At 42.9% G+C, this 121896-nt stretch overlaps 2 protein-coding genes across 6 annotated transcripts; both read left to right on the top strand.

Moving 5' to 3' along the window:
• The first annotated feature begins 4677 nt into the window (after positions 1-4677).
• LOC147444934 (lanC-like protein GCL2) lies at positions 4678-77865 on the top strand. 5 transcript variants are annotated; one of them, XM_086527434.1, is made up of 6 exons: positions 4766-4996; positions 76150-76334; positions 76427-76538; positions 76613-76747; positions 76829-77143; positions 77295-77865. In XM_086527434.1, the coding sequence occupies exons 1-6, from the start codon at positions 4781-4783 to the stop codon at positions 77634-77636; spliced, it is 1305 nt and encodes a 434-aa protein (XP_086383560.1). In that variant the 5' UTR covers positions 4766-4780; the 3' UTR covers positions 77637-77865. The 5 variants fall into 5 exon arrangements, with proteins under 5 accessions (XP_086383564.1, XP_086383560.1, XP_086383562.1 ...); XM_086527433.1 differs by lacking the exon at positions 4766-4996 and adding an exon at positions 17797-18039; XM_086527435.1 differs by lacking the exon at positions 4766-4996 and adding an exon at positions 38991-39146.
• Positions 35178-35752, top strand: LOC147444935 (uncharacterized; the record flags this gene model as incomplete). The annotated part of the gene is made up of 1 exon (XM_086527659.1): positions 35178-35752. A coding segment is annotated over one exon (357 nt), but the record flags the coding sequence as incomplete, so codon positions are not given.
• Positions 77866-121896: the final 44031 nt, after the last annotated feature.

The raw sequence follows: 121896 nt of genomic DNA, 5'->3' as shown, positions 1-121896 counted from the left end.
TGAATTTTACTCTAAAAGTAGGGCATTCACTGGTACTATGCGGTCCATAGCATACTGAGCACCATTACTGCTCCCTTCTTGGATACATATGATTGTTTTGTGGAGCACGATTGTCTCTAAGACTCTCTTGAATAGCCTTGGTGAGATTTGCTAAAGTCGTCTCAAATATCTTTGGCTCCTTAACAATAGGCTTTAGGGTCATTGGCTGATGCCCCGATGCTTGTGAGCTAATAGATTTAGACTCAACAGACACTCTTTCTCCTTGAATCATTAAATTATCCTCCAATTGGATCGCATTGGTGGTGACTGCTTCCCAAGTGGTGATACCTCTAATGACTAAGCTGTTGTAGATATCCTGATGTCGTAATCCCCTAATGAATCTATCAAGCAATTGGTTATTGTTGAAGCGCTCATTTGGATTACATCGAGAATTCAAATGCTTCAAGCGACTAATAAAGTCTCTCACCGACTCTCCTTCCTCTCGTTGGACTTTCTGGAGCTGAGAGGCTACACCCCAAAGTACTCCCTCTCGTATGTATTCTTTCAAGAACAGTCTCCTAAGAGTAGGGTAAATCGTTTTTTCTTCCACCCTTATGGTTCTATACCAATCCCTAGCCTTTCCACTTAAGGTTAGGTTTAAAGCATTGCTCTTATGTGGGTCATTGTGTTCTCCTAGAGAATCACATATTTGTTCAAACACTTCGATATGCTTTCTCACATCCCCGTCTCCACTAAATTTTTGTGTGAGCTTGGCTATTTGTATTGCCTTACTTCTAGGCTCTCTATCACGCGTGTTACGCATATTCTCAGCAATAGATTGACCAATAGCTTGAGCAAATGTTGCCAAGTCACCTAAGTGAGCAGGAACCGTGGGTGGAGGTGCTCCAGAGACTACATGTGGAGTAGGTATTGGCATTGTGCTTAGCGCATAGGAAGCCCTTGGGTTCCATGTTGGGTACGATGTTGTGCCATGTGGTGGTCCATAGTTCATATGGGTGGCCCTAGGCATAGCAGACATCGGATGTGACATGCTAATGCTAGCTGGTATAGTCCAATGGAAATAAGAGCTTGGGTGTTGTGGTTGTGGAGCATAGGTAGTCGAAACAATGGGAGGGGTAGGGACAACATGAGTACGAGGATCCATGGGTGTATACGATTGGTACACACTTGTAGGTACTGTTGCAGGCATTGAGCTACCATGTATCAGTGTTTTACTAACAAATGAGGTCCATAGCGTGTTTCTCGGCATGCTCCTCATTGGGGTAGGCATGGTAGCCGTGGTGTCATCAAGGAAAACATGAGCTAGACTTGGAAAGGTGAAGCTATCACTTGTGGGCTCAGGTTGCACTGAGACCCCTGGCGAAACAACATATGGAGGATCCATCGGACTTACCGAGGGAGTCTCCATTTGCGATAAGGTTGGTTGTTTAGCCTTCCTTGTATCCAAGAATCTCATGAGACCCGTTGAAGGCATGTTGATCCCCTTGTTCTGTCTCTCTAACTCGATAACCCTATGGATGACCTCACACACTCTTTGTTGTTGATCCTCCATACTAGTAGCACCCATTGTGGATTGTAGGACATCTAACCAACCCACGTGATAGGTGTGACATGTGTATAGGTCGGTCAGAGTTTCCGTTTGTAGTTCGTACTCCCAGTTCTCATTTAGGAACACTCCATCTAGGATTGAGGTGCTAGGGGTGTCCTTTGAGCTAGATGCAATGTTGCTTTCTAGGGGTTGGTCCTTAGCGGTTGCTAAGTCAGGAGCACTCGATTGCTCTCTTATCAAGGATATTGACATAGGGGCTTTCGCTTTTAACTCTCTTCGTTGCTCCGCCTTGCGTAAGCTCTCGACTTCCTTTTCCCTAGCCTCAAGGATATACCGCTCAACCTCTTGCACTTCGGCAAGGCTTCTACGATCAGGTAATATAACCTCAGAGGGAAATAACTCTGAAGAGTCAGGAGGTGCAATGAATGAAGTATTCACGTGCACATTCTCTAAGGGTATAGGTTCTACGTTGGTCACGAATGGAGAATTTACTTCCCCACCCCCCTCATTTACATCATTAGCTCCATGTTCGGAGCGAGTGGCTCTACTAAAGGTTTCCTTTAGGTGGCTAAGCACGTTCGGTCCGGACCGAGGACCCATGGCATGCATGTCTTGGCTTGAGCTATCGGGATTAGGCATTGGGAAACCCTCCATGACGTCGTACTCAGAGGAAGAGTCACTAGCCGCTATGTTCGGGTCTTGGTTTGTACTGCCTTGGGTCCCCGCCGAGGGCCCGGAACCTAAAGTAGGTGGATATTGAGAACTCGCGTAAGTCAAAATTCTCTCTAGTTACTCCGTCCCTAGCACACAACCAGAGCGCTGATGCATGTGCCTTTGGCACCTTACAAGCGTCGGCGAATAACCTCGAAGGTTAACCGCTTACCTTTTTTAAGCGTCCGTTTTCACTCGTGTTTTTTACGTTTTTAATGTTTGATTTTTTGATTAAAGTGTGTGATAGCTTGAAACAAGCGTAGCACTTAGAGGGTCGCTGTGTGCTTTACAACACAATTTTCGGGCATCTGAAGTTCCGTTGGTCCTCAAAAAATCGATTTTTAGCTACGTGTGAAGCTAAAATTCGTAATTTTTAAAGGCAACTGAGGCCTAGGCCTGAGCGTGAGCTTGGGCTTGGGTTTGGGAGATATTCTCAATCCCGGTCCTACCTTTAATTTTTTTAATTTTTTTTATTTTTTTTATTTTTAAAAAAAAGGATAAGGTCGCCGCGGCCTGCACGAGAGCACACACACACTCTATCTACCTACTTCTAACTAATACACCTACTGTTACACACTAACACACTCTATTAGCTCTCATAGATCTACTTCCTACTTACTGTACACAGAAAACTAACAACCTTAATACACAGAGAATAAACACAGTACCTTTCAAAACTCTATTAACAAAGAAAACTAACAACCTTAATACACAGAGAATAAACACAGTACCTTTGAAAACTCATTAACAAAAAAAATACACAGTACAACACCAAATACTTCTTCTCAACACACACACACACACACTCCTTCCCTACCTTTCCTACAACTGAAATTGCACCACAAAAGAAGCACAGAGTGCCATTCAAGCTTAGTGTATGGAATTCCCCGACAACGGCGCCAAAAATGTGCGTGTATGTCGCACATGTCAATACAAGGAACTTGCTGATACACCGTGTGCGAGCCACAGATGGCTCCAAGCACACAACAAGCCTAAACTAGTAAGCTCAAAGATGGCATTGGTGTGTCACTCACCGCTCTACGCTTCCTGTTGTGGAGGATTCCTCGCCGCGAAGAAGAGGGAGACACCGCTACGCCGCCGTCATACCGCCGCAATGCTCGATCGCACACACTCTCTCTCCCTCTCTCTCTCTCTCACGCATACACACACACACAAGGAGATGAAGAAGAAGAAGATGGAGATGGAGCAAGAGCACTCTTCAATTGCACAAATGAGAGAATAAGTGAATTTTAGGTTTAGTTGACTTTTATATGAGCTCACCCCATTCACACTTGGGCGCCCATGCTTAGCCAACTAATCCCTTGAATGTTCCAGTTAGAGCACCTCTCATCGGCGATCACTCTTACCCTTTTCCTATTGGACCGACAAGCCCGGTACCTGACTCTACCAAGTAAATAATACAACGTCCGTCGTAGGTGATATGGTGTCCGTGAGCCGTGAGGGTTAACATTATGTTAATCGAAAGAAAAGTGAAATTTTCTTGCAAGAGATTCAGTATTTAGGTCACATTATCTCTCAAGATGGCATCCAAATGGATCCATCAAAGTTGGAGGTAATAAAAGGATGGCCTAAACCAAGGAATATTCATGAGTTAAGAAGCTTTATAGGTATGTGCGCATACTATAGACACTTTATAGAAAAGTTCTCACTAATAGCAGGACCGTTACATGACCTAACAAAGAAAAACGCTAGGTACACATGGTCTGCTAAGGAGAACAATGCTTTCGAAAAGCTTAAAGAAAAGCTTATCTCTCAACCTGTGTGTACACTACCGGAACTCTCAAAGCCATTTGAGGTCCATTGCCTTGGAGCTGTTTTACTTCAAGCAGGGCACGCTATAGGCTATGAAAGTCGAAGGCTCGACCCTGTTGAGCAAGCTCTAGGCATATATGAAAAGTAACTCCTCGTAGTTCTACATGCCTTAGACTCATGGAAGCACTATTTATGGGGGACTCCTTTCATTCTACGAACGAATCACCAAAGTCTTAAGTACTTCATGGCTGCGAAGATAACAACGCGACTGAGAGAGTTGACTTTTCTTATCTGCATCATCATTATGGCCGTGGCTGGAGCATATGCGTATAACACCGATGGGTGGTGAAGTTCATGAGTGGATCTGCAAGCCATCGGGACCCTGCGTATGTGCGTAGGCTAAGAGGGACAATGAAAGATCCAACACCGAACAGTGGTGATGACTAAGGCTATGGTCACACGATGCTTAGTTATCCGTAGGTCTGAGACACCGTCTGACAAGAGCTGACTGTGTCACCGTGAGCGGCAGGTAGAAAGAGGGAAAGCAAAGAGAGAGAGTCATGGTGATGATCGGTAATGGACGGGCATAGTTTTGTAACTATGACAAAACTATGCCGGTGGAAAGCTGTTCGTCGTCAGAGAGGGTCAGAGGAAACTAAGCCTCGCGTGACCATAGCCTAAGCAAAGACTATCGTAGCCAAGCAGTGGTACCTACAACATGCGATTTTAAGCCAAGTGCCAACGTGAATGATGAGCGTGGTCTCTTCTAGTACCACCATGAGCTGTTGTTCTGGAAATACGGCTGCTCTTCGAGAACGCTTGAAGGTGAAGCAGGTTTGCTGTGGGATGTCTTCAGACCGCTTCTTCAAGAACGATCTTCCCGACTATGGTGACCCAACCCCTCCGTCCTTCTTCCCCGTCCCTCGCGATTTTCTTTCCGCGGCGCTCAACTTGAAGCACGAGGTCTCTCTCTCTCTCTCTCTCTCTCTCTCAGAAATACACGTGGAGGGCTGCAGAACAGAAAATTCCATAAGGCTCTCAATTCCTTTGTTTCTTATTCTGTTTCTGAACTTGTACTTGTTGCACACACAGCTGCAAATGTGAGAATATGAGCTGCAGAACTGAAAAATAGATAGGTATCGCAAGTGCGTTGTTTCTCATTGTGTTCTGTAAAACACACAGCTGCAAAATGTGAGCATGCAACTCTGAGAGAGAGAGAGAGAGAGAGAGAGAGAGAGAGAGAGTAATCTTCCACATGTTGTGCCTTTCAATGCCCTCATTGAGGCTCTCCAGGTCTCAAGTCTCCCCTTAATTTCTCAGTAGGTTCTCTCTCTCTCTCTCTCTCTCTCTCTCTCTCTCTATATATATATATATATATATATATATATATATATATATATATATATATATATATATATATATATATATATATATATATATATATATATATACACACACACACACACACACATACTAGTACGGTCGATGGTGGTCTCTCTCTCTTTTATCGCGTGCACAGGAGCTTTTCTCAATTTTGGAGTTTAGCATTTATGTTGTAGATTTTGACACGTGTAAAGGGCTCCCCCTTCTATCGTATTATGCCAGTTTAGATATATACTTCCCTTTATATATATATATATATATATATATATATATATATATATGATGGTCAAGGAACTTTCTTTAAGTAACGAACCAATGAACTAAGTAATAGCACAACCGGCAAGGAAGGGATGCTTGGGTAAGAGTGATAGTGTGATCTGATCCTCTCTTCTCTTTAAACTTTCCTTTATGTTTATTAGTGTCCCTTACCATCTTAGAGGTCATGGACTATTTGAGTGTGTCAAGTAGTATTCTACCCCGATGTCAAGATTTTTGGCCAAATGCTTCAAAGCTTTTCTTCCCTTCACTTACCCCCAAGATCGACCAAGTGCTCCTGGGAGAAAGTGTCAAAGTTGACGATGCGAAAGCATAAAGACCAAGGGGAGAGAGAGAGAGAGAGAGAGAGAGAGAGAGAGAGAGAGTGCGAATCAACCAACTTTAGCAATGAACTAGCAACCGCAGTAAATTGTCCTATTTAGACTTTGACAAATAACTAAACTAAATACCTAAAAGCCAAAAGAAATAATGGGATTAAATTGGGCAATTCACTTGAGATGTGTAAACTTCAACACCCTCTCTGTGGACACCAATAGTCAGACCAAGTCAATGAAGAAGCTACCATGGACATCCCAACAACTGTATATTCCACTGGATACACCTCGGATTTACTTCCCTCAACTTTGCTCCTTAGAAGAATGCTATCTTGAGCATCGGTTGTCTTTGTAGAAACTTTGAATTGTAGACCACACTACGTCCAATAATTCCTATTCACGAACTGTGAACACATCACGTCCAAAATATAAAACTCCAAGATAATGAACTCTGGGGCACATTTTGTCCATGGTCCGACTAACAACAATGGATTGGTGCACTCATCCATAGTGTTTTAGACGTCTGATTGGTTCCTTGCCAGATGCACGTGCATTGAACTCCAACCTACGAGTCTAAACAACGATAACTTGAACTCCAACATAAGGGTCTAAGTTAATTTATAGGGAGCAGTGATTGCCCCTCTCTGCCACTCACAAGCCTCTCTCTGACTGAAGCTAATGGTAGCAACTGGTTTTTTGACTAGAAATCTGGTGCTTTGGCCATCGTGGTCACCACCACGTGTGCCATGCCGACCTCCTCTGTCAAATCTTTATTACCGTAATCTCTGTCCAGCTTACCTTTGACTTTGTCTTCATATGAGTTCTTGCTTTTGTCTTTGGCTTCAGAATCCTGAGCCAAACAAAGCGTCGAGTCACATTCATAACAACTGTGTTCGTACCTCGTTATGGGTACCGAGGCAGCTAAGCGTCGAGTCACATTCATAACAATTGTGTTCGTACCTCGTTATGGGTACCGCGGCAGCTAAGCGTCGAGTCACATTCATAACAACTGTGTTTGTACTTGGTGGTGGGTACCGAGGCAGCTAACTGAGTAGTGGTACTGCCATCCTTGTCAAGCTTGCCAATGCCTCTGTCCTCCATCGAACTCGTCCATTTGTTGCTGGCTTCAAAATCTTGAGCCAAATAAATGGGTGGTTTCCTTGAGAAGTGCGTCGGTACACAGTCTGCTAACTAGATGATTGATCTGCTATCCATAGCCCATGGTTGGTCTTGGTGGTTGTCGTTACGGGTGCTCAAGCAAGGGGAGGCCATTTTGAAGTTGCAAGAACTGGAAACTTGTACTCCTTGCACTACAAGGGTCGTCGTGCTAATCCGAAGCTGTTCCTCTGGTACTCCTAAGCCGCTCCTCACCCTCTCGAGCTCGAATCTCCTCGCCGCTTCCAAGCCACTCTACACCCTCTCCACAGAGAGCTCCACAAGAAGTGGGCTTTGCAAACTCTGCTTCTCCCAAGCTGCTTCTTGAAAAGCACTTTTCTGTCCTTGTCTTGAGCTCCAAGCTTCGCCTTTTCCGAGCCGCTTACCTCTCCCAAGCCAAAGATGCTCCTCAAAGCAAGGATGCCACTAACGTTTTAAAACGCTGTAGCATATTCATGATGGAGCCGTCGTGGAGAGGGGGGGACGTGGACGTAGCGTTTCAAAACGTTGCTGGGAGTTGGGAGCCTCGTCGTTGCCGGTCACGCCAAGCAGCAGCACCAGGTGGGCATTTCAATAGCGCGATAGGGAAAGACATTGGCGTCGACTGTGGTGATGCTTGCTAACGCTTGCGTTTCAAAACGAAGCTACTAGGTACACTCCCATCGCCGTCGGGGGCAGTGAACGATTCCGTTAGTAGTGGGGGACTTTGCAAGACTCAAGTAGTGTTTCACAACGCAGGCTACAGCAGGGGGCTCATGGGGTGTGGGCAATAATGGAATAAAACGCCAACGTTTTGAGAGGCCACCAAAGATGGATGCCATTGGCAAAAAATGAGGGCTCTACGGGTTCACTTCTTCGAGCCGCCTTGCTCGTCCAAGGTCGAGGAGCACACAGCTCTGATACCATGTCAAAGTCGATGTGGAAGCGTATAGACCAAGGGGAGAAAGCACGAGAGAGAGAGAGAGAGAGAGAGAGAGAGAGAGAGAGAGAGAGAGAGAGAGAGAGAGAGAGAGATTGCGAACCAACCAACCTTAGCAATGAATTGATGATAATACAATGGAGGCAAGGGGTTGCTTATATAGCAATCTCAGTAAATTGCCCTACCCAGACTTTGACAAATAAGTAAACTAAATACCTAAAAGCCAAAAGAAATAATGGAATCACATTGGGCAGTTCACTTGAGATGCCAAAACTTCAACAAAAAGTACCAACCGATTGATGGTTTTGCATGTTGGTTAGGTTGGGGATTGGTAGATAGGTTAGGTTGTCATAACGAGGGACAAGTACGAAAAGTATGTCTAGTTTGAAGCAATTGTAGCACGGATTGTTCTTTCTCAAAACCCTCTTTTTCTCTCCCTAACCCCTCTTGGAACCCTCCCTCTCACTCCACCTTGAGGCTTGCCTTTGATTGTACTTTCTCTCGTTTAAAACCCCTCCTTATTCATTTTTCTCATTTTCTACCCAAAACCCTCTTGTTGAAAGCCATCTTTTCTCTAAAAAATGATCATAAAATTTTAATTAAACCGGCCGACAAAAACCTTGGCCCCATCATTCTCTCACAATCTTGGTACACTAAAGAAGCACTACGCCATCTCTTAGACCCTCTCACCTACTCTCCCATCGCTACCCCTCCTTTGCCTTTTGTACAATCCACTCTTTTTTCAGTTGTTACAAACTTTCATCTCCTACCTTCCAAAGAGAGAGCGTTCACCTCTCTTCTTCTCTTGCCCCTCCCAAGCCTTGTCCCTTCTTCCTTCTACCTAAAATTCATAAACCTGTCCTTGTAGGCCACCCCATTTGTTCATACAAGGGGTATATCCTAGAAAATGCCTCGAAGTGGTTACATGTGCAACTCTTCCCCATTCTCTTAGCTAAGAAGCAACACCTCAAGGACTCTCATTCTCTCATCTTAGACTTAGCCTCTATCCCCTTCTCCCCCCATGTCACTCTCTTTACCTTTGATGTTGAATCCTTGTACCCTAGCATTCCTTTCCAGGAGGGGCTTAACGCTCTGAAAAGCTCTATCTTAGGTTTCTTTCCCTATCCCAAAGTCCTCTTCATTCTTTCCCTTGCCTCTCTCATTCTCAACCATCACTACATCTCTTTTAAAGGAAAATTCTGGCATCAAGTCACAGGAACCGCTATGGGGTCTAATTTTGCGGTGGTGTACGCATGTCTTTTTCTTTGCTCTTTGGAAGAAGGCGGGAATCTTGTCTCTTCCCCTTCTCTCCTATACTTTAAGAGGTTCATAGACGACGCTTTTGGGGTGTGGGACGCCCCCCCCGCCATCCTAGAAAAACACCTCCTTGAGTATGGACATCCTCTCCAAGAGCATATAAAAATCACTCCCTTCATCTCTTCACAGGAAGCTTTTATCTTGGACATACACTTTTTTAAAGGGTCCTCCTTTTTCTCAAAGGGGATTTTAGACACGCATTGCCACCAAAAACCTCTTAATTCGTACAACTACATCCCGTGGCAATCTTGGCACCCCACCCACCAGAAAATTGCCTTTATTCTATCAGAGCTCAAGAGGTATATCATTAGGGAAAACTCGCTTGAGGGCTTTATTTCAATTCGCAACCTTTTTATTCCATCGGCTGAGGGCCAAAGGATAACCGGCGCCCTTTTTAAGAGCGTGTTCTCTTTATGTAACCTATGCTTCGAGGCCCTCTCTCCTTAAGGATAACCACAAGATGCCCCATCTTCCATTGTTAAAATCCCCTTTTCATCCTACACCCGCAAACTCAACCTAGCCCGCTCCATTAACCAACCTCTTTCTAAGCTTCTTGTAAATAACTCCGAACTCCCCCCTATTTCCAAACCGGTCATTTGTTGGCTTAATGCACCTAATCTGGGCAATCTTCTCTCAAAAAGGAACCCCACTCCCCCTTTCCCTTACCTCCCCTCTTATTCCTTAAATCTACCCTACCCCCCCCCCCCCCCCCCCAACAACCCCACACATACACTTACCCCTACCCGTACTGCTACCCTCCCCCATGTATATTTTTTTGTCAAGGTTCCCACATACCACCCTCCTATTACTCCATAATTTTGGTCATAGTCCCCCCCCAAATTTTGGTCATAGTCCCCCCCATACCACCCCCCTCTTACTCCATAAATTTTGGTCTTAGTCCCCCCATACCACCTTCCTCTTACTCCATAAATTTTTGGTCCAAGTCCCTTTCTCTTTGTACTCCCCAAGTTAACACTCTTTAAACCTCCCTCTTTCCCTCCTTTTCCTACCCCATTTAAGAGCTAATTCCCCTCTATTAAAGTGGCCTCCTCCTCTTTAAACCCTGTACCTACCTTGGGAACCCCTCTTCTCTCAAGTGGATACCTATTTAAAACCCTCCTACTCCTCTTGTATGGTTGACACCACTGAAGAGCTAATGGCGAAATGTCACAAAGTGATGACGTGGCGGACAACAGAAACCCTAAAATTCCTGCAAACCCTAATTTCTGCCAGAAACCCTAATTTTCGGAAATCGCGGAGGTTGATTTTTTTTTTTTTGAAAATGATGAGCGACGCAAATTTCGCTTTTTCTCTACTTAATGAGAAAGAGAGAGAGAATGCTTTTGCTTTCAGAAACTCTCTGTGAGAGAAGGAAAAGAGCTTTTGCTTTCAGGGCTTTTGATTTTGAAGCTTTTGGGGCTCTGCTTTTGGGCATCCCTTGTAACCTTTAAATAAGTGGTGAGGGCTTCACTTCTCAGAGCATCTGGACGCAGAGTCTGAGAGTGAATCCCGACCCACTCTCTTGTACTTTGAACTGATTAATATAAAAAGAAATACCGAAAGGGATGTCAGTCTTTGGGGCCAATATCTCTAGGCACGGAACTCCGCTGGGCCAGTGTACATCTATTGTGATCTGTGACTTGTTTTGAAGTGGTTATTTGGTGCTGTCGCGGTTGATTCTTGACTTGGAGTGTCCAAGTCTGTTACAGTGGTATCAGAGCACGGTCGATTTCTCTTCTACGGGAAATCCGATCCCCAATTTTTTTTTTCCGCGGCACCTATGGCTTCAGGCAAGGATCAGTCGACTCCCTTTGCATTTGGAGATGCAGGCAGGCATCACAACGAAGATTCCAACAGAGAGTATGGCCCGCCTCGGCCTACTCAGGCGGAGCGGCGAGAGATGGAGCGTTGCCAATTGATTGGCGATGCAACAAAGATGATGCTCAATTTTGCCAAGGACCCGAAGATGGCAAAATATATGAACCAGACCTCTTTGGAAGAGGTACAGACGGAGTGGCAGAGAACCACAACACCACTCCCGAAACCCGCTCTCAAGAAACCTTCTGCCTCCAAGAAATATACGGAGAAGGAATTGGAGAATGTGGTTGACCTTCTGCCTCCAAGAAATATACGGAGAAGGAATTGGAGAATGCGGTTGATGCACAGATTGCTCAACTTTTCGACGTGCAAAAGAAAGCCAAAAAGCACGGCAAAAAGTAGAAGAAAAGCACTGACTTCCCGGGATATTTGGGTCGTCAGTCGACTTTTGACACGACAAAGAAACGGAAGAAGCGTGTTCGATTTGAAGGAGTACCCAGTTCTTCTTCTTCTTCTTCTTCTTCTTCATCTGACAGTTCTTCTAGCTCTTCAGATTCGAGCGAAGAAGACAGAAAAGGTAAAAAGCGAAGCAAGAAACAAAGCTTCGGAAAGGGCAAGAAAAAGGCAAAGAAGGCTACATCTCGCCCAGAGACTGATAGTTCTACTGAGGACTTGTCTAAAGACAGCTCAGATTCCGATGACGGAAACTTTTATGCGAACAAGAAGAATTTTTACAAAGCTAGCCAATATGACTTTCTCGAAGATAAAAGCAAGAAAGTCCGAGAGTTTAAGGAAGGTGGCCACTCGATCAAGTTTGATACTTTTTCAGGATACTCAGATGCTTCGAAGGCTTTGTCTTTTATACAGCAGTTTGACATCGCTTTCGCGGGAGGACGCTATTCAGAGCATTCCAAGATTCGGAGAGCTGCCTCTTACTTTAAGGGGAATTCTCGTACTTGGTGGTCCACGCTTCTTTTAAACAAGACTGCGCCAATTAAATGGCTGAAATTTAAGAAGCTTTTTATTTCTTCTTGGTTGACGCAAGAATATGAATGAGATGTACGAGTTGCTTGGAACCATCTTCGGATGACCAAGAAAGATACAATCAATGCTTATTGTGAAAGATTCTGGAGCTCTTTTCTACCCGCCTCTTCATTCAAGAAGATCTCGTTGAGAGAACAGATTGAGCGGTTTACCTTGGGTCTACCTACAGAGATCCGAGATCACTGCTTGGAACAGAAGTCAGCTTCTATTCAGGAGTTGATGAGTCATGCGAAGCGGGGCTTTGCCATTCACTCTGGGAGTCTGACCTACCCCACAGATGAGGCCATGACACAACGAGCCGAACAGACTCCTAGGAATGAAAGTAGAAAGAAAAAGAGCAACCCAAAGAAAAAGGATGCACGACCCAAGCTTACTCCTGAGGAGCAAGCTCGCTTCATTAGAGAGGGGAAGTGTTTTGGATGCGGGAAACAGGGACATATCTCCGCGAAGTGCCCTAAAAAGGCACAGAAAGAATAGAATGATAAAGACGACGACAGGCCTGAGAGTTCGAGAGCAGCTGAGGAACGTGGCAGAAAAGGCAGATAGAAAAGCAGAACTGGTATCACATGGCGTGGGATCTTCACCGAATCTAATGAATGAAAGTACAAACTTTGCCGCTTTTGGGGCAAAGTGAAGGATCAGGAAGCTCTTTTGAAGGAGCCAAGGCCAACTTCTTTTCACTTGGAATTGGCGGCTCGATTTGGAATTACGCCCGACAGACTGACGCCACAGGCGAAGGTAGTTCGACTGGCACCCGGATGGGATGTTGCCATTACACCGAGCATTGGCAAACTTCGTTTGCAATGACAGGGGTGTTCAGGGCACGCGAGTGACGTTCTACTCAGGATCCCTTGGTACCACAAGAACTACGGCGTGGTTGACTACCGGGCCGAGAAAGCGACTTTGATAAATAAAGGGCTTAGAGATTGTACTTGATGAACTTCAGTTTCTTACTCATTCTTTTGGGAGAGAACTTTGACTTGATCAAAAGAAAGCCAAGATTTTTCTCCACACTCATGCCGATTGCTTTTCAGAGGACCTGAAGATCAAACCATTGATCTGATACCTGGAAGCACGCCACCGAATCGGCCACCTTACGGCGTGAGCCGAGTACAGAATGAAAAGATTATGAACCTAGTAAAAGACCTCTTGGAAAAGGGTTTTGTCCAGCCTAGTACTTCACCGTATTGCTCTCCAGTGTTGTTGGTTTTGAAGAAAGACGGATCTTGGAGAATGTGCATCGATTATAGAGCTGTCAACAAAATCACCATCAAGAACAGATTTCCGATTCCTAGGATCGATGATATACTCGACAGTTTACAGGGATCCTCGTGCTTTAGCAGGATTGACTTGAAGAGTGGATATCATTAGATTAGGATAGCGTCGGGAGACGTCTATAAGATAGCTTTTCGGACGACTTTTGGGTTATTTGAGTTTTTGGTGATGCCCTTTGGCTTAACCAATGCTCCTGCGACATTTAACCGGATGATGGACAGGATTTTTCGAGAGTACATGCACTTTCTTTGACGATATCATTGTTTTCTCCAAGAATGAGGCAGAACACAGAGATCATCTGCTTCAGGTCTTTCAGGCATTACGAGATCACAAGTTAGTGATTAATGCAAAGAAAAGTGAATTTTTCCTACCAGAGATACACTTTTTGGGACACATTGTGTCAGCAGCAGGAGTGCAAATGGATCCGGCCAAGATAGAGACTATCCGTGATTGGCCCGACTTGAGGAATGTCCATGAAGTTAGAAGCTTCTTGGGACTGTCTTCGTAGTACGTACTACAAGCGGTTCATACGAAAGTTTGCAGAGGTTGCTTCCCCTTTGCATATCTTGACACAGAAAAGAGTACCTTTTTCGTGGGGACCCACAGAGGTGATTGCCGTTCAGACATTGAAAGAGAAATTGACTACAGGACCTATTTTGACTTTGCCGGACTTGCAGAAGTCATTTGAAGTATATTGTGATGCTTGTGCTCGCAGTCTGGGTGCGGTCTTGATGCAAGAAGGCCATGTCATAGCTTACGAGAGCCGTTTGTTCTCTAGGCCAGAGATGACAACACAGATTTAAGAGAGCTTTTGGCGGTTATCCATGCTCTTACTCAGTGGCGGCATTACCTACTCGGAGCGGATTTTACAGACCATCAGAGTTTGCACTCCTTCTTGTCACAGAAGCAGCTTTCGGAAAAGCAGATGCGGTGGACGAACATCTCGTCACAGTTTCACTTCCAGATTGTCCATGTGCAGGGACAAAAGAATGTGGTGGCAGATGCTTTGTCTCGGAAGCCGTTGGTTCTGGCTATATCCGCGATACATCATAGGAGCTTCGAGGATATGGTCGATCAATATGCCACAGATACAGATTTTGCAGATATATTCACACGGATACGGGATGGGGAGACAGTAGCTAGATACTCCCTTTGGGAAGGCTACTTGATGAAAAAGACTATGTTGTGCGTTACACAGCCGTTGAGGGAAAAGGTTATGACTGAATGCCACTGTCCACCTTTTACAAGTCACCGCGGCATTGCTACCACCATGAAGGGGGTAGAGAGAGACTTTTTTTTGGCCGAGACTCAAAAAGGATGTGGAAGAGTTTGTGCACAGTTGCTTAGTATGCCAGAAGGTCAATTATGATAGGCATAAGGCACAGGGATTGTTAAAGCCTTTACCCATACCCACCCGCCCCTGGAAAAGTATTGAAATGGATTTCATTTTTGATCTCCCGAGAACACAGAATGATCACGATGATTTTCTGATTACATGGCACGTCTGAGACGATTGTCTCCGACAGAGACCCCAGATTTATGAGTTTGTTTTGGAAGGCAATTTGGGAGAACATTGGCACGCAGTTGCAGTTCTCGTCATCGTTCCACTTGCAGACTGAGGGGCAATTTGAGAATGCCAATTCAGTGATTTTAGATTTATTGAAGTCTTGTATCTCGGATCAGAAGACTCAATGGAAAAAGAACTTACCTTTGGTGGAATTTGCCTACAATAACACGATACACTCTTCGACGGGGAAGACGCCATGTGAGATTGTTGAAAGTGCTGCGAAGGTTTCATCCTTCCTGAGCACGAAAGATTAGATATTTGAAGCGGATGAATATTCGCGAGATTTGGATACGGCTTTTGCCAAGGTTCGCTAGACTTTGTAGGAGTCTCAAGAACGATAGAAGAAGGAAGCGGATCGCCATTGTTGCGACTTGAAATTGAAGGAGGATGATTGGGTGCTCTTACGTTTTGAGAAGGCACGCCTACGAAAGAAAAAGGGAAAGGAGAGGCTTTTTCCAAAGCTCGTAGTATTCGATACTACGGACCTTTCGAGATTACTGAAATGATAAATGATGTCTCCTTCCGATTGAAACTGCCAGATATTTGGAGGATTCACAATGCATTGCATGTGAGTCTCTTGAAACCTGTTATGGGTGATGTGCCTGATGATGGGGAGCCTGATGAGCAACCCGCAGTGGAAGAAAACGAGGAGACCCTTGTTCCTGAACAGATTTTGGCACATACGGATACGAAGAAAGGTAAAGTCCGAAGGCGGTTCTTGGTTAAGTTTAAGAACTTTCCTGCATTTGATGCGAAGTGGATGGAGGAGGAGGACCTAGCAGATACTCCTCGGATTGTGAAACTTTACCTCGATGTTTTGGTTTAACATAGTCTACTCCAAACGAAACCCAGAATTCAGCTTGGCTGAAGATATGGTGCAGTGGGATGCACAAGAGGGGAGTTACTCCGCTCCTTTGTCAACAGATGCCTTGATTTTGATACTAAAGTCACTGATGTCTCTTTGAGCTTCAGGGATACTGAGAGCTGACAGCATTCTGCTGGATGACTTTATGAAATGGAATTCCTGATTATGATACTGATTTGTTCTTGACTTCTTGTGAGTGCAGGAACTGATAGACGAAATGACTGCAGCATTTTGGTCTACTTGATCTCGAATAGACATGGTTGCAATAGGGGTTAGTCTATCGGACATCGATGAGGTCTGGATTGGACCTAGATGTGATTGCTAGCTACATTGCCGATAAATCATGGTCTAAGATCCGAATGAATGTTGAATGTCATGTGATGTCTGGTGATGTCCTGTGATGTCGTGTGACGTAACTGTCGATTTTGTACATGTGCTAGATGTGTGTTCCTAGTATGTAGGTACTAACAGTCAGTGTCTGCTAAGACGGTTTATGGCTTTTGTCGGTTTTGCAGGCGTAATCGTGGTCGATTACAATGCTTTCAATAGGGGGGTATGTCACAAAGTGATGACGTGGCGGACAGCAAAAACCCTAAAATTCCTACAAACCCTAATTTTTGCCAAAAACCCTAATTTCCGGAAATCGCGGAGGTTGATTTTTTTTTCTTGAAAATGATGAGCGACGCAAATTTCGCTTTTTCTCTACTTAATGAGAAAGAGAGAGAGAATGCTTTTGCTTTCAGAAACTCTTTGTGAGAGAAGGAAAAGAGCTTTTGCTTTCAGGGCTTTTGATTTTGAAGCTTTTGGGGCTCTGCTTTTGGGCATCCCTTGTAACCTTTAAATAAGTGGTGAGGGCTTCACTTCTCAGAGCATCTGGACGTAGAGTCTGAGAGTGAATCCCGACCCACTCTCTTGTACTTTGAACTGATTAATATAAAAAGAAATACCGAAAGGGGCGTCAGTCTTTGGGGCCAATATCTCTAGGCACGGAACTCCGCCGGGCCAGTATACATCTATTGTGATCTGTGAGTTGTTTTGAAGTGGTTATTTGGTGCTGTCGCGGTTGATTCTTGACTTGGAGTGTCCAAGTCTGTCACACGAAACGCGTTTGCTGTTTAACCTATTTCGCAAGATCTCCTCCCTCTTCCCCCCTTCTCTACACTCCAGAGAATTTCCTCTCTCTCCTCTCTCTCACCTTCCTTAATTTGGCAAATTAATTTATCACTTGCTTAGTTTTTAAGCTAGTCAAGATCCTTGGCTTTGATAAAGCCGTGGAGAGAATTGCACTAAGCTTCTTTAGTATTGCATTAAAAGGTTGCTCACCATTACAAAAACACAAAAGCGGGCATTCCGATTCAACCTTCCCTGGGCTTTTTGTCCCCGATGAAAGATAGCATGCGCACATGCCTACCAGCGGTGGCTTCTCCTGGCCAAAAAGTGCTTTGAGCCCACCATAGGCCCGCCACGCTCTTGTACTCAGCCACCGTGACTCTCATCGTCGCCATCGGAACTTCACCCTTGTTGCCTTAACGGTCACCCGCGGCGAGAGCCGTTTGCCTAGAGTGAAACTCTTTTATTGGCTGCGAAGATAACAACGCGACTGAGAGAGTTGACTTTTCTTATCTGCATCGTCATTACGGCCATGGCTGGAGCATGTGCGCATAGTGCCGACGGGTGGTGAAGTTCATGAGTGGATCGGCAAGCCACCGGGACGTTGCGCATGTGCGCAGGCTAAGAGGGACAATGAAAGATCCAACACCGAACAGTGATGATGACTAAGCAAAGACTATCGTAGCCAAGCAGTGGTACCTACAACATGCGATTTTAAGCCAAGTGCCAACGTGAATGATGAGCGTGGTCTCTTCTAGTACCACCTTGAGCTGTTGTTCTGGAAATACGGCTGCTCTTCGAGGACGCTTGAAGGTGAAGCAGGTTTGCTGTGGGGCTTCGCGAATGATGTCTTCAGACCGCTTCTTCAAGAACGATCTTCCCGACTATGGTGACCCAACCCCTCCGTCCTTCTTCCCCGTCTCTCGCGATTTTCTTTCCGCGGCGCTCAACTTGAAGCACGAGGTCTCTCTCTCTCTCTCTTTCTCTCTCTCTCAGAAATAGACACACGTGGAGGGCTGCAGAACAGAAAAATCCATAAGGCTCTCAATTCCTTTGTTTCTTATTCTGTTTCTGAACTTGTACTTGCTGCACACACAATTGCAAATGTGAGAATATGAGCTGCAGAACTGAAAAATAGATAGGTATCGCAAGTGCGTTGTTTCTCATTGTGTTCTGTAAAACACACAGCTGCAAAATGTGAGCATGCAACTCACAAAGAGAGAGAGAGAGAGAGAGAGAGAGAGAGAGAGAGAGAGAGAGAGAGAGAGAGAGAGAGAGAGAGAGAGAGAGAGAGTAATCTTCCACATGTTGTGCCTTTCAATGCCCTCATTGAGCCTTGGCAGTTTCCCCCACCAAGCAAGAAGAAGCAGCATCCCCTAGCGTTTCCTTCATCCACAACAAGCTAGCGTTTTTGCATCAGCAAATCCTCACCGCAAGTAAGCCCAAGCCTGGCGTTTTTGCATCAGCATCCATCGCCACAGGAACCCCCCATCAGCTAGCGTTTTCTGAAGACATTCCCTAGCGTTTTTGGAACGCATCAGCCTAGCGTTTTTGAATGTCCCAACGTTTGCAGATTTGCAGCATTTAGGACCTCAGCCTGCAGCGTTTTCCAGCAATGAACAACTTGCAGATTCAGCCCGGAAAGACCATCAGTTTTCAGCGTAAAGAAACCTCAGTTTTCAGCCTTAAACCTGCAGATTTTCAGCGACAAAGACCCACAGAAACAGCCCCCCAAATCAGCGTTTTTGGATTGTAGCAGATTTCAGCCCATAGTGTTTTTGAATAGCAGATACAAGATTGCAGATTTCAGCCCTTAGGTCGGTCTCGTCGTCACCGTCATCATCACTGACATAGCCTAGACTGGCATCAGTCACATGCATTCCCATTGTACCACTTTGTGCAATCATAAGTAGACCACTCTCGCCGACGAGAGTGGGGCCTTCGGAGGAGGGTTTTACGTCTCTGGTGTCATCTCTCTCTTCTCTCTCTCTCTCTCAGTCTCATACACTTGCACGCACAGTGTCCATTCACTTTGTTTGTGATCATAGCATTCTCTCAGTCTCATACACTTGCACGCACAGTGTCCATTCACTTTGTTTGTGATCATAGCATTCTCTCATTAAGAACGAAAGGCTCTACCTTCCATAAGAACAAAAGGAACCTTGAGCACAGTTCGGAGCACTCATCTTGAGCAAAGCGCAAACATTCATTCCACTGCACCTAACAAATTCTTGGGATTCTCGTGACAATTTGACTAAACTTGGACGACCTCTTTGACAACTTCCTAACGAGAAACTTTGCAACAAGAAGGATGATGCTTCGAATGTTTCCATATGGGACACACCTCCTATGTCTGGCCCCATAAAGGTGATAAAGCTTAGAGCAGCCTCCTTCCAAGGCCAAAACTGCAGTAGGACTTGTTCTAGATATTTACGGCATCTCTATGTCTGATGCTTCCAAAGAATTGTGCAGAGCCTATGGAAAGTTCAATGGCCATGAGGGACTTATCTTCTTCGATCTAGAGCTACTGAGAGTTTCATCCACCCAGAGTTCCTCAAGCAGATGGACTTCGAGTCTGAGCAGTTTGCTGGAGCCATGAAGACAGAGCTACCAGTAAAGTTGTACCACTCATTGGTGCCCTTTCTGTCACCATTTAAGGGTACCACGGGAAGGCAGTCTTCCACATCATGAAGTTAGGGCATTGCAATGCTCATTTGGGCATGCTTTGGCACGGCAAAATTGATGCTGCCATTTCAGATCTAGAATCGAAATATCACTTTGATGCATAATGGCAAGCTAATTGTCCTTCGAGTTTGACTGACAAAGACCAACCCCAAATGATTTTAATTTTGCTTTGTAATTAGATACTTCTGAACTTTGTTTGAGAATATAGTTTGCAAATTGTTTGAAATAGAATCTTTATGTTTTAAACTTGTGTTGATGCCTTCAATCGGAGGTTATTTGATTTTGGTTTAAATGCTGGTTTCAATGCTGTTTGAGACCCTCTGGACGACGTAGGTTGTGGTATGGGGAGTGTCTAGTCGTATTTGGTCCTCTAAACAACGTACGCTACTTTCTGGGGAGCGTTTGGTTGTATATGGCCTTCGAATGATGTAGACTTTTGTTGGGGCGCGTTTAGTTGTACTTAAGAACCTTTGTTTGGGGAGTGTTTTGTTGAATCTAGATGTTTTTATAATATGTGTTTGCACATGTGAACTCTATGTCATCTGTGAAGCATTTTGTGAAGCATATGCATCAAGAGTTCCAATTTGGATGAGATTGCATGGGTAGTGCGTCGAGACACCGTTTAAAGATCAGTGCGGTCTAGATGTGATAGCTAACATTGCTACACCGGAATATCAAGAGACTGGATGGCAATCTGATTGTGGAATTGTATGGTGTAATCTCTGCTATAGAATGTGCTGCCTTGTAATGATGGGCATTGGCATGTATGCATAAAGGCAGTGTCTGCTAAAGAATCAATTGAGTTTTGCAGGTCTAATTTTGGACGATTCTCTATTTTCAAGAGGGGGGTATGCCACAGGACGGTGACATGGCAACCTTTAGGGTATTAGGGCCACTGAAGACCAAGTATGGACATATGGATGAGGTTAAAAATTGATGACATAGACTGCCCCGCAATTTACAGAAATAATGTTGACGTGGCACATTGTATAGATTCAGGCAATTCATGGAAGCTGCTGACGTGGCACTGTATGGACGGCCTCCTTTTATGGAACAGCCCATAGAGAACCAACTCTTAGACTAAGAGCTTTTGGATGTGTAGCTTTTCAACAAAGTTGCTCTTCAAGGCCAAGGGCCTTTAAATATGAACTGCGGGCACTCTCTTTGGCATTTGAGTGTTCAAGAAGCAAAGCAGATCCCGAGTGTTCTACCTCGTTGAAGTTATATAAAAGAAATATCAAAAGGGGCGCCAAGGTTTTGGGGTCAGTGCACTTTGGTAGTGGAACTCCGCCACTCTGTGTCTACCTCGTGGATTCTCTCTCCTCCTCCCCCCCCCCCCCCCCCCTTTCTCTCTAGTTGTTTCGAGGTGCTAAAAGTTTGTTCCAGTTTGTTCTTTTGAGTTGGCACATTACACACACATACACACACAACGAATGCGCCCACGAGAGAGAGAGAGAGAGAGAGAGAGAGAGAGAGAGAGAGAGAGATGACACGTGGCGTGACTGTATGTTAGCGGTTGTGGTAGGTCCCCAGATTTTCTGCTGCAAATTGCGACGCGATTTGTAGGATGGTGACATGGTACTTTTGTGGATGACAGTTTTTGAGAGCAATAACTTTTTAAGCTTTTTGGGCGTTAGTTGTTTTAGAGCTAGTGTTTTTAATAATTTACTTCGACAATCACATTTGTATAGCCATTGCGAGAACTCGGTTTTTCATGCCATATAGAGATACAATATCATTTTGTTCGCGAGAAGACTGTGGACGGTACTATTTAACTTGATTACTGTTTTATGCTAGATAACCCTATTGATATCTTCATCAAACCTCTACCAAATCCCTTCATGCAAGCTCCCTTGCATGGGTTCCGTGTCTAGGAGCTGAGAGGGGGTGTAAAGAGTTTCATCTTCTATCCATTGGTGGTTCCAATACCTCCTAGGAGCAGTTTCAAGAGCGAGAGCTGTCTTGTGGTGGTGCCCAGCCGTATTTAAGGTAGATGTACCTTTTTTGGTGGCCCACCTGATAAGCTTGCATGAGGTAGGACCCCTATTTTAAGGGACAAAGTCTTAGTTTATGCATGTTCTTCTTGATGTGTCCAGCCAAGGATCAGATTTGGTCCATTGGGCCAATTTTTGTCGAGTTTATTACTTACAACAATAATGTGGAATTTTTATCAGAGTGCCCCCCTTTTTTGGGTCGTGGGGATGGATGTGGGTTGGGCAGATGTGGGGAACCTTCAATATTGGCCCCCGAGGTCCCTATGAAGGGACCTCAGTCCCCCCCCCCCCGTTAGTCCCTTGCCGGATCCATCTTGCACACATGACATGACACAACACTTAGTGAGCGGACATCAGGCTCACCTCCCAGCCATAGAGCCACTACGGGCTCACCCTTGAGCCTGGGAGCGTGTAGTCAAGCGGGCTAGCCTCTACCGCAAGGGCCGGTGTCCCATACCACCAAGCCCACACCAATACGGGTGTGCGGGCAAAGCTGCCAAGGGCCAGCTTAAGTCCTATTTATAGGACTTCATAACCAAAGGGCCATGTTCACATTGGCCGGACATAACTGCATGCACCCATCCTGATGTCTGGGGACGTAATACTTCCCCCTTATTTTTAATTGCTTTCCTCAGCAATATCCTCGGTTATAAAGCCGGGAAAACGACTCCTTAACGATTTGACTGACTCCCAAGTGGTTTGAGACTTAGGATGATGCTTCCACTTGATTAAATATTTGGGGTATGAAAACTTGTGAGACTTGCGGACCCTTTGATCAAGAACCAATTCGGGCTCAAGTGGAATATAATGGGTTGTGTCTTGTAAGTTTGGGACTTGCTCAGGAGGAATTACTAAGTCATCGTGCCCCAGCCGTTCTTTCAGATGGCTCACGTGGAACATGGGATGAACAACAATGCGTGAAGGAAGGTCCGACCAATAAGAGACCCCACTCATTGTGATGTGAAACGGACTGAAACCGGCCCGTAGGGCGGTAGACTTTGGCTTTCACGTGAAACTTTACTTTAAGCTTCACACAAAGAAACCTTGCAGAAGGAACGTGTAACGGGAATTAACACTTCAAAGCACACATGGCTCGGGAGCTAGAATGCTCCGAGGAGATGCCGACAACCTGTGGGCCCCAAAAACACCTGTTCTGGCAAAATTTCGGTAGCATAACGACCCCAAAACTCGCCCTGAACAAATCCCCCAGCTGAAACTCGCTTCCAAAGACATCAACCCTCTGTTTTCAGCGCAAAAACAGCAATTACAGCTTTCTGTATTTACCGGTTTTTACCCTGTTTCAGCCCTAAACAGTCCTGGAACTGTCCTCTAACAATGGGGCACTGTTCCCAATGCTTCTGGCATCCATATGGCTGCAAAATAGTCCAAAAACAGTGCATAACCAGCGCTGAAAATCCACCTGTAAGGTGAGGTTATCACCCTCACCGGTGCTTGCTTTTGGAGTAGCAGTTAGCTACTCCTGTTCCTGCTCAAAGAGGCTCTTGCCTCGGCACAGAAGCATAAGACCACACAATTGTACATAGGTCAAATGAAGAGCCCTCTTGTGGGGATCACGTTACTGCACGTAGGGGGGGGAGAGAGAGGGTAGTGAATGCTGTGCAAGGCTTCAGTTCTTGCACTTCACTCTACATAGAGGGTAAGCAAGCACACAATAGCTCTGGTACCTGCAACAATCCACTATACGGCTGAAAAATCCAGCCCCCACGTTTATTTCAACGCTTCTCTCTCTCTCAAGGTGGAAAATGCCCAAAAATGTGCCAAGTGGCACTCATGCATGGTTTTCCCGTTTTGTACTTTCCGGTCTAAAAATATCTCAACTGGTTGCTCAGTTGACTTAGCGGCATAGTAATAAAATGTTCCTCTTGTCATTCTTGAGCTAATGACGCGAACAGATTTCATGGCCCAAAATAGCAATTCTCTAAATTTTAGGAGATGCTTCCATTGGACTCTCACTGGTCATTTGACCATCTGTCACCACTGGGACCACGTCCAAAAATGCAATGTAGCCCAGTTCTCGAGTGATTTTCTCTTGGTGACCCCACCTTGGCACTGTGGCTTTATTGAGTTAGTATCCACCAACTTGTTAAGTGCGGCGAGGGGACCTAAATGACTTTGACCTATACACCCTTTTACTACTCGAATTCGAGTGTTGACCAACTTTCCGTTTGCAGGTGAAACTACCGTTTCACACTGGCCATGCAATGTCCGACCATTTGCAACTTCAAAAAGAGGGTCTCAAAGTGAAAATCATCGGAAAGAGACCAACAACTAAGATTAGTAGTTGCCCGTCCTCGTGACATACCCCCCTCTTGACATCGCAAACGTCCTCGATTGCATACCTTAAATACATGCCATTGATGATCTTGTGTTGTCAGCACTCTTTTATTAATCGCATGTATCGGCATGTAAGGTGCAGCGGAATGAATGTTGTTTTTTCTCAAGATTAGTGATCTTTATTGCTCAAGGTTCCTTTTAGTTCTTAGGGAAGGAGAGAGCCTTCCGTCTTGTAGAGTGCTATGATCACGAACAAAGTGAGTGAATATTGTGCGTGCAAGTGAATGAGACTGAGAGAAGGAGAGAGAAGAGATACGACACCCGAGAGGTTGTAAAACCCTCCTCTGAAGGCCCCACTCTCGTCGGCGAGAGTGGTCTACTTTGATTGCACAAAGGTGTACAATGCGTATGCAATGGATTGATGCAATGGGACTATGCCGATGACGACGACGACGACTCGATGGCTGAAATCTGTAGTCTTCTATCTGCTGTTTTTCGGGACTGTTTCGGTGGCTGAAAATGACTGTTTTGACTGCGTTTTTATGGCTGAAAATCGGGGAACATCTGCAACCGTCTAGGGGTTGATCTGCTACTGAGTCATAGGCTGAAAACTGTGAGAATCCAACTGCTGAATTCTGCGTTTTTGCTACTGTTGAGCTGGCGTTTTTGACAAGGCTGAAAAAACTCTGAATCTGCAAGTGATGCTGGCGTTTTTGTCAAGGCTGAAAAACGCTGGTTGGGATGTATTTGCTGAGGTTGGAAAACGCCAGGCAAGAGGACTTGTAGGCGATGGCTTGCTGGGAGGAAACGCCAAAGGGAAGGAGTGGATGGCGAGGGTCTACTGCTGAGGGGGGGTACTGCTGAGAAGTTGCCTGTTGAGCGGGAAGCTCCTGCTGCCTCTTCTGCCAGAAAGTGCTAACTTGGGTTTGCTTATATATTAACTTAGCAAAATTGCCCTACCTACTTTTGTTGGAAAGTCACTTAAAAATAATAAGTGAAAATAACGAAAAATAGGAAAATAGGCTAAATGCATTGGAAAATTCCCCTAATTGATGCTAATGGATTTTAATGGGAATTCCGATGATCATGCTGTGTGCAACCGGAGGATATGCATCTATGCTAAGTGATTGGGCATGCACGGTCTACGAATAGACTCACAAAAGTGCCAGATCACTGCTAATCTAAACTTGACTGAACTGACTGAACCCTGCTGTGGTGTAGCTTGTCCACGGACAGATAGGGTTAAATGTGTCACGTGACATCCCCTCCTTTTCAAAGTGAAGTATTGGTGCCGAACTGTATGGCGTCGAGGGAGATCGCTAACAGCATCCGGAATCCTGGAAGGGACTCTTCGCCGGCCCACTGTGATGTATGGGTCGTGCGGTACTTGAACTTCATAAAGGTCTGCAACGCTTGCTTCTTTGGGCCGCGCTGAAAGCGACACAAAGTCTTCTGTGGCTCCTTCCTTGCTTCAACTTCGTCTAGAGTCATGCTTCCTTTGTCTTCAAGAATCTCCATAGCTGAAAATTCCTGAAACCATCTCCAACACAAAACCATGAACATACCTATTCCATGTAAAGTGAAGGAAAAAAATATTGTCTTCTCTAAAGACTGTGTATGCAATGTAGATGAACATAGAGACGGCGTGACAACCCGTTCATCAAACACATGCAAACAATGCGATCGAATCTTTTCTGTTTGATCGAAATCAATCAACTGTGGCAAATCACAATGGAAATGCCTATGCTTGGTGCTCATACTATCATGTGATCTTTCGGAAACTGTGTCATGCCAAGGAAGAGACATGGAATGTGACTTCCTTACATACAAACTTTTCAGCTTTTCATGAACAATCCGCATACATTCGTGCTCATCCATGAGAGAAACGTGCTCAACATACAATATGTCATGCCTAGGAAAAGGGATCACATAACGATGCTGATTAAAATACAGAAAACGTTCACAAATGAAACACTCGAACAATGCGTGCGTATCAATCATGCGAACACACAATACTTTCTGTGATGGTTCTTTGGACCAAGGCTCGAGAGCCAAGATCGCTTCTTCGGGATCTATCGAATCGTCTTGTGGGGGATCTGTGGACCTCGACTCGAAAGCCAAGATCGATTCTTGGTGATTGATCGAATCTACAACGAGGTTAGCTGTGCTAGGAAAAGCATCCACTAACTCATCATCCTTGTGAACAATCACATCATCTTCATGCAATTCATAATGCTTGTCTTTTTCATCCAAATCATCATGCAAATCATTATCCATCAAATCATCATGCTTCTCATAATCATGCAAATCTTGTGTGTCATGCGGTGGAGAAAAAGAACTGAAAGAGTCTCCTTATCTCGAATCCTTTCAACCTTGTCTTGCATATTAGCAATGAGAGATGGAGAAGGAGCAATGTCCACTCCATGAAAGACAGTAGGAGAATCACTTTTGGCATTGAGAGTTAAAGTGTTAGCCTCAAAATCAATGAGAGCGTTAGTCTCACGAAACCATCGAATGCCCAAAATCATATCACATCCTGAGAGAGGAGAAACAACAAATCTTCTAGTGAAGGCAGTCCGTTGAATTGCAAACAACACATCAAGGCACTCTTCTGTGATGAGAGCGTCCATACCGGGACGAAAGCCAAAGACCTCGATAGGAGATCTCTTACTAACTTCGAGGCGGGCTCTCTCAATAAGAGAGGAACTGATCACATCATGCATACTACCTGGGTCAAACAATATGACAAAACGGTGCCCCGACGTACGACCATAACATTTAATGAGAGAATCATCAATGGGAGGGTCGTGAGAAACTTTGGGCACACCTGTGGTATCATTCATTGCATTGACAGATGTAGTGGGTGCTGTGGGTTCTTTAGATTCATTCGATTCAAGCTTAGGACATGTTCTTTTTATGTGACCCTTAATGTGACAATGAAAACGACGACCGTCCTTAGAGTACGTGCTTTGTTCTTCCGAAGTGATGTAACCTTCTACAATTCCTTGTGCTACCTTTTCATCTAGAGTAAGCTTAGGTTTAGCAGTTGTGTTAGCCTTATCCTTAGATTCATTGGAAGAATTCTTTGATGAGATACTGTTGGAAGATTGGTTCGAAGAGTTATCATTCTTACCATTCTTACCGTTCTTACCGTTCTGCAGGTTCTGAGAAGTCTGCGAGGTACTTGTGGAAGTCTTGTTCTCCTTAGGCTTTCCCTTGTTGTGCTTCATCTCCTGTGCGAGAGCAATCGCTACCGCCTTGTTGAGATCGATTGGATCGAATACCTCGACATCGTACTTGATATACTCGTCCAATCCAAAGAGAAAAGCCTCTTTGCGCTCATCATCTGACATGCGTAACTGGGTACCTAGCCGCAAAACACGATTAGAAAAAGACATAACCGGCATACCATTTTGCTTGAGAGCGCGCCAATCTTCCTTCAATCGTGCAAGGTACTGAGGTGGCATAAACCGTGCCTTGAGCTTGTCTTGGAAATCAGCCCAACTAAAAGAGAGGGACGTGAAATCGTCGGCTGCCTCTAGGTGTGCGGCTAGCTGTGCCTCTTGCCATGCGTGGTACCAATTGATGGCATCACCGGCAAGGTACATAGCTGCCGTCAAAACTTTGCTATTTCCCGTCTTTTTAGTTGTCGCAAAATAAGCATTAAATTGATGCAACCAAGAATGAATAACTGTAGCATCCATCTTACCGTCATACTTATTGAAAGTCAACTTTTCTGCAACTGGATGGTTGGAATCCGCGTCGTGGCTTGCGCCACTTGACGAACTCTCACGATCTTTGGGTGGTTCGGTCTTCGAGGCTAGGATGTGGGAAATAAATTCTTGATGACGAATCTCCCTTTGAGACTCTCGTTCATCGCGCTCGCGTTCGAAAGCAAGTCGATTTTCTTCTTGTTTTGCGGCAAGAGCAAGGCGATTTGCTTCTTGTCTATCCATCATGGCCATCATCTGCTTGACCACTGCCTCCATAGGGTTTGGCGTAGATAGCGTAGGGGGAGGGTTGAAGAGATCATCTCCGGGTGGGAACGAGTCTTCGTCGCCTCTCTCATGCTCATCACCTGTATGCGAAGTATCCATTCCGCTTCGGGTGACGACCATGCACTATGATCTTGGGGTCTTAAGCTCGCGAGGAACTTGGGGTCTTGAGGGTCTTGAGGTTCTTGGGGTCCTTGATTCGTGAGAATCTTGGGTTCTTGAGGTTCTTGAGTCTTGAGGGTCTTGGGTTCTTGGGGTTCTTGAGGTTTTCTTTCGTTTGCAAATCGCGTTGGAGAAGAATCTTCTCTTCACCCGAGTTCTACCCTTTTCTGCGGGCGCACCCCTTGGCGGCCTTGCACTCACACCAAGGTTGCTTTTTCCCACCTCACGTCGATTGGCTGGCCGCTAAGTGCACGCCGCTAAGTGCACGGCCCGCTCTCAATGAGTGAAAAGAGACACAAGGGGAGGCTGGACAAGCCCTTCTTTCTTGGGATTATTGTCACTCTTCAACAAAACACGATTAGGAATCGCCACACCCAAGTAAACTTGGGTTCATGCGATCGCAACAAGCAAAAAAATTCTTGTGGTTCTTGTGGTTCTTTCCTTGAGTAATGCAGAACACTTCCAAAGCTCTGATACCAATGTAAGGTGCAGCGAAATGAATGTTGTTTTTTCTCAAGATTAGTGATCTTTATTGCCCAAGGTTCCTTTTAGTTCTTAGGGAAGGAGAGAGCCTTCCGTCTTGTAGAGTGCTATGATCACGAACAAAGTGAGTGGATATTGTGCGTGCAAGTGAATGAGACTGAGAGAAGGAGAGAGAAGAGATACGACACTCGAGAGGTTGTAAAACCCTCCTCCGAAGGCCCCACTCTCGTCGGCGAGAGTGGTCTACTTTGATTGCACAAAGGTGTACAATGCGTATGCAATGGACTAATGCAATGGGACTATGCCGATGATGACGACGGTGATGACGACGACGACTCGATGGCTGAAATCTGTAGTCTTCTATCTGCTGTTTTTCGGGACTGTTTCGGTGGCTGAAAATGACTGTTTTGGTTGCGTTTTTATGGTTGAAAATGGGGGAACATCTGCAACCGTCTAGGGGCTGATCTGCTACCGAGTCATAGGCTGAAAACTGCGAGAATCCAACTGCTGAATTCTGCGTTTTTGCTACTGTTGAGCTGGCGTTTTTGACAAGGCTGAAAAAATGCTGAATCTGCAAGCGATACTGGCGTTTTTGTCAAGGCTGAAAAACGCTGGCTGGGATGTATCTGTTGAGGTTGGAAAACGCTAGGCAAGAGGACTTGTAGGCGATGGCTTGCTGGGAAGAAACGCCAAAGGGAAGGAGTAGATGGCGAGGGTCTACTGTTGAGGGGGGTTACTGCTGAGAAGTTGCCTGTTGAGCGGGAAGCTCCTGCTACCTCTTCTGCCAGAAAGTGCTAACTTGGGTTTGCTTATATATTAACTTAGCAAAATGCCCTACCTACTTTTGTTGGAAAGTCACTTAAAAATAATAAGTGAAAATAACCAAAAATAGGAAAATAGGCTAAATGCACTGGAAAATTCCCCTAATTGATGCTAATGGATTCTGATGGGAATTCCGATGATCATGCTGTGTGCAACCGGAGGATATGCATCTATGCTAAGTGACTGGGCATGCACGGTCTACGAATAGACTTACAAAAGTGCCAGATCACTGCTAATCTAAACTTGACTGAACTGACTGAACCCTGTTGTGGTGTAGTTTGTCCACAGACACATAGGGTTGGATGTGTCACGTGACACCGCAAGAAAGATGATCAGACATAGATACAAATGACTTAATGAGACCATCATACTTTTGTCATTTCCATCTATGATAGAAGTGAACATTATAGTTTAACACTTAAAGAGCAATGCACACTTCTATTACATTGAATCCATATGTATATTTGATGTACAAGCTCTGTCATTACCCCTCCTTTGCACACATTGTGTTGGGGCATACGTTGGCTGTAACCCAAAGGCCTCAAGGTAAAGCTGCAATACATTTGGTGACTTACAGTTCATGCTCTTCCATCCACTTTGCATCCATAAGTGGATAGTTCTTGAGCTTCACCAAATAGCGTCTTGCAACTTGTCCCTTCACTTTTCTTTCCTTATGTTCCAAAATCTGCTCAGGAACCAAAATTTCATCAAGTTCCTCAACTTTTGGCTAGTCCTCATCTGGCATATCTTCCGTCACATCACCCACGAAGGGTCTTAGAAGACTCACGTGAAACGCATTATGAATCTTCGAAGTGTTAGGCAACAAGGTGGAAAGGTACGTAGTGTACGGCATGTTTTAGGTACGTACGGAATGTACTTCGGTACTGAACCACCTTTTAGGTACGTAATAGGTACGTACCATTTGTAAAAAACTCATGTTTTAGTGAAAAACCCATAGATTCATAAACAAATTTACATTACAAATTACAATGCTGAAAATGAACATATTGACTATTGGACATAAAACTCAAATGCCTCAAGCCTCAATGATAAATCATAAAACGAAGTTCAACTACAAGCATACTGTCTCTGGCGTCAGCCAAAAGCCGGCACTGTAAATCCCATACAAACTAAAACAAAACAATGAAACACAGGTACAATGGTCCAAACTCAACTACAAGCATAATGTCTATGGCATCAGCCACAATCCGGCATTGTATATGCCATACAAATTGAAACAAAATAATTAAACACATTAAAAGTCTATTGCTCTCCAAAGCATGCACATAGGCTATTAGACGGCATGCCTATAGTCTCAAAAGTCTGTGTCAGATGCTGAAGATGAATTGTTGGTAGAGAGCATGCCCCCATCATCAAGGACATTGCGAACTCGTTTTGTCTGTGAACTTCTTTGCAGTCTCTGCAGTCTCTGTTGCTTTCTGGAAAGTTACGTGCAGTGAGTATAAGGCATACAGCCTTGGGCTATTAGCCTATTAGCATTCTAGACCACCAAAAGGCCACAAATCGGCTCGCGTTCTAGGTCCGCACACTAACGCTGCACTTTCGTTTTTTTTAAAAAGTGTAGCACCGTACGGTACCGTACCTTACGTACCTTATTGTACCGTACGAAAGGTAAGGTACGTACGTACCTATGCAACCTTGTCAAGCAATTTCAGCCTATAAGCACATCGTTGATCTTATCAAGCACATGAAAAGGCCCATCGTAACGCATGCTGAGCTTCTTCGGAAACAATCCGTCCTTGCCCTTCATTTTCTTCAACCTTGCCTTTTCAAATCGCAAAAGTCCTCAATCACCAGGTAAAAACAATAGTTCACGACGGTGACGATCAGCAACTGCTTTAACTATCACATTAATACCACGATGCCCTGCATATGGTGGGACATGACTTTCTATCGTGACCTTATGCCGCAATGGCCTAGTGACACAAAGTCCTACATGCATCATCATAAAACTGTCTTTGAGGAGGTAGTGCTCATGATGTTGCCCATCTTGCAATTGTTCAAAGATCCTTGCAAAATCTTCATCAGTAGCATACTTTCCTTCATGTCATCCAACTCATGACGATAAGGAATTGACACAGCTGAAATTTGTGGCTTCCTTGATAACGCATCAGCCGCGACATTCTTCTCGCGTTCCACATGCATAATCTGGAGGTAGAACATAGAAAGAATGTTTGCCCATCGCATATGATTTTCAGATAACTGTGACTGTGTCAAGAAGTATAGCAGGTCTGATGATCTGTTTGGACAACAAAACCAACACCTAACAGGTAGTGCTTCCAGCTAGAGAGCGTATGAATCACGGCCAATAGCTCTTTCTCATAGATTTGTATAGTCTTTTTTGGCCCTTGCAAGATTCTGCTCTCATAAGCTACTATCCGACCCAGGGTAGAATCCGTATGTACATACGGTACCATTCCGTATGGTACGGTACAGTACGTACTGTACGACATATTTCTTTTTTTTTGGGCGTTTTCTGCTCAAACAAATTCCGCTAGGGAGCGCTTCCAGTTAGGCTTATTAGTGTGAAGGGGAAGAAGCCTTAGGCTTTTTTAATTGACCACTGTAGCAAAAGAGTCTTTGTTCTGTTACAGAGAAGTCTGCAGAGCAGTGCACAGAGTCCTACAGAGCCGAGCTACGCGCGTGAAAAGGTACTGCTTCTACCACCATGCACTCCGTACTCTTCTCGCACTCCGTACTCCTCGTGTGTGCACTCTTTTGCATTTGCAATGTGCAGGATTCATTATGCAGCGTAAAACCAACCCCAACTGGTCGCTCCACACCAATGTTTTGAGCATCATCACGACCACTTCTCAGCAAGGTTCTAGCACACGCTTATGGCAATGCAAGTATTGTGGGGACCAATACACCAGCACTATTACGCGAGTCAAAAAGCACTTAACAGGCATCGGGTGCACTGATCAAATTGGTGCATGTGAGAAAATACCACCACCTTTGAGGGAGCAGTTTATTCAAGAGTATTTTCTTGTTGGTGCTCCTGTTTTGAGAGGTGCTCCCAGCACACAGGATGCTTTACATGATGCTTTTGTTGGAGAGCTAAAGTCTTTAGGTGCGGAGACAAAGGTTGGAGGAGGTTCGGCTTCCATGCAACCCCCTACTTCCAGGAAGAGAGCACGTGTTGGTGGTGAAGGTGAGGATTCCTTGCCACGTGAAAAAGGTACATCTGAAACACCAACGCAGACCACTTTGCCTAGTCGCATCTCTTCTCAGGCTTGGGTGAAAGATCGTCAGAGGGTGGCAGAGATGGAGATATGTCGCACTCTTACTGAGTGCAACATATCTTTCAATGTTTTGCGCACAGATCAGTGGAAAAGAATGGTAAAAGCCATTGCACAGGTGGGGCCTACTAAGACATGGACAGGTCTTGATTACACAAAGATGCGCACCACTATGTTAGATGAACAAAAGACCTTAATTGACAAGGCACTTACGCCTGTGAAAGTTGGATGGAAGGAGTTTGGATGCACCATTATCTCAGATGGTTGGGCAGACATATGCAGACGACACATAATCAATATCCTTGTGTCTTCTGCTTTGGGCACCTATTTCTTGCGTGCTGTGGATGCAGGAAAAGCAAGGGAAAAGATCACGGCGGCTGAGTTTATTTTTGGTCACATCAAAACAGCCATAGAGGAGGTTGGCAAGGAGAATGTTGTGCATGTGGTGACAGATAATGCAGCTAATTGCAAGGCAATGGGATTTATGGTGGAGCAACAGTTTCCTGGCATAGTGTGGACTCCATGTGCTGCACATTGTTTGGATTTGCTCATGGAGGATATTGGCAAACTTTCATGGGTGCAGCCCATAGTTGCAGATGTAGTCAAGGTCACCACATTCTTTCTCAAGAAATATCAGGCTCTTGCTATCTTCCGCAGCCATAGTACTTTGGATATGGTTCGACCTTCAAAAACCATGTATGTATATATATATATATATATATATATATATGTATATATATATATATGTGTGTGTATAGGTATATACATATATATATATATATACATATATATATACATATATATATACATGTATATGTATATGTATACATATATATGTATATGTATACATATATGTATATATGTATATGCATATGTATATATATATATATGTATATGCATATGTATATATGCATATGTATATATATATGTGTATATGTATATGTATATATATATATATATATATATATATATATATATATATATATATATATATATATATATATATATGTATATATATGTATATATATGTATATATATATATATATATATATATATATGTATATATATGTATATATATATATATATATATATATATATATATATATATATATATATATGTATATATATGTATATATATATATATATATGTGTGTGTGTGTGTATATATATATATATATATATATATATCAGGTTTGCCTACATTTACTTGGTTTTACAGAGGCTCTACAAACTTAGAGATCCACTACTACAGACAGTGGTGGATCCAAAATGGCGAGGCATGTCAAGATCGCAGGATGAATCTACAAAATACTTGCAAAGGCGGATCCTTGATGAGAGCTTTTGGCAGGAAGTGCACGCTCTTTTAGTGGCACTCAAGTCAGTCTACGTCCTCCTTCGATTGACGGATATGGAGGGATCGACCTTGGGACTAGTCTATCATCTGTTTATGCAGATGAAAGACTACGTTTCCAAATGCGATCTGTTGACTATTGATCGGTAAGGGTTCCTCATGATCTAATGGTTGTCTGTTTTAACCATCAAGTCTAAGTTATTACAGTTAACTTGTATTGACAAGTTGTTTTGATATTTCAGCCGATCAGATTTATTGGGATGTGTTGAGAGCCGCTGGACTTTCATGAGCCGTACCATATATGCGATGGCTGCCATGCTTCATTCTCTCTACAGGTTGCCAGAGCTATGGAGTGATACCTTGCTTAGCACAAAACAATCAGAGTATGTTGGGCTCATGTTTTCAGAGGATGATCAGCTTGGGATAGACAAGGAATTCACCAACTACATGAATGGCATTGGCGCTTCTTTCACAAGAGCAGTTTCTTTGAGGAAGGAAGCCACAAAGTATCCTTTGACGTGGTGGCACTCGTATGGGAGAGTTGGTCTTCCCAACCTCTCACGCATTGCTCTTCGTATCCTTTCTCAGGTTAGGAAACTGCCATCCATGATTACATTGTATATATCATTTTAAACTTCGAACTTCATCTTTATATTACTTGACACTTGTCACTCTCTTGTTGATGATTGCGCTCTTGCTTGAGCACTGAGCAGGATTGCTCGGCTGGAGCATGTGAGCGCAATTGGAGTGCTTACTCTCTCATACACACGAAGATTCGAAATCGCCTTAGCACTTCTCAGTTGGAGAAGTTGGTGTATTGCAGAGCCAACATGAGGCTCGTGCGGAGTTACCATTCTTTGGGGCAACCCAAACAGGTAATTATCTTAATGTTGGCCATTGTAAACTCAACCTGCAAGCATATGCCATAAATAAGTCAGTTTAACTTTATTTTACTCTTCAACAGGTTGATGCGACAGAGCTGAAAATGGTAGATGATCCTAGACCAGAGGAGGTGGACCGACAGATTAGAGATGAGCAGGAGTAGATTCTCAGAGAGCTGCATAGAGAGCTCGAGAGCGTGGATCATTGTGTGACTAGATCACGTGCACGAGCTCTTAGCCTTCTTCCTCTACGCACGGTGGGAGGAGATCCAGACACTGTGAGACGAGAGAGTATTCGCAGGGGGAAGCTTCCTATTCGATCCATTCGCAGGCGAGCGAATGAAGCTGTCCGGCTCATCCATGCAGAGATTGCTGATATGTCTGAGGAGGCTTGTGGTGCAGAGGTGCTTGTACCAGAGTTGACATATGCTGAGCCTGACCCTGAGTTTGATGAGGAGGGCAATGTCCTTGATGATGGGGGCTTGCTCTCTACCGACGATTCATCTTCCGCATCTGACACAGACTTTTGAGGCCGCACGTCTTAGTGCACATTGGTGACTGCATGCTTTTGAGGACAGGCTGCAGCAGACTTTTATTGTTATTATGGTATTGTAGTATTTCACAGTACTTTGTTTTGGTTCTTGATTCAGTTTGTATGGTATATGCCGACTTCTGGCTGATGCCATGGACATGATGTTTGTAGTTGTTATTTGGTTTTATGATTTATGGTCATTGGTTTTCTCATTGAGTATTGAATCTTGAGTCATTAAGTTTTTTGATCAATATGTTCATTTTAAGCATTGCATTGTTAATGAGGCTGAATTTTGAAAGGTCTGTGAACTTAAATTTACTGTAATTGTCTTTTTTTACAAATGGTACGTACCTAAAGGTTGGTTCAGTACGGAAGTACGTTCCGTACGTACCTAAACCGTACCGTACACTACGTACCTTTCCACCTTGACCCGACCATCTTGCATTAGCACTGCTCCGATGCTATTGTCACACGCGTCACACTGGACCACAAATGACTTCCTGAGATTTGGTAAAACAATCACGGGATCTGAAGTCAACTTTTCCTTTAAGAAACTGAAAGCTGAAATCTCTCTTTGGGTCCATCTGAAAGTGACCTCTTTCTTTTGCAAAGCGTGAAGGGGTGAAGCTATCTTTGCAAAATTCCTGATAAACCTTCTATAGTACGAGCATAATCCTAAGAAGCTTCGGACATCGTGCACAATCTTCAAGTCTGGCCATGTCTTAATAGCTTCAACTTTTTTGGGATCCATTCGGACACCATCTTTTGACACTATGTAGCCAAGAAAGTAGATCTCTTCGAGGAAGAATTCACTTTTCTTAGGATTGACAAGTAACTTGTGATTGCGCAGCTCTTTGAACACAATGGTCAAGTGACGTCTATGCTCCTCTTCATTCTTCGAGTAGACTATGATGTCGTCGAAGAATGCCAACAAACTTCTGACGCCAGTGGAAAATCCGGTCCATCATTCTATTGAACGTGGAAGGAGCATTTGTAAGACCAAATGGCATCACTAAGAACTTAGTCTTGTGCACATCCTCTGGCCTTATACAAATCGGATGGTACCCACTCTTAAGGTCTATCCTGCTGAAAATTGCAGCACCCTCTAAACGGTCAAGAATATCATCAATCCTTGGGATAGGAAACCTGTTCTTGATGATATTCTTGTTCAAGGCACGGTAATCAATACACATGTGCCAAGAGCCATCCTTCTTCTGTACTAAAAGAACTGGAGAGCAGAAAGGTAAAGAATTAGGTTGAATTAGCCCCTTCTCTAAAAGCTCCTCTACCTGACCCATAATCTCTTTCTGTTGCGTCGCACTAACCTGTAGGAAGGTCTGTTTGGTGGGCTACAGCCTGGCACCAAATCTATCGCATGGTCCTCAGGCCTCTCTGGCGGCAATTGAGACGGTAATGAATCAGAAAAACAGTCATTAAACTCTCGCAAAAATGCTGACCTTTCTTTATCTAACACAGATAAACATCACGTGCAAAGATCAAGTACATAGAAAGATGATTTTTAATTACAGACTCCCCTTTGAGCTTTACATCCAAAACATGAGTTTTGCCTCTATGTTGAAGGGTGATCGTCTTGTCGTAGACATCCAGCCTACCATGTGCTCGGAACATCCACGGAATTCTCAGTAACGCATCACACCCTTCCAATGGCATGATATAGAATTCTTTTGTGTCCACATAGACTGAATAAGGAGTCGCAACTTTCCAATCATGGGAGTAACACACTGTGAGTAGCCAGGACATACCAACCCTGCCTCTGCCGTGTACCCCATGTCTTCAACTCTGATGCCCAGCTTCATAGCTAACTCTGGTGAGATAAAGTTTGCTTTGGCACCTGGATCAAAGAAGATGAGTGCCATCTGATCTCCGACTTTTCCCCATGCTCTGCATAACTTGCTGGCATCTGTATGTAAGGTCTCTGACCCCGATCAAAAAGAGCACCCTTGTACCATGAAATGAATATAATGGAATAAGTTACTATTTTTAGCAGTTTTCCAAATTCTGTCAATGCCACGAGGTTTAGAATGTTATAAAGCTTCAAAATGTGAATTAAAATAATTTTTGTGAAAAAATTCCAAAAATAGTAAGTTTTTGGTTACCCGACCCGTCCAGTTTTGATCGTCTCGAAAAACTGCACCCGTACCCCAAATTTGAAAAAATGCAATTTCGGACCCCGGGGGCTGCTAAATATGGCAGGTACTCGGGCCAGTACGTCTTAGTTAGGGCTTCGTATAGCAATTTTCGGCATCAAAATCCGACTCGTATGACCCGTTTTAGCTTAGAACTAATTTTTCTAAAAATTGTCTGGGGAGGTACCGGGGGCCCGAGGCTGTGTGGGAACAGGTTCCAGCCCACTTCAGACCAGCTTTAGCAGCTAGGGGGCGCCCTCTTGCCTTGTGGGAGTCCTGGGGAAGCTGCCAAGCCAGTAACTTAGACTCAGAGCCAGTTAACCAAGCCTACGTGACACTTGGTGGGCAGGGAACTAGACTTACCATGCAAGGACTGAGTGCTCACTCAGATGCTTATAGCAGCACAAATCGATTTTCAGCTGATAAGAGCCTATTTAAAGACGTGCATACACACACACATACACTTATGCTCACACACACACACAGTGCATACACACACCTACACACACTGGGAAGGTGCTGCCGGTTCACACACTTTTTGAAGGGGAAGCAAGGAGGGAGGTGGTGCCGAATTCTCGTCTCAAGAAGCTCGATTAGATCAGAAAATCGAGAAGATTATCAGCCATTAACCACGGTAACGACAGTTTAATTAATGCCATCTGAAAATTCTTTTCTCTATCATCTAAATTCCTCGTCTGTTATGCTTATTCCTAGTCGTAAAATTCTATAATTACTCTCTAAATTCTCCTTAATCATATTCTATTACGTAATCATCATTCCATAGCTGAATTATCAGCCATTCTTCACTCTCAATTAATGATTAGAGCATAATTATCAGAATTTTCTCTCTCTAGGTAGCATAGTAATTAATCGGTAAGCTAGTAATTGTGTAGATTGAAGAGAATCACTCTTCTATCACTCATTAACATTGTAGCTTAATTAAAATTCACTTCTCTTACGCATTAAGATGTAATTAAGGAGAAATTAATCTGTCATTAAGTCTCTAAGAATTGACCCTCCTCACACATATGCATAAGGTAAATCTGCATCATCTATTGCTAGGAAATAATTTAATCATACTTAATTCAATTCTCTGGTCACTCCAATAGTGAAATCTTAATTATTCTTAATCATGTAAGTTTAATAATTATCTTAGAGCCGGTTCCCATAGGATTATGTGTCATCCTTAATGATTGCTTTATGAAAAATCTAGACCTCTCATATAGGAGGGATTAATTAATGTCACTAATCTACCCATTGGACTGTTATGATGCTTGCGAACCTTAGCTCTTTCTCCAACTAATCATTTAAAGTAGTGAGAAATGGCCCCGGTTAAGAGGACTCGCTTCGGTGGTGCCCACGATCGCGAGGCAGGAACGAGCAATATCAACGGGAAAGGGAAGGCTCCCATGGAGGAACAAATACCGGCCATCTCATGGGCCATCGATGAAGAAATGGAAGAGGTAGATCGTATTTTTATTCAAGTTGTTTAAATTAACATTGCATACGCTATTTAGGAATGCTCATATTCCCAAACATGTTGGAGAAATCCGACGGAAACCTCGGCATTGAAATCATTGTACATTAAGTTCTAAAGTAGAAAGGTAATGTTTGATGGGTATGCTGTTTGCAATAGGAAAGAATGTGTGCTAGGGAAAATTTAGCTCGGCATGTTCATTTTATTTCGAATGTTGAATCAGTCCTGACCCCCCTACTGATCACAGGGGGTAGAGTTCCTCGTTAGGGCTCTTGAATCCACGACTTGCTTTTTATGCGGTGGATACCCACGACTTGCTTTCTATGCGGTGGGAACCCACGTCTTGCTTTCTATGCGGTGGGAGTGTCCATGACGTACTTTCTATGCGGTGGACATACCTAGTTGTATGGGCAGCTAGGCGACAACGGGAGGAGTGAACTCTCGTTGAAGGGGGGATGTTGTACCTCCAGAACATTGGAATTTTTATGAATAAGTTTGAGTAGAATTTTTACTAGAATTCTGTCTTGGTGTTGTTTGCAATACTGATTGAAGAGCTGTCTTAATGAACAATGTGATTCGGAATTAAACAAGGAATGTTTATGTTGAACAACCTTTGTGGTAGTAATTAGGTCACACAAGGAAGTGTGAGTGTGGGGGTGGAAAGTGGGGGCTTGGCTCGGGTTGCCAATGCCTACGAGATGGAAAGTCCCGATTGGTCGGGAACTCTCTGTCCCCATAGTGCTTAATCGATATTAGTAATGCTCATTGCCCCTAGAGTGGAGAAATCTCGAGAGTATGTGCCTCTGAAACATGGGGAAAAAGGCACTCGAGGCTTCTCTCCTCTTGGAAGGTGGGTCTTAGGATCGTTAGATAGCTCAAAATACGCTTCCCTTGCGAGGTGGAGCTCGATCTCCCTGCTAGTAGGCTCGAACTCGACTCACTTTGTGATGAGAGATCGTCCGCTAGTCGAACCCCGAACCATTTTGTTTGCTTCCGCAATAGATCTAGTGGCCACTAGGTTCACCATCAGATCCGCCGTTAATACGGTGGGGTGGGGACCTCACACTGTACTTGGCCTGTCACCCACCATATCTAGCACCAAACGTGCCGTGGGCTTAGGCTTCTTTCCTTTTTTGTCCTCTTTATTATCTGAGTCAGCTGGTCTTTTCCTTTGTGGACAATCTGCAGCAAAGTGACCAAGCTGCTCGCATATAAAGCATTTATTCTCAGCCATAAAGACCAAAGCTTTTGATACAGTACCCAAAGCTAGATTCATGCGGCGATTGCAAGTCATGGGGATATACCAACAGAGCACAGTTCGGAGCACTCATCTTGGGCAAAGTGTAACCTTCACTTCTGTTGTACCTTACATTGGTATCAGAGCTTTGGCAGTGTTCTGTATCACTCAAGGAAAGAACCACATAATAATTTTGTTTGTTGCAGTCGCACGTAACCCAAGTCCACTTGGGCATGTCGATTTCAAATCGTGTTTTTGAAGAGTGATAGGTAACCGAAGAAAGAAGGGCTTGTCCAGTCTCTCCTAGTTTCTCTTTTCACTCATTGAGAGCGGACTGTGCACTTAGCGGCCGGCCAATCGATGTGAGGTGGGAAAAAGCAACTTTGATGTGAGCGCAAGGCCGCCAAGGGGTGTGTCCGTAGGGAAGAGTCGAGCTCGGGTAAGAGAAGATCCTTCTCTAACACAGATTGCAAGCTAAAGAAAGACCTTAAGAACCTCAAGAACTCCAGAACCTCAAGAACCCAAGAACACAAGAACCTTAAGAACCAAGAACTCAGTGTGTGGTCATCACCCAAAGCGGAATGGATACTTTGCGTGAAGGTGATGAGCATGGAGGTGGCGAAGAAGAATTTTCCCCACCAGGAGGTTTTTCTGACCCTCCCCTTCTCCATCTACGCCAAGGGTTGCACCAAATCCTATGGAGGCTTTGGTCAAGATGATGATGGACATGATGTTACAACAAGAAGTGCAACGCGCCACCTTGGAGTGTGAGCGCGAAGAAGAATGGCAACCTTGGATCGTGAGCGTGAGCAAGCGCGCTTGGCGGCCGAGGAAAGGAAGGCAACCTTGGATCGCAAGCGCGAAGAAAGACGGTTAGCCTTGGAGCGTGAGCGCGAGCAAGTGCGCTTGGCGGCCGAAGACAGAAGGGTAGCCTTAGAGCGTGAGCATGAGCAAGCGCGCTTGGCGGCCAAAGAGAGATGGGTGGCCTTGGAGTTAGAGCGCGAGGTGCAGAGAGACCAGCGCATGCAAGAGTTAGTCCTACAGGTACTCACCTTGAAGCCCGAGCCAATCAAAGAGGTTGGTAGTTCATTAAGTAGCACAAGCAGAGATTCGGACTCCAACAACCCTGTCACTGAGAAGTTGACGTTCAGTAAGTATGACGGTAAGATGGATGCTATTATCCACTCTTGGTTGCATCAGTTTAATGCTTACTTTGCGACAACTAAGAAGACAGGAAATAGCAAGGTTTTGACGACAGCCATGTTCCTTGCCGGTGATGCCATTAATTGGTACCACGCTTCGCAAGAGGCACAGTTGACCGGAGGAAGCTGAAGAAGACGCGCCCCTTTCTTTCAATCGAGTGGACTTCCAAAACAAGCTCAAGGCACGGTTTATGCCACCCCAGTATCTAGCACAGTTGAAAGACGATTAGCACACCCTCAAGCAAAATGGTATGCCAGTTATGTCTTTCTCAAATCGGGTTTTGCAGCTCGGCACCCAATTACGCAAATTGGATGATGAGCGCAAAGAGACATTTCTTTATGGATTGGACGAGTATATCAAGTATGATGTCGATGTACTCGATCCAATAGATCTCAACAAGGCGGTAGCGATTGCTCTCGCACAGGAGATGAAGCACAATAAGGGAAAGCCTAAGGAGAACATGTCTTCTCAAAGTACCTCTCAGACTCCTCAAAACCCTCAGAACGATAATGGTAAGAACGGGAACTCTTCTAGCCAGTCTTCCTCTAATCCTTTGAAAAAGAACTCACAAAATGAATTTAAGGGTAACACTAAAACACTTGCTAAACCTAAGCTAACCTTGGATGAAAAAGCTGAAAAGGAATTATAGGAGGATACATAACGGCAGAAGAACAAGTCATCTATGCTAAGGAAGGTCGTTGTTATCAATGTCACATTAAAGCAGCTTGTCCTAAGACAGCCCCACCTAAAGAACCCAAAGCACCAACAGCTACCACAAGCACTTTAATGAACCAATCCGAACCTTCACATGTTTCTGACACACTCATTGATGAGTCTCTCTTTAAGTGTTATGGTCATGTGAAGGGTCAACGTTTTGTCATATTGTTGGATTCAGGCAGTGTGTATGATGTGATTAGTGCTTCTCTTGTAGAGAGCCCGTCTAGAGGTTAGTCAGACATCTCCTCTCGGTGTCGGGCTTCGCTCCCGGTATGGACTCTCATTACGCAAGAGTACCTTAATGTGTTGTTTACAGTTCAACAAGCTGCCTTCTGTAGAAAATTGATGTGTCTCCTCTCTCAGGATGTGATATGCTTTTAGGCATTAGATGGATGGTTTAGTGAGCATAATCCTCTCATTGATTGGGCAGACAATACTCTCACTCTAAATGCCAAAAGTGACTCTTCTATGATCATTCGTGGTGAGGAGAGTCTGCATTCTTTGCCTCTCATTTCTCATGTGCAGACGAAGCGTAAATTACGAAGAGGAGCACAAGCGGCATTCATCTATGCCTCTCCAGTTACCCATAGCATTCAGGCTCCAGACATGTATTCAACTTTGTTTACCAAGTTTAAGCATCTCTTTTTGCAGCATGATCTTCCACCCCGTCTCCCACCTGAGCGGCCGGAGGACCATTGCATCAAACTTACGGAGGGGGCACAGCCAGTCAGTAAGGCTCCCTATCGTTTGAATAAGACTCAGGAAGAAGAGTTAGAGCGGCAACTCACGAAGTTTGTGGCCAGAGGATTCATACGTTCTACCGTTTGAATAAGACTCAGGAAGAAGAGTTAGAGCGGCAACTCATGGAGTTGGTGGCCAGAGGATTCATACGTCCTAGTGTAAGTCCTTTTGCTGCCTCTATTTTGTTTGTCCGTAAGAAGGATGATTCGTCTCGTTTGTGTGTTGATTATAGGACATTGAACAAGATGACCGTCAAGAACAAGTTTCCGATGCCTCGCATTGAGTATATCCTCGATAGGCTCAATGGGGCAAAGGTTTTCAGTAAGGTCGATCTTAAAAGTGGATACCATCAGGTAAGGGTATTCAAAGGCGATATCTACAAGACTGCTTTTTGCACAGAGTGAGGGCAATGGGAGTATGTGGTTATGCCTTTTGGATTGACAGGTGTCGTGGGTACATTTAACCGTCTCCCGGTAGGCCGTTTTGGCGATATGGTTGGTAAATGTGTGTTCATCTTTCTTGATGATATTCTCATTTTTTTTGCATTGTGGGAACAACATGAAAAGGATATCGAAAGTGTATTAACCCGTTTGGATGAGTGTCAGCGGTACATTGCAGCTAAGAAATATGAGTTTCTTCTTACTGAAGTCACTTATCTTGGTTATATCATTTTTGCAGAAGACGTCAAGCTAGATCCCATGAAGGTGGAACAGGTTCGTAATTGGGATTTGCCCAAAACTGCATATGATGTGCATTCTTTTCTTGGTTTATGTCAAGCATATAGTTCGCACATAGAGAATTTTGCACGCATTGTAGCACCCATGACAGATGTTTTGAAAGGGGTAAAGACTCGCCTACAGTACGTGGATTTGCCTGAAGCAGCCATTGAGGCTTTCGTAGCTCAAGGTTGCGGTGACAGAAGCGCTGTGTCTTATACTTGCCTCTTGGGATAGTGCAGAAAAGAACTATTCAGTTTATGATAAAGAACTTTTGTCTGTCATATTCTCTCTTAAGCATTGGAAGTATTTTTTGTATGGTAGAGAGTTTATAACTCGCATAGATCACCAAGTCCTCAAGTGGCTCCAGTCTATGCCTAGTGCACATTAAAGTGATCGCCAAGCACGGTGGTCACAATTTTTTGAGCAATTTGGAGGTTTGATTGACTGTGCCTGGAAAAGCTAACCCTGTTGTAGATACGTTAGTCGCAAAGGACAGATCCTGGCTCTTGAGTCAAGATTCACAGTTTCTCTTCAAGGTGTGTCTTTCGATAGCATGAAGAACCAGTACGCAGATTCCGAGTTTGGTAAGCAATGGTTGCATGCTCTTGCTTCCCAAGGGCCTAGCAACTATCTCATTCGTGATGGTTTGTTGTATTTTCGTCATCGCCTATGTGTGTTGCCCTCTCTTAGGACAACAATATTGCACGATGCACATGACTCACGCGGGTGGGCACAGGGGAATGAACCCCACTCTGGAAAAAATAGAAAGATTCTTTTATTGGTCTAAAATGCAAAAGGATGTGTTTCGTTATGTCACACAGTGCACTATTTGTCAAAAGGTAAAAGGTCCTCGGGGTCAACAGCAAGGCCTCTTGCTTCTGCTGCCTATTTCCGATGGACCTTTTTAGGATATTTTCATGGATTTTGTGACTAACCTTCCACCTAGTTTGCATTCAAGGAACACTCAATGTTTCACAATTGTTGATCGTTTCAGCAAGTTTTGTATGTTGATTCCTTGTAAGGCCACAGTCACCGCACAAGATGTAGCACGGTTGTTCATAAAGCATTGGTACCCCCTCTGTGGTTTGCCAAAATCGATTGTTTCAGATAGGGATGGCCGAAGATTATCGATGAAGCTGAAGTCAATCGAGCCGGAGCAAGTGTTGTTGCATCGGTTTCGCCATGGTTCAAAGAAGCAAGTCAAACAATACTTTTTGAAGTTCAAGGATCGAGGAACCCACGAGGAAGTGTGGGTCGATGAAGAGTTTTTCAAAGATTATCCTGAATTGTTGGCAGCCTATAAGGAAGCCATGCAGATTGGTACCAGTACCTCACTGTACATCTAACCCTTTGTGCATGTGGACAAGCTATGTCACGTGTACATCTAACCCTTTGTGCATGTGGACAAGCTATGCCTGTTTTGATCACATATTCCCCCATTTATATTGGAGGGTCATATATTTTAGGTCATTGGATTGTATTGAGGATTATTGCCCGACCAGCCCCTATTCTCCTATATATAGGAGGGGGGGCACCCTCATTTGTCTTGTCTCACACCATGTAGCCATCTGGAGTTATTGGGCTGCCAGCCTTTCCACCATCTCTCTCTCTCTCTCTCTCTCTCTCTCTCTCTCTCTCTCTCTCTCGTGCCATTGTCTCTTTCTCTCCCTCACCTTCCGGTGCACATTCTGACACTTAAGGCCCATGATACGGAAGTTTAAGACTTCGTGGTTACATTGGATTTGGAGGTCGAGTCGCGGCACAACCTCGGTTCATTGATCGCTCTGGCGTTTTGCATAATGGACCACATACGGATGGTTTGCAGGTGACGTGCCGAGCTTAAGTGCTTGTACCATACGAAAAGAAATAAAATTATGAGTAGAGCCATTGTCAAATAAGACCGTCACATCATGGCTATTGATCTCTCCTTTAACGCGGAGGAGACCGTGCGGGCCAAATACAATCTTATTAACATGACAACACGGGCAGCTACGTGCATTAACATGAAAAATCTCTAAATCAGAAAAAGACAAAGTACTTGGATTGTCGACGACGTTTACCGAAGTAGTCGTCAGTGTGGTGGTAAATGGGTCCCTCTTTTGCTTTGGACACGCCTTGTCGCTGTGGAAGTGGCCGGTCTGGTGGCAGTTGGAAGAGCAGTTCTTCTTCTAATCTTCCATGCGAGCTGCCTTTGATTTGCGGTCATGTTTTGATTTCTTCTGCAGAAGGTTCGATGTCTGACTTTTGGCTGCCGAAGCGTTTGAACACTTCTACTTTGACGTGGAGAGACCACGGCGAGAGGTTTCTTCGTTCGTTGGGCCACCTCTAGAAGCCGCCAAGGTGTTATCATAGTTCTTGACGAATTTATAGATGTCCTATAGCGAAGTGACGGGATTCCGCAATACGTCATTCGAGATTCTAAGAGATTCTGGTAAGCCGATTGTAATCCAAACAGATAAAGCATCTGCAATATAACCTGGGGATTCTCCAAGGCTTTCGTCTTGTGGACGAAGTCCTTGAACTCGTGTGAGCAAGCGTCCAGGGTTTTCTTACCCAGCTCCAACTTGAACAGGTTCTTGAAGCACTCGATCTAATCGACTTGCACAAAGGGAGCGCGGAGGACTGTCTGGAAGTCTGTCCAAGTCGTTGGCTTAGGTTGTAACCGAGCCCGCCACGCATATGCCTTGTCCTGGAGCATGATTTGTATCTGACTATTACGTTGGGAATTAGTGAAATGATACAAATCAAAGTAGGCCGTCCATTTCGCCAGCCAGGAGTCGATGGCGGTCTCCTCACATTCCTTCTTTTCCCCTTTGAAGGGGTCGGGGTGGAACTGAAGAGGCAAAGTGCTCATGACCGCGAGCGAAAACGAGACCTGTGTGGCATGTAACTCCCCAAGTTGCCTCTACATCTCTGCTAACTGTTGCGATATAGCGACGAGAGATGCGTCGGAGATAGAAGACGTGGGAGAAGAACCCTCGAGACGAACCCCATGCGTGTGTGTGGAATCGAGAGGAGAAAGAGGCGTCTCCTCCATGCGTTGACGCATGCTAGCGGTGCCATTCTCGTACGAAGAAGCGTCGTGTGGCGCCATGGCGCAAAGATAAGGAGAGTATGAGGGAATATGTAGCAAGAGTTCGCTTGGGAAAAGTGTCCAAGACGCAAAGTAATAAGAAAGCACTGGTAAGTAGCAAGAGAGAGAGATATAGGGCGAGAAAAAGAGCAGAGGGGCGAGAGCGTTGCACAAAGAAGGCGCCTATGCACATGGAAGAAGGACGGTGAGTAAGGTCACTCCCTTGGTAGGCGATGCGTGTAAAGAGGTTACTAGGTAACCACCTCGAGAGGACGGAAATTCCCAAGGAATGGTTTAAAAATAGAGTAGAAGGGGTGTAAAATTGCAGGTTTCACACCCTTTTTTATGAAGGGCTCCCTTTTTATAAGTTGGGCACCATTTAAAAAAAAGGAGAATGATAAACCCTTATGTGCTATGTTATTGGGTCATTGTGCGTGCCCTCGCTATCGAAAACCGACCTACATGGGCAACAACGTTGCGCATAGGGCGGTTACGCTTGGGCAGTGCAAGGGGCCTCGGCTGTCACATAAATACGGAAGCGTAAACTGACGTTTAATTGCACTTCAAATACTCAAGAGAATTAGAGGGAGAGAGAAAACTTGACACTTCATTGGGGACTAGAAGATGGGCTGGTCCCCCCCCATAAAGAGAATATCTTTATTACTAAGGGAGAATCTTTACAAGCACAGGAACGGGGCATACGCCCGTCCTCTATTCTTTCTTCTGTTCTGTTCTGACTACTCACTGAGAAAGTGTTTCCACTTTCTTTCTGCTTAGGGATTTCCCCTCTTCTGCGAGACTGGTTGGAAGCTCTCGAAAAGAGAGTCTATCTTCCAAAACAGCTCATCGGAAGCTCTCACAGAGGAGAGTCCATCTTCCGTTATGTGTTGCCTTCATGCTCATTCATTCATGCATCGAACACAAAAGAGAAACAAGCAAAATGCACACGCACATGCTTGCTGTAATTTTCTGCACATAACCTGAAATTCTTACCTGTGCACACCCCTACGCCGAAACAAAGGTCTTCTTTGCGATGGAATCGCACCAAACTTGATGTAGGCTTAGGATAAGGAGAAAAAAGAGAATTCCTATGGTTGATCTGCTGAAAACAGCCCTAATCGAGGTGATTAGGGCCTGAAAACAGAGAATTACAGCAGCCGCACTCTGTTAAGAGAGCGTCTACGGCAGCTTCTTGCGATGAAACTTCACCAGAAGGTGTCTATGACTGTGAGATCCCTTGTTCTTGACAATGGGAGCACAAGGCTACCACATATGTCGCAAGGGGCTGCTCTCAAGCTTCAATGGAGGGCTCCACCGCGTAGAGCACGCTCACATTAGGGGGGGTAGGTGCACTGCCAGCCCTGAAAATGGGGGAGGGGGGGCTCCTAAATAGTCATCAGGGAGAGGGGGCGCTAGGAAGAGAGAGAGGGTGAGAGTGAGAGTGAGAGAGAGTTAGTTTGCATTGGTAAGTGTGCCACTTGGTACACTTACTTTAAAAACTTAAAAACCATTCAACTTTTGACTTTACAAACTTCTAGCTCATTAATTAAAAATGTGCAACTAACTAACAAATGCTACCAATGATTCTTTTATGAGAACACCAAAGGTCTGCCGACGCAATGCCGCACTGGCACTGCACCGCCTTTATATGTTCACACTTGTCCGGCCGCCTGCTCGGGCACGGACCGTTAAATTTAATTTAACGAAACTTACCCTAAGGCTTTAGTAGCTTTATTAGCCTTAAGGTCACTGTTCTAAGGACCCCATCTCATTCATGTGCTTGTACTGACGCGCGTATTTTTCCTGAGCCTAAAATCTGAGGCTACTGCTTACCCCTTTCTGAAGACCTGATTTCCCAATCACTAGGGCTTCAGGGTAATTTCTGCTAAGGTCCCTCTGAGGTGTTATGGCCCGCATTTAGGCTCACCTGAGGCCTTAGAATTGCTAGGTCTATTCTGGTGTGCACACAACTAATTAGATAATTCTTTTCTCGTAAATAAATTAATTATTTACAAAGTCTGACTTAGTTACATCCCTCTTGGTTCTAAACAGTTGACCTCAACTGTAGAGCGTCAACATAACTGTGTAAGATGTCTTGGTAGTCCTTAAGATCTGACTCAGTCATCCACTTTGCATCTAAAGGAGTGTAATTCTTGAACTTGACTAAATACTTTCGATGTAGACTCCCCGACTTGAGTTGTCTCTCCGATTGGTGTATTATCTATTCAGGTTGAAGGATTTCCTCAGTCTCTTCGACTTCTGGAGGATCTTCTTGTACTGACGCCACTGGAGGAGGTCCAACATATGGTCGAAGGAGACTGACATGAAAAGCATTATGGATGTGTCAGTTAGAAGGCAAATCTAATCTGAAAGTCACGTCATTGACTTTATCTGTAATTTTGAAAGGGCCGTAAAATCTATGGGAAAGTTTGACAACTTTCCCTTTGCCGACCTGCTTTTTCAATCTAGCTTTCTCAAACCGAAGCAGGACATATTGTCCTTTTTCAAGATTGAGATTCCTTCTGTGCTTGTCTGCTTTTCTCTTCTGTTGCTCTTGAGTACGAAGAATCGCTTGCTTTACTTGTTGATGGGCAACATCAATATTGCGCACAAATTCATCTGCGGCGAAGATGTTTTCTTTGGTCACCATAATAGGAAGTAAGAGTGGCTTCCCATAAATAATTTCGAGAGGGGCTTTACCAGTTGAGGAATGTATGGTATTATTATACGCAAACTCAACTATTGGTAAGTATTGTTCCCATTCGGATTGTCGTTCCGAAACATAGCACTTGAGGAGATCTAAAACAGTGGCATTAGCGATTTCGCTTTGACCATCTGTTTGAGGATGATAAGCTGATGAAAAATCAAGCTTAGTTCCCAAGTTTTCGAACAATGCCTGCCAAAACGCTCACAATAGTCTTTGGCAATCCATGGTGTTTAAAAATCTGAGCTAGAAATATTCTAGCCATGTGATCAGCTTTGATCGTCTTCTTTACTGGAAGGAAATGTGCTTGCTTACTGAATTTGTCTACTATAGTCCAGATAGCATCATTTCCATTCTTGGATCTAGGAAGATCCGTAATAAAATCCATGGCAATACTTTCCCGTGGCGTGTTAGGCACACGGAGCGGCTGAAAGCTTGCCATAAACTTTATGTCTGTCATATTTTACTTTTTGGCAGACCAAATACTCACGTACATGTTTTTCAATGTCCGCACGGAGTGTTGGCCAAAAGAAATACCTTTCGAGGGCACTAGTGGTGGAAGCAATTCTCCGATGCCCGCCATAAGGAGAATTATGTGCTTCATCCATCACCTTCTGTCGTAAGGGCTGAGCTATGCATATTGCTTGTTGACGATAGAGCGTAGTATCCCTAATGGAATAAGGTGGCCTTGAGTGACCAACTTGAAGATCTGCCCAAATTGTGGCGAAGTCTGGATCTTGAGGATACATCTCGCTGAGAGATTCTAGTTCCTCATGATAAATTGTTGTTAGTGCATTGATCTTTGGACGCCTGGAGAGAGCATCTGCAACTGCATTCTTTGTTCCAGAAGTGTGTAAAATCTGAAAATGGAACATTGAAAGAAAGTTGGCTCATCGCATCTGCTTTTCGGATAACTTTCTTTGTGTGAGGAAGTAGCGAAGACTTTGATGATCCGTCTTGATAATAAAATCAGCTCCTAATAGATATTGTTTCCAAATGGAAAGAGCATGAATTACTGCCATTAGCTCTTTCTCGTATATGGAGACATGCAACTCTGCATCTTTAAGGCGCCGACTTTCATAGGCTATCGCGTGACCCTCTTGGTTCAAAACTGCTCCTACACAATCTCCAGATGCATCGCAGTATACCTCGAAAGGTTTGCGAAGATCAGGGACGGTGAGAACAGGTCCGTGACTGAGTAGATACTTAAGCTTTTCGAAAGCTTGTTTTTGTCCAGACCCCCAATGGAATGGAACCCGCTTCTTTGTCAGGTCATGGAGGGGACTTGCTATCGCGGCAAAAGCTCGAATGAAACGCCGATAATAGGAATAGAGGCCAAGGAAACTTCGTACATCATGTACTGTAGTTGGCGTAGGCCATTCTACAACTGCTTGAACCTTATCAGGGTCCATTCTCACTTGATTGTGAGATACTATATGGCCCAAATAGTGGATTTCTTTTAGAAAGAACTCACTCTTCTTAGCATTCACAAATAATTTGTGTTTGCGTAATTCTTCAAACACTAAGGCGAGATGCTTATAGTGTTCGTCTTCCGTCTCTGAGAAGATTAAGACGTCATCAAAGAAAACGCCTGTGAAGCTTCTATATGAGTGGAAGATTCTATCCATCATTCTGTTGAATGTGGCTGGTGCATTAGTGAGTCCAAAAGGCATCACTAAGAATTCATACAACCCGAAGGTTGTTCTAAATGAAGTCTTATTCACATCCTGAGGAGCTATGCGGATTTGATGATAACCGCTCTTCAAGTCTATACGACTAAAGACACTTGCTCCTTGTAACTTGTGAAGAATGTCGTCAATCCGAGGGATTGGAAATCGATTCTTGATTGTGATCTTGTTTAGAGATCTATAGTCTATGCACATGCGGAATGTGCCATCCTTTTTCTGTACTAGCAAGACAGGTGAACAATATGGAGAAGTACTAGGCCTTATTAAGCCCTTCTCCAAAAGTTCGTTAACTTGCTTGAGAATTTTCTCTTACTGCATTAGACTAACTCGATAAGGGGGCTGATTTGGAGGAGAACTTCCTGGGATCAAATCAATTGTATGATCCTCAGGTCGCCAAGGTGGAAGTTCATCTGCAAAACAATCTTTATATCTTTCTATTAACTTAAGTCTTTTTTGCTCTAAAGAGGAAGAAAGTTGTGAAACAGACACATCTCTCTCTTGCAAAAATCAAGTACGCTGAAACACACTTTTCATTTCTTTCTTGATGGCAATGTGATTGGCGATAGGAATACGCCAATCACCTGCATCTGCAAGTACAAGATACTCCTTTCCTTTATGAGCAAAGGATAAGGTTTTCTGAACATAGTCAGGAATGGGATGCATCTTGTAGTGCCAAGGCATTCCCAAGATAACATCGCATTCTTCAAGTGAAGCTAGTAAGAAAGACTCTTGATCCTTGTAGTCGTCGACCTTTAGATTCAACTTCCCTATGATTGGAGTAGAGTTTGAGTTCTGCCCTTTGAAAGCAGATTGTGCTTGAATAGAAACTCCAAAACGATTGGGCTGCAAGTTCAGGTCATCAGCTAGCTTGGTAGAGATAAAGTTTTCTGTACTGCCAAGGTCAAACAAAATGAGAGCCCGTTGGTTGTTGATGCTACCCCATGCTTTAAGAAGAGCTCTTTCTTTTCCATCCTTGGTTGTATTGCCCTGTACATCTGGGACTGCATTGGAAGAGGGTGGTTGTGGAGGTTTGGTAGGACAGTCACCCTTCATATGACCAACTTGTCCGCACTTGAAGCATCTTTCTTCACTAATGTAGGTTCGCAATTCAGCAGGAGAGAGAGATCTCCCTTTCTTGGGCTGATTTGGCTTTGCTTCTGCTTCGGAGGCTGTTCTTTTCTTCTTTTGAGAAGAAGTAGAAGAGGTAGGCTGCTCATGGAGAGCCTTCTGCTTGGCATGGTAAGTGCTTTGCTCCATCTTCCTGGGAGTACCCTTGTCATGTATTCCATCAGCTATGCGGGCTGATTTCATAAGTATCTGCAAGTTACCTCGAGGGTAAAGCTTCATAGCCTTTTGCAAGGCTTCATGCAAACCTGCTTTAAACTTGCGCATCTTCTCCGAATCGTCAATCTTCTTGAAAGGAGTGACTTTCAAGAGAACGTCCCAAAACCTATCCACATAGCGTGGAACAGTTTCGTTCTCTGACTGTGAAAGTCGATCCCATTCTTTCTTTACCTCTTCCTCATAGTCTGGAGCAAGGAACTGTGCGTAGAACTCCTCCTTGAAAGCAGTCCAATCTTGGGGTTTGCGATCTTCCAGGATAAGGGTTAACCACCAATTGCTGGCGGTGCTTTTCAGGTACAAACTGACATGGCAAAGCTTGGATCTTTCCTTGAAATTCCCTTCTGCAAATGCAACTTCAAATTGGCGGATGAAAGCCAAAGCTTTTTCATTATCACGCCGTCCATTGTAGGTGTCGAATTTCACATCTTTATCTCCCGACTTGAATGTTTTCTGCCTATGGTGTTTCTTCTTATGGTGCTCCTTCTTTCTATGCTTAGACTCCTTGTGGACAGGAGTCCTTTCCCTTGAATGCACTTCTTGCTGCGACGGATCGTCGAGAAACATGTCTTCCGGAGCAACTATGTCATCCAAATCCTTCATGAAGTAGAACTGAGGGGAATCAGGGGGATCCTGCTCTTGAACTTTTGGATTAAACCGCACATGACGTTCTGGAGGTTTCTTCTGCCTCTCGTGCATGCGGGAAGTTCCAATCAAAGGATCTTTTCTTGGTTGTGGCGCCTTTGGGTTCTGCGGGATTTCTCTCGACCCCATCGGCATTTTCTCCTTCCCTTTCTCAAGAGTATGCAGAATCTTTTGGACTTCTGGATGGGAGAGAGCTTTTTGCAACTCTTCCACCTGCTGTTGAAGGAGAGAGAACTCTATCTCGCGTCCTCCCATTTCTGTAGTCTGCCAAGAGTCGTCAATCCCTTAAGGAAGAGAGAGATGACCTTGCTTTGATACCGCTGTCACAAAAATACGGAAGCGTAAACTGACGTTTAATTGCACTTCAAATACTCAAGAGAATTAGAGGGAGAGAGAAAACTTGACACTTCATTGGGGACCAGAAGATGGGCTGGTCCCCCCCCCATAAAGAGAATATCTTTATTACTAAAGGAGAATCTTTACAAGCACAAGAACGGGGCATACGCCCGTCCTCTATTCTTTCTTCTGTTCTGTTCTGATGAAACCGGCCTGTTCAATCCAAAAAGGGCGGTAGACTTTACTTCAAACCTTGATTTAGCTTTCACCCATTATTAGTCGTCTATTATACCTGCGCTATAGTGACACAAGAGAGGGGAATGGGATACAGATGCTAGAATGCACCTGTATGAGAAGACTGACACCAGATTGGCTCCTAACTTAGGTGTCCCTTTCGGTATTTCTTTATTGTTTAAAAGAGGGAATAAACGCTGTGGTTCTTTCCAAGCTGCCCAGCACAACCTTGGCTGAATTTTGACTGTTCTGGCCTGATTTCGGCAGCATAACTGTACTAGAACCCTTCACAATCAGTATTCCCACGCATTGACTGACTTTCCCGACGCATACGGGCACTTTGCAAGACCTGGCGAGAATCTGCAGCACGCTGAACTCTCTGTTTTCAGCCCTGAAAATGCACCAGATCACCTGTACAACGGTCCCCTTGCGTCTCCGAACCTCCTGGGGGTGTTAGGGTCCGTTTAGGGCCAAAACCCTAAACTTGCAAAAATACACAGCAGGCTGTAATTTACTGTTTCGAGCTCCGTTTCGCGTGCCGGTCGCATCCTTAGCAAGTCCTCGAGCTCCCGCACCTGTAGGGCTACTTGCCCTTTGAATCGGACGAGATTTCTGGCGTGAAACCTCTCCGAATTCACCTGTACCTGTGGGGGATTAGCCGCTAGCTAATCCAGTACCTGTGCAAGAGGCTCTTGCCTCGGCAATCGCGCATGAACCCACACAACTGTACATTGGTCAAATAAAAAGCCCACTAGTGGGGCATAACATACTGCCAAAGGGGAGAGAGAGGGCAGTGCGTAGCGTGCAGGGCATCACTCCTGGCACCGCACTGTGCATAAGAGGGAAAGCAAGCACTCCATAGCTCTTAACCTGTGACAGGAACTTGCAGAATGAGCCTCCCAGCTATAAATCACGTTTTTGCCTTCTCTATAAGTAGTAAACTGGTCTCAGAGTGCCAAGTGTCACTCATTTGTGCATTTTCCCGCTTTAGACCCTCCGGTCTAAAAATATCTCACCTGCAGCCTTTGTTGACTTGGCCACAGAGTAACAAAATGATCCCCATGTCAAACTGCACGTAATGACGGGAAGACATTTTCAGGTCCCAAAATAGCAGTTCCCTAAATTTTAGGAGATGCTGCCATTGTATCTTTCTAGGTCATCCGACCCTCTTTGTACATTGCGGCCACATCCAGAACTGAAGTATAGCCTCTGTAGCAAAGGATTCCACTTTGGCTAGTCAATGACCCCACTTGGCTAACCATAGTTCTTGTCCAACCTAAGTGCTCTCTTGCCCTCAGGCCTGGACTCCCTCTGGACAGTTCCACACTAGCTATGCAATGCAGGGCAGTTAGATTTCCCGAGGGGTGTTTCCAAAAAGTGAAAGTAAATAGACAATAAGAAAGAAATGAACAAAAAGGATAGATAGTAGTCACACGCTGGTGACATACCCCCCTCTTGAAATCTCAAACGTCCTCGTTTGCATCTATGTCGTACATGCTTAGAGTCAACACTGATGTATTCAACACCTGTGGACACATGCACGACATATACATGCTCATTGTCAACCTTGGTGTATTCAACACCTTGTCGACTCATGTATTGCCTGCGTGTGAACTCTTTCCCAATGACATAGTGGTAGCTGCACAGTCGGCCATTGCTTTGAGTCACTAACTTTCCAATGACAAAATGGTAGCTGTACATTTTGCCACTGTCTTATAGTACACGTTGGATCCCGTAACACTTTCGAGCATACCCAAACCGACAGTTTAAGAATGCAGTTACATATGTACTCTTTAATAGAAGCAATTACTGTATCCTTGACAAACTGACAAGAAATACTCACTTCTATAGCACTAAGCACACTTTTGGACATTCCATAAGAGCAATTGCCAAACTGACAATCTGTACAGCTCTAACATTCATGTAACAGGTATTTCATTTGAGCTCACTTTAAATACCATGTACATCATTTCTTTCAGAAGCCATTGTCACACTGACAATCCATGTAGCTTTGAAACTCAACGGGTCAAGGTAGGTTGCAAATCGAAGGCTTCAAGGTAAAGTGATAACACAGTTGGTGACTCTGCAAGTTCACCTTCTTCCATCCACTTAGCATCCATTGGTGGATAGTTTCTGAACTTTACCAAGTAACGCCTAGCTTTACCAAGTAACGCCTAGCAACCTTGTCTTTCACTTTCCTTTCTTTATGTGCCAAAATCTGTTCCGGGACCAAGATCTCGTCAAGTTCCTCGACTTCCGGCTGATCTTCAGCTGGCATATCTTCTGGCACATCACCCACATAGGGTCTGAGAAGACTCACATGAAACGCATTGTGAATCTTCCAACTGTCAGGCAATTTTAGCCTATATGCAACATCACTGATTATGTCGCACACTCGAAAAGGCCCATAGTAACGCATGCTGAGCTTTGGAAACAGTCTTTCCTTGCCCTTCATCTTCTTTAACCTTGCCTTTTCAAAGCGTAAAAGCACCCAATCACCAAGTGAATATACCACTTCACGACGGTGACGATCAGCTGCTTTCTTTTGCTTTGCCTGAGTCTTTTCTAAGGCCACTTTGACCTTCTTGTACATTTCATCCATGTCCTGAACATACTTATCTGCTTCAAATATCTTGTCCTTTGTATGCAGTATGGGAGGAACTTTCTTGCCACCTTCAACTATCTCAAAAGGTGCCTTGCCAGTTGATGAATGCACTGAATTATTGTATGCATACTCCACCAATGGAAAATACTACTCCCACTTTCCTTTATGCTCTGACACATAGCACTTCAGCAGATCTAGGACAGTAGAATTTGCCTCTTCTGAATGCCCATCTGTTTGAGAATGAAACAACGAAGAGAATTTGAGCGTGGTGCCCATATTCTCAAACAAGCCTCTCCAGAACAAACTTGTCATGCGTGGATCATGGTCGCTAACAATCGACTGTGGCATGCCATGATACTTGAAAATATTGCTCATAAACAAACGTGCCATCTGATCTGGCTTTATCTTCTTCCTGATAGGAATAAAATGAGCCTGTTTGGTGAATCTGCAAATAATGGTCCAAATACCATCGTTTCCTGTCTGCGTTCTCGGAAGATCAAAGATAAAATCCATAGCAATACTTTCTCATGGTTTATCTGGAATAGGTAGTGGTTGCAATAGCCCTGGTGCCTTTTGCCTGTCAAACTTGACCTTTTGGCATATTAGGCATTCTCGCACAAAGGCATCCACATCTCTTCTCAATGTAGGCCAGTAGAAGAATGTCTCAACCGCTTTAACTGTAGCATCAATACCACGATGCCCTGCATACGGTGGGACATGACTTTCTTCCATAACTTTGCGTCGCAATGGCTTTGTGACGCACAATCTGCCATGCATCATCATGAACCCATCTTTGAGAAGATAGTGTTCATGACGTTGTCCTTGCATTAACTGCTCGAAGACCCTTGCAAAATCTTCATCATTTTCATACTGTTCTCTCATATCATCAAGTTCATGATGATAAGGATTTGACACAACTGAAATTTGTGGCTTCCTTGACAAGGCATCAGCCACAACGTTCTTCTTGCCTTCCACATGCACAATCTGAAAATGGAACATGGACAAGATATTTGCCCATCGCATATGCTTCTCAGATAACTTTGTCTGTGTCAAGAAGTATCGCAAGGTCTGATGGTCCGTTTGGACAACGAAATCTGCACCTAGGAGGTAGTGTTTCCAACTTAAGAGCGCATGAATCACAGCCAGTAACTCTTTCTCATAGACCTGCATGGTCATCTCTGGCCCTTGCAAAATTCTGCTCTCATAGGCTACTACCCTGCCATCTTGCATTAGCACTGCACCGATGCTACTACCACAGGCATCACACTGGACCACAAATGACTTCCTAAGATCTGGCAACACAATGACTGGATCTGAAGTCATCTTTTCCTTTAAGAGATTAAAAGCTGAAATCTCTTTCTGTGTCCATCTAAAGGTGACTGCCTTCTTTTGAAGAGCATGTAAAGGTGAAGCAATCTCAGCGAAATTTCGGATAAACCTTCTGTAATAGGAGCATAGTCCCAAAAAGCTTCGGACATCATGCACCGTCTTCAAATTTGGCCATGACTTGATCGCTTCAACTTTTGCAGGATCCATTTTGACACCATCCTTTGAGACAATGTGTCCCAGAAAGTGGATCTCTTCCAGAAAAAATTCACTTTTCTTTGCATTGATGAGCAACCTATGACTGCGTAGCTCTTCGAACACAATGGCCAAGTGATGCCTATGCTCCTCTTCATTCTTTGAGTAGACTATCATGTCATCAAAGAATGTACCAACAAACTGCTGGTGTGGACGGAAAATTCTGTCCATCATCCTATTGAACGTAGCAGGAGCATTTGTAAGACCAAAGGGCATCACTAAAAATTCGTAAAGGCCAAACGTCGTTCTAAAAGCAGTCTTGTGCACATCCTCTGATCTAATGCGGATCTGATGGTACCCACTCTTTAGATCTATCCTGCTAAACATAGCTGCTCCTTCTAATTTGTCCATAATATCATCAATTCTAGGTATAGGGAACCTATTCTTGATGGTATTCTTGTTCAGTGCACGGTAGTCGATGCACATACGCCATGAGCCATCCTTTTTCTGCACCAACAACACTGGAGAACAGAATGGAGATGAACTGGGCTGAATCAGCCCCTTTTCTAACAGCTCCTGTACTTGGCCCATTATCTCTTTCTGCTGAGCCGCACTAACCCTGTACGGAGGCTTATTTGGTGGGCTACTGCCTGGCACCAAATCTATCGCATGGTCCTCGGGGCTCTCTGGCGATAATTGAGATGGTAATGAATCGGAAAAGCAGTCACTATACTGTTGTAAAAACATTGACCTTTCTTTATCTAGCATAGATAAATTTGATTCATCACAATCTGACACTTCACGTGCAAAAACCAAGTACGCAGAAAGATGCTTTTTCATTACAAAAGTAATAGCAGAAGCTGATACAGTGGGAATAGACTCCCCTTTAAGCTTTACATCCAGAATGTGAGTCTTTCCCCTGCTCTGTACAGTGATCTTTTTGTTGTAGGCATCCATGATTCCCTGTACACGAAACAACCAAGGAATACCTAGCAACACATCACATCCGTCCAGTGGCATGATGTAAAATTCTTCAGCATCTACATAGGACTGGATATGTAGACGCAACTTTCCGATGATGGGTGTCACAGCCTCTGTATGGCCAAGACATGCCAAACGTGCCTCTGCTGTATACCCCATCTCTTCAGGTCTGATTCCCAACTTTGAAGCCAATTCTGGGGAAATGAAGTTGGCTTTGGCACCTGGATCAAAGAAGATAAGCACTGTTTGATTCCTGACCTTTCCCCATGCTCTGCAAAACTCACTTGCATCTGAATTTGGCTTGTCGCCCACCATATCTGGCACTAGACCAGCCATGGGCTTCTTTCCTTTCTTGTCTTCCTTGTCATTAGAATCAGCTGGCCTTTTCTTTGTAGGACAATTGTAAGCAATGTGGCCAGGCTACTCACATATAAAGCATTTGTTCTCTGTCCTCAGGACCTTCTTTTGCTCTTCTGACTTGCGAGGAAAACGTCTTTTCCATTTCTTTGCTGGTCCCTTTTCTGATTCAGCCGTAGCTTTATCTTTCCCTGCGTTGGCTGACTCCTGAGTCCCTTTAGGAGCCTCATTGGGAACGTGCTTCCTGGCTGAATTTTTCTTACCTGATCCTGCCTTGACGCCAGTGTTAAATTCACAATCTTCTCCCTTGAGCAAACCATTGCCAGTGTTTGCTATGTCGATGAGCTGCGTCAAAGTAGTGACTTTTGTCTTCGTACAGTACTTTCTCAATCCTTTAGGTAGGCCACAACAATATTTTTCAATCTGTTTTGTCAATGGCACAAACCTATAGGAAGTTACTGGAAGTAGAGCTTTCCAAAACTTCCGATTGTAATCATCCAGATTTCTGCAAGTGGCAGCATTAAGCTGGTGCCATTCTGTCATGACATCTGCTTCGAAATCATCAGATAACCATGCTGCTGCAAAAATTTGCTTGAAGTAAATCCATGTGGACGGAGCTTGCCCTTGAAGCAATAAAGTTGTCCACCATTGTCCCGCATTCCCTGTCAAGAAAGTGGCTGCCTTGCGGACCTTCGAAGCCTCTGTAAAGTTTCCCCCTGCATAGGCCTTGTCAAACTGCTGGAGGAATGAGAGAGCCTTCTTCCTGTCATCAAATCCTGTAAAGGTCGTGAAAGACACACCTTTGCCACCTTCTTTGTACGGAGTTGGCCTCTCTAGTGGTGTTAAATTGTCATATGGAAGTGACTGAAACATGGGAACACTATTAGGGTTCATCTGTGTTCCTTGGCCGCTATTAACTTGACTTGGAAATGCCATATTTGGCTGCTGATTTGTAATTCCAGCCATACCAAAATTTGCCTGTGGCATCCCAAATTGGCCCTGAGTGCTTTGAAACCCTGGTTGCATACCCATGACACTGTACATGGGGTTAGGCATCATCGTTTGAGCACCCCCGAACACTGTTCCTGGCGTGTAAAACTGATTTAATTGGCCCTGAGTGCTTTGAAACCCTGGTTGCATACCCATGACACTGTACATGGGGTTAGGCATCATCGTTTGAGCACCCCCGAACATTGTTCTTGGCGTGTAAAACTGATTTCCAGGTGCATGACCAGCCATGCTCTGGAATACCGATCCACCTCCAAAATAGCCAGGGTGTACTGAAGGTGGTGGGAAGACTTGTTGCATAGCCTGTAGTTTGCTTCCCTGTCCATTAGAACCAGCTATAGGCTGCTGAAAGGTGGCGGGCTGAACTGGTACAGCTTGAAAGACTGAAATCTCAGCCACCTGTTCTTGCACCTTAGGCATAGGTTGTGGAGAGTGCATGTTTTCCGTCAAATGTACAGGTGTTTCCATTGACTGTGCGGTATGAATCACTTGTGCTCGAGCCTTAACAGGCTTTTGAATATGATCCAATGACCCAACTTGCTGAGACGGAACAGGAGGTTGCAGAAAGGCTAAAACCTCGAGTTCTGCATTACTTGTGTGAACATAGCCACAGCAGTAGCCAACTGGGTCCTGAATATATCATCATCCGTCTGTGGTGGTCTTGAGGACTCACCCACTTCATGTGTCTGTTGACCCTGTGAAGAGGAAACCTCTTCAGTCACATCATCTCGTCTGTCAGCCATAATTGCAATTCCCTGTGTCTGGTGTATGATCCCCTATGTCTTCAAGCCCAAAACTGACCAAGGCTCACTTCTATGGGAAAAAGTGATTTAATCCCGTCGATGGAACCATGAAACCGGCCTGTTCAATCCAAAAAGGGCGGTAGACTTTACTTCAAACCTTGATTTAGCTTTCACCCATTATTAGTCGTCTATTATACCTGCGCTATAGTGACACAAGAGAGGGGAATGGGATACAGATGCTAGAATGCACCTGTATAAGAAGACCGACACCAGATTGGCCCCTAACTTAGGCGCCCCTTTCGGTATTTCTTTATTGTTTAAAAGAGGGAATAAACGCTGTGGTTCTTTCCAATCTGCCCAGCACAACCTTGGCTGAATTTTGACTGTTCTGGCCTGATTTCGGCAGCATAACTGTACTAGAACCCTTCACAGTCAGTATTCCCACGCATTGACTGACTTTCCCGACGCATATGGGCACTTTGCAAGACCTGGCGAGAATCTGCAGCACGCTGAATTCTCTGTTTTCAGCCCTGAAAATGCGCCAGATCACCTGTACAACGGTCCCCTTGCGTCTCCGAACCTCCTGGGGGTATTAGGGTCCGTTTAGGGCCAAAACCCTAAACCTGCAAAAATACACAGCAGGCTGTAATTTACTGTTTCGGGCTCCGTTTCGCGTGCCGGTCGCATCCTTAGCAAGTCCTCGAGCTCCCGCACCTGTAGGGCTACTTGCCCTTTGAATCGGACGAGATTTCTGGCGTGAAACCTCTCCGAATTCACCTGTACCTGCGGGGGATTAGCCGCTAGCTAATCCAGTACCTGTGCAAGAGGCTCTTGCCTCGGCAATCGCGCATGAACCCACACAACTGTACATTGGTCAAATGAAAAGCCCACTAGTGGGGCATAACATACTGCCAAAGGGGAGAGAGAGGGCAGTGCGTAGCGTGCAAGGCATCACTCCTGGCATCGCACTGTGCATAAGAGGGAAAGCAAGCACTCCATAGCTCTTAACCTGTGACAGGAACTTGCAGAATGAGCCTCCCAGCTATAAATCACGTTTTTGCCTTCTCTATAAGTAGTAAACTGGCCTCAGAGTGCCAAGTGTCACTCATTTGTGCATTTTTCCGCTTTAGACCCTCCGGTCTAAAAATATCTCACTTGCAGCCTTTGTTGACTTGGCCACAGAGTAACAAAATGATCCCCATGTCAAACTGCACGTAATGACGGGAAGACATTTTCAGGTCCCAAAATAGCAGTTCCCTAAATTTTAGGAGATGCTGCCATTGTATCTTTCTAGGTCATCCGACCCTCTTTGTACATTGCGGCCACATCCAGAACTGAAGTATAGCCTCTGTAGCAAAGGATTCCACTTTGGCTAGTCAATGACCCCACTTGGCTAACCGTAGTCCTTGTCCAACCTTAGTGCTCTCTTGCCCTCAGGCCTGGACTCCCTCTGGACAATTCCACACTAGCTATGCAATGCAGGGCAGTTAGATTTCCCGAGGGGTGTTTCCAAAAAGTGAAAGTAAATAGACAATAAGAAAGAAATCAACAAAAAGGATAGATAGTAGTCACACGCTGGTGACATCTGACTACTGACTGAGAAAGTGTTTCCACTTTCTTTCCGCTTAGGGATTTCTCCTCTTTTGCGAGACTGGTTGGAAGCTCTCGAAAAGAGAGTCTATCTTCCAAAACAGCTCATCGGAAGCTCTCACAGAGGAGAGTCCATCTTCCGTTATGTGTTGCCTTCATGCTCATTCATTCATGCATCGAACACAAAAGAGAAACAAGCAAAATGCACACGCACATGCTTGCTGTAATTTTCTGCACATAACCTGAAATTCTTACCTGTGCACACCCCTACGCCGAAACAGAGGTCTTCTTCGCGATGGAACCGCACCAAACTTGATGTAGGCTTAGGATAAGGAGAGAAAAGAGAATTCCTATGGTTGATCTGCTGAAAACAGCCCTAATCGAGGTGATTAAGGCCTGAAAACAGAGAATTACAGCAGCCGCACTCTGTTAAGAGAGCGTCTACGGCAGCTTCTCGCGATGAAACTTCACCAGAAGGTGTCTATGACTGTGAGATCCCTTGTTCTTGACAATGGGAGCACAAGGCTACCACATATGTCGCAAGGGGCTGCTCTCAAGCTTCAATGGAGGGCTCCACCGCGTAGAGCACGCTCACATTAGGGAGGGTAGGTGCACTGCCAGCCCTGAAAATGGGGGAGGGGGGGCTCCTAAATAGCCATCAGGGAGAGGGGGCGCTAGGAAGAGAGAGAGGGTGAGAGTGAGAGTGAGAGAGTTAGTTTGCATTGGTAAGTGTGCCACTTGGCACACTTACCTAAAAAACTTAAAAACCATTCAACTTTTGACTTTACAAACTTCTAGCTCATTAATTAAAAATGTGCAACTAACTAACAAATGCTACCAATGATTCTTTTATGAGAGCACCAAAGGTCTGCCGGCGCAATGCCGCACTGGCAGTGCACCGCCTTTACCTGTTCACACTTGCCCGGCCGCCTGCCCGGACACAGACCGTTAAATTTAATTTAATGAAACTTACCCTAAGGCTTTAGTAGCTTTATTAGCCTTACGGTCACTGTTCTAAGGACCCCATCTCATTCATGTGCTTGTACTGACGCGCGTATTTTTCCTGAGCCTAAAATCTGAGGCTACTGCTTACCCCTTTCTGAAGACCTGATTTCCCAATCACTAGGGCTTCAGGGTAATTTTTGCTAAGGTCTCTCTGAGGTGTTATGGCCCGCATTTAGGCTCAGAACTGCTAGGTCTATTCTGGTGTGCACACAACTAATTAGATAATTCTTTTCTCGTAAATAAATTAATTATTTACAAAGTCTGACTTAGTTACATCGGCCCTGTGCCGTTGACTTGTGCACAGCGTTGGCGCCCTGTGCTGCCAGCGGTGCGCTGTGTACATTTGCCGCTTCTGCATTGCGCCCGTGTGTAGGAATCCCTACAACGGGGCAGGAGACACTTCATCCCATAATTTACCTGCGGGGCTAGCATAATGTGGTCACCCTTGGATGACTAAGACAAGCCGGAGACGTACAAGCAAACAAACGTCCACGATCGGTAGAATGGAACACCTCCTAAACCTCATGCTGTCCACTCTCCTGCAAAGAAGAAGTATTCCACAAATAATAAGACCTCACCATGGTGCCCCAACGGAGGGTGTTGCCATATCCTCGGAGTGGCAGCTCCCGAGGACACCCTCAAGCGCACTTGGTTTACGGGAAGACCGTCAAAAACATATTGTGTATCCATGTGACCGCCTCCAGCAATCAACTCTCCACACATGAGAATCCACGAGAAACAAAGAACTTGTAAGATCCCCACCACTGGTTGGCATGTGGCCCCCTTGTCCTCCTCTCTCGCTAGTAGCGTCCCATACCACCCTATACAAGAGTTTGGAGAGCCTGTCAGGCTGGGCCATCATGGCCTCGTGAGCTCTAGTGGTTTTGTGCACGTTACCATGTCGTGCATACGAGTAGGGAGAGGGCTCTGATACCAATGTTAGTCCCTTGCCAAATCCATCTTGCACACATGACATGAGCAGACATCAAGCTCACCTCCTAGCCATAGAGCCAATACGGGCTTACTCTCGAGCTTGGGAGCTTGCAACCATGCGAGCTAGCCTCTACCGCAAGGGCCGGTGTCCCATACCACCAAGTCCACACCAATACGGGTGTGCGGGCAAGCTGCCAAGGGCCAAGAGTCCAAGTGTGGTGATCACACAAGATGTCTCACAAATGAGGCTCAAGTCCTATTTATAGGACTTCATAACCAAAGGGCCATGTTCACACTGGCTGGACATAATTGCAAGCGCCCATCCTGATGTTTGGGGACGTAATACCCCCCGGGGCGCCCCCAAATACGCACACACTCACAAACATCCTTAGTATGCCATTTATTCATGTGATAGCAGATCATTGCCAGCGTTTTGGGTCTCTCTCTCTCTCTCTCTCTCTCTCTCTCTCTCTCTCTCTCTCTCTCTTTGTGCATTTTCTCTAGGGATCCTTTTTTTAGCATTTTTCTCAATGCCCTCCTCTCTCTAGCGTTGTTGCAGTGGTAGCGTTTTACTCCCTCTTTTGTGATCTCACTTCCCTCTCTCTAGCCTCCTACAACAAGTGCTTTGTGTGCAAAGATTGCAGGTGTGTGTTGCCCTTTGTCCGTGCGGTGGGCTGCCCTTGATTGGATGCTGATTCGGTGGACTCCGAGTGGAGTTTTGTCGCGTCAGATCTGAGATCCAGTGGTTGCTCATGTTCATGAGGAGGTTTGCTCGTAGTTGTAGACTTGTGCACCTTTGACACTACAGTGCATGCTAAACAAGAGTCCATTCCTTTGTCTCTGATTGCCACAAATTGAGATAGATCCAACCGATTTGTCTTCGAGATTTTGGGGGTGCTGAGAGTGCTGAGTGCTCTGCCTAGTAACTACCATGATATGTACATAGATTGTTGACATGTGATGTTATGGTTGAAATTCCTTAAAAGTGATCGATTGATTTACTCTTGCAAATGTGTCTTCATTTGAGTACGTGAGGTGAATTGTTTGTAACATTTTGCCTTGATTCACCGATGAGGTGATACGAATGATGAATATGACGAGATCTTAATGATCACGATGTGTGTCTAAGATCTCAACAGGTATGATCATAAAAATGTGATTGTTGATTGTTCAATGACAGTGTGCTAGTGCATGGTTTGAGCAGTCAAATGCATCTCTGCATGATGTCAGAGTTCGCTAAATTTGTTTACTGTTTATTGTTTGTTTTTTATGTGTAATCGAGGGCGATTTCTCTTTTCTTGGGGAAAGAGAGGAAGGGAGGGGGGATGTGTGACGGACACCACGTGCCAACGGAAAAGAACAGACTGAACATACTTTAAGCACTTCGAAACAATTGAACTGAAAGGGATGCTCGACACACGAGACACAAGGTGGCGAAGCTCCACTCCTGGAGAGCATTGGCCCCAAACCATGGCGCCCCTTTCAATATTTCTTAATATGCTTCAACTCAGTACAACAGCAGCACTCCTGCTCTGCATCTCCACCCTGGAGCGTGCCAGAGAGTGAGCCCTTGGCACATATTTAAGCCCCCCTAGCCATGAAAAACACTTATATCAAAAGCATCAAGCTTAAAAGCATCTGACCTCCAAAAGCTACTGTAACAAACTTGGACACCCTAAGTCTAGAATCTGCCGCGACACGAGAGAGAGATTTACTCAAAACACTTCACAAAATTAAATCACAGTTCAATTGAGTCGACATGGCCCTTGGCCTTGGAAAAGCAGTTTACATGAAAAGCTTCAGTTCAAAAAGCATATGGTCCAAAAACTGTCGCCCAAAACAACCAGCGCAATGCTGCAGTTATTTCGTCTTTTAGTTCTTGCACTCAAACAAATCAGATGAGAGAATACACATCATTCAGGTTCAATTTCGAGAATTCTCATTTTCATTATTCATAAAGGCATTAAGCAGAATACTGTAGGCACAACAATATCCTTGAAATCCAAAGGGAAATCAGTGACTCTATTCCATCCAGGTAATCTTTGACAAAGGACCGGAGTGACTCCCCTCTTGTGCAATCCCGTCTGCACTAGATTCAACCTTGCTGATTTGCGGGATCTTTGGAGTAGTCGCAGCTAAACCGAAAGCCTCAGGTAAAGATCCAAAATCTGAGGAGTATCTGCTAGGTCCTCCTCCTCCATCCACTTCACATCCAATGCCAGATAGTTCTTAAATTTCACTAACAACTGCCGAATCACTTTACCTTTTACTTTTCTTTTCTTCTGTGCCAGAATTTGTTGTGGAACAAGTATCTCCTCACTCTCTTTCACTTCGGGTTGCTCATCAGGCTCCCCATCAACTGGCACCTCACCTTTAAAAGGTTTCAACAAACTCACATGAAATGCATTGTAAATCTTCCAAGTATCTGGCAACTTGAGTCTGAAGGATACAATATTTTTTTTTTCTTTAATCTGGAAAGGGCCATAATATCGCATTCTAAGCTTTGAAAAAAGCCGCTACTTTCCCTTTCGTTTCCTGAGGCGTGCCTATTCAAAACGTAAGAGCACCCAATCATTCTCCTTCAACCTCAAGTCGCGTCAAGGTCAATTTACTGCCTTTTGATGAGCGCGCGGTGGTGTGTGCAAGTGATAGAGCACGCGAAGATGTGCAGGCCTTGAGGCTTGAAGCAGAGGCACTGCGCTGCAGAAGGGAAGCGCTAGTAGAACGAAGAGGGAGAGAGAGAGAGCTCACGTTTTTGGGAAAAACTCAATAAGTGAGTTTTGGGTTTTCCTACTTTTATTATAAGTGATCTTTAAAAAATGTGTCCAGGTTCAATATGAACCTGGACAAAGTATAAAAATGTACAAAAAGGGGTTATTTAGGCCTTTAACCCAACAACCTCCCACTAAAAGGCATAAATGACGCCTTTAAGTTAACCAACTCCCACCAGCTGTATGCAATGCTCATGTTGAACCTTAGCAAGACTCTTGGTGAGAACATCTGCAGGGTTATCCTGTGTATGGATCTTAGTCAAGCTGACTAGACAATCCTCCAATACTTCTCGTATGAAGTGGTACCGCACATCTATGTGTTTGATACGCGCATGAAACATGGCATTTTTGGCTAAATAGAAAGCACTCTGGCTATCACAACCCAACACGTTATGAGTAGGATGCCAAGTTCTTTTGTAAGTCTGCCCAACCAAATGGCCTCTTTTGAAGCCTCTGTGGTTGAAATATATTTAGCCTCAGTAGTACTCAATGCCACAATTTTCTGTAACCTAGAACACCAAGAGACTACACCACCAGCAAATGGCAAATACATATCCATTGGTAGATTTCCTGGTATCCATGTCACCTGCCATGTCTGCGTCACAATATCCCTGCAACTTTTAAGTCACTTTTGCCATAACAGATACACTTTGATTGTGTACCTTTCAAATATCTCAAAATGCATTTGACAGCTTCCCAATGCGCTTTGCGAGGATTCGACATGTATCGACTAACAACTCCCACTGCATAAGCAATGTCGGGATGAGTGGCAACCATAGCATACATAAGAGAACCACAAGCTGATGCATAAGGGATTTCCTTCATTGCTTTCAATGTTACCTCATCCTTTGGGCAATCTGCTTTGCTAAGCTTAGTGTATGGAGGTAAAGGTACTCCAAGAGGCTTAGCATCAACCATATTAAACCTATCAAGTACTTTGCAATGTACCTTTCTTGAGATAAAAACAGCAATTTCAGCTTTCTATCTCTTTTAATACGCATGCCCAAAATATGCTCTGCATCACCCAAATCCTTCATAGCAAATGTTGAATTTAGCTTACGTTTCAGAGCATCAAGATTAGTCTTATGTTTCCCGGCAAGCAGCATGTCATCAACATAGAGAACAAGTATGATGGGACTACCATCTTCATCCCTTTTCGTATATAAACAATCATCTGCATGGTTGCGTTTAAAGCCTTGAGACAACATAAAAGTGTCAAACTTCTTATACCACTGCCGTGATGATTGTCTCAAACCATACAAAGCCCTTTTCAGTTTGCATACAAGTTCCTCACGTGTAGGAACTACACAAAACCTTCAGGTTGTTTCATGTATATGTCCTTTTCAATGTCACCGTGCAAAAACACTGTCTTTACATCCATTTGATTCAATTCCAAATCAAGCACTGCAACGAGAGCAAAAAGGACACGTAAAGTTGTAAGCTTTACAACGGGAGAAAAGATTTCTTGAAAATCAATTCCTTCTTTCTGTGCATATCCTTTTGCAACCAATCTTGCCTTATACTTGGGTTTTTCATCCACAATCTTAATCTTGTATACCCATTTGTTAGGAAGAGCCTTTCTCCCTTTAGGCAATGGCACAAGATCCCAAGTATCATTTGCATACAAGGATTTCATTTCCTCTTGCATTGCAAGCTCCCACTTACTGCTTGACTCACATGTCTTTGCCTCTTTATACGTAAGAGGCTCTTTCTCATCTGTCAACATAACATGATGCAAAGAGGGCTCAAAGCGCTGTATCAACCTTCTGACACGAGTAGACCTGCGTACCCAATGATCTACATTCTCAGGCACAGGTTCTACATCAGGAGGCAACTCATTTTCAGCATGCTCATGCTGCTGAAAATCATTTTCAGCCATGACAGGTGGCTGTCCATCCTCATTTGGAGCATCTAAATCATGTCCTACCTCTTCTGGCTCAAGGTTAACCGGCTGATTATCAATTTCAGCTTGCGGTAATGCATCCTGAGGCTCTTTTTCAACATCAATAGGTGGCAAGAGAGGCTGAAATTTGACCGATTTCTTGTCAATTTCAGAAGATGTAGCATTTTTCAGCAATTTAGCCTCATTGAACACTACATCTCGGCTGCGTACTACCCTCTTAAACTGAGGCAACCATATCCTGTAGCCCATTTCACCCTCTTCCCCATAACCTAGGAAGAGTCCTTGGATGGACTTGGCATCTAGCTTTGTCCTCAAGTCATTACGAACAAGGACAAAAGCCTCGCAGCCAAACACTCTCAAATGATCATAAGAGGCAGGTTTGCCAGACCAAACCTCCTATGGAATGTCATTTTTCAGCGTACTGTTAGGAGAGCGATTGCATACATGAACTGTAGTTTTCAAAGCCTCTCCCCAAAACCCATGAGGGAGATTAGCCGTGGACAACATGCAACGCACTCTCTCACATAAAGTACGGTTATACCTCTCAGCAACACCATTAGAAGATGAATTATAAGGGGTTGTCAACTCCCTTTTAATCCCATATTCTTCGCAATAACGTTGAAATTCAGCAGACGTGCACTCCCCCCCATTGTTAGATCTCAGACATTTAAGCTTACTACCCTTTTGCGTGCTCACAAAAGCATGAAACCTCTTAAATGCATTAAATGTCTCACTCTTATTCTTTAACAAATATGCCCAGCCTTTCCTAGTGCAATCATCAATCAATGTAACAAAGTATAATGTGCGACCAAAAGATTTAACAGGCATTGAACATACATCGGAGTGAATTAAATCAAGAGCATGAGCTTTGCGCGAGACACCAAAATAATAAGAAGACTTCTTTTGTTTACCATACAAACAGTCATTACAAAAATCTAACCTGGTTGCCCTTTACATCAACCCTCTTCAAATAGGAGAGCACATCAAGTCCCTTCTGGCTCATATCGAAAAGTCTTTTGTGCCACAACTCCAAATGAGAAGCAACTTCGGCCACTGCAAGAAACTTGCCAGGCAAAGCTTTGCCATGTAAATAGTACAATGTACCACTGTTGCATCCCTTGAGAATGAGCATTGATCCCTTAAGCAACTTCCATGAACCCCCAGCAAAAATGATTGTATAACCTTGTGCATCCATTTGGCCAATAGACAATAGACTCTTCTTGTTGCCTGGTACATACCTTACATCTTTAAGCATAAACTCTTGGCCATTGTTTAATGCCAAGCGCACAGTGCCCATTCCTTCAATGTCACAAGCATGGTTATCCCCAAGGTAAACCTTGCCATACTTGCTTGCATGATAAGAAGCAAAACACTCCACAGATGGAGTCACATGAAATGAGGCACCCGAATCTACTATCTAAGACTGTGTAAGGCCATCATTTGCACTTAGCAATGCATCAATGACATCTCTACATGAGATAAGCATGTCTTCTGCATTTGCGACAACAAAATCTGAGGGGCATGAAGCTGCAACCAAGATCTCCTCACTGTCGGATAACTTTGTGATAACCACACTAGAGGATACATTGACAGTCTCTGAATCCTTGGAGGAGGTACTTGCTGATTTTTTCCCTTTCTTATCCTCTGTCTTCTTCTTCTCCTGTGATTTCCTGCTCTTTCTTGAAATACCTGCAATCTGGCTTCTTATGGCCTTTTCTGCCACACTAATAACAAGTCACATCCTTATCCCTAGACTTGCTTTTGCTCCTGTTTTGAGTCTTGGTACTTGTATTTTGCTTCTGACTTCTACCTCTCGCATTGTAAGCAGAACTGCCACCTTCCCCACCACTAGACTTGCGTCTAATTTCCTCATTTAAGATGGAGCCTCGCACTCCATCATACGTGAGGTTGGGGCTATTACACAAAGAAACCACAAGCGTTTCCCAAGAGTCTGGCAAAGTCATCAACAAAAATATGGCTTTCAACTTGTCATCAAAAGGTTGAAGCCCAATATCCTGTAGCTGACTCATAACACTGGTGAAAGCACTTAAGTGCTCAGAAGCCGACTTGGCTTCGTCAAGCATCATGTTCACCAGTTTGCGCATCAAATGCACTTGATTCACAGGGGTGGCATTCTCATAAGTGGCCTTCAACTTATGCCAAATTGCATGTGCACTGTCCAAGCCCTTTATGTCCACCAGAATGTCATCGGTCAGCCATTTTGATATAGGCCTTTGCCCTCTTGTTGAGCTTGGCCCAATCCTCATCCGGCATATCCACAGGCTTTACGGCCAAAAGGGCGTCCTCACAATCCTTGAGGAACAAAATCCCCTGCATCCTGTCCTGCCATAGGTCGAAACTTGTACCGTCAAATCGCTTGATTTCCATCAAGCTCTTGGCATCAGACGATGAGGAAGTAGAGGCCATTTGCACGGATAAAACTGTAGCAGAAAGTATCTACACAAAATCTGAAAATTTCTAGTGATCACAATGTACCGCACGTTGCATACAATGTGCTGAAAATTTCAGCAATTAACAAGTATCCCTAATGCGTACTTGCATAAACCCACAAAAGGCGTACATAAACCTCAACTTGTGTACATAAAAACAGTCCAATTCTGAATTTTCTGCAAATTTACTGTTTTGGCGCATCAATTTGCATCAAATGGACCTATTTTGAGTGGGAAAAGCAAGGGGCATTCACGGGAATTGATTTAGAACACCTGCGTTTTGCTGTTTTGACCTGTAATTTTCTGGTTTTTACGTGTTTTGATCTAATTTTAGCCTGTTTTAGGCTGTTTTGGGAATCCTAATCACCCTAGGTGACACCGGAAGCAAGGGGCTTCACGATGAAAGCGGAAATTTGACGCGGGAGAAGCCTTTTGCCTGTTGTCCAACCACCTGTGCAAAGCTTCTGAAACCCTAATCTGGCTCTGATACTAGTTGATGAGCGCGCGGCGGTGTGTGCAGTCCTTGAGGCTTGAAGCGGAGGCACTATGTTGCAAAAGGGAAGCGCTAGCAAAACGAAGAGGGAGAGAGAGAGAGCTCACGTTTTTGGGGAAAACTCAATAAGTGAGTTTTGGGTTTTCTCACTTTTATTATAAGTGACCTTTAAAAAACGTGTCCAGGTTCATATTGAACCTGGACAAAGTATAAAAATGTACAAAAAGGGGTTATTTAGGCCTTTAACCCAACACCTTTTGCATTTTTGTCCTAAGAGGATCAATCCGTTGTCTCTCGCTAGAGCATGGCTGCTCTAACTCTACATCTACAGACATGTCATGCACACTCTGGAGCTCATTTGAAACTATAGTGTCTCGCACATGTGACTCATTGCTCTGCTCTCTGACTGGCAAAGCATCAAAATCCATCACCACCACCGATGACTTCTCTAGTCGTGCACTCAAGGAGATGTCCTGCTCTACATGTCTATCCTCAGACCCTGCATGCACAACGAGTGAAGTGTCACGTTGCTCAACAGCAAAGTGTACTCGCCTAGAAGTGTACTCGCCTAGACTGCGAACATCTGCATGGCAACGGACTCACACTCATGCTTGAGACTTCTATAGAGCCTCGCGAACCTTGACAAAAGCAGTATCCAAGTCCCTCGAGTACCGATCGGCTTCAAAAATCTTGTCTTTAGTGCCTAGAAAGGTAGGGACCTTCTTAGCACCTTCGATTACCTCAAATGGTGCCTTTCCCATTGAGGAGTGAACCGTGTTATCGGAGGCAAATTCCACCAAAGGCAAATATTTTTCCCATTGAGTCTTCTAATTTGAGATGTAAGACTTCAATAAATCCAAAACCATTGAATTAGCTATCTCAGATTGCCCATTTGTCTGCGGTTGAAATGATGCCAAGAACTGCAACGGCGTGCCAGTGTTCTCCTAAATAGCCTTCCAAAACAAACTCGTGAATTACATTACTGGAATGAAGTGAGCTTGCTTGCTAAATCTGTCAATGACAGTCCAAATGCCATCGTGCCCACTTTGAGTCTTGGGGAGATCAAAAATAAAATCCATAGCGATGCTTTCCCAGGGGCGGGTAGGAATGGGTAAAGGTTGTAGTAGTCCCTGTGCCTTATGCCTGTCAAACTTGACCTTTTGGCATACTAAACAACTGTGAACAAAGTTGTCCACATCCTTTTTGAGTCTCGACCAATACAAGTAGCGCTCCACACCCTTCAAGGTGGTATTGATGCTGCAGTGACCTGTAAAAGGTGGACAATGGCACCCTGTCATGACCTTTTCCCTCAAAGGTTGTATAACACACAACGTTGTCTTCTTCATCAAGTAGCCATCCCGTATGGGATACCCTGGAGCTGTCTCTCCATTCTGTCTCCGAGTAAAAATGTCCGCAAAGTCAGGATCTGTGGTGTACTGGTCAACCATATCCTCGAAGCTTCTGTGATGAATCCCGGAAACAGCTAGAACTAAGGGCTTCCGAGGTTCTGTCCCTGAACATGGGCAATCTGGAAGTGAAATTGTGAGAAGATGTTAGCCCATCGCATCTGCTTTTGCGAAAGCTGGTTCTGTGATAAGAAGTAGCGTAGACTCTGATGATCTGTAAAAATTGTGAAATCAGCTCTGAGTAAATAGTGTTGCCACTGTGTAAGAGCATGAATCATTGCCAATAGCTCTTTCTCATATATCTGTGCTACCAACTCTAGCCGTGAAAACATCTTGCTTTCATAAGCAATCCCATGGCATGGCGCCTTCTTGCATCAAAGCCGCTCCTAGACTACGAGTACAAGCATCACAATGAACTTCGAGTGGCTTTTGCAAATCTGGCAAAGCCAACACTGGTCCGGTAGTCAACTCTTCTTTAAGCATTTGAAAAGTAGTCACCTTGGTCGGTCCCTACGAGAAAGGGACTCCTTTCTGACTCAATAAATGAAATGAATTGCCGGTAATAAGAGCACAAGCCCAAAAAGCTTCGAACTTCGTGAACATTCTTTAAGTCAGGCCAATCGCAGATAGTCTCAATTTTCGCCGGGTGCATCTGTACTCCTGCTGCTAAGACAATGTGTCCCAAGAAATGTATCTCCGGTAAGAAAAACTCGCTTTTTTGGCATTGATAACCAATCTATGCTTGCGCAATGCCTGAAAGACCTGTAGTAGATGGTGCCAGTGCCCTACTTCATTCTTGGAGAAAACTATAATGTTGTCAAAGAAAGTGTCGACAAAAGATTTGTGAGTCCAAAAGGCATCACCAAAAATTTGTATAAACCAAAACTTGTTCGAAAGACTGTCTTGTAGACATCTCTCGGAGCGATTCTGATATGATGATATCCGCTTTTTAAATCAATCCTACTGAAACAACTTCAAACAAGAGGATCCCTGAAGTCTGTCAAGAATAAATTCGATCCTTGGAATAGGGAATTTGTTCTTGATGGTGATTTTATTGAGAGCTCTATAATCAATGCACATTCTCCAAGATTTGTCTTTCTTTAGTAGTAACAAAACCGGAGAATAGTAAGGTGATGTACTAGGTTGGACGAGACTCTTTTCTAGAAGTTCTTTCACTTGATTCATGATTCCTTCATTCTGGGCTCGGCTAACTCGATAAGGTGGCTGGTTCGGTGGTGTGCTTCCGAGAATCAAATCAATGGTGTGGTCCTCAGGACAAGGTGGAGGTAACTCGCTTGGTAGGCCTTTAGAGAAGCAACCAGCATGTGTGCAGAAATTCTTGTCGTTCTTTATCCAATTCAGACATATTGGTTCTTTGTTTATCATTCAATTCTTTGAAGTAGATCGAGTAATAGGGAGAAGCTGATTTCTCTGAGGAGGCTAGCAGTGTAGAGGTGCTTGTTCCAGATGCAATTGTTGCTGAGCCAGAGTTTGATTAAGAGGACAATGTCCTTGATGATGGGGGCATGCTCTCTTCCGACAATTCATCATCAGCATCTAACACAGACTTTTGAGGCTATTGGCATGTCGCCTATGTGCATGCTTTGGAGAGCAGCAAACTTTTATTGTGTTTCATTGTTTTGTTTTAGTTTGTATGGCATATATAGTGCCGGCTTGTGGCTAATGCCATAGACATTATGCTTGTAGTTGAATTTGTACTTGTGTTTCGTTGTTTTTTTGAAGTTTTTTGGTATATACAATGCTGGCTTGTGGCTGATGCCGTAGACATCATGCTTGTAGTTGAACTTGGTTTTATGATTTATCATTGAGGCTTGAGTCATTTGAGTTTTATTTCCAATATGTTCATTTTCAGCATTGTAATGTAAATTTGTTTATGAGTCTAAATTTTGAAAGGTTTGTGAACTTAATTTTAATAAAATATGGGGTTTTTACAAATGGTACGTACCTATTACGTACTTGAAGGTGGTTCAGTACGGAAATACGTTCTGTACATACCTAAAACATGCCGTACACTACGTACCTTTCCACCTTGTTCCAGATACACATTTAATGTACGAGTTATATAAGTGCATACCAGGAATTGGTATGGACATACTCTTGGACATTTGGGTTAAATGTAGTGTGCAGACTTGGGTCTCCGTACGTATGGGTGTATCCATAGACTCCATGTCCTCTGTGTGCTTTGTTGACATGGATAATACTTACGGGACTTGTTACTTATAAATGTTGGAAGACTATAATGTCTGAGCATTCAAAAGTGACTTGGCAATCCCTCGTAAGCATTTTTTAGAGTGTTGGTATAACAGAGTTTGCTCTGGGGCTAAGTGATTTTTTAATGATGAAAACGAAACCGCTGTCATCAGAAATGAATTGAGGAAAGTATTACTGAATTTGCAGATTTGAAGTTTTCTACGTATGCCTTGAAAATCAGTTCGTTGATTTGCTTATCGGTGAAAAATGTTTAGAAGCATCTGAGAGCCTCAGCTATGATCAAGATTGACTTTTTTATTGAAGCCGCTTGTGACCTTCAAGGACCATCAAAGACTGTTGTGTCATGTGTGTAGATTGTAGAAGCTACATGGTCCAGGACAGAAGGTTTATCACATGATCTTACGTTTTATACGGGAGTGCTGGGGACTGCATTTTTGTGCTTCAAAAGTTTTGAAAGGGCAGGAAACAACGAGGATGTGGTTAAATGTTTGGAGATTGTAAAATCTTGTACTCCTTACACTATCAAAGGCATGAAAGGGTAAGTTATGGATCTTTGTTCTTGTTGAGAGGCGTTCGTCAGATGGTATTTTTAAGTTCTGGTTATCTGAGCCACATATTGCTACACAACAGCTATGTGACCTTTTTGTGCGGAAGAGCTGGCAACTATGCATTGGGAGCAGTAGCAGCAAAGTACTGTGGAAATGATGTTGAGAAGTCAAATTATGTGAAACTCCTGCAAGAGGTATGCACCAGTCGTTTCCAAGGTGCGCTTTTATTTGAGTAGTAATAAGTTTGCTTAATTCATTTCTCTTGCAGATGGCAAAAGAGAGGTCATTTTTGGACAACTCTGGAATGCCAGATGAGCTCCTTTACGGAAGAGTTGGCTTTCTGTGGGCTTGTCTCTTTGTTAATAAATATCTTGGCGACGAGACAATATCATGGAGTTTGTTGGTGAGGAAGTGGGTGTGTTAAGCCATTTTTGAATGGAGGCAAGAAGAGCTTTGAAAGAAACTTATGCATTTGGGAATGCAGGGACCTATAGTCCAGGCTACAATTGCATCGGGGAGAGCAGGGGCTCGTCGTTCAAGAAGTCCTTTAATGTATGAATGGCATGGCAAGAAGTATTGGGGAGCTGCGCATGGTCTGGCAGGAATAATGCATGTGCTCATGCATTTCCCACTGAGTGAAGATGATGCGAATGATGTGAAGGGCACCTTGCACTACATGATAGCCAACCGTCTTCCATCTGGAAATTATCCTGCTGCTGAGGGTGATACAGATGATAGACTGGTGCATTGGTGTCATGGTGCGCCCGGAGTTTTGCTGACGTTGTGCAAAGCAGCAGAGGTATTAGTCCCGAATTCTGGTGTAACAAACCATGCAAGAAGATTCCCTTTTTTGGATGGGGGAGACACCCACACTCGACCCCCGCGTACACGAAGCGCCTCCTCTGTTATTGGCAAGAAGACTGTTTTGATGGTGTGCTTTTATTTTTCAGGTTTTCCCTTCGGATAAAATCTTCAAGGAAGCTGCAGTTGATGCAGGAGAGGTGGTGTGGAGGCGAGGGTTGCTTAAGCGTCTGGGCGTATGTCATGGTATCAGTGGCAATGCGTATGCGTTTCTGGCCTTGTATAGGCTTACTGGTGATTTACTCCATTTGCACCGAGCAAGGGCTTTTTCAACCTTTCTCCACGAGCATGCTTGGGATCTTATAGCTGCGGGTAAAATGCATGGTGGGGATCGTCCATTATCTCTTTTTGAAGGCTCAGCAGGTCTTGCTTGCCTTTGGTTTGACATAGCAAAGCCAGAGGATGCTAGGTTTCCTGCCTATGAGCTTTAGGGTTGAGAAACAAAAAACAAAACAAAACAGGCTAACCCTTGTACATATTCTTGACTTACGACTTTGTAAAACATACACCTGTGAGTAGTCGTTAGACATCCAAAGTAGTTGGTTCTTATTAGTAGTTTTTGAGTCAAGGAATGCATAAAAAATCAACAATGTAAAGGCTACTCCCAAGTTAATGAATGTATTTACCTAAGTCTATTCTTAAATGGCATTTTTTGTCTTATGAAGGTCGACTTTTTTATGAATCTGTCGTGTCATTTAAAAGGGCTGGTTTTATTTTTTTTCTTCCATAGGAAATAAGAATAAATATGGTATCTTCCAATGGAACGGCCTTGGAAGGGAGACATCTATTAGTTGTTAAGCTAACACGTGCCACTCAGTCGCATGCGACCAAAGTGGGATTCACAACTATAACTTTTTTGTTTAATGGTTGTACATGTGAGTTTTTATTGAGTAGATTGGAGTTGATGGCTTCCAACTTGTAGCTTAATTACTTAAGGCACTTCGTTTGTGAGTTTTATGAACCATATTCGTCAAGAGGACGAAATTTTGACCATTGGCAAAATATAAAGGCAATTTTTTGTAAATTGAATGCAAGTTTTTAGATAATGAAAGTGTGTGCTCTATAGTTCGAGTACTCTGTCTACCCTCTTTCTTCTCATGCTTAGATCTCCTTCGTGTGAAGTTGCATTGTGTTCAATTCCACATAAGTGTCGCGAAGTTACTATGTTTTTGGTGTGGCCATCTTCTTGCTATTTTTTCTTGTTTTTCTTGATTTTTGCATCTATTTGGAATTCCAAACATAGGAGAGGATAGAGTTCCCTTAGAAGAAGCCATTGAGTGTATTAAACGTTGAAATCGACTTTGCTAAAAATATGTCCTTGATTATAGATGTGATTTTGTCTCGGTGTCCTTACAAGTTTGGCTCCATTTGAAATACTTTAGCTTAATGAAACATGTGTGTGCTTGTTGTTGTAAGGCTAGCTTTTAATGATTTGACACTCGCTACAGATTAACATTTCAGAGTGTTGGGGTTTAGGCCAATTGGTCTGACGTCCGTTTTTAACCATCATTACTAACTCGCCTAATATCTACTTGAATATAGAGTAAGGACTCATAATTGATAACTATCCACACAAATTGCATAGTCCACATTTGTGTAACCCACTATGGATGTATCACTCTTCTCAGGACGTAAGCAATTACTTGTTGTACCCTTGAGGTATCTCAAAATGTGTTTCATTGCTTCTAAGTGCTTCTTGCTAGGATTTTTCATAAATCTACTAATCATGGCATCAGAGCCAAAGGTCCTAGTGTTTCCCTCTTCTCGACGAGATGCACATCGACTACATCGGCAACAGATTGAAGCTTGCAGCTTTCATAGCTATGGAGGCATTGTGAGCTCGACAGGCAGAGCTCACGTATCATGGTGGCAAGGGGCTAACCTCCACAAGCCACAAGGGAAGAGAGATTAAGTTTTCAGTGAGCTCAAAGAGAGAGTAAGCAGTCAGTTCCGTTTCTAACCATCATTACTAACTCACCTAATATTTACTTGAATATAGAGTAAGGACTCATAATTGATAACTATCCACACAAATTGCATAGTCCACATTTGTGTAACCCACTATGGATGTATCACTCTTCTCAGGACGTAAGCAATTACTTGTTGTACCCTTGAGGTATCTCGGAATGTGCTTCATTGCTTCCGAGGTATCTCAGAATATGCTTCATTGCTTCCGAGTGCTTCTTGCTAGGATTTTTCATAAATCTACTAGTCATGGTATCAGAGCCAAAGGTCCTAGTGTTTCCCTCTTCTCGGCGAGATGCACATCGGCTACATCGGCAACAGATTGAAGCTTGGAGCTTTCATAGCTATGGAGGCATTGTGAGCTCGGCAGACAGAGCTCACGTATCATGGTGGCAAGGGGCTAAACTCCACAAGCCACAAGGAAGAGAGATTAAGTTTTCCTTGAGCTCAAAGAGAGAGCTAGTAGTCAATTCAGAGCAAATTGACCACAGGTCATTGTTTCACTCATAGTTTTGAGTTAAAAAAACTCGAAACTTCTTTTAATTAAAACGAAGCTTTCTTTGAGCTCTACGACTTTGTAGAAGAGCTTGTTAGCTGATTTGTAGTGCATATATGTTTAAAATAAAAAACAAGGAGGTTGTTTTCTCAGGACAGATTGTGTATTCGAGTTGAGTAAGAGAGGGGCTTCATCTCATCTTCAACATTGAAGGCCTCAAGGACACGCACAGTGGAGCACTGAGAGAGAGAGAGATAGATAGAGAGAGAAGATTGGACTCCCTTCGGATTGCACTCTCGAACACTTTTGGCATTGGCTACTTCGACATAGTGAGTGTGTAGCTCTTCGGTTGCGGCCGCACATAGAGAGAGTGAACATAGCTCTCCGACCTTATTATAGGTTAGCGACGGAGACATGGACACATATATACATGCATACAATCGTGCTTCAATGGAGCACGGTTGTCTCTTGGCTTGAGAGAGATTTTGTGGCAATCATACTTGCTACATTTTATGTATGCCTATTTGTGGTTATACAGTCTACAACAGATTGACATAGGCTGCGAGTGATAGCACAGGTTTAGTGCTATGAGCTCTTTTGAGAGTGTTATCCCCGTTTTTGCTTCCATATTTGTTGGCACTTGTTTATGTGCATGTCCTGCAGCTTGCGATGATCTATACGACTCATGTGCGTTGTGTTGCAAATACTATATATACGCCGTTGTGAAGGATTGATTTGTCAGTTACCTGGCCATTTCTAAGACTCGATCCAAAAAAGCCCTTTCTGAAACTTTTGGAGGTCTTTGCGTGAGGTTTTATTGAGTTGGGATGTTCTCGGATGTATGAGACATCTTCAGTGATACATGTTTCTCTAGAGATCCGTCTACTGTGGCCTCGCCATAGGACATGTATAGAGGTGTTTAGGTGCTTTTGATGCTTAGTTGGAAGTCTTTCGACAATGATGTTTTGAGTAGTATATGCGATTTGATGCCTTGCTAGCACTCTTTTATAGTTTATGTATTGATTCTCTTGTTTCGGGGTTGAGATTTTGATCTCTCTACATAAATTCTTAGTTTCACTCTCTTGCATTTGCTATTGTTAGTTATGCTTGGATCTTCTAAGAAAGAAGAGTATTATATCAAGAAGTTTGATGGCACAAAATGGTATGAAAGCAGCATATGCTTGATGTCTTGGTCAATAAGGGCCTTGCAGGGCCATTGCAAAAGAGTAGAGAGGGTGTTTACAAGAGCTTGATGCTCATGCTATAGCGAACATTTACTTGCATCTTGGTGAGTCCATTTTTTAAAAAAATATGGATATGATTATTGAAAAAAGGATTTATGGGAGTCATTATGATCAGGTTGGGATGGAAAGAGTGCCTTGAATAAGGTTTTCTTTATGAAAAAGCTCATGCATTTGAATATGAAAGAGGATAGCAATGTCAGTTCACAGTTAAATGAGTTCATTAGATTCTTTATACACCTTACATCTTAGGGACTCAATTTCAATGATGTAATAAAAGTTTTTTTGTACTATGTTCTTTGCCTTCATTGTTAGACACGTTTAACACTACCACTAGTAACTCCGCACCTAGTGATAAGCTTGCTTCCAGTGATGTTGCTAGTGCTTTGCTCACGGAAGAGATTAGATGTCAGCCTCTTGACACTATAGGGCATAGCGATGCATATATAGCTAGTGGTGCTCATCACATGCAAAGAGGTCACACTTGTAGTCGCGTGAGGGTCACATGATTGCAAGATTGCTCATAGCAAGAGTCATAGACATGAGGTGAAAAATATAGAGTGCTATCATTGCCACAAGAAAGACCATTTGAAGAAATATTACCCCATTTTGCAAGGTGAAAATGGTAATCCATTGTCAAGTCTAACCCTCTTAAGAGCAGTGTGAAGAGCAAGGAGCTCAATGTACTTGAGTCTCCACCAGTGAGGCGCTTCGAGGCAAGCAACAAGAGAGGCGACCTCTAAACACCCCTCAAGGCTCTCATGTTGCTCAATTGGGGCCGGGACAACCACAAGCACAACACAACAACAAACCCAAACAAGATAGGGACACCACTTAGTGATGGGATGCGAACTACGACGCAAGAGAGATTTTGTCACAACCAAGAGGAGGTGCAACAAAACACACACAAGCAATCTCACATAAAGACACACACCAAATGGTGCAAGAGAGAGTCAAAGCAAAGGGAAGAAAGAGAGGAATGGAACTTGCGTAATACTTTGTGACTTGCAGATGGAGATGGTTTTTTATGATGCTATCGTAGAGCTTGTACAAAGCTAATGCAATGCGTAGTGAATGCTAAACATTGTCAACACACACACACACACACATTGTCTTAGGGTGTGGGAGACCTCTCACCACAATACCTCTTATAATGGACATAAAATTGGCAATGAAAACACACTAAAACACTTTCTCAAATAAGATCAAATGATAGGAACTTAAAATACACGTCACCTTGAATTCACCAAACCGTATTGCACAAGTGAAAGGACGAAGATTTGAACGTCGAATCACACCTTTGATGCACCAAACCTCAATTATTGATGATGGAGGAACATATACAATAGTGATTTTGAGATTTTGAACTCACGCTCTCTCACTTGCAATATGTAGCTTGAAAGCTCCTTTCACACCAAAGGTGAAGCTCACAAAGTGGTTGATATACCTAATTCTCTTCTCACGTATAGAGTGTTGGGGTGCTATGTGAGATGTTGGAGATGGGTTTACAAGAAGGAGAGGGGACTATTTATAGGTTGGAGACCCCTTATTAAGATTATTGAAAATCCTAATTTACAAGCTAACAAATTAGGATTATGATTTTTTTTTAATATCAAAACATTGTGGGCCTTCTTTGTCTGCTTGAGTCATGGATGTGGCCATACTCAAGAGAACACATTATTGATGGTAGATAATATGAAAGTAAGTTTTAAGGAGGGAGAGAGAGAGAGAGAGAGAGAGAGAGAGAGAGAGAGAGAGAGAGAGTTTTATTATATGTACATGTCTTGAGGGAAGGTGCTTTTTAGAGTTGGGTTAATGGGTAATTGTGTTAGTAGGTTAGTAGTTAGTGTTAGCATTTACTAGAAAAAGTTAGTAATATATTTACAATAGATAAAATGACTTGAAGGACGAGAAAAGAGGGGTGAATGAGATGGGTGTACCCTTGAAATAGTGAAACCTTGAGGAATCTTAGATTCACCCGTGCGTAGATTGTTGAAAGTGATCGTCGCTCTTCTTCTTTTTCTTTTCACGCCGCCACCATAGTTGAATCACCACAAAGGCAATGAGGGTTTTATTGAAAAAAACCCCCATTTTGCAGAGATTATGTATGGTTAGTGTTATAGAAATGGACTATAAACTTTAAGAATAGTGGAATTAAGAGAATTAGAGTGAGCATTTTTGTGAGATTACTTTGAGAACATAGAGGGTGAACTTAATTGACGGTAGAAACATAACACATAACTTAATTAACTTGGCATGAACAATACTTTTGCAAGAGAGAGATTAGTAGAGAACATGACAATAGTTGAGGACCGAATATACTTGGAGTCGGTCCCCCCTCCAAAAGACGTTTGTATTGTAGATTCTCCCATCAAGAGAGACTTGGTACAATACAATCTTTGTGTTTCTTGTGACCTTGGTGATGCTATGAGGATGGAAAGCTTCATACATCACGAGCATAACATAAACTTACAAAAAGGATTAACTATCCCAAGTCTCACTCCCAAGGTCTCAAACACCTTCGAAGGTGGAGAGAGCTAGCTAGGGAATGAGGGGAGGGAAGAGGAAGAAGAATCGTCCATAGGAGAAAGAAATAGTTCCTCACTTATCATCACTCTTCTTGCTTAGCATAGCATAATAGCATATTAATGAAGATGAAGACGATGGCAAGCTTAAGCATTGAAGCATGGCTCTTGGTTGGATTTGCATTCCATAGCCAAGAGTATTGGTGTAGGCTCTCCACTTCTCAAGCTTGGAGAAGGAGATAGAGATCTTGCACTTTGCACTCCACACAATGAGAGAATGTGTGTGTGTATGTGTGGGAGAGTATATCCCCCTCTCATCTCTCTCTCTCTCTCATCATTTTATTATTTCATTTGGACATGTGTCCTCTTTTTTCTCTTTGAGATAAAGAACTTAATTATTTATTTTTATGTATCTAAATTCTCATTGGACCCCTTTAAAACATATCCAATAGCATTCAAGCACATCATGAGGGCCACATGTGGAGGATCATTTGAACATGTGTCTTTTATGCTTATTAAGTCATTTAATTGAATTGAATATTTCAAGGACTTAGTCAATCAAGCATGAAAACATTGATTCCTCTTGAGAGTTATCTTTGAATTGAATACTTCAAGGATCTTAGTCATTTAAGCATGTGAGAAACACCTCAAGCTTTTGGGTAAGGTTTCCACTAACACTTAGCAAGCCAACAAGCACCTCATGCTTGGGAAGGATTCTCATCTCAAGGTCATCCCTAGCTTTGCCTAAGGTCAAAGGACTTTTTAACACTAACTTTTGAAGGTCTTTAATGAAGCTAACCCTAAGGTCTTTTAGCTCCATTAGATGCACATTGCTCTTTGATAGACTACCTCCTTTTGGACCCCTATTGAGATGTAACCATCTCTCCTCTTGGTCCCTTACAGAGGTAAATCTAGAACCACTTATTGCACATTACTCTTTGGTAGACCGTCTCCTTTTGGACCCCTATTGAGATGCAACCATTTCTCATTTTGGTCCCTTGATGAGATAGGTCTAGAAGCACATATCTATATCCTAACTCTTGTTCCCCTTTTATCTTCCTATATTAAATGATCAATCTAATATGAGAAAATCATTTGGGAAAGTTAAATATTATATTTTATGACGTTACCTCTCTCTTGAAAGTTAAATATTATATTTTATGACGTTACCTCTCTCTTGAAATCATAGTCGTCCTCAACTATGAGGTAGAGAAGATAAAGCCTAGTCATTAGTCCATGTTTCTTAGCGGGTAGAGGATCCCTTTTTACCCTAGAACATCATTTCAGAATGGACGACTAATCCATTTGGTGCTCAGAAGACTTAGCCGCCGAGCATATCTGCTCTTTAGTCCATATTGTACTTCCAAAGTAGAGTGACAAGTTCTACTTGGTGTTTGGGAGACGTCGTCACCGCAAACACGATCCTAAGCATGCATACTTCTTAAATTTTGTGCACAATAAAAGAAAGACAACGAGTTTTATAAGACAAAAACATTGTTCCTTAAAAATGCATTTTCCTTTGATTACTCTAGTGTAGCATTGTAAGCATTGACAAGGTTCATATTATCCTTAAGCTAGGTTCCTTGCATCCATTTAGCATATTTAAAAGGATAATTTTTAAATTTAACAAGATGTCATTGGATAACGTTACTGTTTCTTAGTACCTTGTCTTCATGTTGAAGAATCGATTTGGGCTGCAACACCTCTTCTTGATCTTCGATCTCTGGCGGGTCCTCCATTATTGGTTCTTTTGGTGGCTCTCATTTGTAAGGCTTGAGTAGGCTCACATGGTTAGCATTGTGAATGAGCCAATGGTTAGGCAACTTTAAACAATAAGCCATCTCATTGATTGGCTTAAGAATTTTAAAAGAAAGGACCATAGTATCTTTTTGCTAGTTTAGCATAATACTCTTGGTGGCTCGTAGGATTCTTGCCCATAGTATGCCTTAGATGAGCCTTGATAAACTAAATTTGCAAGACCCAATCATTTTTCTTAAAGGCTAAGGCTTTTCTGTGCTTATTGGCAGTAACCCTTTTTGCCTTTTCTATGAGATGGATATAACCTTTTTAATCTTTGGACAAGATTCTTGTAAGTCTCGGCTATATTCATCAACAACGAAGATCTTCCCATATACTTTAAGTAAAAAGGTACTTTTGGATCTTCCCTCTTTAACCTCGAAAGATAGAAGTATGTACAATGTCATTGTACGCATACTCTATAAGAGGTAGGTACTTCTCTCATTGAGAACATTGATCTACTTCCATGACATAGGCTTTTAGTAAATTCAAAAATCATTAGATTAGTTATTTCACTTTGATCATGCATTTGTGGATGATAGGCCGAAAGAGAAATTTAATCTACTTCCTAGATTCTCAAAGAGACCCTTCTAGAAATTACTGCTCATTCTAGGATCTTTGTCCGACACTATGGATGTTGACAAGCCATGATACTTGAAAATTTGAGATCTAAAGAGGGTTGCCTTTTGATGTGCCTTAATAGTCTTTTTAACATGCATAGAGTGTGTTTTCTTGATAATTCTGTCGATTGAAACAATCCAAGTTGCTTCCCTCGATCAAATTTCAATTTTTGGTATACCAAGCATTTTGAAACATACTCCTGTATGTTTACTTTTCATGGTAGACCAACACAAATACATTTCTACTCCTCAAAGAGTAGATTATGGAATCCCTGTTTGCCCCGCATAAGGAGAAGCATGAGATTCATACATGACTTTCTTATTGTATGGGTGAGTAACACATAGCCTATTGTCATTTGGAAGATAACCATTTTTCAAGGTGAATGGTTCTTTTTTTTGCTTCCCTAGTGCAAGGCTATAATTACCTACTTAAAGTCTTGATCAGTAGCATTCTCATCTATCATAAACGATAGATCATTGTGAGTTGCTATAGAAACCACATTTACCCTTGGCCATTGTGAAAGTGCATCGACCACTTGATTGTGCTTGCGAGCAAAGTGAGCAAATGAAATTTAAATTGCGAAAGAAAATTTTCCAACCTCATGTGTTTGTCGGAAAGCTTGGTTTGCGTCATAAAGTACGTGAGACTTTGTGATCCATTTTTAGGATGAATGGGTCCCCCAAGAGATAGTGCTTCAATGTGTTTAGGGCATGTAGAACAACTAAAAGATCTTTTTCATATATGCCCAAGACCTGCTCATCGGCATTGAGCCTTCGGATCTCATATGCTATGGCATGCCCTTCTTGAAGCAAAATTGTTCCAAGGCAATCACCATAAGCATCAAATTGGACCTCAAATGGCTTTGAGAGATCCAGAAGTATGAGGACTGGTTGAGAGGTAGGCTTCTTTTTGAGGTTGTCAAAAGCATTTTGTTCTTTAGCAGTCCATGTGTACTTAACATTCTTCTTTGTTAAGTCATGCAATGGTCCTGCTATTTGAGATAATTTGCTATGAAGCGTCTATAGTATGCACACATACCAATGATGCTTCTTAGCTCATGTAGATTCCTTGGATTAGGCCATGCTTTTATTACCTCCAACTTTGATGGATTCATATAAGTACCATCTTGAGAGATAATGTGGCTTAAATATTGAATCTCTTGTAAGAAACAATCACTTTTCTTTTGATTAATGAAAAGCTTACTCTCTCTCACAACTTGAAAGATTACCTGGAGGTGTCACTTGTACTCCTCAAGACAATTTGGGTGACCTGAAGATTTTTGTCCATCGTGAGTTTGAATGCGGTTGGAACATTTGTCAGGCCAAAACTTGTAACTTATTAAATAGATCTTCTACCCGCGGCACGGGAAATCTGTTTTCTTAATAGTGATCCTATTTAGTGCTCTATAGTCGACACACATGTGATATGTGCCATCTTTAGTTTGTTGGGTCGCATTCTGGTACTGTGGGGATCTTGTTGTAGCAAAACAACACCAATTGTTTCTTTTCCAATACTAGAGCTAACAAAGAATGTGTACTCTCAACAAGGAGTCATAAGTGTTGGTAGTTTTGACAGAATGACTTTGATGTTACAAAAATATTCTTCAAGCTCATCAGACCAAACAAACTCGACTCGTTGTGTCAATTTTTGCAAGGGGTGAAATAACTCCGAGGCTAAGAGAATGAAGCGTGACATATACTTCACCTTTTGAATGAATGAGATGACCTCCTTAAGACTCTTGGGTGACTCAATAAGAGCCTTTGCCTTTGAAGGACCCACTTCGATGCCTTTGTAAGAAACTTTATGACCAAGCAAGATCACTTCATCTTTGCCTATGTGGCATTTGTCGGGGTTGAGTTGACCTCCCATGTCGTAGAGTTTCTTCAAGCCCTCTTCTATCTTTTGTAGGTGCAATGATTTTGAGCTATAAATGCAAAAATCATCAATAAAAACCCTAATGGACTTTCCAAAGAATGCTTGAAACACCATGTTCATGAAACCTTGAAAAGTTGCAGGAGCATTTGTCAGGCCAAAAGCCATGACTCTAAAAACATAACAATCCCAAGGAGTGATGAAGGTTGTTTTCAATTGATCCTCCAATGCAATCCCTATTTGACAGTAACCTGAGTAGCCATCACAAATGGTGTACTTCTCATGATCGGCTACCTCATTTAGTATCTCATCCTGAAATGGGAGGGGAAAGTGATCTCTTTTTGTCGCCTCATTCAATGAATGGTAATCCATACACACCCTCCACTTGTCATTCTTCTTGGGAGTGACAACAACGGGAGATACCCACTCTGAATTCTCCATTGGATAAATGAAACATGCTGCTAGAATCTTTCTTACCTCCTTGAGTAAAGCCTGCTTCTTGATGACTCCTAGCCTTTGTAGCTTTTGAGCCTTAAGTGTGGCCTTTGGCTTTAGCTTGATCTTGTGTTGAACATCATCTATTCCACGCATGTCGGTGTAGTCTTTAGCAAAAATCTTAGGAGACTTTCTTAGCACACATTTGAACTCCCCTCTTTCTTCCTTTGTAAGTGTGGTTGATAGCATACCTTCTACTTGATGACCTACCTCCTTCAAGCCTGGGCAAGAGGTCTCTTGGTTGCTTGATTTAAACCTTACCCCCATGACTTCGATGGAAGACTCCTCTTCCATAGTGCTACGGCTACCTTCTTCTTTTTTAAGTGTGGTTGATAGCATACCTTCTAGCATCCCTTCGTCTTGCACACCTTGGTTCTCTTGAGGACCTACCTCCTCCAAGCCTAGGCAAGAGGTCTCTTGGTTTCTTGATTTAAACCTTACCCCCATGACTTCGATGGAAGACTCCTCTTCCATAGTGCTACCGCTACCTTCTTCTTTTGAAGTACTATCAGTCCAATCTTCCTCTGTCTCACTTTGCAATGATTCTTCATGGAGATCCTTTTGAAGTTGCTCCTTCATGTCAACGACAACCTTCTTATGAGTGTCTTTCCTGCAAATTAACTTTCCACTTTCCCAATCCTGCAAAGCTTGCATTTTCATTAGCAATGGTTTTCCAAGGATAAATGGGTAACCACTTCCCTTGGTTGACATAACATAAAAATGCACTGCCTTCTTAATGACAAAGGCCTCCACAATTTTTTTTATAAAAATGCCTACGCACCTAGCCTTGCTATTGTTTGCCATCTTGACTTTAATTTTAGGTGTCTCATAGTTGTGCATGCCTAGTCTCTGCATGAGTCCCTCTGTCATGATGCAAATTTGTGCACCCCCATCCACTAGACCTTTCCTAACTAACCTTCCTTTGATGTAACAGTCTAGCACCAGTGTAATGTCCCCATTCATTTTATCTCGTGCAATTTTTACAACAGGCACACTCTCTTTTACCCTTCTCCTAGTGCTAAATGCCTTTGTCAAATCCCTCCTAACTTGTGGACATAATATAAGGAATTGAGGCCATGAGATATCAAGGCCCTTACCTCTCATGTCTTCCAAAAATTTGTATGGAGCCATACCATGTCCAAGAGGAAAGTCTTGGAGGTTGATACGACATCGAGTCCTCTTAGTTTCCTTGGTCTCCTTTGCCTTGTTTTCTCGTCCATGGTCACTTTGTGATGTGACTCCTTCTTTCTCCTTACTTTTTCCACGGACACGCTTAATGCCATTTGATTCCATGTTAATCTCATTTGAATTTGTCACCTCTACCACATGCACATTTGGATCTGGAAAAGGTGGAACTCCTTCCACTCCTCGTGGAGGCGGTCTTGCTCCATTTGGCCTTTGTAGAAGCCTTGGATGTTGATTAGTACCTTCACCTACATTCATCAGTGGGTAGTTCAAGTTAGGTCTCCTTGGCTCTCCACGGGGCAAAGCAAAATTAAACATCCCATGTTCAGACTCTCCGTAATTCCAACATTGCAAAAGTCTCCTAGGTCATGGCTCTCGCTCTTCTGCTTTTTTTGTTTGTCCCTTGGGACCTACAGCTTGTGCAAGATGAATTGATAAGCTGCTTAAGGATTCATTTAAATTTTCAATCACCTCAGATGTTACCTCAAGAATCTCTCTAGATGTTGATGCTTGAAATTTTCCCTTGGGCCTAGGACCCTCTATTGGAACCTCTCCCCTTAGCCACAGGTTTTTTCTATACTTCTCAACAGCCCTAGTTTCAACTGCATCAAAGATAGCAAGTGCGTCCGCCTTGACTTTTATCTTGAGTGTGGGAAAGTTATGAACCTTTCCTTCTTTAGGAACTCTGCACCATCACCAGGACTAGCAACATTCCTCACCATACAGCCCAAAGACGTATAAACTCTTGTTTATACATGTAGTAGTCATCTAACTCATTTTGCTTGTGAGAAACGAGATCTTGCCATAGCTTTTGAGTGTTTTGGGAGTCAAAGAAGTATCGCTTGAAATGATCAACGACTTCTTTATAGTTTTCCTTAACCTCCTGAGACAGAGAGTCAAACGAAGTGCTAGCATCCTTCCTCAAAGCTACCTCAAACATTTCTAAGCATTCCTCATCTCCTATCACTCTTTTTATACGCCAAGCCATTTTGAAATTTTCTAGAAATAGTTTAGCATCCTAGCCAGGCTCTCCAAAAAAGAAAGGATATCTTGACATTTGGCATTGAGCCTCCATTGAATCGGTTTCAAAGTGACAACACGTTTCTTTTCTTTATTGAAAATTTACACAATAATGTTTTCTAAATTGCAATCTATTCTACAACAAAATAAAAATATGCACATCAGATGATCTGTGATAATCAACAAGAGGCAGGATGACAGGGTTTGGTGACGCAAGAATTTCTCCTACTCTTTGGGCACCAAATATAAACGCCATACGTTGTTGAAAATGGATCTTTCTACTAATTGAAACGTTTATTCTAATGTGTGGAGTGAAATGGAAGGAAAACCCTCTATTCCTGGGCTATTATCCATGGACTATGCAAGACCTAATGCTTAAAACAAAACAAAAATATAGACGTCTAAACTAAGGTCATACCTAATGAGAGGAAAAATAAAAGGATTTAGTGAAGTGTTTATCTCGGCCATCCTAAGAGGGTCCAAAAATCTACGAATTACTCGTTGAAATTGTAACTTAGTACTAACAATTATGTGTACCTTTTGCCTTGCAATGGGAATGAAAGGGTCATACAAATTCTCGTGATTCATGCAAGTTGATTGACTACTCTAAAGGTTAAATCTACACAAAAACATACATAAGCCGTCCTCAATGGGAGCACCAAAATTGAGGCGGTCCGAGGCGGGCAACAAGAGAGGTGACCTCTAAACACCCCTCAAGGTTCTCGTGCTGCTCAATTGGGACTGGGAAAACCACAAGCACAACACAACAACAAACCCACATTCAAGTCCAAACAAGATAGGTACACCACCTAGTTATGGGATGCGAACTAGTACACAAGAGAGATTTTGTCACAACCAAGAGGAGGTGCAACAAAACGCACACAAGCAATCTCACACAAAGATACACACCAAATGGCACAAGAGAGAGTCAAAGAAAATGGAAGAAAGAGAGGAATGGAAATTGCATAATATGTTGTTTGTGACTTGCAAATGGAGATGGTTTTTTATGATGTTATCGTAGAGCTTGTAGAAAGTTAACTCAATGCTTAGTGAATGCTAAACATTGCCAACACACACACATTGTCTTAAGGTGTGGCAGACCTCTCACCACAATACCCTCTTAACATGGACACTAAATTGGCAATGAAAACACACTAAAACACTTTCTCAAACAAGATCAAATGATAGAAACTTAAACTACACAAGTCACCTTGATTTCACCAAATTGTATTGCACAAGTGGAAGGACGAAGATTTGAATGTCAAATCACACCTTTGATGCACCAAACCTAATTATTGATGATGGAGGAACATATACAATAGTGGTTTTGAGATTTTGAACTCATGCTCTCTCACTTGGAATGTGTAGCTTAAAGATTCTCTCACACCAAAGGTGAAGCTCACAAAGTGGTTGATATGCCTAAGTCTCTCCTCGCGCATAGAGTGTTGGAGTGCTATGTGAAATGTTGGAGATGGTTTTACAAGAAGGAGAGGGGCTTATTTATAGGTTGGAGACCCCTTATTAAGATTATTGGAAATCCTAATTTACAAGATAACAAATCAGGATTATGTTTTTTTCTGAATATCAAAACATTGTGGGCCTTCTTTGTCTGCTTGAGTCATGGATGTGGGCTGAAGAGAACGCATTATGAAGTCGCGGAGCGGAGCGTGGGTCGACTCTCTCTCTCACACACACACAGTGAGCTTACACAGTACAGTACGCAGAGATCTGTTAGAAGGGTTATCTCCCAAATCCTTAGTATTCACAAAGAATATGTTAGTATATACAAAGAGTTAGAGGTAAGTGAGTTAGGCGGGCGGCCGGCCATATCCGCATACGAGGCCACTTGGGCTTTAATCCCAACAACCTCCCACTTAAAGTCCAATGTGGCACTTTAAGTAACTGTAAATCTATGAACATAAATGTACAAAGATTTACATGGCTGCCATCTATCCAATGCCCAATAACTCACGACAATGCACAAAGCCCTCTCCTGGAAGTCCCTTTGTGAGTAGATCAGCAGGATTGTCCTTGGTGTGGATCTTCAGCAGTTGTATCTGCTTGTCTTCAAGTACTTCCCTAATGAAGTGATACTTCACATCAATATGCTTAGTCTTCGAATGGAACACTGGATTCTTTGCCAATTGTATAGCACTTTGACTATCACAAAATAACTCTGGCATATCTGCATTGATTCCCAAGTCTGCAACCAATCTACCAAGCCAAATAGCTTCTTTGCATGCCTCATTTGCTGCAACATACTCAGCTTCTGTAGTAGACTGCGTAACACAATCTTGTAATCGAGATCGCCATGATATGGCACCTCCAGCCAATGTAAAGACATAGCCTGATGTAGATCTCCTCTTATCCAAGTTTCCTGCATAATCTGAGTCAGTGTATCCTCTGACACTCAAATCCTGACTACCATAGCATATGCGCATACTCTTTGTATGGTTTAAGTATCTCATGATACCTTTCACTGCCTCCCAATGTTTCTTGCCGGGATTTGACATATATCTGCTAACCACTCCCACTGCAAATGCAATATCCGGACGTGTAGCAATCATTGCATACATCAAACTACCCACTGCAGACGCATATGGAATCTTATCCATTTCAGCCTTTTCTTCCTCAGACACAGGACAATCTTGTTTGCTAAGTTTCACATATGGTGGCAATGGAACACTCAATGCCTTTCCCTTCTCCATATTGAAACGTTGCAAAACCTTGTCAATATACTCTGTTTGAGATAACCAAATCAACTTCTTTGATCTGTCTCTCTCAATGCGCATACCAAGTATATGACTTGCCTCACCCATGTCTTTCATGTCAAACGATTTTGCCATCTTTGACTTCAAAGCTGAAATTTCTTCCAAGTGTTTGCCAGCAATCAACATGTCATCCACATACAAAATAAGGATCAGCCAACTGCCATCCTTAGCCTTCTTTGTATATAGACAGTGATCGAACTCACTACGTTTGTAGCCTTGAGAAAGCATAAACTGGTGAAACTTATGGTACCATGCCCTCGGTGATTGTTTTAAGCCATAAAGACTCTTTAACAACTGGCATACCAAATGTTCCATGCCTTTCTCAACAAACCCTTCTGGCTGCTGCATGTAAATTTCCACATCTAAATCACCATGCAAGAACGCTGTCTTGACATCCATTTGGTGCAACACCAAATCCAATATAGCAACCAATGCAAGAAAGCATCTCAATGTAGTCATCTTAACCACTGGAGAGAAGACTTCATCAAAGTCAATGCCTTGTTCTTGCTTAAAGCCCTTGGCAACAAGCCTTGCTTTGTACTTTGGCTGACTATCATGAGCGGTGATCTTATACCTGTAAACCCATTTACAAGGTAGAGCCTTTTTGCCCTGTGGTAATTTAACCAACTTCCATGTCTGGTTTTTATGCAGAGCTGTCATCTCTGACTGCATGGCCAACTGCCATTTTTTCAAGTCAACCACTTGTAATGCTTCCTTGTAACAAGATGGTTCTCCGCAATCTGTGAGCATGACATAATTTAGAGATGGCACATAACGATCAGGTGGTTTGGAGACACGCTCAGAACGTCTCACCACAACTGATTCTGCCTCTCTAGCCACTATAGGCTGTTCCTGAGCCTGACCATGCTGTCTTGATGTGCTAGCACTAGGTCCATCTTCCCTGAAGACAACTCTTCTGATCTCCTCTGTCTTCTCTGGCTTAGCGTGAAACTTGGCTTCATTGAAATGCACATCATTGCTACGAATAAGCTTTCTGGACTCAGGATCCCAAAGCCGGTAACCCATCTCGCCCGATTCTCCGTAGCCAAGAAATATACACTTCTTGCTCTTTGGTTCTAACTTATTTCTGAACTCCTTAGGAATATGGCTATAAGCTTCACAACCAAAGACTCTGAGATGCTTATACGAAGGTGCCTTGCCTGTCCATAGCATCTCGGCCACTGCACTCTTATCCAGAACCCTACTAGGAGACCTGTTGATCAAATGGACTGCTGTAGCCACTGCTTCCGCCCAAAATCCATCAGGCAACTCAGCATTTGACAACATGCTTCTGACCTTCTCTTGTATGGTCCTATTCATACGTTCTGCAACCCCATTCTGTGAAGGATTATATGGTGCAGTAAGTTCTCGCTTAATCCCTTTTGCTTCACAAAAGTCTTGAAAAGCTTTGGAAACGTACTCTCCACCATTGTCAGTTCTCAAGCACTTCAGCTTCTGACCACTCTGATTCTCCACCAGCTGCAAGAATGTCTTAAAGACCTTGAGCACCTCATCCTTGTGCTTCAAGAAGTAAACCCATACTTTGCGAGAATAGTCATCTATGAATGTACAAAAGTACGCTGCTCCCCCTAGTGACAAACTAGGCATTGGTCCGCATAGGTCACTGTGTACAAGAGCTAACCGTTCGTCCCTACGATTCCTCTTTGATCTGTGCGGTTCCTGTGGTTGCTTACCATAAACACAATGCTCACAAAACTCGAAATCTTGAAATGAAAAGCCAGGCAAATAACCATAATGAGAAAGTATTTCCATTCCTCTTTTTGACATATGTCCCAACCTACGATGCCACAGTGACACACTTGGCTGCTCAATCACATTAATTACATGGTTTTTAACCTCTGAAACATGTAAAGTGTACAGAGTTCCTGACTTGCTGCCATGTGCTATAGTCATCGAACCTTTGGAGATCTTCCAAGCGCTGTTCCCAAAAACTGTCACATAACCCGCATCATCCAACTTCCCTGTACTAATCAAGCTCTTTCGGATTGCTGGAACATGTCTGACATTCTTGAGCCATAAAGAAGAGCCATTCTGAAACTTCAACTGCACATCTCCCACTCCAAGTATGTCACAAACCTGCTCATTGCCAAGTCTGACATAGTCTTTAGTAGCCACATATGATGTAAACCACTCTTTGTGCGGAGAAACATGTAAAGATGCCCCTGAGTCGATAATCCAATCACTCATAGCATGTCCATCCTCTGCAGTCAAGAAAACAGAATCAAGATTGCTTGTAAGGAAGATGTCACCAGCTGCTATACCAGAATCACTGTCTGAACCAGATCCTGTGACATTCACCTCTTCAATCTTCACTGAACTCTTCTTTTCATCTTGCTCAAAACTCTTTGTTTTGCCTTTTTCTTGTTTCCACTTCGTACAGTCTCGCTTCATGTGACCCTTCTTGCCACAATGGTAGCATTCTATGTCATCCTTTGACTTCGAATCACGAGACTTACTTCGGTTTTGTGCCTTCTTACCCTTCTTCTCTTTAAACTGTTGTCTCCCTCGAACGACCAAAGCACTATTGCCTTTGCCTTTGTCAATGTTCTTCCTGTTCACTTCCTCTGTGAGCAAGCTGCCTTCTACATTGGCACTTGTAAGACCTTCTGGCGCGACAGAATTACTTAACGCTGTACGAAAAGTATCCCAACTGTCTGGCAAAGTGATTAAGAGAAACATAGCCTTCACTGAATCTGGAAAGACTATCTCCTGTGCTGTTAACTGGCTGAAAATTGAGTGAAATTCATTCAGATGATTTGACATGGCTGTCCCTTCCTTCATCTTCAAATCCACCAATTTCTTGAGCCAGTAAATCTGAGAAGCAGCACTTTGTTTCTCGTACATATCACATAGCTTTTGCCATACGCCATACGCTGTAGTCTCTTCTGCTACGTTGAAGTAAACATTTTCTGCCAGTGTCAGCATGATTGTGGAACAAGCTAACTCGTCAAGCTCTTCCCACTCATCTTCAGCCATAAATTCTGGTCTCTCCCCTTTGAGCTTCAGTGGCTTCACTTGTTTTTTCTGCACCAAAACCTGCCAAATCTGCTTCTTCCAGAATGGAAAGTTTGTGCCATCCAGCTTCTTTATGTTGTAAAGAGTCTCACTGTGAGAAGATGCCATATCTGCCAAACTGTTTACTCCTGAGAAAAATTCGGCAGAGTTTCCCCTGTAAACTGGCCTCTGTACACAGTAAACAAGCTGTAATCAACAAGCTGAACACCTCTCCTCAGGAACTGTCAGTATTTTGAAAATTTTTGACAGAGTCTCCCCTGTAAACTGAGCTCTGGGAACCAAAAGATAGCTCAAGAAACAATCATAAATAGCTGACCAATGACAAATCCTGTAAGCATACACTGTCTCCTCTCTGGGCGATGACAGAACCTGTATCTGTCTCAAGACTGAACCCTGAACAATGCCTCAACGGCCTGACGCATAAGATGCAATCCAGTGTCTACACAAAGTCATACATCCTAAGGGATAAAAGTCGCCGAAGAGGATGCGTGTAGAGGGGAACTCCAGCAACCTAATCCACCTCACACTGGGTAACCCAGCCCCCAGTGCTTGGCTTCAAAAAACCTCACACACGACCCTCTCAGATGGCTCAGCAAACTGCCCAGAACTAGCATACATCCTATAATAGACCAATCACTGTCCTATGACCGCTGCGGCGGTCTGTCTGCTAGCGTGACTCACAACTAGTAGACCCACAATCACAGTACATCAATCTGCAATACATGCCAGTGGTGTCAAGCCGTCGTATGGCCACACCTCCCCTGGAACCTGGCAAGCACAAGAAGTAACAATGCAGACTGCAATATATATATCTGATGATATATATGTGTACCTGGTCTATAGATGATGCTCTGAAGACGAATAAGTGATGTATGTCGATGTCGATATTGATGTCGACCACCTCCTGCTTGCCAATCTACACAAGACGGATTTCTTTGTGGTTGAAATCTATCTTCTGCTGTAGTGCTCAGAACGAAATTCTGAGGGCATAAACGGCTTCGAAAGGGGGGTAAAACCCCAGGTCGCCTGCTGGAAACGCTCCCGGAACGTCGAGTGTGAATTTTCGAACTCCGGATCCAGAATCTGCCGGAAAAGTGCGCGCGCGCGCGATTGCGCAAATCCGCACTGAACCAAGGCTCTGATACCAATTGAAGTCGCGGAGCGGAGCGTGGGTCGACTCTCTCTCTCACACACACACAGTGAGCTTACACAGTACAGTACGCAGAGATCTGTTAGAAGGGTTATCTCCCAAATCCTTAGTATTCACAAAGAATATGTTAGTATATACAAAGAGTTAGAGGTAAGTGAGTTAGGCGGGCGGGCGGCCATATCCGCATAAGAGGCCACTTGGGCTTTAATCCCAACACATTATTGATGGTAGATAAGATAAAATCAAGTTTTAAGGGGAGGGGGGGGGGAGAGAGAGAGAGAGAGAGAGAGAGAGAGAGAGAGAGAGAGAGTTTTGTTATATGTACATGTCTTGAGGGAAGGTGCTTTTTAGAGTTGGGTTAATGGATAATTGTGTTAGTAAGTTAATAGTTAGTGTTAGAAATTACTACAAAAATTTAGTAATATATTTACAACGGGTAAAATGACTTGAAGGATGAGAAAAGAGGATTGAATGAGATGGGTGTACCCTTGAGATGGTGAAACCTTGAGGAATTTTGGACTCACCCGTATGTAGATTATTGAAAATGACCGTCCTTCTTCTTCTTCTTCCTCTTTTCACGCCGCCGCCATAGTTGAATCACCACAAAGGCAATGAGGGTTTTGTTGATTAAAAACCCCCATTTTTTTGAGATTAAGTATGGTTAGGTTGCTGATTTTTTATTCATTTTTGAAAGAGTAGAATAAAATTGTAATATGGGAGTAATAGAGAGAGATATGGAGATTGTGAATGTAAATGTAGAGCTCCAATAAGAGCTATGGAAGTAAGAGGGGAGGTTATTGGTGAAGAGGGTGAGAGAAAACATGGAAGGTGCAGGTTTGACTGAGGGATGGAGAGGAATGAGTGGGTGTGTGTGTATGGAAGTAGGAAAGGATGTGAGAGAAGACTATGGCTACTTGTGAGAAAAGTGGGCAGACTGAAATCTCACCGGTGGTAGCTTCAAAAATTATCAAATTCAGTTCTCCATTGCTTCAGATTCGGAGTGGGGATGGATATAAAAAATCCCACCAAAATGCCTAGTTTTTTTCACAAAAAAGTCTTCAGTGACCCCCCTTTTGTTGAATTCGCATAAGGCCCTAAGGGTGAGCCCCTCCTTGCATGAGAGCATGACCTAATATATTCTTAGGGGTTTGAAAATATGCATGATTATGGATTATGGATTATGTATAAATATAATGTATAGATATGATGGAAAAAAACAGGCTAGTATTTATAAACAATTCATGGAATCTAGAATAGTGTGAGCTATATATATATATATAAATAAATATATGAAAATAAAGGGAATCAAATGAGGAGGGTTCTCATTTGTTTTTAGTGATGTATATTTATTTACAAGAGGTAAGAAATAATACCTATAGAAAATAAGAATTTAGTGAAAGGCAATGACTGATGGTGGAAGGTATTTTTTAAGTTTTTCCTTGGAGTGGATTCACATCAAAAATAAAAGAACCTTGCATGCAATTATTTTTTATAGAATACATGGTAAGAAAGATCATGGTAATGGTGAGTAAATGTACATAGCATACTTAGGTAAATAACACACACCTAGGAATACATATTTAAATAAATACCAAGAAAATTATAATTAAAAAAATCAGTATATTTAGACCCTATATACAATGAAATACTTTTACACAAAAGGGCTATAATATATTTTTGCTTTTATTTTTATTTATTTATTGGTTCAACTAGCCCAGTGAATAGCTAAGTGAGGGTTTTTTAAGGAGATATAAGAAAAGTCCCATAACTCATACACACCTATGCACAGTGAAAGGGTGAAGATAAACACAATGGATAGGTGATTTTGGTAGGGTGAGGTAGCTCACTATGGAAATTACAGAGAGCCAAAAAACAGCTATCACCAGTTGCGGTTGTTCTTGATGTGTCAAATATTTTGACATTCACAGTTGACTTGAGTCCATGTGTATTATTGGCTCTTGATGAGTGTTATGTGCAAAACCAGATCATTGACTTAGGTGCTAGATCCATGTTACTCCCTGTAGGGAATGGTTCTCTAGTTATACTCATATGCATGGTTCGGTCATGCTAGGTGATTCATATCAACTTGACATTTATGAAATTAAAGATGTGAAGTTATGTATGCGTAACAACACTAATTTATGCTTTGAGGTGTCGAGCATGTGCCAAAGCTGACCAAGATCTTAGTATCGATCTCAGTTAGCTCGATGATTTAAACTATATTACAGTTTTGGGCAACAGTCTTCGATGATTTGCAAGGAAAATTTGGTTATTTTGAAGGGCCAAAAGTTTGGCGCATTGTACTCTTTGCATGTCTCTTCTATGAAAGAGAATCCCATTTAGGTTGACGAGCTGCCTTCTATTGAGTTGTGGGGCATAGCCGGCTTGATCATATGAATCAGAAAGAAATGAAGCAACTTCAACATTTAGGCTAGTTACTTGTCTTAAAATATTGTGATTTCAACACGCATGAGCATTGCATTTGTGGGAAGCACACTAGGAATATCTCTTTGCCATTGAATAGAGAGTCCGAGAATCCTCTAGACTTAGTACATAGTGATCTATGTGGACCTATACCGCATAAATATCTTGGGGGGGGGGGGGGGGTTGGGGGGCATTATATTTCTGAACATTTATAGACGACTCTACTAGGTAGGTGTGGATCTACGGTAGCTCTTGAAGAGAAAAGAAGAAGTCATTGCTGCATTTCAAAAATTCCTTGCAATGGTAGAGAAGAAATCAAGCAAGAAATTGAAAGCTTTGTGCATCGACAACATGGGAGAGTATATCTCCATTGATTTCAAGAATTTTTGTAGCAAAAGAGGCATTACAGAGAGTTTACTACGTCCTACACACCTGCTTAGAATGGCATTGCTGAGCATATGAATAGGATAATCCAAGAGAGAGTCACAATCATGTTGTTTATGGTGAACTTACCTCCAAAGTTTTAGGGAGAGGTTGTTATGATAGCGGCTTACATCATCCTAGTATGCCATTGAACTATAGAATTTTGCAAGAAATATGGACTCAAAAGAAGCCAAACTATGAGAGGTTACATGTATTTGGGCGTAAGGCATTTTCACATGTCCCTAATAAAAGAAGTTAGACACCAATCACAAAAATGCAACTTCATTGGAATGGTGTAGATTGAGAGATTGGCTATAGTCTCTGACACCCGAAATTTAAAAAAGTCATTTGCAGCTCACAGGTTATATTCAATGAGTCAAAGATGCACAAATAGTCTGTCAAAGAGGTTGAGTGTTGCAAGGTCAGATTTGAGGACGTAGCCTCGAATGAGCTCAAACAAACACTCACTAGTGATGTTCCTACCATTAATAGCGCTCGAGAGAGAGCAAAGTCCAACACTCAGGTAGTGAAGAGATCTACAATAGTCTATCATGTCTCTAAGCGCTTTCAAACTGGGTTAGGTTATTTGTTGGTCATTGACTATGAGAGCCTACCTGCTACCAAGAGGCTATTCAGATGGAAAATAGCATGAAGTGGGAGCAGGCAATGCCATCAAAGTATAGCTTGATTCCAAAAGGCAAACAAGTTTTGCCTTGCAAATGAGTTAATACAAAATACACATCAAAAGATCCCGAGCTTAAGTATAAGCTTGAATCGATTGCTAAGGGATTTAAACAAAAGAAAGGCGTGGACTTTGATGTAATTTTCTCTCCAGTAGTCAAGATTACTACATTACGCATTGTGCCTAGACTATTAGCAATTGAGGAGGACATGGAACTTATTCAAATGGGTGAAGACGGATTTCCTTCACATGGATCTAGAAGAAGATGTTTACATGAAACAACTAGAGGGTTTTGAAGTTAAACTTGAAAACCCTACGAGGGCAGAACTGGTGTGTAGATTGTGTAAGGCATTATATGTCTTAAAGCAAAGTCAAGGCAGTGTTACCAAAAATTTGACAAGTACATGCACTTTCAACGGACCCAAGAAGATATTCAAAAGTGAACGATGTGTAGACTGTGTAAGGCATTATATGTCTTAAAGAAAGGTCAAGGCAGTGTTACCAAAAATTGACAAGTACATGCACTTTCAAGGTTATGTACGGACGCAAGAAGATCAATGCTTTTATATTCAAAAGGTGAACAATGGTTCACTTATCATGTCGATACTTTATTTCCATCTTGAAGAAGTTACTTGACATGCAGTTTTCTACATAGGACTTGGAGGAGATGCAAGTCACTTTCTTGGTATGCGTATCAAGAGGGATAGGAAAGATGGAATATTGGAGTTATCTCAAGTGACATATATCCACAAGGTCTTGCAACATTTCAATATGCAGGGGGGAAGGGTACATTGAATACCCCAATGAAGGAATATGCAAAACTTAGCAAGAATGATGCTCCCAAATCTACTTGTGAGAAAGCAAAAATGATAAAATTGCCATATTCTTCAACAGTAGGCAATCTTATGTATGCCATGGTAGCCACCAGATCGACCACACATTGCGTTTGTAGTGGAAGTGGTTAGCAAATTGGCAAATCCTAACCGAAAGCCGTAGGAAGCAGTGAATCACATCTTGAGATACCTTAAGGATACAACAAGAAAGTGCTTACATTTTGGGAACAATGATGCATCCATAATGGGCTACACAAATGCGGACTATGCAGTTTGTATGGATACATCTGGCTATGTATTCATATTTGTTGGAGCAGTCATGCCATGGAGATCATGTCTCCAGGATTGCACTTTGTCTTCCACCATCATAGGGATAGAGTATGTTGCACTCTCTGGTGCTAGCAAGGAAGTTGCATGGTTAGCTCGTCTAGTGGGAGATCTTAGATATTTATTAGACTCTAGTGCTACATTGTGATAGTTAGAGTGCTATTGCATTAGTGAAGAACCCCATGTTTTACTCCAAGTTGAAACATATAGAGGTCAAGTATCATGTGATATAGGATTTATTAGCTAGTCAAGGTTCATACGGACGACAACATTCTGGCAGTTTGCACATTGCTTTGAGATGATGGGTGTAGGGTAAAGCCATTAAAATGCTTCACAGTTATACATGTTGTACATACATAAGCAGCTTGGGCCACATTGGCCGTCAAGTGGAAGATTGTTGCAATTGGTTGGACGCTCGTTATTAACCCATCATTACTAACTCACTTATTCTTTACTTGAATATAGAATAAGGAGCATGAGAGAAATATAACTCACTCTCTATGCTTCACCCATTGCGTGCTCTTCATCCTCGCACAACACTACAGTCACGCATCCATGCCCATGAACTCTTTAGAGAGTAGTAATTTGTGATGCATTTTGTAGGGATTGACAACCTCTTGCAGCCTCCATGCATTAGTTGGGTCATCTATGTCCCATGGATTCTCGCTCTGCTACCATTGATATTGTGAGACTTGGTAGCGCGCCCACATTTTGGCACCGTAGCCGGGGATGAGGAAACATAAATTTAAGAAAACTATGTACTTTATTTCATTTTTCAAAGCTTCTTCTAAATCACTCTAGAGTAGTCGACCTTCATTTTGTTTTAGCATGTGGTTGGAAATGGTTTCTGTCAGTTGTGTTAGAGTAGTTAGATCAAATTTGGGCTAGTGTTGGATGTTTAAGGCTTGTGGGTAAATTTGAGAGATCACATTGAGTCGAGATCTGATTTCTCACATTCTTTTTCCTTTGTAATTTTTTGTAGGAGTAGGGCAAGTAAAAACCTGTTAATGTTGCATTTGTGCTCAAAAAAGTTAAAATGGATCAAAATTTGGCCAGCTTTAAAATAGGCACGCCTATTTTGGGTTGACAAGTCTTACACTCATTTTCACAACTAAGCTCATCAATGCACTCTAACTAGCATTAGGAGCATGCACATGTGCTAAAATTGCAAAATTGACATTCCCAGGGACACCTATAAGATAGACACACTTATTTTTAATTCACTCATTTGGGACCCAACTTTCGCTTTTGACCACATAGCATGATTATATACATTGTGTAAATGTTGAAGTCATATGGACCATAGAACCCTGGAAGAGCACTAAACTTGGTTAAAACCTGCTAACCCAAGGAATACGGAAAACAACTAGAATTTCTACATCCAAAAGTCAAACCCCTTAACCAGTGACACATTCATAATGTATACCAACGTTTAGCAACTTCTAAATTCAATATATTAGGAAAATGCAAAATAAATACACCTATTTGCATTTTCAACAGGGAAGTTGCTTTTGCTTTTTTGAGTTACCTAGGCTTTATACATGACATTTGAAACTTACTGACCAAGTTTTGAAGAATTTGGAGCTCCAAGTAAAGAGAAACAATTTAAATCCTTTCAAAATCTGTAAACTTTGTGATAAAACCCAAACTTGAGATCCAAATCCAGTGAAACTCAAGGGAAGGATATACTTTTAGTAGGACAACTAAAGAGAGCCAAAAAAATCCAAACTTAGTCAAAATCGTAATATGGGAGAGGAATCTAAAACAGACGTACCTATTTTAGGCTTTGCCTAATTTTAATCCATGTTAATAATTGGAAACCTTGGGCATAGGCGTACCCAAGGTTTTCAATTTTTAATGGACTGAAATTAGATGAAGCCTAAAATAGGCACACCTATTTTAGATTCTTCTCCCAGATTACCATTTTGGCTATTTTTGCTTACCAATAGTTTGTATGTGACAATTAAAGCCTATTTGCTGAATTTTGAAAACTTTAATTCACAAAAGCCAGTTTAAACACCAAAACTAGGATTTTAGGGCTTGAAAGTTTTTTGAGTGCCACTTTGTGCAGTTTACCAAAATTGCTCTAACTTTTGATAACTCCAAATTAAGTCAGGTTTTACTAAGTCTTTAAGAGACCCTTTGAGGTCAGAATGTTTGGCACCCCTTTCAATACAATCTATCTTCCCCATTACTTTGCTCAATCAGACCTTCCTATTTCCCCCTTGTGGTCGAATAGTTTGCATGTTCAAATAAGTTATTGTCTTTGAAAGCCGTTTTTAACTTTGATTCCCAAATCCAAACTTTTATGGTGGCAAAAAAGGGTCTGTTTACACTAAGCTAGGAGAGCTAGTGCAGGGCTATCTTGAGAAGATTTGAATGGTCTTTAACCATGCCAAATCACCCACCACTTCGGTTTCCAAGCCAACTCATGGATATGATACACCTGTAGAAATAAAAAAGTCGTACAACCCCCATGAGACCAGGGTTGAGAGAAAACCAGAAGATGCATCCTACACATCAAGCCATACCTCAAAATTTGGTTTATGTATGTTTAATGAGTGGTTATTCAACTCATGTGGAGCCATCCCAACCACTACACACATCTACTCCGATGCACAATAGATATACTATCTTGCAAGACTGCATCAATAGAGAAACGATGATGCAAAACCGAATAGACATGATGACCAACAAACCAGCCATAGACTAAAAGGGACCAAAATAGACCCAACTTGGTTTGAAGGTCCAATGTCTTAGGAGATCCTTATGATCACTTGGAAGGATTACCTGAAGTACTTGAAGCAGAAAGTGTCTATGATTTTCACACACAATATGAGGGTTTTGTAATGACACTGAAAGGCAAGGACTTAACATGGTTTCAAAGTCTAGAATCTAGGAGTATTCATGACCTTTATATTATAGCACAAAGTTTTGTTGTATCATTTTCTAAAATTGGAATCAAACACAAATACATTGGCACAAATCTACAGCTTCAAACAATAGAACTTAGAAACCATCAGAGATGGTGCAAGTAGGATGTGACAGTATGTACCGAGATGTCCAAAAAGAGAACTTCCTAGGCAAGAGACACTTGCAATCGATTCCAACACTTCTTCTTAGAAGAAAAATGTATGGACAAGGGAACCTCAAGAACAACTTATGGCTCATGAGTGAATTTAAATGGGGTGCCATAGAAGGCAAGTGAAAAAACCATGAAACTCATGAGTGCTACTATAGGCCAAGGTACAATGGAGATTCACATTATATACCCATGGAGACACAAGGGAAAAAACACTACCTACATAGTGGGAATCCAAGTTATCTTGAGTGGAGGCAACCTAAATAATAAGCGAGCAAACAATCCATTGTTATTGTCATGTCCTATGGAGCAAGTATGTTCTCCAGATTAGTTATTGAAGCTTGGGTAATCCCACTGCCTAGGATATAACAAGCCCCACCATATACTTGCCAAAGTGAATCCAATCTACGTAGGTGCAATTGGGCCTCAACCAAAACAAAGGTTAGAGGGTTTTCATAATTGTGGGTCCCATGATCGATGGAAAAATAAGTGTAGAGAGCTAGGCAACCATTTGGTACCTCCTAATATATATTGTCATGATTGCAGTTAGAAAGGGTTTCCAGAGGACCGTCCAAGAAACCCAAACAACCATAACAAACCAACATTGAATGTGGTAGAGTCAATTCCAAGAACCCTAGGGTGAGCCAATAGTGCCTATGAATGTTGTGATGAGAGCTCAAACAAAGCTCCAAAAATTGTTGGGGTATGTGACACAATTGCACCACCATGAGTGAGAACTCTCTCTACATCGGAAGTCTACAATTTGACATCACTAACTACGTCATCACATGCTCTCCCTCAATACTATAATAGAAGCATATGTTGCACACTTTGTATCCAATTCATCGTGAACGGGTCGCTCTCGTTTCTACGATAACACCCTTCCCTTTCATGTGGTATCAAAGCTGACAGTTCTACACCTAGGCCGATTAACTTCTCTTGCATTAGCATCCTTAATCACCATTTGGGCATTGTCATGCTCCACTACCCTTTGGTGACTAGGAAAAGTGGAAGTCGCATTTAGCATTGAATTCTTGCATAATTCTCACCTTCAATTAGGTTCTTGCATTTAGTGTGGTTTTGAGTAATTATCGTCTTCAATTAGTCTTTCCACTTGCATGCTCTAGTAGCATTATTTGTGTGTGGGAGAAGGTCTCATTGAATGCACTTCAATGAATGTCTACTCTTTCTAATCAAGTTCCATACGAGCATCTAATTCCCTGATTAATGTTTGCAAGAACTAGTGCATCTTCGCTCTTTGTAGGACAACCACTCCAAAAAAAATTATGTGTGTGTGTGTGTAGAGCATTTAATGCTCATAGCATTTTTGGGGGATAATAGAGATTTTAAGCCTTTTCAAAACTTTCAAAATGTGGGAAAGCTACTACATTGGAGACTCCCTTGCACCCTCTCCTTCTCCTTGCACCCTTGGAGACTCCCTTTTCTTGCTCGATTGCCATCAGGACCCCTATAGCCATCAAATTCAAGCTCTGTTCGACTCCTACTACCTTGCACACCCTACCTACAACAAGTGCATACCCCATGCTGATGGTTGTCCCTCAGCTTGTAAAACACTATCGTTGTGTTGAAGCGCTGATTTAGAGTTTCCAAGCACATGTAGAAGCTCTGGCTACTCGTTTTCCCATCTGTTGCAGCTCTCCTCTCCTCATTAAAGGCCACACTACACACATCATCAACTACTCTACTCTGTTGCGCTCGGCTTGCGGCCCTTTATTCATCGACATGCTATCACACACAACAGATTGTGCCTATTTTTTTGTCATTTTCTTTTGGTCTTGCAATAGGTTGATACACACCATGCTATCTATTGACATCACATGCTCAGTGTCCTTGAGCCTTATCATCAACAACAACTAACGACCTGCTAGTGCCACGCCACTGCTATCGCTATCTACCTATCACATCCAATGTCCTGAGCTTGTTTGCCCCAATGACCTCTCAACGGTCATCATACACATAGTGCATCTGGCTTGACCTTCTACTTGCTGCCTGGCTGCTGACTATCGGCCTCAGCAAAATGGAGTTTCCCACGGCTTTAGAGAGCCCAAAACTCTTTTAGCTTTAGGATATCTTCATACACCCACTTAAGGCTTTCAAGCAACCTTGGCCACAAAGCTTGTCTACACACATACAAAGGCTCATAAGATCGAACACACACAAAGAGGGGTTTTTTTCACCACTTTTGAAAGCTTACCTTAAATCGTGGCTAGAATTTTTTGTGTTTATCTATTGCTACACTTTGCAAAGACATTGTCTACATGTGCACAATGAACACAAAGCACACTTTGCAAGCTCAAAAGCACAACTTGATATGTATGCCTTATCCAATTTTGAGATTAGCAACACGTCTAGTAGTACCAAACCATGCACTTTCACAAAGTTATTTCAACATTTTCACAAATCATTTGCATTCACCTTTGCACGTACACAAATCACAATTACCTGGCTTCATGAAGATGACCAAACTTGTACAAGGATAAAAAAATACCCAACAATGGGTAAGACTATCCTCACACATATTCACACACAAATATGGCACACATGCCATGCCGACATCGGAAACGCAAAATGACAAAAGCATTTGAAATATTTGAAGTAGGCTTCATTGACCAAAATACCTCCCCTTGAGAGAATGTTTGCCAAACCATTTCAAAAGAGTATACACTCCAAATAGTGCTAGACTCGAATAAAAAGAACCAATAAAGCTTGATGAAACACAGCTACGAGACTATTAGTGAAAAAGATTTTCCTAGGCGATACCAAACCATTTCAAAAGAGAAAACGCTCCAAATAGTGCTAGAATCTGAAGATGGGCTAGGAGGAATTCCACGTGTTGATGAAGATTGGCTCACATAGTTATGGGAAAGGGCAAGGGGTACAGACAATGTGAATTTGGAGGAGTGTTCAACTCCTTTTGAAGAAATATGTGAAGTGCGCAAGCGAGAGCGTGTGTGAGTGTGTGCAGCAATGGAGAAGAGGAGACCTTGTGTTTGCAGGGGCTAAATCTCACTCTCTACATGTGAGCCCCCTTATTCTATTATGTACATAATGAATAAGTATAGTGGGCGGGCACCTGGCCTAACCAGCCACATGGGGCTTTACCCCAACAACCTCCCACGTAAAGGCCAATGTGGCCGTGAGAGAGAAAAGAAAACCGTACAAAACTTGTACAAGGCCATCACAAGTATGACCTCAGCCAACGCCCAATGGCTCACTGAATCTGTGTGCATCTAGCTCTAATTGTAGAGGAAGTATAGAGCGATCGACACCATACTCCTCACCATAGCCGCACACATCCTACAGGTATCTCACCATACGCTGCAAAGTACCCCTATGCTCAAGGCCAACGTCAGTCACTGCATGACTAACTGCTCCCACTGCAAATGCACCTACTGCAAATGTAATCTCGGGTCTCGAGATGAGTATCTTGTACATGAGACTCCCGAATGCTGATTGCAATCCTAGCAATATCTCCCAATCTGACCATCTCAATCAAATCTGGCTCAGAACTCCACTCATGGAAATCACCCTAACACCCAAACTCCGATCCCTGGAATCCATCCTCGTGTCCATCGCATGTCACATGCGCACCAAGAGTATCTGTCTGTCCTAAACCCTTTGTGGTAAGAGCAATGTCTAGCTCTAACTCACATACATCAGCCTCTGGCCTAAGCGTATCCATGAATGACTGAATCATGGCTGAATCCTCAGCACTCAAGCCATCCATATCCGTCATCGTATCCACAAATGACATGCCCTGTTGCACAACTCGCTCAACATGCTCACAAACTGGAGCATCATGCAACCTATCTGCAAAGGAGACATGCCTCATCTCTCTGCATGGCTGCGTACTCACAAAAACTGTGCCGTCTCGCACGTGACATACTCGCATTGCATGAATCGTGCCAACACTAGCACCTCTAGCTATGACTAGCTATCCACGATGCAATCAGAAACTGTGCTCATCCAGCACTACCTGGCATCCACCTCTCGTAAGTGACTCACAGAGATCAAGCTCTGCGTCAAACCTGGCACGTGGCGTACATCTCCCAACACATATGATGCACCACTCGGCAATGATAGTCTGACATCTCTTGCATCAACTATGTCATGCACTGAACCATCAGCTAGACACACATGTCCAAGCATACCACTAGCATATGTGCTAAACCACTTACGACTCGGTGTGACGTGAAACCTAGCACTCACATCTAGTATCCAATGAGAAGGTAATGTGTCGTCAAAAAACGACATAAGAAAGTCAAGAGTAAACATGGAAGCAAAGTCGACATCTACGTCATGCGTAGCCACATACGCTACATCTACTCCCACATCATCGAAAGTGATAGCATCCCTCTTGTGCTGTCTCCTGCGCTGTCCCTCTGGATAGCTCATCCAAGTCCTCCCACTCATCATCAGCCATAGACTCTGGCCTAGCATCCATGCCCTGTAGTGGAAACACTTGGCCCAACTGAGTCAATGCATCATGCATACCTACTTTCCAATGCTCAAAGTTTGAACCATCATACTTTGTATGGAAAAGCACAAACCCTGACGATGATGTACATGCCAAATCCATGGCAATAACCTGTGACAAGAACAAGCACAAGTCGATCAACTGACAATAGCCAAAGCCTGGCTAACTCATACACCAAGTACTGTCAAAATACAACATAAGCTGTCTAAGAGAAGTATCATCAAATATGGAGATCAATGTAACGAAACAAAGTGAGCAAAACCGCTCAAATGATGCCAAAACACCCACTCTAATCCAAGAGTACTATGTGGTAATCGATGAAACTATCATCAACAATCTCCCTCCTGAAGAGATTACCACATGTATGTCAAATGACATAATCCGGTGAGCAAACACTCTCACAATGCGATGCCCTCGATGCCAAAACACTATCAAAGCTATCACTGAGTGCCAAATGCAATCCAAATACGATTGCAAACCATGCGGATAAACAAATGAACTTGCAAGAAAAATCTGGCAGAGTTTCGGCAGTATTTGGCTATCTAACCATAATAACCATACATGCCATAAACATGCTCAAAACCATGAGCAAATCATGCGCAAAATCCACACTCAAGTATACATGAGCTACCCCAAAGTCTCAACTCCTTAAACTTGGAAAACAATCATGTAATCCGAAACACAAAGTGCATCAACCGCACTCTTCAAGCGAAGCATATACTAGCATAAACTTGGATGCAAACCAACCAAAATGTGACACAAATTGATGCTCAAAACAGCTGAAAATCAGCCCACATATGCCATTGCAAGGCGAAGAATACCATCCGCCGAAAAGCGCACATCATGTGCATCCACATGGCAATATAAACGAGCATCAAGCATGTACCAAATGTGTATCAAAGAGCATCCAAATGAAATGAAAATTCAGCTCACAATCGTGCCAAAAATTCTTGCAAAACTCTCTGCAAATCTATGCACCACACTTTCCGAAATCTGCTCAATCGCATAAGTCAATGCACATAACCTGTGATGAAATCACTCTCGAACCTGAGAGTCCACAAGAATGCATACATCCACGAACTGTTCTCAATGTGTGCACATAAATGTGTTGAAAATATCAACCCACTCTTCACTGAGAGCAAAACATCAATGCACAAAACAAGAGAATGACAAAGCTCAATCAGAGCTCTCCGAATGTAGCAAATCACCACAATATGCATACATAATCTTCAACTTTTTGAATACCCTGCAGCCTGTCAGCCCATATCTTCCAAACAATGCAGAATTTGCAGAAACTTCCTTTTGCAAAGTTGTAGACCATGCGAAAACGGTTGGGAACTTCAGGAATGGACCTAAAATGTGCTTTTTTTATAGATTGAAATAGATCTGTAAACATCTGCACCTGTGTACCCTAGACGTGCAAGCAATTTGAGTGACGTATCTCAAAATTGGTGAAGATTTTGAGAAAACTTTCTTCTGGAAAGTTGAAGAGGACAAAAAACCGGTCAAGAATTGATGGGATCGGCTTGAATAAAGAAATTTTGGTAGGCCAAAACAAATCTGCAAAAACGTGCTGCAATTTTTGCTACTTCTTAGCTTGCTTCCCCACTGAGCTCCAATGGAGCTCCCAATCCTTGTGCTCTGATACCAGTTGAAGTGCGTGAGCGAGAGCGTGTGTGAGTGTGTGCAGCGATGGAGAAGAGAGGAGACCTTGTGTTTGCAGGGGCTAAAACTCACTCTCTACATGTGAGCCCCCTTATTCTATTATATACATAATGAATAAGTATAGTGGGTGGGCACCTGGCCTAACCGGCCACATGGGGCTTTACCCTAACAATATGCATGGAACATCTTCCAATGGAAGTAGATACACAATCATTGTATGGGGATGGGGGGTTAGAACCCTCTGAGGCTTCAAAGACCGATGCCCTCAAAACTTTACCCTAATAGCTAGGAGAACATGACCAATGATAGATAATTTGCAAAACCACCAAGGTACACACAATGAAGGAGACCTTTGATATAAGCAATTTACACTCTATCCTATCCACTTGAATCAAGTACACTATCACTATGGGAGAATTGTTGAAACTTAGACCACACCTTTAAAATGATTTGCAAAACAATTTGGAAAAGATGGGTATACCAAAGAACATCTCAAGCAACTAAACCAAGAAAATTATCTAGGAAAAATAATTAAATCGGTTTCCGTGAACAAAGTGGAAGAATACTGTGAAGGAGATGAAGGAAATACCACTCTACCTATTGAATCTTGAAGTTAAATATCTTACCATATTGGATAGTGGAGCAGTAAATTCCATTTCCACCAAAAAATTTGGAAGATTGAGAAAAACTAGCAATTACAAAGACTCGCATTAAATTGCAACTTGCAAATGTACATGTTGAAACTCTTGGATTGCTAATAGTCACCTCTTGTGAGATTGACTATGAGCATACCTTTGCCATCATGCATTTTGGGACCAAATCAAACTATGAAATCATACTAGGAAGTCCTTTCATTAGACAACTCTGATGATTCAAAATTGGGGCTATAATATAAGAAACATGGGACTATAAAGAGAGCAAGTTTAGTGGACCATCCTACAGGGATGCAAATAGGACCCTGATATAAGATTTGGATACTAAGTCTTTGGCCTCTAGCATCACCAACTACGTCCATCATGTCTGCAAATGAGCCCTATGTTTTGGAACCATTTCTAGGACACTTTTTTGAGACATTTGGATGGATGGATATATTGGGTACCATGGGTGTATGCCAATGAATCTTCATCAATAAGTTTTTAGAGAAATAATGTACGTACTTGGATCGTTAATGCTCAAGGTCAACGTTAATGATTACATTACATTTCACAAGTTTTATATGCTGCATGCATGGAAGCTAGTAGATCATGTATTACTTGGAAGACTATGGATGAGAAAGCATAATTCTCACATGAATTGGGATAAACAAGGAGGACACTTCCAACAAGCTCGTGAAACTCTTTTTGTTCCATTCATCGACAAGAATAACAAGGGGAGTACAATTGAAGCCAAGGGATTAATAAACATGAGCATCATGGATGATAGTTGGCTTGAAGACTGCTGAAATAGGATCATTAAAAGCTACCCTCTACATAGACCCATTGATAGGGTTCACTTCCAACTTATTTTTGGTTGGTAGAACTTGCGATAACAAAATCACCTATGAGGATGAGGTTTGACATGAATATGTCAAGATATGTGGCAACCTTTCATTCACATAAAGTTGTGATAGCTTGCAATGGAGTTTGATAGTGCATAGGAGATGATGGAAACATCTATGAGATGCTTCCAATTGATGAACCTACACAACCCTCTAGTAAAGGTCAGCCACATCAAGCATCATCACTCAACAACCCCTTCAAGAAACATTATTTGAAACTCAAAAACAAAGAGAGAAAGAAATGCAATTGCAAAGGGACCTTGAATATTTGGAGAGATTGCAAAAAATTTTAGCAGATACATCCTATTCAAAACTATCCAATGGTGCCTCCCATGACTCAAAGCAACATGCAATCAAGCAACAATGTGAAACCATTACCAATTCAAGAACCACAACATAAAACTCCAAAACTTTGAGGAGAAGGGAAAATCAAAGTTGCAACAACTCATGTCCAATGTTGGTGGACAACCAATTTATCAAGTAGCTACGAGTTCTTCATTGCCAAGGCTCACATGTACAAGAGATAATTTGTTTAAATGTTATGAACATCTTGAGAGACCAAAAGGCTACATCCAATATGACTTGCAAGTTTCCATAGTAAGCAGAGATCCATCTAAGAAGATCGTGGCTACATAGATTAGTTATCCTCCTCAAATGCCACTGAAGAGGTGTATTTGGGACAAGACAATAGATACTATCGGAGCAATCTTTACTATGCAGGATCATCCCCTCACAGATATATTCAAGTTGTAGATCTAGTTTGGGTACCAACAAGTCAACTACATCATGAAGATAGAACCATAGGATGGATCATGTCAAGGCATTCATCACAAGCACAAGGATACTTCCAAGGAAATGCAAATATATGAGTTCCCCTCAAAAGCATCAAAAGGATACAACCTATCATCTAGTCAAACATCTCAAGGATCGCCTCTAAAAGAAACAACCAAAAGGAAGAAACAAAAATCAAATGTGAAGTCTAAGAAGACTGTTGCTATGCACCATCACCAATAACAAAAGTATAATCAGATTTGAGTTCCAAATTCTCAAATGGCAGCAACAAAGATGACACTGAATCTTGTAGTTTGAGGTATAACATCTGGGCCTGGTGTTATCCAAAGTCAACAATAGATGATCCCTATGAAGTTACTTCAAGCACCAAGCCCATTGTTGTCACTTTTGGGTCAAGATAGCATCAAAGAAGGCAAACAATTGGCATTTTAGATATTCATATAAACAATTCTACCAAGGGAAAATTTATAAGTTTGAAATTTGCTTGTGATTGCATTTATGTGTTCTATAGATGATGGGGGATGTGTGGGACATGTATTAGTGAAGTTGAGAAATATTGTTTAGTATCCCAATAATGGTCTAATTTCTAGAAGTGGGGTTTTTTTAATCACCAATGGGTTTTGTAGGGTCTTCACATCTATGCATAGCCAGCCTCATAGCTAATTTTGGGCCTAACTCATAAGACATCAAAACTCAAGAATTGCCAAATATCCTTGTAATAGAGCAAATATCCAATTATCATTGCCAAATTACAATGCTAAGAACTGTTCAGGAAGGGGAAAAATTTTCATCACTAAAGTGCACAAACAAGTGCCAAAAGTGATACAAGCAGTAAACAAGATCCTTGCAGAGTTACTTGCTCTTAAAAGAGGTCAATGGAACTCTAAGTGCTAAAAAAAGACGCATTTGTCAATGCATAACATCTTGCAATGAGACTACTGTCAAAAGTGCCTATGAAATCATTGTACTTGTATCTGGGTATAAGCATGTTAACTTGTCATGCTTTTTGGTGTTCTGGACAATGCTAGTAAGAAGTGCTTGTTAGCATCTATTCAAAACCAAAGAGCAAGTGAAGTTTGAAATTTTAATAACCATAAGATATATTATTTGTTCCCTCCCATATGGGGTGTGGCCTCTGTTTTCAGTTACGACAACGACGTGGGGTGTGGCCTCTGTTCTCTCTCTCTCTCTCTCTCTCTCTCTCTCTCTCTCTGTGTGTGTGTGTGTGTGTGTGTGTGTGTGTGTGTGTGTGTGTGTGTGTGTGTGTGTGTGTGTGTGTGTGTGTGTGCGGCGCAGACTCCCTCTCTGTCTCACTCTCAGACCAGTTTACAGTTTGCCCTATTCCTACTCCCTCCCTCTCTCTCTCTCTCTCTCTCTCTCTCTCTCTCTCTCTCTCTCTCTCTCTCTCTCTCTCTCTCTCTCTCTCTCTCTCTCTCTCTCTCTCTCTCTCTCTCTCTCTCTCTCTCTCTCTCGCATTGCTTCTTGCCTCGAAGTTGAGTTGACAAAGCTTAGCAGACTTGCAGATATGGAAAACCAGCAGACAACATTATTGCCACTAGAAATGGAGGCAGAAGGGAGCCATTACAGGAAATGAATCACAACTACCAGCATCCAGCTCTTTCTATTATCAGGAAATATGAGACAGAAAGAAAGCGTAAACAGTGGGAGCACTGACAGATGACAACTAAACGAGGACATCATGCCGTCGACGATGAGGAGAAAAGGAAAATCTCCTTCGAGATTGTGAAAGCTTTCAAGAGCAGGACTGAAGGTCTCAACAAAGAAGCAAAGTGTGAAATCTGGAATCTTGTTGCTCAACATCCGCTTGTTCGGGCAATCCATGATCAGTCTTTAGAGGAGGAGGATGCTGTGTAGAGTGCAATTGTCTCCAATGTTCGCAACACACTAGCTATCGTCAAGCAGCCAGCTTCTAACGAGGAGCTGTTTTTGAAGAATGCATCATTGCAGATGATGATAAATTCAAAGGAAAACATGCCTATTGCCAAATTCTCAAGGGTCCTAAAAGTTGACCGTCGCAGCTTATTCAAAGCAAAATCATGGTAGGTGAAGTCTGGTGCCAATGCTCGACTGTTTTCATTGGCTGAATGTCACAAGCAGCACCGTCATAGCCCTATCACAGATGGAATTAAGGAATTGGTCTACACATTTTGGACAGAGGAGACTCGTGTTTCACCCAACAAGAAGGATGTTTGTAGAAAGAGAGTGGAAGGAAAAGCTACGTAAAACACCCTATGCACCTCTTGGATGAGTCTCAGGTGATCAATGACATACTTGCGCCATAACTTATGCATTCTTGCATGCTAGTAATCTACCTATCATACAGAGTATGCTAGTTATCACAATATGTTATGCTATGTATGCCACCTAGCATGTGTGCTAGTTAGCATAGTCTCACTCCTAGTATGCTGGGTATGCTGTTTAGCATGATAAGTATGCTGTCTAGCACAATATGTAAGCTACTATAACACCCTTAATGCTAGTTAGCATACCTATTATGCTAACTAGCATGCTCTGTATGTTCTTTGACACAATGAGTATGCTAGCTACCTTTCGTAGTATGCTAACTAGCATAATGGGTAAGCTGGTTTATGGTATATGCTAGTTAGCATTTTTGTATGGTGGGTATGGTGTTCAGCATAAATCTTGTGCTAGTTAGTATGCCTAGTGATCTTGAGGACTACGCTGGTTAGCACAATATGTATGCTACTTTAACACCTTTTATGCTAGTGTGATGGCTATGCTATTCAACATAACAAGTGTGCTGGCTAACACAATATGTATGCTAGTTAGCATACCTTCTATTCTTCTTAGCACACTTTGTGTGGTTAACCATGACTCATATATTAAACTACACACTGATTTTGCTTGTTAGCACAGCTAGTATGCTAGTTAGCATACTCAGCTGTGCTAACTAGCAATATAGCATGTTAGTAAGCATACTCAGCTAGCTAACTAGCATGCTGAGTATGCTAGTTAGCACAGCTAAGAATGCTAAATAGCATAACGCGTAAGCTGGTTTATGCTAGTATGCTAGTTAGCATATTCAGCTATGCTAACTAGCATACTCAGCATGCTAGTTAGCATACTCAGCATGCTAACTAGCATGCTCATGAGTATGCTAGTTAGCACAGCTGAGAATGCTAAGTAGCATAACGGGTAAGCTAATTTATGCTAGTTAGCATTCATAGTGTGCTGGCTATGCTGTTCAACATAATAAGTGTGCTGGTTAGCACAATATGTATGCTAGTTATCATACCTTCTATTCTTCTTAGCACACATTCATGTGGTTAACAATGACTCATATGCTAAATTACACACTTATTATGCTTATTAGCACAGCTAGTATGCTAGTTAGCATATTCAGCTATGCTAACTAGCATGCTGATGAGTATGTCTCGTATGCTAAACTACACACTGATTGTGCTTGTTAGCACAGCTAGTATGCTAGTTAGCATACTCAGCATGCTAACTAGCATGCTAATGAGTATGCTAACTAGTATGCTAATGAGTATGCTAGTTAACACAGCTAGTATGCTAGCTCAGCATGCTAGTTAGCATACTCAGCATGCTGATGAGTATACTCAGCATGCTAACTAGCATGCTGATGAGTATGCCTCGTATGCTACACTACACACTGATTGTGCTTGTTAGCACAGCTAGTATTCTAGTTAGCATACTCAGCTATGCTAGTTAGCATACTTAGCATGCTAGTTAGCATACTTAGCATACAATGTTATACTCAGTTACATGCGTGTTAGGACCATACCCAGTTACATGCATGTTAGGACCATACAATGTGCTGTTTAACACACCAATTTGTTTCTATGGTGGATGTATTAAGTAGCAATGCGTATAGTCCTGTTTGGATTATTTCTCCTAGTAAACATACTGATCAAATACGGATACTGCAGGTTGAGCTCTTTCAAAGATTCAAACAAAAACATCCAGATTGCAAGATTGGCATGAGGATGTTTGAGGTGTTAAAGCCATTCTTTTGCAGGAGGCTGAAGGATAGGTACACATGCTGTTGCGAATACCATGTACAGATGACCTTTTTGAAAGACGCACTGAACCACATGCGCTCTCGTGCTTTTGGGCTGCATGATACATGTTGCAACTGTGTATGCAATATCTGTGCTACAGGCAAGAACATTAGCAGGGGCTACATGGATTCACATCACACGTTCAAAGGTGTCACACAGATGTGGGAGTCCGTTCTCTGTCCAAAGCTAGCAGATGCATAGAAGGGAATGCCTGATGGGAGACTGTAAGATATGTGGAGTAAAGAAGTTAGAATTATGTTGCTTAGAAACAGCAAAGCCAGGTAAGAGTATTAATGTGAAAGTATTTGCGAGTAGAAGCAAAAGACAAGCATGGAAACAGTAAGAAAAGAAAAGATCTTTTGCATAAAGAAATGCAGTGCTGGGAATATCTTCGACTGTTGCAGACCAAGTTGAAGCTCTTCATCATTCATAACTATGTGGCACGATGACAAGGACAACAGTTTAAGGATTGTATACTTCGATTTCCGGTTGATGTCATTGTCTCAGTTGTTGACTTTGCTGAAAATTACGCCTTCAAGGAGCAAAAGGAGATTCAGTCAATGCATTGGCACTCTAGTCAAGTAACTATTTTTGTACACATAACGTACTACCGCGGGAGGTAGTCAAAACAATCCACTTCTTCATATCAAATGATAGAGTGCATGACACACTGTTTGTGCAACATTGCTTCATGCTACACCGTGACTGGTTACAACAAGAGGGTGTCACTTGTAAACAACATTGGGTGTGGTCAGATGGTGCGGCCTCGCAATTCAAGGGAGCCAGGCCTTTCTATTTTGTTGCAAGTATGGTGGACTCACAGGGATTGGGATGAACTGGTTCTTCTTTGGATCAGGGCATGGCAAGGGCGAGCATGATGGTGCAGGAGCAGTTGTGAAAAGAACCTTGACCCATGAACAACTAAAACCTAATGGAGCTATATTGCAGTGTGCAGCAGATGTGGTTGCTTATTGCCAGGCCAACCTATCGCATGGAGCACCTGTCATAATAATCAATATCTAATTCTCCTAAATGATTTTCTCATATTAAACTGATCATTTAATGTGGGGAAGTGCCAGGGGAGAAAAAGCTAGAATATTGGTTAAGCTAGCAGACCGGCCACAGTAGGGATCCAAAGGGGGGGGGCATCTGCAAAAGAGCCATGTGCAACAATGGGCTAAAAAGACCCTAAGGTTCAGCCCATTAAGACTTCCAAAATGCTAAGGTTCCAAAATTCAAAGGTTGTGTCCAAAGGTCAAACCTAGGGGAAATTGGATGCTTTGTGTGTGACTAAAAAGTCTTTGCAATCCCTACATGGGAGGGGGCGACACTAAAGGTAGGGGATGAGAGAGAAAGCCACACACACACACACACACAGGCTCCCTTTACACAAAGGGAATGAGGGACACATGTCAGCTCCCTAGGCCAGATGCCCACAAGGTGTGCCCAATTTCTATTGGATGACCCTTGAAGTGGACCAATGAGAATTAAGCTAGAGTAAATCTAGTTTAATTAATTTAAAAACATTTAATAAAAGAAACCAATGAGAATTAAGTCTCCTAGAAGACTATTGGGCTGTCTCCCAAGGGGTCCAATGAGCATTCAGGAGCCCAATGGCTTTCCTGATTCCTTTTGGCCAGGAGGCAAAGGGGTCCAATGAGAGTTTAGTTTAATTATTTAATTACCTAAATCTCTCACAAAAGGGGAAAGGGAGACACATGTCATAAGGCTATCACTTATGCTACTTAATTGTGATTGGCTTGACTTGGGTAGGGCCAATAAGGCTTCAGTAAGAGCAAATAGCAAGAGGGCTCGCCCAAGAGAGAGAGGGGGCTGATTTTTACAAGGCATTATCACACACACACTCACACAAGCTGATGTGTGAAAAAAGAGAAGACTATCTCTTCCCAAGCTTTAATGGAGAACTCATCACCTACTCCAAGCTTGTGAGATAGAAGCCTACATCAACACTCTCTTGGCATGTGGATGCAAATCCAACCAAGAGCCAAGCTTCAATGCATGCTTATCTCCTCTACCAAGCTAATTACTAAGCTAAGCTATGCTAATATGAGTGATTATGTGAGGAGATGTACATCTTTCTCATAAGATACTCCTTCTTCCTCTCAATCTACTCTCATACCCTGCTAGCTCTCACCATCTTCGAAGGTGTGTGAGGTCTTGGGTCTGAGAACGGGGATAATTCAAGTTGTGTTTATTAAGTGTTTTGCTTAGTGCATGAAGTTTCCATCTTCATTGCACTAGCTAGTCTTGAAGGAACACAAAGAATTGTATTGTACAATGTCTCTCTTGATGGGAGAAACCATAATACAAAGCCTTTTGGAGGGGGGACCGGCTCCATGCAAATCCGGTCCTCAACTGTTGTCAATAGCTTAATTTCTCTCTTTTGAAAGTATTGTTGATGCTATCTAACTAGGTGTTATGCTTTTTGTTGCTCTCTCCACGCAAGCACTCTTGTAAATCTCATTAGGAATCTATTTTAATGAAATTCCCACTATGTTCATGCTCATTTCCGCTACACACAAGTTATTAGGCCATTAAATGTTACATTGGTATCAGAGCACAAGGTTTCTCTTTTCTTGCTCAAGAAGGGAGGTCCTCAAGCTAGCTACAAATGGTTGGTATTATTAATTGCATGTGAGTAAGTAGAATAGGGATTTTTCAGCCTTGCAGTGTGTCTGCCTTTGTGGAGTTAACGGGGCATCACTGTCGAGAGCTATGGTCTTAATAGTGGAGTCCTACAGGGCTTGCCTACGGCTTAACCACTATTGAGCTATTAGAAGCTTGACAGGAGCTGGTGTTGTTTTGGTGTTGAAAGACCCTCTCTTCTATTCCTTGCAATTAATGGTATTCGAGCCGCGGGTACAGTAACTTGAGTGCTTTTTCTAAAGGGGTAAAGAGGAGTAGCAACTAGGGCTTGAAGTGCCAAAGTACACCTAAAAAGTTTACAGCTAAAAGTTGTTAGAATGGCTGACAATAGTAAAGAGAGTGAAATTAATGTTGATAACTTTGATTTTGCTCATGAGCAAGCTACTAATGATGCTTCAATGCTTGTTAACTATCTTGTTTCTAGGCTTCAACAAGCCATGGGCAATCCGTCTCTCCAAAGTGAAGTGCAACGGCAGCTCCGTGCTCACGGGATTCTTCAAGCTAATCACCATGACGAGAGAACACCTAGGAAGCCTCCTTGTGAGACTACCAAAAGAGGTCTCTCTCCGATTCGGGAAGAAGAAGAGAATCCTTATGAAGGGCTCAAGAATTTACTTCTTGATGATGTATCTCCTTCCCAAAGGAGAACTCAAGAGCCTCCACCGAAGGAACGAGAAAGAAGCGAGTCTCCCGCCACCTCGGCGGAGATGGCTCCACGAAGACGGCGGGCTAAATGCTCTCCATCACCACCAAAGCGGAGAAGACCATCGTATTCTTCTCCTCACCACAATTCAAAGAGGAATGATAAAAAGCAAGACAAGAAAAAGGCGAGAAAGAGGACACCCTCTTCTCCATCTTCTTCATCCTCTTCCTCTTATGAAAGCTATGGTGAAGACAACAAAGATCAGGACAAGAAAAAGGCGAGAAAGAGGTCACCCTCTTCTCCACCTTCTTCAAATTCTTCACCTTCTGAAGAAAGTGATGGTGCAACTTTTGAACCATCAAAAAGAAGAGACCATAGGAAATCCTATGCCACATGGAAGAGGTTGTCCAAGCTGAATAAATTCAAAGAGGGAGGGAAGAGCATCTCTTTCCTTACCTATGATGGTACCTTTGGTGCCACGGACAAAGTCTTGGCCTTTATCCAACAATTCGATGCGGCGTTTGGAGATGAGGGCTTCACGGAGTCCTCTAAGCTATGCCATGTAGCTATGCACTTTCAAAAGTCCGCCAGACAATGGTGGTCTAGCCTTCGAGCCAACGGTGAAGCTCCACGAACATGGAAGGCTTTAAGAGCTTCCATTATGAAGCAGTTTTTGGCCACCGATGCCAAAGACAAAGTACTCACCGAATGGCGAAGCTTAAAGCTCTCTCCCAATGAATCCATCCACAAATATGTAGACAAGTTTTGGGACTTACAACTCAAAGCCACTGTCTTCAAAAAGTTGGATTTGGGAGAGCAAAAGCAACAATTTTGTGCGGGCTTAACCGAAGAAATGGCGGAGTATGTCAACTCCCAAAGG

The sequence above is a fragment of the Adiantum capillus-veneris genome, chromosome 13 (assembly GCF_014529385.1).
Source record: "Adiantum capillus-veneris isolate H3 chromosome 13, ASM1452938v2, whole genome shotgun sequence".
Classification (NCBI taxonomy): Eukaryota; Viridiplantae; Streptophyta; class Polypodiopsida; order Polypodiales; family Pteridaceae; genus Adiantum; species Adiantum capillus-veneris.
Note: the sequence above shows the minus strand (reverse complement) of the source record. Positions and strands in the feature narration are given on the sequence as shown.

Excerpts from the sequence above, each read along its gene's own strand:
- LOC147444934 (XM_086527433.1), top strand. The coding sequence starts at position 17,812 with ATGATGAGCGTGGTCTCTTCTAGTACCACCTTGAGCTGTTGTTCTGGA. Across the intron at positions 76,335-76,426 it reads ACTATCAAAGGCATGAAAGG|CTATGTGACCTTTTTGTGCG; the intron begins GTAAGTTATGGA and ends GCTACACAACAG. Across the intron at positions 77,144-77,294 it reads CGTTGTGCAAAGCAGCAGAG|GTTTTCCCTTCGGATAAAAT; the intron begins GTATTAGTCCCG and ends TTTATTTTTCAG.